This window comes from Alligator mississippiensis, chromosome 3 (assembly GCF_030867095.1).
Source record: "Alligator mississippiensis isolate rAllMis1 chromosome 3, rAllMis1, whole genome shotgun sequence".
Lineage (NCBI taxonomy): Eukaryota > Metazoa > Chordata > Crocodylia > Alligatoridae > Alligator > Alligator mississippiensis.
Window position 1 is genome coordinate 71,144,023 of NC_081826.1, and position 121,896 is coordinate 71,265,918.

General features: G+C 44.3%; 2 protein-coding genes and 1 pseudogene across 10 annotated transcripts; 1 reads left to right on the forward strand and 2 right to left on the reverse strand.

Annotated features, from left to right (window-relative positions):
* The window catches only part of LOC132249174 (epidermal retinol dehydrogenase 2-like), an 11,395-nt pseudogene extending 1,837 nt beyond the window's left edge, over window positions 1-9,558 (reverse strand).
* A 25,844-nt stretch (window positions 9,559-35,402) lies between these two features.
* CHCHD7 (coiled-coil-helix-coiled-coil-helix domain containing 7) lies at window positions 35,403-47,490 on the reverse strand. Of its 4 annotated transcripts, none has more exons than XM_059724084.1 (4): window positions 47,352-47,490; window positions 43,113-43,182; window positions 42,424-42,522; window positions 35,403-37,484 (listed from the first exon to the last, which is right to left on the reverse strand). In XM_059724084.1, the coding sequence occupies exons 2-4, from the start codon at window positions 43,164-43,166 to the stop codon at window positions 37,386-37,388; spliced, it is 252 nt and encodes an 83-aa protein (XP_059580067.1). In that variant the 5' UTR covers window positions 43,167-43,182; window positions 47,352-47,490; the 3' UTR covers window positions 35,403-37,385. The 4 variants fall into 4 exon arrangements, with proteins under 4 accessions (XP_059580067.1, XP_059580068.1, XP_059580065.1 ...); XM_059724085.1 differs by having other exon boundaries at window positions 35,403-37,487; window positions 42,424-42,554; window positions 47,352-47,488; XM_059724082.1 differs by having other exon boundaries at window positions 35,403-37,487; window positions 47,352-47,476.
* Window positions 47,491-47,691: 201 nt separating this feature from the next.
* Window positions 47,692-121,581, forward strand: PLAG1 (PLAG1 zinc finger). Of its 6 annotated transcripts, XM_059724078.1 has the most exons (6): window positions 47,692-47,867; window positions 75,584-75,699; window positions 99,308-99,381; window positions 111,414-111,551; window positions 114,397-114,755; window positions 115,322-121,581. In XM_059724078.1, exons 5-6 carry the CDS (start codon window positions 114,514-114,516, stop codon window positions 116,583-116,585), a joined length of 1,506 nt encoding a protein of 501 aa, XP_059580061.1. In that variant the 5' UTR covers window positions 47,692-47,867; window positions 75,584-75,699; window positions 99,308-99,381; window positions 111,414-111,551; window positions 114,397-114,513; the 3' UTR covers window positions 116,586-121,581. The 6 variants fall into 6 exon arrangements, with proteins under 6 accessions (XP_059580061.1, XP_059580059.1, XP_059580060.1 ...); XM_059724076.1 differs by lacking the exon at window positions 99,308-99,381; XM_059724077.1 differs by lacking the exon at window positions 99,308-99,381 and having other exon boundaries at window positions 111,414-111,513.
* Window positions 121,582-121,896: the final 315 nt, after the last annotated feature.

A 121,896-nucleotide genomic window follows, 5' to 3' on the forward strand; every position in this document is an offset into this window, starting at 1 on the left:
ATTAAGTCTGCTAGACTAGTTTGTAGCACAGGGTATGTTCACCAAGTCTAATTACCCTGGCTAAATTTCTGCAGGCAAATCTAGACTAGCCATCTGAACTTTCAGAATTAGAAGACTCTGCATTACAGTTATGTTCCCAAATCCTTCAGGCATCTACCATATTTACTCAAATCCATGATGAGGTGTGCCCCCCCCCGCGCCCCAAACACATACACATTCAACATGGGGGAAAAAGCCCTTCATCATCAATCACCCCCTTTTGACTAGCTTGTGACAGTCATGCATGCCAAAGTACACTGATTTGGCATTCTATTACCTACATCCACATGCACTAAGGGTGTTTAGGTGATAACATCCTATTTAGGTGCCTAACTTCCTGATTTTAATGGGAATGTATGTGTCTGAATAACTTTGGGACTCTAGCTTCCATTTCTGACCGTAGTTCTCTACATAATCAGGGCAGGTCCTGCTTCTCTCCTTGACAGCAGCCAGCAACACACAATGAAGCATCCAGGTTTTTTTTTCCTAGGTACAGAAACTCAATACCCACCCTCCCCTCAAAATCTGAAAAACAAAGCTGGTAAGAGTTGTTCCAAGAATGCTTCTGAATACAAAGAAACCTACTCTGGGGGATTGCATGTGCTCTTTAAGCAAGGCCGAGTTTCATGTACATGCTAAATGGTTCTTTCAATCTCTAAATACGTTGTTTTCCCATCCTCGTCCCCATCAGAGGTTCAAAAATATGCCACCAGCTTGAAAGCATGACCTCACAATTGCAGCCAATCATACACCTCCTAATTGAAAAAAAAAATGTTCCTGAGTCAACAAATAAAAAAGAATCCATTTCCCCTTCCAATCACCACATACACTAACACGGAAAGGAGCGCATAAGCTGATCCATAATAGAAAGAAAAATTACCCAGAAGTGTACCATAGTATTCACCTCCATGCTTTTCTCCACAAGGGACAGTTAAAGAAACTTCTTTCCAGTTACAATACCAGCATTATTGATTAGGATACTAACATCTCCAGCTTCTTTTTTCACCTGGAAGATGACAAAAAAGTCAAACTGCTGTGCTTTTATTCTTATGACTATTGCACATTTTGACAGTCTTCCTAGTTTTCAGTACCTAATTTTTTTCTGGGAAGCCCAGCTGGAGACTTACCACCAGTAGCAACTAGGCCACCGGCAGATATTTTGCTGCAATGCAGGACAACCTTTATAAAATAAACCAGCATGTGTTAGTCAATTGAAACCGCATTTTAGTGTCCTCAGGTTTAGGTGAAAAAAAACCCCAAAGATTGCATGCATATTTGCATTGACAGGATTATTTGCCTGCCCACCCCAACACCTTAGGACTGTGGCTTTCAACCTGTGTAGAGGCAAGGCACTACTCAGAAAACGCCAGTTCTTCATTTTTGTTTGTCTGACTACAGAAAAAAAGAAATTCTATTGCAAAACATTTAAAATTTTTCTGACCTGTTGTCTTTTTAACTCTATGGATTCCTACTTGAATTCTCTGGGTTTATCTTGTGAATCCCATTTGCACGCCAAACAATGCCAAGATTGTGTGACACTGCAGCACCCCTGAAAGGATCTCAAGGCATCCTGCTGGAGAACCACTGACCTAGGACTTCCAGCAACTTGCTCAAAAGGAGGACCCTGACACCTCCATTCTTTTGTTTTGAGTTACATGCTGGTTTCATAGTTGGTAGGATCAGAAGGGACCTGAGCAGATCATCAAGTCCGACCCCCTGCCATGGGCAGGAAAGAGTGCTGGGGTCAAACTACCCTGGCTAGGTGATTGTCTAGCCTCCTTTTGAAGACCCCCAGGGTAGGAGCGAGCACTACTTCCCTTGGAAGTTGGTTCCAGATAATAGCCGCCCTGACTGTGAAGTAGCACCTCCTGATGTCTAGCCTGAACCTACTCTCAGTCAACTTGAGGCCATTATTCTTCGTTACTCCCGGTAGTGCTCGGGGAAACAGGGACTCTCCCGTTCCCCACAGGTCCCCCCTGCTAAGTTTATAGACGGCCACCAGATCTCCTCTCCGCCTTCTCTTGTGGAGGCTGAACAGGTTTAGGTCCCGTAACCTCTCTTCATAGGGCCTGCCCCACTGCCCCTTGACCATGTGAGTGGCCTTCCTCTGGACCCTCTCGATGCTGTCCACATCCCTCCTGAAGTTCAGCGCTCAGAACTGGACTCAGTACTCCAACTGCAGCTGCTCTTGGCAGCACTTGTGTTCAGATAGTGCCTTTTTACAATAAAAAAGGAAGATCTGATGGAGGGTGAAAGTCTATGAAGTATACAGTAAAGCAAAGAACTTTTGTACTGGTCAAAGGCAAGAATGGTTTAAAAGGTCAGTGCTTCTCAGCTCGGCTTGCATTTTAGTGCATCAGTATAGCAATGTTACTTCTGCCAGGACTGCAGCTCAAGACGTTCCTGCCTTGCACCATACAGGCTTATCCCTTCACCTCTTCCACACAGGAAAAGCAGTGATCTCAGCTGGAGGTCATAGCCCCAGAAGCCATTACCAGACTAGATACACCTAGCTTGTGGAAGCAGCATTTCCCATTTTTGCTCCTGCTGTTGGCTTGACTTCTTTCTGTGCTGAGAGGAGACAAGAGAAGAGGATGCGTGGCGCAGAATAAGGAATACTGACAAGCCAATCCCCTCACTTAGGTCAGGAACTACCCCTTGCACAGACCTTATCTCTTAAGGATTTGGGATGTTTATAATCCCAACAGAAACAAGCCCACAAATGAAGTTTTTCTCTTCTTTTTGCGGACTAAGCTGAAACAAGCCCCAGGCCTTATGCCTCTTGCATGAAATCAGCTATTCCATTCCTAGCACTTACTTCTCAAGGACTTTAGTAAATCACCAAGAGCAGGTGGAAGGCTGGCCCTGGGTCATCTGGCCCATGAGGAGTCTCATGGTCTGTGGCCCTATGCGTTAGTGCAGGGCTTGATTCTGGCACACACGACCAAGCGGGATGGTGCAGGGCCCTAGAGCCCAATCCTGGCACCAGGGGGGAAAACATGGGGTCCAATCCCTGCACAGGCAAGCCAGCTGAAGCTGTCCAAGCCTAGGGACCAGCTCAGGCGCCAACCCCACACTATTCATGTGGCTCACCAGACCATAATGTTGAACACTACTGGCTTAGGTCAACTGAAGTTTACTAGGCCATATCCAGTAAAGACATTCCAGTGGCTGCAGTATCCTACAGTGCAAGGGAGGGGAAATAAGATGCTTGTTTAAAAATCTGGTGGAAACCCTTGGAATATGCTGGGAAAAACAACTTTCTCCTGCCTCCAAAATAGAAAATTTGGAAAATTACTTTGACAATTGAGTTTAAAATACAAGTTCCATGAGCTAACATTTAACATACTTGGAATCATTTTGAAATCTAAAAACAAATATGGGCAGAGGACAATAAGCCTCATGTTATGCAGGGTTCTGAGATAGGGGACTCTTTCAGCAGATGACATGGAAAGACATGGTGACTCTCCTCTGGGCAGGCTACAACAACTGGTTTAACTCTGACATTCCCTGCAATCTATTTCTAAAACTTGAATGCTTTTTTAACTGCAAAGAAGGCTGGGGATAAGTGACATATGTCCTGATGAAACCGAGATATGACTTCACTGCCTCCTAATATTTCCCAGAGTAGAGAGCTGATCATTTGTTTCAAAGCTCCCAGGGTTGAGGATGGGAGCTATTAATTTGTCTCGGGTACTGTAACAGGGTGGTCATGTCATCCCCTGGTGGCTGTGTGGCACCTGTCTGCCTACCCCATTCCCCTAATCTCTCTCCTCTCACAAGTCTGCCATGCCTTGATGTTATAGTACGCTGTTCAGGAAGCTGCCTCCAAGTGACCAGAGTCTAGCTGAAGGTGCCTTGCCTTTCCTCTTCCTTCCCTGACTACTGATCTGCCTGGGCAGTGAGAAGGTGCCCTACTCTCCCTTGTTTCAGTGGCAGATTAAGACTTACTGGGGCCCTTGGCAAACAAAAAATTGGAGGCACGTACTGCCTGCTCTGACTGCCTGCGGCCAGGATGCCTACCTAGGCTGTGCTGCCCCTGGCACCCCAGGGGGCCTCCAATTGGCATGGGCCCATGTGTTAATCCATCCCTGATTTGCTCCGTCTTTGACTACGGCTCCAAATCCATTAGGTTCCACCCCACCTAATTTCCATCAGGCCTTTGGCCCCTCTAGGGCTTCAAACTGCTCCTGGACCTCTGCCTGGTGGAGGCAGCACCTACATCCCTCTGAGACCACCACAAAATATTAGGAAAGGTTAACAACAATACAGGGGAAGGCTTGCAGGGTGCCAAGCACTTTGCTCTGTAGCCTCCATACCATTTCTCACAGCTGCCCTGGTCTACCCAGTGTTACTAACAAACAAGCATAAAAAACACAGAAAAGCAAACCATTAAGTCAACTTAAGCTGTCCTTAGTGTGCACCCACTCCCCTGAGCCCCTCCTGAGCCAACATAAACAGTCCCCAATTCTCTGGGTGCATTCACTCCCAAGGACTCCTCTTGGATTAGCATACAAAATCCTCAATGTTTCCCATATACACATGCATGGACACACTCCCTTTCCATCATCAAAGACTCCTCTGCCAAGGCTGTAATCCCTTTTGCTAGGCTTACCTTTATCCTCATCTCCCCAGTAAACTCCATACTTCCCTACCACAGAAACTAATCCTGCTGCTTCTGCCTTGAGGAAGGATTTATCTATCAGTTAACCCTCAGGCAGCTGACTGGCCCTCCTACCTACTTGGCCCAGGTGTTGCCAATCCTAACCTTCCCTTCCTACTGTTATTTCTGTAGCTAGCTAGCTACAAACTGGGCTTTGCAAAACAAAAATGGAGGTAGGGGGTTGAGCTCTGCTCCGAGCTCATCATGACTCTTGGAGGTGTTCCTGCTCTTACCTGTAGCTGGCAACTTGCCCCACCACCCCCACTTGAAGTTTTTTCTGGTCGCTGGTATCTTAGCTCCTCTGGCTAGGTTGTCATTGCTTTCCCCTCTGCAGGCAGCCAACCTTCTCCTTCCAGCTACAAAAGTTTTGGCCTTAAAGAGATCCTGCTGCTTTCCGTCACCTGGACCTCTCCTCTCCATAACAGAGCTAGGGTTTCCTGTTACAGGTACTTCCATGGCAACAGGATATTTTGTTAAGGGGAAAAAAAATCTAGCTTGTGACAGCCATAGTCTACACTTTGTGCTGGTGTTGCAAGAGAGGAAAGGGAACTGCACAGAGCTTTTTATATGTTAGTAACTAGTTTTTCCTGCTTCCCCAGGTGTGCTGGAAGGAGGTGGAGGAGGAGGAGGAGCCAATTTCTTCAGGAGTCTGCTTTAAGTGTTTTCAGTGCTTTCCTCATGCTGAAGAATCAAGTCAACTCAATTTGGGCAACATACCAACATCAGCAATGGTCATTACTTCCTGGTATATCTTGGAAAAAGTGTGAAAAGCAGAAACTGAAGCAATCTTCAAAGCACAGACAAGACTACAACTCTCCAAGTGTTAGTTGGGTAGTCGTCGGTATTTTTAGAGATATTTTTAAAAAAATAAATAGAAAGTTTTAATTTTGGATAAACTGATTGGGCTGGGTTGAGCAGACTTTGGAGAGAGAGAAAGAAGCTGTGCATGATTAGATAAAGTGCGGTTTGAAATTTTAGACCCAGCATCTGTTTCCTGAAGGCCAAATTCAGGTTTTATTAACTGAGGAACTGTTATACTCCAAGTGAGCAAGATTTTAGGATTCTACTAGCACTGGGTCTAAACAGACTCAATATACCCTGGTAAAAATATTAGTCACTAATCATAGCCAAATCATAGGAAGGAGGGGGAAAAACCTCAGTTGTCCTTCTTTATTCCAAGAAAGGCTGGTTCACCAGGTTGTGAAACAAGCCTACATTTAAGAACTCACCAATGAATACTAATCTCATAATAAAAAAGATTTTAAAGAAACAACTAAAATTCTCTCTTGTGGGGTCCAGTATTGTTCCACGCGATTAAGCAGGGGGAGTTAGGCATTTCCAATTGATGCAGAGGCATGGACACGCCATTAGCAAGAAACAAGTATGTTTTGCCTGTGGGCTTCACAGCAATTACTGACAGGCGAGCAGCAGAGTTTAGTTTAATGAGAGACCCTTGTCCTCAGTTTCCTTCAATACTTGCATCCCATACCTGCATAAACAAACCGTGTCTTCTCCCCTTTGTGCATGATCAAGTTAAGCTGTTGCCTTCTGTTCTTCCATGCTGCTGAAGTACTAGCAATAAGGTCACTAAGACCCCCAGAGAGTCTCCCTTTTTCAGTTTTGATACCTGGTGCTGCATTTATGTAAAATAGTTACAGGTGAACATCTAACCCAATCTGCACAAGTCTGTGTATAAACATAAAGAGCTGTTCCATGTTATAATGTCATCATGTAGGAGCTGTGAGGGGGGTGAAACATGAGAATCTGAGAATAATGCTCCCAGCTTTCCACAAGCCTTCACTGACCATGTGCAGACTTACTGCTTCTGGGGAGGCACGTGACATCAGGGTAAAATACTGCCAATATAGCAAGCATGGAAGTGCTATAGCTTCTTAACAAACCAGATATAATAATCTTTAACATAAGGGGGAAATGCATTGCTCTACCCAATGCTGTTTTCAAATACAGCTGTATCACTTAGCCTGCAGCACAGAATGAAAAAAAAATTTCTAGCCCAACAGTTAGATATCAGTGTTTTAAGCTACTAAAAACTAGTTGTTTGAATGTCCTTCTTTACTCAGCCTTAGCTAAAGGTATTATTATCACCTATGCCTAGAAATGACCCTCTGCTTCATTTGTAGATTTCTTTAAAAGGGAAAGGCTTGAATACTGCATCTCTGAGATGTATTTGTTAGTTTTTATCAAAGGTGTCTCCACAAGCTTTCAAATTTCATGAGAGATTCCAAATTAATGAAGCATAAGTGACAGCTACTTTTAACGCTCATTCTTGGTAGAAGGCTATCTTGGCTTAATGAATGTAGGACAGAATTCTACTTCCTTTTGGGCATCTAAGTGTCAGTTTTCCAGCCATATACTTAAGTGGTTTTGGCCCTGCCTTTTCTTCTGTGTGTGCACAGTAGCGCTACATTGACCAGGTATAAGTTCAGGAAAAAACGGAGAGTGGAAGAGAAGAAAGATCCTCCTATGTTTTAGATCCAATTGCTGAACAGTTAAGGTGTTTCCCAGGAAGCCTAAGACCCAGGATATAGGCCCCCTTTACTCAGAGTGGGTATCAAACTACAACTCCGACTTCCTAGCACTATGCTCTAGCCACATCATCACAGGTCAGGCATTATCCAGATCTTTCTCCAGGGCTCCTTTGGAAGCTGAATCACTACCCCTTGCATTTAATAGTCAATGGAAAAAAAGGATGAAGAACAATGGGAAACTTTCTGCCCCATTGGGAGCAAGGCTCCAGATTGATGTCCAAGATTGGCTCCTTTCTAAAACAGGAGGCATCTCACAGGGTTACATACTCTCTACGTTGTCCTCTTTCCCTTGTCCCCACACCTCTCAGTCTTCTTGGTTGCCCATCTTCTTTCACAGCCCTGCAGACTGTTTTTAACTCTAGCTAAAAACATTAACCCACGTGTAAATAACTTTCAGCGAAGAACTAGATACACTGTCAAGATGCTCAAAAGGGCTAGATCTTATTTTATGAATCTGAAAGAGATGTCCATTTAATTTTTAACAACTGCAGGACTAACAAAACAACCCCTTTTGATTATTTTGCCTAATTTGTTGTGTTTTTTTATGCATAACATATGAGACAGCAAATTAATGTACATTACAATATTTATATTTGGTTTTGCTCTGATCTTAAACTAAAGATCTTAAACTGAAAAAAGCCACTATCTTATTAGTAAAACTTCTGATTTCTTTTTCACTTCATAAAAATGTGTTGTGCTATATGCAAAGGGGCACCACATCATTTGCACTCCCTTTTTTTCAAAATCCTAGATCTACCCCTGTTTGGAAATGTCTGTTTATAGTCAGAAAGATGCAGTTTCTAACAACCTTCACATGAAAGGAAGCCGTTTATAGACATTACATTTTGTTAGATTTAAATTGGACTACAGCCATCACTATATACACATGAAAGTCTGTAGTCCAAATTAAAATTGGCTCCAGTCCGAATTAACTAATCCTCATTGAATGAGGATTAAAGTTAATGCAGACTAGGGCAGTCCAACTAGGCAATATAAACTGTATTAATTAATATGAACATACAGCAGGTATCTAGGGCTTGCTGTAGCTCATTCCCACCACCAGGTGTAGAAAGTGAGCACTGTTTTGTGGTCCTGAAGTACAGAAACGCACAAAAACCTCTCATATGATCCTATATTAACACCTCATTCTAACTGAAACTTGATTCAAACTGTGTGATGGGAATCAGCTAGAAACTGCCCTCATCAAGAAAAGGTGAATATGCTCCATGAACTCTGGCCTCATGCTCTTTGGAGACTTCAAGGAAAGAAGCATGCCATAAAATACCTCAAGTTATAAGGATGCAATATTTTACCTGATCTGCAACTCTGTGGATCTCCTGCCTTTTGCTACAGCCACAGATACAGGTGTGTATGCTCACTGCTCCAAATTCCTTGACTAGTCTACCAGTCTCCTTGTTACTTTCCTGATTAACATCCCAAAGAACAAGGACAGCTCCAAGACGGGCAAACTTTAAGGCCATCAGTCTTCCGATTCCACTTCCTGCTCCTGTGATCAACACTATTTCATCAGCAACATTTTTTTTTTGCATTGGAACAATGCACAAAACAAAAGACTCCACTGAGAACCCCAAGACCCTGAACATGTCTAGGCAATTCTCCATCTTCAAGAGGACTTTTCAACCAGCTGCTAATTAAGAGTATAAGTAAGGGGTAGAGCAATCCAAAAACATCAATAGTTTAGAACTGAAAACAAGTCAACTTCCAATAGACAAACAGTTAACACATTTTTAAATCTATATTAGTATTGTTAATTACTCCGCACCCCCATGGATATATAGGGCAGTATCAACTACCAAAAAGTAATATGAACAAACAAATCAGAATTAAGCAAACAGCTGCTTTGTTTGTTTAATTCTACAGACTTACTTTTGTATAGATAAGCACGCCATTTTGTTTACACAAGACATCTGAGTGGATATTTGTCTAGGCATTCTGTAGTTACACTTGTGCTAACATATGGGAAGTGGTGGAGTTTAAGGAGTTTTTTTCCCTTTCTTAAAGAAAGGAACAGAAGAAGAGGGACAGGCTACAACTAGATCTGGACAGGTTACAGGGGTGGGCGGATGAGAATAAGATGGGTTTCAATACAGACAAGTGCAAGGTATTGCACCTGGGGAGGAAGAACCAGCAGCATACCTACAGGCTGGGGAACTCCCTTCTTATCAGCAAAGAGGCAGAAAAGGAACTTGGAATCACTATTGATTCCAAGATGAACATGGGCCGCACAGTCAGAAAAGCTAACTGCACTTTGTCATGCATCCATAGATGCATCACAAGCAGGTCCAGGGAGGTGATCCTCCCCCTCTATGCGACATTGATCAGGCTGCAGTTAGAGTACTACATCCAGTTCTGGGTGCCACACTTCAGGAGGGATGTGGATAGCATCGAGAAGGTCCAGAGGAGGGCCACTCGCGTAATCAAGGGGCAGCAGGGTAGGCCCTATGAGGAGAGGCTATGGGATCTGAACCTGTTCAGCCTCCACTAAAGAAGGCTGAGAGGGGATCTGGTGGCTGCCTACAAACTTGCCAAGGGGGACCAGCAGGCAATGAGAGAGTCCCTGTTCCCCCAAGCACTACTGGGAGTAACAAGGAATAACGGTTATAAGTTGACTGAGAGTAGTTTCAGGCTAGCTATCAGGAGGCACTACTTCACTGTCAGGGTGGCTAGGAGCTGGAACCAACTTCCAAGGGAAGATTGCTCGCTCCTACCCTGGGGGTCTTCAAAAGGAGGCTAGACAATCACCTAGGCGGAGTCGTTTGACCCCAGCATTCTTTCCTGCCTATGGCAGGCGGTCGGACTTGATGATCTGCTCAGGTCCCTTCCAATCCTACCTACTATGAAACTGTGAAACTATGAAACAAACTAGCATTTCTGGGATTTAGAGCAATTCCAAAACTAAATTGGTAGGGAAATCATTCTGTGCCTTATATACCAGGATATTTCTCTTGTTCCACCCCCCAACCAAATTAAGTTGATACTAAACAGTTCTTTGAAGATGCAACATATACACTGAATAAGTTTCTCCTTTTTAAATCAAGAAACATATCCAGGTTAAAGTGTGAATTTCCTTGCTTTGAACACTGTTGTGAAGATACATCTGTTCTTATAAATTCAACACTTCAGATACGTTAAAATATCAATATCTCTTCACCTGCAAAAAACTAGCATGCTATGGTGAGAAGTATGTACCTTTACACTCTATCCCCAAACAAAATAGCCTTACAACAAAGTAGATCACTTTATTTGATTAACCATGCATACACTGTAGAATACTAGCTTCTGGCTTGGACTCCAGTTGTAGAGATTCAGCTCTGTGTTTAACTTCATATACAGTAGTTATTGAAGTGAGTATAAAGTGAAGCACATACTTAAGTCTCCTCAGGACTGCAATCTTATTTCTTTCTCAATGAATATTCAAGACCTGACTTTGCACAACTGAGGTTGAAACCTTCTCTAAAACTTAAGGTTTTAGAATCAATATTTTCTCCTCAGCTGAGGACCAGGGTGTTGGGGCTCAAAATTTCAACTTTTAGTTTGAGACCAAGTTTTTGACCTGAACACTTCCATGAGCAGATCCAGGATTTCCTAAAGAGAGTGCAGCATACCACCCCTCAGACCATGGAGGGGTGGGGTCTGGAAAAGGGGACAATATGTGACTAGAGCCCTCAGGTCTGCAGAAGACACTGGGGAGTTGAGCAAGGAGCATGTGCATGGCTGGGGAGAAGACACACCATCACCCACAGCAGCCACTATCTCTGGCTGACCCAAGCATGAGGGGAGCCCCAGTGCTGCTTCTGTTCTGTTTTTGATGGGGACTGTGGAGAGTAACTGCACAAGGAGCCAGGCTTGGCTCAGGACAGAGGCACCAGTCTGCAGGTTCCCCTTCTAGTTCCTGCCCCCTACCTACCTTCCACCCTAGGTGTTGTCCCCCTCCTGCCCCTCCAGGAACTGGAAGGAGGAACCTGTATGTTGCTGCTGTCCTGAACCAAGCCCAGTTCCCTGCACAGCCATTCCCTGCAGCCCATGTCTGGAATGGGGCAGGAACAGCTCTGAGACTTCTCCCTGTGACTGTGGTACCTGGGGACAGTAGCAAAAGGTTGATCAAGCAGCAGGGTGGGGGTTGAAGGAAAAGAAGTGTGCAAAAATAGCAGGGAGCAGGTCGAAGAGGAAGAAACCTGTCCGCTGCTGCCTGTGTCCCCTGCCGTACCTGACACCCTTTGCAGACACAGGCTGCAGCTAGTATGAAGCAGATGTATACATGGGGTATGGTAGAACTATTTGCATCTGTGGTACTCTGAACTAAAACATTCAATGAAAAAGAACATGCTAGTGCTCCCAGATTATGACTGGTGTCATGCTTAGGTTCAGGGAGAAGCAGTTACATTTCTGGGGAGGCAACTAGTAAATAAAAATTAAGTGATAATTTCAGAAAGCCTTGACAGACAGCCCAATGTTTTTCCTAACACTGTTCTGGAAAGCTGTAGAAAAATGTTTGACAAAGAGGATGTGGCAGAAATAACTAAGGGAACAAGCTTAAGCTTCTGAATCCCTATTATGGAATGAATAAAGACTTTTTTTCCGTAAGAAAGGACTAAATTATGCATAGGAGAATTATCGTACAATTTAAAATAAGTGCAGGAATACATTCTCTGATCATCCAAAAGGAAAAGGGGTCACTTACTAGCCTTCATTTACTTGTTCTTTTGCCATTTCACTAGGTCTTTAGATGGATCACAAACCAACTGTCCTAAATTTTCTGGGACAATCCCAGATTTCAGGACTGTTCCCTGAGGATTCCTTGAAATTGGGCTTTCATCCCACTATTGACAAGTCAGTCCCAGGTAAGCACCAGGCAGCCTTCCCATCAGGGGCCACATTCACAAACTGTGTCACTGCATAGGGCCCGAGCGGCTCAGCAGCGTTAGCAGACATGAAGTGAGCTACCTTCCATCAGTTTCAGGGATGCTGTTAGTATATTGTATTTATTCAAATCCAAGATGAATTTTTTCCCTGTTCAACATGTGGGGAGGGGAGGGGGTCGGACCCTCCTCCTGGATTTGAGCACAAGGTGGGGGGACGAGTGGGTAGGCAGCAGTTGGGTTCCAACTCCACCACCAAACTGGGCTCAGGGTCAGAGGAAGATAAGCCACTTGCCCCCATAACAGCCCCTGATGCCCAAACCTGCCCCACCCCCACCCAAATGCTTATCATGAGACATAGCTCCAGGCCTATTCTGGCCAGGGGCACAGAGTATAGGGCAGCCTAAAAAAATCCCCAAACAGAATAGGGGCAGTCTCATGTGCCCCTACTGGGCGCAGGAAGGAAAGGGAGCTGGGAAGCAGCCCCACAGAGGAGGTGGGTCTTTCCACACCCCACATACCCCATTACCAAATCCTGGATCCACCGTGGGCCCCCCAGCCTGGGAGAACTACCTAGTGGTCTGCAGCTGCTGGGGGCTTGACCTGGCAGCCCTAACCCAGCTAACTACTTCAGCTGGCCACTATCTGGGCCTCTCCACAGGCCGCCAGGTGACATCTGTGCCATTGTCAAAGCAGCAGGTGGCAGGAGGGGTGTGTGTGGTGCAGAACAGCAGGGGAAGGAAACAAGATACTTCACTAAGAGAGGAGGGGCCGGGGCTGCATTCTTCTTGTCTAGGAGAAGGCAGAAATGCACAGGGCTAGACTGGAATGAAGAACAACAGAGCCCTGCAGACTGGTTGGTCCTCATTCCAGTCCAGGAGCCCCATGAGCAGGGACAGGCAGCAGGCACTGACAGGTGAAGCAGCAAGCCAGTGAGGCAGAGGAGAGGGTGGGTAGGTGGCACTGGGGGAGGCAGAGCCGCACACGGGGTCAGGGAGATTGCAGTGGGCCACCAGCGAGGGCAAGGGGCTCCCTCCTGCAGCACTGCGGCTTTGGGCCATGGCTGCCCCCTCCCAGAGCTGCTTTCGGCTGCTGGGTGCAACAGGGTCCCCCCGGCACCCCTGCACCTGTCTCTGGTCGAGAGGAAATGTCCTGACTGCTCCTGGGCTTGTACTTGTCCTCCATGCCCTATGGCCCCAGTGCAGCTCCCCGCATTGCTCTGCACAGGGTTCCCTCCAGGGCCGGGCCCACTGTGCTTGGGCTCCATGGCTACTACTTTGATCCCTCCCCACTGGCGCAGCCCCCAAGTGGTGCCACCACTGCCCTGCAGATGAAGCCAGGGTGAAGCAAGGGGCAGTGTGAGTGCAGAGGGGCCTGGGCCACTTGCCTGGCTTCCGGGGCTGGAAAATGTTTCACACTGCCGTTGTTCAGTGTCATCGTCATCTCGTCAGGAGGAATGAATGGTTCAGGGCCGTGCTCTCAGAACCACAGGCAGGGGGCATGTTCCAAGGGGCAGCAGCTCTACAGCCTGTGACCAGCCCTCTCACCCTCTGCTCACCACTGACACCTTGAGACATTTACAGCCCACAACAGAGGGACATGGAATGAGGTCTGAAACCAGCAGCCCCTAAATGAAACCTTGCCCCTCCATTAGCCAGGCTCCCACCACTGGGAGGACCCAGCTCCCATCAGAGCTGTTCCTGGACACTGCATCATTGGGCCTGGACACCCCCTTCTGGGAACCCGTACCACAGGGCTGCTGTAGCTGGTGTCCCTCAGCCTGTCCCCCAGCCACATCCCCAGCCAACACAGCAGGTGCCAGGGTGCAGGGAGCCTGGAGACCCAGTAGATAAAACACTGTGACACTGTGTTCCGCCTTTCTCCTATGGTAGGCACAATATCCTCCCTTTCGCCCCCTTGTTGCCCAGAGTTATGGAAGAGTGCTCTCTGCCTCACTACCTCCGCCCTCACCACACCCCGCTTGTCAACATCCTGGCTTTGCCCATGATTGGTGATAAATATTCCTTGCTGGGCTTCTTGACAAATATATTTCATAGAAACCTCACTGAGATCCCAAGATTAAAGATGGTTGTTTTTCTTACAAGATGAATAAGCTCAGGTGGTGTGATTGGGTGCACCATATATATGACAAGGAAGTAACTTGTCCAAATTCATCACTAGGCTGGAATTCAGCTGAACCTCAGTGCTAATTTTGTACATGTATGCTCTTCTAATGGGTAAAATTTTGTGATAGGGATAGTTGCCATATTCATGTAATTGGTTTTCACTGTTACATAATGAAAAAATTGACTTAGGTGGTCAATTTTTGCCATGTCTTGGGTTCTTTCTATAATAACCAGGGATCCAGGCTTTCTGTTCACCACAGAAAAATGCAATAAAATCCAGAATTTTTCATTTTAAGGCGAAAAACCTGGATCTTCTCATTTTAAGGAGAAAAACCCACATTTTCTCCTTTAAAGGAAAAAAACATGGGAAATGATGGGTTTCCCCTTGCAGGCTGGCAGAGTTCCAGCCTGAAAGGGGCTGCGGGGAGCAGGAGAAGGATGATCAGCAGGGGATGCCATGTGCATGTGTGCATGTACATATGCTTATGGCCGCCAAGCAGCCTGAGGAACAGCTCCCCACAGGTAAGTATGGTGGGTAAAAAATTGAGGCCCCCATAGTGAGGGACGGATGAAGCTGGGCTGGGGCTGGGGTTGCTGCCCAGCCCAGGCAGTGTGCGCAGCTTGGGGCCCAGGGTCATGTGTGGCCACAGGGCTTGGGCAGGGAGTGGGACGGGGCAATGGGAAGCTTGGCTAGGGGGCAGGAGGGAGGAGCTTGTTCCCTATCACTGTGCACACTCCCAGTGGGGGCATGGTGGACACATGGCCACCAGATTTGTGCAAGGGGCGGGGGCAGATTTGTGCATGGGCTCCCCACCCTGCTGCCCTCTCCTGGGGGACTCTGTAGCCCAGCGGGCAGGACCTAGAGCAGCAGGGCAAAGAGAGGCAGGGAAGTACGGTGTCACCACTATGAGCCCCATGCTGCCATGACAAGGCACCTCCTACCCACCCAGCAGCAGAGGGGGTGATGGTATGGAGTTGTGCCCCTTGCAGCTGCCGGGTGGGCAAAGGGCACCTTACCATGGCAGCCTGGGGCCTGTGGTGGCAGCACAAAGCTTCCCCGCCCAGCTCTGATCTGTCCTGTTGTGCCAAGTCTTGCCTTCTGGGCTGCTGTGACCCCAGGGGGAGGGCAGCAGGGCAGGGAGCCCATAGCAGGTAAACCCCGTTCCCACATCCCCCCTCCCCCAGGGCTCCTCTCTGGCTGTGCTGTCCATGGGGGAGGGGGAGCTGGGCTCCTTGCTGCCACAGTAGCCACCACCTCCTGTGGGTGGCAGCTAGGGCTTAGGCACTGCCACAGGGAGCAGGGGGCTGCGGACCCAGGTTCCTGGCCCCATAGTCCTGACAGCTGGGGGCCCCTGGCAGGGCTGGATGTGTGGGGGCCTATGGGTGGGGAGTGAGGGGCACTGGCAGGGCCTAGAGGGCTGTGGGTGCGGAGTGAGGGGCACTAGTAGGGCTGGGGGGCTGGGGGTCAGGTGTGAGGGCCAATGGCATGTGCGGGGCACTGGCATATCAGGGCTGTTCAGTGCCACAAAGCAGTGAAAATGGTGCACTTTTGATTTCTTCAACCATCGCTCTCCCAACACATTTCAGCAATAATTCAGTGATTTTGCTCTGAATATGATGAGTTAAACACTGACTGGAATCTTTTCGCCTGTTAATTAGCTGTTTCAGCTCTGGGTTCTATTTCGCTAAGAGTTCAAAGATTAAGAGAAAATTTCTGTTGTTAACATTGCCTAAAACCTCCCTGTGCCCCCTGGCAGGGAGGCAACATATTGTCATACAAGAACACAGCCCCTACTCGCTCTCCAGACTAGCTCTGTGCAGTGCGGAGTTGGGAACTCCATCCCCCGCTCACTCTCCAGAGTTCCCAGCTTCATGTAGTGCAGAGCTTCCCTGGGGGGTGGGCAGGGGCTGGGAACCCAAGGAGGGCAGCTGCCAGTGAGCCCCGTGCCCCCCCCACCCCGGGAACTGACCCGGCAGCTGCCTCACACCCATGGGAACTCCTGGCGAACTCCTGCCAAGCAGGGAAGCCCTGCCTGGCAGCTGTGTGTCCTAATGTGCACCGGGCCAAGAGACCTCTGCTACCTGCAGCAGCTGTTTCCTGGCCCTGTGCACATCAAGTCCCATCCCAATGTGCATGGGGCAAGGAGATAGCTGCCACTGCAGCTGGCAGAGCTCTCCTGGCCCTGTGTGCATTGGGATTGGCCCCGGCTCTCCTGGGCTGCTGCAAGGGGGCAGAGCAGGGTGGGAGCAGCATGTAGATGTGCTCCCAGGGAAGGCTTACTGTGCAGTATTTTCCATTTTTCATTTTACAAAGTGCATTAATAGCACATGTAGACACGCCCACAATGTCACAGTGTTTCACCTGCTGGGTCCCCAGGCTCCCTGAACTCCAGCATTTGCCCACACTGGGAGGGGGGGGGGGGAAGGCTGGGGCACAACAGCTCCAGCAGCCTTGTGACAGGCTCCCCAGAGGAAGCCCAGCCCTAAGGACCTGGCATCTGGGAACAATCCTGTTGGGAACTGGGTCCTCCTCGCTGAGTGAGCCTGGCTAATGAAGGGGTGTGAGGATTGGGGATGAACTGACTATGTGCTACCCCTTATTGATTTGGGGCCAAGCTCCAAATTCTAGGTCGGGCTTCCCTGATCCTTGACTCCTGCCAGAGGTGTAGCCAGTTAGTTCTGTGCCCTGGGCATAAGGGTGAGGGTGGGGAGGGGGTTGTGCTAAGCCAAGGAGAACTAGGGTGAGGGGGTAGAAAGAATCTTCCCTGGGCCCTGGCAATGACTCATTTGAGGGCTGCTGGCTACCGTCCCGGTGATGGGAGGCAGGCTTGCTCTCCTCACTCCAGGTTCCCCTGCTGTACCGTCAACAGCTACTGCATTAACCTTCTCACCACCATTACCAGCCCATTTGCAGAATGGCTGTAAAAATAATTTGGCAACAACAGTAAGAGTGTTATAGGGTTTGTCATAGGCTATATTTTTGCTAAATTACATATGTATTATGGAGTAAAATATTCTGTATTCCTAAAAGGAGATTATGATGACACCGAACAAGGAATGCCAGAAGTGTTTCAAGCACTGGATGTGAGTGAAATTGAATATACAGTCACACTGGCTGCACTTATAATTGCTCTGCCCATGGTTTAATTTAATTTAATTTGAATTTATTTAATAAGCCACTTCAACTTGCTTGACTCGAATTTGTTGGATATATTTTAATTGTATAATGTGAACATACAGTACCGTAGCAAGGAAGTTTGGCGCCTGAGGCAAGCCCGCAGCATCAGCCCACCCTTGCCCTGCGCACAGATCCAGGGGGCATATGATCCCCTCTGCTTGCCCGGGAGTGCATATAGTAGTGGGAGCTGCCCCCTGCCAAATCCCTGCACCTCCGCTCAAATGAGCTGCTCGTGGCTCTGTCCCATGCCCTGTCCTGGCTGGGAAGTACCTGTTGGCGCCTCTTACTGCAGCGCCCCGGGTGGTTGCTCCGTTTGTCCCCACTTGCTGTGGCACTGTAAGCATACATTAGACCCTTTAACATTTTATTGGAGGACTCCTGAAAACCTGCTTTAGTAATGAACATTTTATCAAAAAATGATACAATTTTTCTAGTTAGGGAATGTGATTTATGCTTGTATGGAGTCTAGCACATTGAGCACTACTGCCATCAATAAACAATGATGAAATGCATGGAAGTCAAATAATTCAATACAAGTATCCAGCAAATCTCCACCTAGCAGAATTTGCAAGAAAAACATGATTTCTTTCAAATTAACAATCTCAGTCACTATTACTATCTACTTTGCAGATAGCCCTCCATTCCATTAAGTGATCACTTTAATTTACATGGAATTAAACACAAAACCTTTTGTGATATTGTTTTCTGTTTAGATTAGTCCAGGTCTGATTCTTTCCCAGACCTGAAGAAGGGTGCTTTGTGCTCAAGTTTTCCAAACTTCTCTCCCAACCATACAGGTGTTGTAATAAAAGATATCCTAGAAGAAAAGACCTTGCCTTTCATAGAATCATAGGAAACTAGGGTTGGAAGGGACCTCAGGAGGTCATCTAGTCCAAACCCCTTCTCAAGGCAGGGCCATCCCCAAGTAGATCATCCCAGCCGGGTCTTAAAAACCTCCAAGGATGGAGATTCCACAACCTCTCTGAGTAACCCATTCCAGTACTTTACCACCCTCCTCATGAGAAAGTTTTTCCTAGCATCTAATCTAAACTTCCCTTGCGGCAGCTTGAGACCATTGCTTCTTTCATACATTCTTCATACATTTCATACAGATCATCCCAGCTACAACAACGCTCCAATCTCATTATTTAAGAGGCCATTTTGCAGCAACAATAGCCTACTATACTTAAGGGTGATCACTCAAGTTTTGGTAGTACTGGACCAATACAATAAAAAGCAACTGAAGATTCGCCCAGTGCACAGAACACTTGGCCTGTGTAGAGATGGGAGCCAGCTTTATCCCAAATTCTCCATAAAGGGCATGTCTGGACCAGTTGGCAGTAACAGAAGAAAAAGTTTAACTTTTATGGTTTTTTTATTAAGAGGAACTAAGAGAACTTTACCTAGAATACCCTACAGGTTGATGGTTAGGATATTCCCCTTGGAGATATGGAATCAAATCTCCTTGGCTAGAAATCATCCTTGGTAGATGTTTTGACCTATGAAATAAAAGAGAGGGCAGCACTTTCTTCTCCCAAAATGTTTTCCATCGGATGACTTGCCCTCCTCAGATTTTTAAATCAGGGCTGCCCAACTTCTAAGCAGCTGAAGGCTGTATACCCAGCACCAGGCTGCACCAGCAAGGGCCACAAATTAACTGTGGGATCTGCATTAGAGGTGCCGCAGGCTCCCCAGGCTGCATTCCATGCACATGCATGGGCAGGTGCTCCCTGCCCCCCTCCACTGAGCCACGAGCAGGCAGGAGCTCCCATTCCCTGATGCATCACGTGGGTGATTTCTCCCCCAATCCACTACAACATATGAACACAGGTATGTCCCCCTTTCCCACCTCCTGCTACACCATGGGCAAACAGGTAGGCTCCCCTACCCTTCTACACTGCATGCATGGGCACCCCCACCTGTTGCCCCTGCTGCCTCCAGCAAGGGGCAGAGGTGGCTGGGTGGGAGTCCAGGGACCACATAGTAACCCCTCATGGGCCAAATACAACCCCCAGGGCACTAGTTGGGACACCTCTGTTTTAAATAAAGGCCTTATGTTGCTAACTCCAGGACAGCAGAGCTGTGACTCCCAAGTAGAGGAGATGCCTCAGGCTGTAAACAGCTGTCTCATTTGACATGAACCTGACTGTCCCAGAGTCTGAGGTGGATCAAAACAGGCACAGCACAGTTATTTACATATGTCGCGCTTCTAAGCTGCATTCCTGCTCCATTGCCAGAAACAAGCACACATGCTGGCTGGCTTGTCTGGGGAAAAAACACAATAACCTTATAGACACACAGCTGTGCCCTGGGAAAAAGCAGGAGTACATTTTATCCCACATGCTTCAAAAAGACTTGAAGTAGGACAGTGGACTTCTGTTTGTAGGATCCTGGAACTAAAGGCTTTCTCCCAGGATAAATGTGATGTCTATTTACAGCTTCAGAAACCCAGAGAGAGGCAGCTGAGGCCTGGTGAAAGACAGGATTGAAGATCACCTTCAAGAGTAAATTAGGGAATTCCCCATTCAAACTGCTGACTTTTCTAGGTCTCAGTTCCAACAACTGACTAACTCTTTCCATACATTGTACAGGGAACCTTGGTGCCCAACTGGAATACTGTGAGCTGTCCTAGACAGGTAGGCACCTCTGAAGATTAGAGAAGGCAGCACTCAATTTTGTAATGCCCACATCCTATTTTTAAACCTAGTCCATATCCCTTATTCCATTATAGTTTGGTCAAGTCGGTATGTACATTTACCTACTGCAAACAGTACTGTGTCCCACTGGTAAAAATACCACACATACAAAAGCAGTTTTCAAAAATAAATATCTGCCATTTCCATTGTATTTTAAATTACCCGGATTGATTATACTGAGAGCAGGAGTTTTGAGAATCTAAACTTTGGATTTAGCTGACATTTTACGTGCCTAAGGCCATTTGTGCATTTACCCCTTAACCTTTTAAAGTAAAAAAATTTTTTTCAAAAGAAACATTTTAGATACTTTAAGGCAACTGTGAGGGTCTAACTCAGGGGCTGTGTGTGAGGGCCATGTCCAGGTGTGCAGGGGTGTGTGCTTGCAATGGCACAATTTTGTGCTGCTACTTTGTGCCACAGCTCACACTCCTGCACATGCACTTCGGTGAGGGACAAATTGTTCTTCTTTGGGCAAACAGTCGTTTGGTTCCCTGCTTCTCCGAGCTCCAGGTGTGCTGGAGCATCAAGGGCACAAATAAAATAGTAGAGATGCTCTGGCCTGAAGCTATAGTAGCTTCCTGGAGGACTGAGCCTGTTTGTTCCGGCACACACTATTTTAATAAGAGCCACACCGTTTTTTATTCTTGGTGTTTTTGCCCGTGCACATGTTAAAAGTTGCAGCAGGGGCATGTTTTGACACTCCACGCATGCAGTTTGCGACCGCAAACAGCACATGCCTTCATGTCTGGATGCAGCCAGTGATTCTCGACCCTGGAGTGCCTTGCCATTCTTTCAAGGGTGATGCAGGATGCCATGCAATGTTAGCACTGTTGGGTGGACAAAAGTAATTTATCTTGCGTGTGTCCAGATGAGTGTGCATGTGTGTTTCCCCAGGGACAAATACAAGTGGCACATAGTCCCTGGGGAATATGCCCGCACATATGACAGATATGACAGATATTGCCCCAAGTGGCTTTAGGGAGGCTGGGTTCAGCACCTGGGCTGACCCCACCAGCCTTACCTGGTGTCCTGGGGGGCCTCCTGGGGCAGCAGTGGTGGCTATCTACACATGTGGAGCCTGGCTGGCAGCCGGAGTGTGGCTCTTACCAGCCAGGCTCCAGTTTCAGGCAGCACATGCTGCAGCCCCATGTGCTGCCCTGATTGTTTTTTCCATGGTTTTTTTTGAGATATTGGTATTTTTTTAGATACCTGGAGAACTGCTAGTCTAACTGAATTCCCTTGTGGATAAGAAATTTAGCCAGATTTATACCAATATGCAGCCTAGGTCAGAACCTGGTTGTTTATCCCTACTTTTTCCTATTATTATCCATGCAATGAAGCACACAGGGTATTTTAAGAATCTGTCAGTGAAGTGATTTTTGACACACATCCACAGATGCAATATACATAAAAAAACTTCTTAAGAAGTCTCTCTTTCTTTTTTTGAATCAGAATTCTACTTTGGCCCTTTAACTCTCAAATAGGACTTTGACAGCTTAGTTCTGTTATATTCTCAGAGATCCATATGCTTTGATGAATATAAAGCAAGATGATTCTCTACAGTAAATAGTAATAGTATATATAATAGTAAATTACTGTTATCATTCAAATATTCAGATACCAATTATTTACAATGATTGATAGATAGACCAATTTCAGTCCTTTGTCCTCAAAGGAAATACTTGTTTCTCTCATGCTTGCCACAATTTCCAGGCTCAAGATGACAGGGATCTCTTCTATTGGCATAATTTGGCTCTAGAGACATGATTTCTCATTCACCTTGTCCTCTTCTTGGGCAGAAAGAATACTAAATTATATGTTTGTCTTACCCAGTATTAAGAGAACCGTACACTTTTTATGTAGTATTTTGGTATATCAAATTGATGTCTAATGGTTTCATACAAAATTGTGTAGACCAGTGATTCTCAACCACAGTGCCTTGGGACCCCAAAATGCTGTGAGATCCTTTGAAGGGTGCAGCAGGGTGCCATGCAATATTGGCACTTTAATAGATGTATAAACACTTGGAGACAATTCGGAGGGTAAACTCAGAAATTTCAAACATGAATCCATAGTGTTAAAAACATTCTGACATGTTGTGGTTGCTGAGTTCATTGCAACAGAATTGCTTTATTATTTTTCCATTAAAAAAATCTAAGTGAAAGCAAAGAACTGACATTTTTGAGGGATGCCTTGAGTCTAACAAAGAGGCCACTGAATCCAACAAGGTTGAGGACCACCGCTCTAGACATAAATCAACTACTAATCAATGATCAGATCTAGATCTAGATTTGCATAAGGTCACTATAGTCACTTCCCCTCAGAAATGGACACAACAATAACTATTTTCCACTCATGCCAACAAGGAAGGGATAAGATTAAAAAATTGTGCAGTTCTATATTTTTTAATATAAAGTGTGAAGATGTAGCAGGATTTGAAAAAGCTGTGGCAGGAAACCAAAGTCAAATCTGTTTTTTGTAAGTGAGGGAAATTATTCTTATTTTATAGGGCAGTAAGTAGTACCAGTTTCTTGCTGACACAAAAGCTGGGTTTCATGCCAATAAACCATTTTTATGCCATTTAAAATGTTAAAAAAGGTAAAAACCACACCATTAAGGTGCTGAGGTTCTCCCCACTCTCCTTTATGCCTGCAAAACCTGGACCATCTACCAGCATCACGCCAAGAAATTAAACCACTTCCACTGTGCTGCCTGCTAAAAATACTAAAAATGAAGTGGCAGGACAAGATCCCAGACATTGAGGTGCTTGGAAGTTCAACTCTTCCCATTATTCATACTCTACTGAAACAGGCACAGCTGAGATGGGCTGGCCACCTTTCAAGAAAGCCTGACACTCACCTGTCAAAGAAAGTCTTCTATGGTGAACTGCCAAATGGAGTACACTTTCACTGTGCACAAAAGAAGCAGTACAAGGACATCCTAAAGGGGTCCCTAAAGAGTTTTGGCATTGACCTGGGGTCATGGGAGCAAATCGCTTGCGACCATCCATCCCAATCCAAACTGCAGCACTGACCTTTGAACAGCAATGCACGGCAGAAGCAATAAAGAAACGCGTGGCCAAGAAAACAAAAGCCTCTCATACCCAGTCCTCCTTGCTCTCCTGCCCCTGCTGCAGCAGATTGTTCAAGGCAAAGATCGGGCTTATAAGCCATCTACGTACCCATGCGACCTAGCCTCCAACCCCTCTTTTCTCTTTCTTTTCTCTTTTTGTTTCCTTTTTCTTTTCTCTCTCCTTTCTCTTTTCTCCCTCCCATTTTTCTTTTCCACTTCTTTTCTCTCTTCTTTCCCCCACTGCTGGATGCAGTTGTCTTCACCTGTGAAGGACAACAACACCAGGTTCTGAGGTACAGGAATTTAACAGGACTTTTAAAAAAGCATAAACTGAACTCAAAAACAACTGAGAGCAGAATATAAATTATACTAGAGAAAGTAGGAATTGGACTAACCAATTGCAGAGAAATAAACATGAAGAACACGTAGCCAAAGATACTTTGTTTATTTAGAAAAAAATCCTGAAAACTTTAGAAGAATAATTCTCATGTGACCTGTATGCCCTCTATTCACTATAAATGAATGAGTATTAAATGAGAATTAGAACAGAAGAGAACTCTATACTTTAGTAGGATTTACCATAAAGGGATTCTAGCAAAAAGGCATTTTTCATGTGAAATCCTAACATTCACAGAAATCTTGCATCGCATTAACAGAAAATCGAAATTGAGAAGCAATATAAAGTGCCAGATGTACTGAGATCTAAAAACATACGAAATAGCAAGAATATGCAAGATTTCCTTTAAAAAACTATTCCTGAAGTTTGGAAGATCCCTTCTTCTTAAAGAAAAACTACAGGGATCTTAAGAATTAGATTACAGATTGCCACCTCATTACAAACTGCATGTAATTAAGGATACAATGTTATAATACTTGGAGTATTCTATGACAATGACCAAAATGATTTCAGTAATGAAAAATTTGCCTGACCAAATTCTTAGACTTGGTGAAAAATAAATTAAAATAGGTAACCTTTACCAGCATAATATAACAATAGACTTTTAATGAGGAAGCATAAGGACAATGGCAGTTATGGATCAAAGTCCTGCCAAATTTGGTTTAGTATTTGTAGTGAACAACCATTTATCAGACTGGTCGAGAGGTAGCCTGGAAGCTAATAATGGGCTTAAAAAAATTCTAGTAATGATCTGAAAGGAAAGTGTGGTGACTAGATCAAATATGCTAACAATAAATGTTTGGGTTAGCACTAAATAAGGATTGTGGAGAAACTCTAGATGGATTTAAACAGATTAGGACTTGGGCACCAGACTCAACTTCAAATTTAACTTTGGCAGAAATACAGTACTCACAAAATTGATGAAACTCTTACTATGAATAATCCTTGGAATAAAAAATATGAGCTACTGTAAATCCCTAAATGAAGCCGTCTGCTCAGTAATAAGAAAGAAATATAAAGCTTGGATATCTAAAACACAGAAATTAATACAAAAATTATATTTATAACAAAGAAAAGAACTCTGTTGGTCGGTCTTCATCACAAGTGTGAGGTACTAATTTTATGAGCTGCAAGGATTTTGGGGATGATATCTTTTATTGGACAACCGCATGGCTGGAATAAAGTTAGACAAGTTTCTGAATGCAAGGCATTCTTCCTCAGGTCACATGTGCAAATTTTACCCATTCAAATTTCAGAGATAAAGTCAAGACTTAACTTCTATCTAGCTGTAGGACTGTTCATTCAGCTCTGATTTTTTTTTTAATTTGCTTAAAATAAAAGTGTTCCTTTGAAAAGTATGAGGGAGAGCACTTAATATGAAATATACACCTTTTTGTGTCTCCCGAGGAGATTCCCTGGAAAGAATCATTACCAAGCATGCAGCTCTCTGCAGTGTAATGTGTGACTGTCAGACACTGAAGTCTGTTCCAGTCTTTACTGTGCCAAACTATTAGTTTTACTTTTTCATCAGTGCCACAGCTGTATACGGCATTTTGCAGTCTAATAAGAAACGACAGGTTTCTGCTCAAGGAGCTGACAATCTAAATTAGACAAAATGCAGCAAAGTATGACAAATGAAGGTAGAAAGGTAGAAGGTAGAAAGTGTATAGGAAATAGAAAAGCTAGAAAAATAAAACATGAAACCTTTGTTACACATACAATTAGTACTTTCTGTATACACAAATGTTTTAAAGACAGTTCCTTTATATAACCTGTATGTTAACATACTAGCTAGAATAAGCAGAACTGTGCAGCTGTGCAGTACTAGAAGGCTAACTGAAAGAAACAAGGTTCATATGGATTTGGGGGAGAACATTTCATTTTTTCCACATGGATATTGTTAAAGGGCTATTCAGCCATACCTATTCCATGCTAACTCCCTTATGAATATTGGTCTTCCATACTAAGATTGCCTTTTGCAATTATTATGATTTTCTGGTAGACAAACAATTAGGTCATGCCTATGCAAACCTGCAAATGTTTAGATTTATATTCCTAGATGTTTGGGTTGGAAGGGACCTCAGTAGATCTATCAGTAAAGACCTGGGCAGAAAAGAGCATTGGGGTTAGATGACCCCAGCCAGGTACATGTCTAGCCACCTTTTAAAGACCCCCAGGGTAGGGGAGAGCACCACTTCCCTTGGAAACCCATTCCAGATTCTGGCAACCCTTACCGTAAAGAAGTTCTTCCTGATGTCTAACCTAAATCTGCTCTCCGTCAGTTTGTGGCTGTTGTTCCTAGTTACTCCAAGGGGTGCCCTGGTAAACAGAGCATCTCCTATTCCTTGCTGCCTCCCCTCCCCCTGATGAATTTGTAGGCAGCAACAAGATCACCTTTCAGCCTTCTCTTGCAGAGGCTGAAGACATCCAGGGCCCTCAATCTCTCCTCATAGGGCTTTGCCTGCAGGCCCCTAACCATATGAGTGGCCCTCCTCTGCACCCTCTTGAGGTTGTCCGCATCCCTCTCAAAGTATGGCACCCAAAACTGGACACAGTAGTCCAACTGTGGCCTGACCAGTGCTGCATAGAGGGGAAGTATCACCTCCCTGCACTTGTTTGTCATGCAGCTGCTAATCCATGATAAAGTGCAGTTAGCTTTACTGATCACTTAGTCACATTGATGACTCATGTTGCTCTTGGTGTCAGCAATCACTCAGAAATCCCTTTCCACTGTTGTGCTGCTGAGAAGGTCCTCCTCCAGCCTGTAAGTGTGTCGGTGATTCCTTCTCCCTAAGTGCAGCACTTTGCACTTGTCTTTGTTGAACAGCATCCTATTCTGTTCTGGTCACTTTTCCAACCTGTCCAGATCCCCCTGGATTTGTTTCCTACCCTCTAGTGTGTTAACTTTACCCCATAATTTGGTATCATCCCTAAATTTGGACAGAGTGCTCTCCATGCCCTCATCCAAGTCACTGATGAAGACATTGAACAGTATATTGAAGTATATTTTTCAGATACTTCAAAATAAATGTAGATCTCCGGCATTTTTTTCAGTGGCTAGATTCATCTAGACTTTCATTTTCATGACATGATCTTTGCAAATTTGGGAACTTGCACTAGAAGTCTAGAAAGCACATACAAGGGGTAATACTTACAAAAAAAGTGTGTTCTATTAGTAATGTAATTTTTGTTGTACAATAGCACCATCCAGCTGTCAAAAAAGTGAAACACCTTAAATGTAATAGCAATTTCTAGATCAGACCTCTATAGTTCTCTAAATCAAATGAGTCTAAAGTGAAAAATGACTTCAAGGCTGAAATCCTACTAATTCAAGAACTATTTTTATAACTTGTTGACTCCACTGAAAACAGGTTTGGGGGGGCACCCTTAATGATCTTGAACTTTGCTTACATAGAGGTCCTTGCACATTTCTCTGGTACTGTTAAGGGAAAAGGGGCTTTGGTGAAAATGAGAATCAGCCCTTTAGTTCTCTTTTAGATGGACACAATTTATAGCTTATGTCAATCTAAGTAAAATATGGAATGTAAGCTCTGGTATAACAAGGAAACAATCCTTTGTCTTTGGTCATGAGCTTAAACTTTCTCACACAACACAAATTAATGTAAAAAAGTCCAAATGCACACATAAGTTTCTATGATTCACTTTCATATGTCACCAGTCTTTAGCATTAAAGAGAACCAAAAAGTTTACTTGCAACAAGGAATGATCAACACCCTTTGGAAATAATTTAGGTGTCAGAATGAAAAAGGATGGGAAGAGTTGCATTTGAAATTAGATATATAAAGCAGCAGCATTTAATACTCCAAAGCTTCAAACATGACACAGGCAAGGAAAAGTGATGATGTGTTCTCATTTAAAGGGGATAAAATTGTTAAAAGGATCTTGTAGGATACACCTTATTGATTACTAAGTGACGGTAAGAGATAAAGATAACTTCAACAAGTCAGTCCCAAACTCAGGAAAATGCAAAAGGTGTAGTATAGTAGTTATTGAAGCCATAACATTCCCAAAGACACAGTAGAGATGACAAATAACACAAGCCTGACGGGGGCACTGTGGAAGACATTATCAACAATGAAACCTATCAAACAGAAGGTGGGTCAGAAGACTTCAGTGTCATAGCCAAGGCTTGCATCCATAGATGCTTCCCAGGATGTCATCCTCCCGCTGTACTCGGCCTTGGTGAGGCTGCAGCTGGAGTACTGCGTCCAATTCTGGGCTCCACAATTCAGGAAGGATGTGGAGAAGCTTGAGAGAGTCCAGTCCAGAGGAGAGCCATGTGCATGATCAGAGGGCAGGAGAATAGGCCTTATGAAGAGAGGTTGAGAGCTATGTGGCTTTTCAGACTGGAAAAGCACAGGGTCAGGGGAGACCTGGTGGCCACCTATAAGTACATCAGGGGTGTGCATCAGGATTTGGGGGAACATCTGTTCACCAGAGCGCCCCAAGGGATGACAAGGACCAATGATCACCACATCCTCCAAGACTGTTTTAGGCTGGACATAAGGGAAAACTTATTTGCTGTCTGAGCCCCCAAGGCCTGGAATAGGTTCCCTCCAGAGGTGGTGAAAGCATTTACTCTGGACTCCTTTAAGAAGCATTTGGATGCTTATCTTGCTGGAATCCTTTGACCCCAGCTGACTTCCTACCCTTGGAGCAGGGGGCTGGACTCGATGATCTCCCAAGGTCCTTTCCAGCCCTAATGTCTATGAAATCTATGAAAGAAGAGCAGTTAAATGTATATGAGAACAGCAGATGAAGGGAAAAATCTGCACTAACCAGATGCTTTTGGGTGGCCACAAGAGGTCACTTTTTGGACTGCAGTGCTGGTGATGATGAGGACAGAACCCTGTTTGTGGGGGGCAAAGAAGTCCACATGCGATATATGCAAGGACCAACAATTACCATTATGAAGAAGCCCTTCTGCCACCCTTAAAGAAAGTACATTCTTGTATTCTCTTTCCTTTAAGAGGCCAGGAGGAAAAAGAGGGAGGGGAGATGAGAGAAGGCAGGAAAACAAGAGAATAAAACAGTGATTCTCAGCCAGGAAGCTACAGAACCCTGGGGTGCTGAGATCTTTTCAAGGGTGCTGCAGGTTGTCATGCAAGATTAATGTTGTTAGGTGTGCAGACATGATTCACAAGACAAGCCCAGTTCTTTGCAACAGAAAAAAAATACTATTATTTTTCTGTAGCAAACAAACAAACAAAAACCCACCCTAAAAGATAGTATTTTTCAAGGAGTATATTGACTCTAAAAAGAATAGAAAGAAATAAGAGAGGGTTTTTTGGGAGTTGTGGGGGTGTAGTTTTTTAAAACTTTATTATAAAAACAAAAACAAAAGGTGAAAGTGAAAAGCTGTGTACCTCCTCATGGGCCAAGCATAGGGGTGCACCGATAAAGATCTTTTTGGCCAATACCGATGGCCAATTATTAACAAGCCATATCTGCCAATACTAATCTGATTGCCAATATGCAGCTCGGCAGCTTGGAGAGCAACATCCGGCCAGTAAGTCTGTGGGACAAAAGGGACGTGGTGGGGGCAGATCAAGGCCCCCACAGTGAGGGAGGAAATGAGGCTGCAGCAGGGGCTGGGGCAGAGGCAGGCATTGCCCAGCCAGGGCAGGGCGGATGCAGGACAGAGCCGCAGGAGGCTCATCCAGGGGGTGGGATGGGATGGTGGGTGATGTGTGCACCCCAGATTTGTGCATGGGGAGAGGGCGGGTTGCCTGCTATGGACTCAGAGCTGGGGGCTCTGCTGGCCTCTTTCCAGCAGGCCTGTGCTCAGGGTGAGTGGGGGCAGGGCTGGGGCAGCACTGGGAGCAGGGGCTGCAGTGAATTTTGGAGTAGCTGGTAGGATTGGAGTAACTTTTGGAGTGGCTGTTAGGGCTGTACCCAACCCCATAGTTCCCCCTCCCAGCACTGCCACTGCTTGCTCCACCAGTCTGCCCAAAGCACAGCCCCGGTCCAGCCCCACCCCACCAGGAATAAACCAGTGCAGCCCTGGCCCCAAGTCTGCAGCAGGCAGCCTGCCCTCACTGTGCGCACTAATCTGGGGGGCACATACCCCCATGCCTTCCCCACAGGCGTGTGCAGTGGCTGAAAGATTGCCTCCTTCCCACTCCCCATGTGCCCTCCAGATGAGTCACCTGCAGGTCTGTCCTGTGCCCCACCCCACCTGGACAGTGCCTTCCCCAGCCCCACTCATTCCCTCACTGTGGGAGCCTTGATCTGCCCCCCATCACACACCCCTTCTCTTCTCCCCCCCCCACACACTTACCTGCCAGATGCTGCTCTCCAAGCTGCCGGGCTGCATTCCTGGGCCATGTGCATGCGTGTGGCTGTGTGCATGCACGCAGCATTTATCGGTGACATTACTGGCTACACCAGCCAAAAAAAGCCAATTGCTGATGTCAATTTTCCTTTTATCAGTACCAATGTGATATGGACTGTTATATCCGTGCACCTCTAGCCAAGGATGAAACACCTGTTGGCAACAAACCATCTGTATCACCAGATATTGAAACCCACTCCCCACCAACACCCTTCATGCAGTTACACAGTGAGATCTAGCTATCCATATTCCACCTTGCAGAGTGCCCACTCAGTGGCCCAGTGTGAACTGGTCTTCATTGTTTTGCAAGGCAGTGTCCAAACCCAAATGTGACATGTGCCTGGAATAAGAAACAGAAGGATTGGAGGGATTCATGTGTGATGGTTTTTGCAGCTTTTCAAGGTTGCCATCTTGGCTTGGCCCAGCAGGATATTGGCTAAGTATATTGCACTCCCCTCAGATGCTCATATGGGATACAGAAGAGGTACACAGTCTTGGAGAGTCCAGGACAGGGAGAGGGCTAGCATAAATCTAATAAACAAAATAAAGAATGAAACTAGTTGGGAGGTAGCAGTGGGCAAGATAGGGGAAGAAAGTTTGATTTTTGTAAGGAACAGTGACACTATTACATGTTCTCAATAGCAAAAGTAGTCTTAGAATGAAGGTAGGGGAAAGAGTGGCAGAAATACTGTTTAGAAACAGGAAGAGAAAAAGAACAAAACATAAAACAAGCAAATCATAGTTGTACTTGAGGTAAGACTTCCATGAACTCTCAAGTGCTGTACAGCATAGGAACAGAGAAGAACCAACACTGAAGTTAATCGGTTGTCCTGGCAAACTGCAGCAGAACACACAGAATCACAGAAAATGAGGGCTGGATGGGATCTTAGGAAGTCAATTAGTTCAACTCCCTGCTGAAGGCAGGACCATCCCCAACCAGATCACTCCAGCCAGGGATTTGTCGATCCAGGCCTTAAAAACCTCCAAGGATGGAGATTCCTCCATCTCTCTGGATAACCCATTCCGGTGCTTCACCACTTCGGTATTCAGCTTACTGTCCACTATAATCCGCAGGTAGAGCTGCTGTAGAGCTGCTGCTTAGTCAGTCAGTCCCCAGCCTGTAGCAGTGCATGGCACCACTGTCCTAAGTGCATGACTGCACTTGTACCTTTTGAGCCTTTTGAGATTTCTTTTGATCCAGTCCTCCAATCTGTTGAGATCTCTGAATCCTAGCCCTTCCCTCCAATGTATCTACTACTCTCCCCAGCTTGGTGTCATCTGCAAATTTGCTGAGGGTGCACTCTACGCCATCTTCCAGGTCATTGATGAGGATATTGAACAAGATCAGTCCCAGGACAGATCCCTGGAGCACTCCCCTTGATACCGGCTGCCAACGAGACATCAAACCATTGATTACTACTCTTTGAGCTCAATAATCTATCCACCTTATTATCCACTCATCCAACCCATACTTCCTTAGCTTAGTTACATAGTAACCATTGCCTCAAATAACAAGCAGGGAGGTAAGGGGTTTTGGGGACATAAATAATATGGGCTTGATCCATTGGATAAATCTAATGGAAGAATAAATAGCATCTACAGGCATGAGGTGGTGGTGTGAGAAAAGGAATGCAGAGATTATGAGAGCAACATTCTAATATAATAAAAGCCTTGTCTGTATGTGTGTGTGTCTGTCTGTAATGTTCCAGGCCAAGTGTGCATGTGCCGCCGAAAGGGCAGGCGCAGATTAGCTGACCTGGGGGGTGCAAGCACAACTTTGCACCAGGGTTCAGGGGAACAGACAGATGTGGTCAGGGGCCAAGGAAGCCACTGTGCCACACCGTGCCATGCCTCCCCCAAACAACAGCTGGCTGGGAGGGGAACGGGGAGGGGGGGTTGCAACAGCCACCACCACCATTGCCGGAAGGGTTGGGGGGACTGGGGCTGCACCAGGTTGTTCCTGGTGGGGGTATGGGCTGCGCTGAGCCCAGGGCCAGGTTCTGGGGCCAAGGGAGCCCAGTGACTCCTCCAGGGCCATGGCTGGGCAGCTCCTGCCACTGCACACACCAGGGGAGGGGGGGCACATTCCCCCCCTGCCATGCTTCCTTGCACCGTGCCTCTGCAAAAGCCACCAGACTCCGATTGCCCCTGGCCTGGCCCGGCTGTGGCACCGTTCACAATGAATGGGGTCCTCGGCCGCGGGACACTCAGAGCCCAGCGGCTCCTGCAGAGGCAGCGCTGGGGAGCTAAGCAGGGGGCACATGGATCCTGGGCTGTGCATAGAGCAGACGCAGCTGCAGCTATGAGTCCCACCACTAAGCGGGCCAGGCAGCGAGGCACATGTGTGTGGCATGTGACTGGGTGGGTATGGCGTGTGTGTGTGGCTGGGTGTGTGGGTGCAGCATGTGGCTGCATGTGTGACTGCGTTAGTGTGTGGCTGGGTGGGGCAGCATGTGTGGGGCAGTACTATGTGTGGCGCTGCATGGGGATGGTGTGTGTGGAGCTGCATGTGGGGGTGCGGCTGGGTATGTGCAGCGTGCAGCTGGGTGTGTCCGTATGTGTGGGTTGTGGCTGGGTTTGTACAGCGTGTACCTGGATGTGTGCGTGTGGCGTGTGGTTGGGTACATGCGTGTGTACGGTGTGCAGCTGGATGTGTGCGTGGCAAGTGGCTGGGGGTTTGCGTGTGTGTGCAGCGTCTGGCTGCGTGTGTGCATTTGTGGCATGTGGTGTGTGGCTGGGTGTGTGTGGCATATGGCTGGGTGTGGCAGCTGTGGCATGTGGCTGGCTGGGTGTGTGTGGCATGTGGTTGGGTGGGTTTAGCATGTGGCTGAGTCTGTGGGTTGCTGTGTGGTGTCGCTGGGTGCGTGTCTGGGGGGGGGGGGGGCATATGGGGCTGGACACAGAGCGGGTGGGGGGGGTTGCACGTGGCTGGATGTGAAGCTGCAGCAGCACAGGGTAGTGGTGCTCGGTCTCCACCGCCCACCTGTCATTGTTGACGGGCATTTGGCTAGTGTAGATAAGAAGCAGGGCTCTTGGTTTTCCCTGATTTAAAAATAAAAAAAAAAAAAAATCACAAATTCTCCGATAAAAAAACCCAAATCTGTGATTAAAATAAAAGCCGCCCCCCCCCCCGCCCTGCCCCTCACTCCTTCCAAACCCCTCCAGCCCTGCTGGTGCCCCTTACCCCCCATCCACAGCACCTGCTCCCCCAGCCCTGCAAGAGGGGGCTCCTAGATGTCAGAGTTACACAGCCAGGGACCTGGGTCCACAGCCCCCTGCCTCTGGCAGGAAGCAGTAGCTGCTGCAGCAGAGCAGAGCAGAGCCTGCCCCCCTGCCTGTCCACTGCGGGGGGCTGCTCCCCACCACAGCATACACTCTCGCAGGGCTAGGGAACCTATGCTCCCCATATCTGTATGTAGGGCAGGAGCTGAGCACTGACCTCTATGGGCTACCACCCTGCTGCCCTCCCTCAGGTCTGCATCCCAGCATGTGCGACCTAACACTGCAAGGAACAGCGGAGCTTCACAGGAAGCTGCCTGCCATTGGGCTCCATGCTGATCTGGCCATATGTCCTGCCTACAAGGCTGCAGTAGAGGCAGCAGTGTGAGGTTGTGTGTGGGGGACACAGGCAGTACAGGGCTTGCAGCTGCCAGGAGCTTTCTGCAAGGCTGCACTGTTCCCCATAGCACCGGCTCACACGTTAGGCTGCGGAGGCTCTAGGGGAAGGCAGCAGAGTGGGAAGCACGAGTCTGAAGTAGGCAGCCTCTGCCACATGCACAGATCTAGGGGGCATGGGTCCCCTCTACCCCCAGGGAGTGTATGCAGCAGGGAGAGCCAGCCCTAGCCCAGACAAGCCACCCACAGCCCCATCCCGCTCCTTACAAGGGTCCTCAGTTGTGCTTTGCAGCCCCAGGCCACAAGCCCCAGCCCTGCTCATCTCCCTCCTTCCCAATGGGGCCCTCAATCCCCACACTTTACCTGGAAGAGCTGCTCTCCAGGCTACCTGGAGCTATGTGCCTATATATATATGTGCCTGCCTGACTGCCCTCCTCCTGTTTCCTCCCAGTCCCTTGCAGGATGGAACTGTATCATCCTGCAGAGGGCTTGTTGCAAAACTGTAAAATCCACAGGTTTCTCCAGTTGTGAGAAATTTGCATTTGCCTCCAGTGAAAGGTAAAATCCACGGTTTACCTCATTTTTCCATGGGAAAAAGAAAACCTAGATCCCTGGTAATAAGATCAAAAGGCAAAGTGAAAAAAGAAAATCTAGAAGTAGTTTTAAATGAACATAGGCAACAGGTACGGTACACACAGGTGCATGTGCACCTACTGAGAGTGGCAGTGCTCCCCCCTAAGCGAAGCACTGCGAGCAGCATCTGCAGTTGGTTACCACTTGCCAACCTCCCCCCCACTTGCTGCTGACACCATCAGTGGTACCTGTGGGTAGTCACTGATTGCCAACACTGCTGGTGGTATCTGAGGCAGCAGTCATAGATTGCCACCAATGACATCCGTGGGTGATAACCAACCACCAGTGAGTGCTCACTCCTCCCCCTGCGGCTGCTTGCAGCAGCTCCCCACTTGCCACTACCACCACCTGCAGGTGATCACCATGCCCCCCCAGCCTCTGGGGGCACACATCATTCATGCATGGATATATGAAAGCAATCAGAATAAGAAAGATTGATAAAGGGGCAGCAGCTCAGTTGGAGGGGAGAACCCCCTCCCCCAATGTTCTTAGAACATACCAGTCCCCTACATGAGAGACACTACACCTATGTCATCATGGCTGAAATCAGTCAGGCTGCTCCTGTTAAGTACATCACAACAAGAGTCATAATGACGTGTTTCTTACACAATCTGTTCCCTTGGGCTCAGCAGAAGAACAGGCTCAAGCTTTACAACTGAGGCCATAGAATACTCTTCATGTGGTAAACTGAGATGCTTGGGCAGGCAGCAAAATGACCAAGAGCCATTAATGCATTATGGCTCCTGCAAATCCCTCACTGCTACGTATACCATAACTGCTGAAATTGTGGCATTTCAAAATTTTATGGGTGTTCTTTTTCTGTTGCTGTGAGCGCTCCATGTACAGAAGAAAGAGGTTAAACATTTCAAATCAAGCTTTGTGTTGGAGGTATCTACCACTAAATGATTTGCTGTTAACAGTACGCAATGGTTACAGAATTTATGGAGGACAGGCGTTTATTGGACCAAAGGAAAAAAAAAAGCTCCAACTTCTTTGTGAAAGCAGACCGAGACTACACCAATATGTTAGGAATAATAAGCCACAGGTGTTTTTTAAATTGTAAGTTTCTAGTTAAGCTATCTGAGATAGAAACATGAGGAATAATATACCGCTACTTGAGCACTCATCTATATTTCTTCCCTGTCCCCCCCTGCCAGCTAAGACAGAAAAAAGAAAAAAAAAATCACAGCAATCCTTGCTTTGGTTTAACTCCATATTTGTACAGATATGATGGGATCTACAGTATTTTATTAGGAACATTGGATTTTAAACATTTCAAGAGCATGATAAATTACTTTGATACAGTCCTAGCTAAAATTCACTTAAAGTCATTTATATAGGCATGTTTTTAAATTGTAGGTAAAGAATAAAAACCTCATTGAGCACTTGCATATTCCATTTATGGTCAAGAACACTACAATAATCATGTTAAGTTACACTCAAACACTCTTATATCTGCTTTGTTTTCAGGTCTATGGACCGTTACTCTTGTAGGTGGGAAGATATATCTGATAAATCCTGGCACAGAAGTCAATATCTTGTTTAAAAAAAAAAAAAAAAATTCAGTACAGAAGTGAGAAATTGCTCTCAAGAGCAATAATACATCCTAATTTTTACATCTTAAATCCCTACATAAAAGGCAGGATCCCATTGTGGCAGAAAACATATATATAGGCCAGGGGCAGGCAATTATTTTGGGCGGAGGGCTGCTTACCCAGTTTTGGCAGGCTGCAGAGGGCCACATGGGTAGCCCTGCCCCTTGACAGGTGCCCCACCCCTTGGTCACCATCTTGGGCCCAATACCAGTGGGGCCCAGAGCGGGGTGCAGGCTGGCAGGGGTCTGTGGAGCTGGGTTGGGCTGCACCAGCGGGGGGGGGGGAGCTCCATAAAGCCCCTGCCAGCCAGGAACCCGCACTCCTGCCACTCTGCTTTGGGCCCCACCAGCACTGGGCCCAGGACACTGCCCCATGCTCCTGCTGGCTCCCCACCCACTCACACCCAGTGCCCCCCAGTCCCGTGGTACAGGCAGGGGGCAGTGCACAGCCCCGGCCCCCTGCTCACTGGCAGGGAAGAAGCTGGTGCTGAGCACGAGGAAAAGCAGCCCCCTGCCTGCCCCATGGCTAGCGCCCTGCGCTGCAGGCACTCGCAGCCCACGCAAAGCTGTCTGGAGCAGCCTGCATGGGGCTGCCCGTGCCTGAGAGCGACTGCAGCATGGGACGCTGGCCTTGGGGCAGGCAAGGGGCTGCTTTTCCCCTATGCTCAGCACCAGCTTATAACCCGCCTTACTGCAGCCTGGCAGTGGGGCCAGGTTACAAGGTAGTGCTGAGCGCAGTGGGCGGAGAAAGCAGTCCCTCACCTGCCCCATGCCTGGTGCCCCACGCTGCAGCAGCCCACAGCCTGCTTGGGGCTGCTTGTGCCTGCTCCAGACAGCCCCACATGGGCTGTGAGTGCCTGCAGCATGGGGCACTGGTCATGGGGTGGGCGAGAGGCCGCTTTTCTCTGTGCAGGAAAGGAGCCTGGGGAAAAGCTAAGCGCAGGGCGGGAGGTGGCCCCTCCCACACCCAGTGCCCCATGATGCAGGCACTTGCAGCCCGCATGGGGCTGTCTGGAGTGGGCACAGGCAGCCCCATGCAGGCTGCAAGCAGCTGCAGTGCAGGACACTGGGCATGGGGCAGGGAGAGTCCGCTTCCCCACCCCGTGTTCCTTCCCTGCCCAGGGTCCCCACCCCTCACTTACCTGAGCTTCCTGCACTGGAGCAGCCAACCCAGAAACCCCAGCTGGGGCTTACAGCTGGGGGGTGGGGCCAGGCAGGCCCTGCTGTTGTTGGAGCCCTCCCACTGGGCTTCCTCTGGGTCCTACTGCCCTTGGTTCCTATCATTTTTGACAGGAACCAAGGACAGAGAAATATTCATTGTCTACATTTTTTTAGGGGCCCCACAGGCTGGATATAATGGCCTTGCAGGCCATATCCAGCCTCAGGCCGTATTTTGCCCAGCCCTAATATAGATAAAGCAAAAACTAATCTTACCCCAGAGAGGTTAAACTAGTATTTTGGGTAAAGATATATTCAGAATTAAATTTTAAAAAATAAAATGCCTAGCTTATAAAAGTCTCCACATATACACAGTACAAGCACAACATTAAGATCAGCAAGTCAGTACAAAAACAGAGCAGGTACATAATCAGTATGGCATTTCTACCGACTTCAAGATCTTCTCTCTTTCTTCTGCAGTAGGCATATCTGGTTTCACACCATCTCTCCTCCTTTGCACCATAATGTTCTGCTGAAAATAGAAGAAAGAGTATGAGAACACACACAGTTTCTCAGAAGTCTGTCTCTGAAATCAGCTACTACTCTGAATGGACTTCTAAGAAGAAGCACTTTTTATATCAGAAGCCAGGTATGTAAATCTGATTAGCTGATAACAACTAAGTGAACTGGCATTTAAAAAAGTTAAGTAATGTCAGATAATCACCTTACTGTTTCAGTAGACATTGAAATTAAATACTGTTCACAAACTATAGAATTCCTTTGGCACAATGTCAGATTAATGCATAAGTTGTATGGTCCACAAGAAGTACTGACCAAGCATGATTTGAAAAAGCCTTTTGTTGATGCCTTTTCTCTTTTACTGATAGGGTAGAGGGGAAGATATTCTCATCTGCAGCTTGTCCAAATGTACAAGGTTTCCTGCAACATCTCCAACAAAAAAAAAAAAAAGGGGGGAGTTCAGAACAAGAGTTCACATTAGGACACTCCAGGAGGATTTAAAAAAAAAAAAAAGCGATTCTGTGTTTGTTTTGTTTTAATATCCATGTGAAATTTGTAAATCGGGGTATCCTGTTAGTAATAAGATATGGATAATACCAGAGAACTGGAGTATTTAAACACTGCAGCCACACAAGTGACCACGTCTGTTGCAGCATCTCAAAAAGCAGCTTGAGATGCTGCAGGAGGCACACAATGAACAAAAATGTTCCCCACACTGCAAATATGCAGCATGGACTTTAAGTTTGATATCAGGGAACTCCAGTATTGAGAAAAACATGCCAGGAAAAAAGAAAGCAGCATGGAGGCTGCCCCTCCCGAAGCAAGTGGAGGCTGGATCCTCCAAAGAGACATTCTAGCACCCAGCCAGAGCACTTCTGCCCGTCACATGACCCTACTGCTCAAGCATGCTGCCTCAGTGTGCAGGAGAAAATAGAAGCAGGGCAAGGCTGGCAGCAGTGACTCAGAGCTGGCTGTGACCCAGGCTTTGTCCCTGGTAAGAAGGCATGGGGGGGGGAAGAAGGGACTCTGTGGGAGGGGTGGGTCCCCTACCCACCACTGTGCACAGCCCCGACCGCTGGCAGCAGCGGGCCACCAGGGCACTCACAGCCAGCTGCAGGCAGAGCTCCCCTGGGGTTACATGTGGCATACCAAGCCAGCCTGGTCCACTGGCACATCTTCAGTCAGGACTGCGCTGGCTCCTGCTGCCACCCAGGGTTCCTGGAACTGCAGGCAGTCACATGCCATTGGGCCGGGCTGGCTCCTGCCTCCATGTGGAGCCAGCCCAGCCCAATGGCACATGGCTCCTCACTGCAGTGCAGGAGCCCCGGGTTGCGGCAGAAGCAAGTGTAGTCTTGTGCAAGACTTCGCCACCTGTCCACTGCAGTATCTAGGCTCCAGCAAACCAGGCTCGCTCTATGTGCCACGTGTAGTCTCCAGGTCCCGGGAAGCACCATGCCTACACTGGGCATGCTGCACAGTCCCCACCACCATTGACAGCATTTTGGGGGGGGGGGGGGGGCACAGAGAAGAGAGGAGGGAATGGAGCATGCATGTGGCATCCTGCTGCCACACAATCCACCCACAAGCCCCATATGCATCCTCCCACACCCTCCCCCCAACCTCCCAAATCTCACACCCTGCATGCCCAGCTGCTAGATGGGACAGGTCCTGCTGGCAAAAGCCATCACCATAAACCCGTAGGCAGCAGGAGAGATAGAGGGGGAGGGAGAGTTCTGGGTAGGAGAGGCTGCCTGAGGCAGGCTTGGCCCCACTAGCCTGGGGGGGGGGGGGGGGGGGGGGGGGGGGAAGAAGCCACGTGCTTGCCTGCTCCTCCTCCCTGCCCCTCCCAAACTCCCCACACTGCACAGTATTCAGAGACAGCAGCAGTAGCCCCCAGCGCTGGGCCCTCAGTACACTCAGTCTGCTGCAGGGAGAGCCTTGCAGCAGTGTCACCCGAGTCCCAGAGACTATGTGGCATACAGAACCAGCTTGGAAGGGAAGAGGCTTGCCCAGCTCAATCCCTGAACCCCAGTCAAGGGCTTCCCAGCAAGGGCACTGTAAGAGCAGAACAGTAAGGGACTGCGCTGCTCATAGCCACAAAGCAGCAGGTAGGACAGCTGCAGTTAGACCCATGTCCTGGTGCTGGAAAAGAGCTGCTGCCAGGAGGCAGTGAGTGGCAGGCAGGCAGGTGCTAGGCACCATCATATCAGTGCTGCTCAGCACCACAAAGCAGCTGTGGGTCCAGCTGCAGCTGTCCCTACATCCAGGTGAGCAAAGAGGCAACTTTGATTTTTCTATGATAAAAAAAAAACAAACAAACCAGGAGCAAATACCAGAGAGATATTTAGAATTTATTTTATGATGATGATAAAAAGGCACTGGTAGGCTTCCAAATTACTTTAAAATTTAAATACAATCAATAAAACATCAACAACATCTTAAGGGAAAGCCAGCACAGGTTTGTTGCAGGTAGGTCTTGCTTGACTAATCTCATTTCCTTCTATGACCAGGTGACCTATCACCTGGACAAGGGAGAAGAGATTGATGTCATATCTTGACTTCAAAAAAGCCTTCGATTTGGTTTCCCATGATCACCTCTTGGAGAAACTGGCCAATTGTTGCCTTGGGTCCTCCATGATCCACTGGCTGGAAAATTGGCTCTGTGGTCAGACCTAGAGGGTAGTAATTGATGGAAGTCACTCATCATGGTGTCCTGTGACTAGTGGGGTCCCCCAAGGCTCTGTCCTTGGACCCATACTGTTCAACATCTTCATTAATGATGTGGACACTGGAGTCAGAAGCGGACTGGCCAAGTTTGCCAATGACACCAAACTCTGGGGCAAAGCATCCACACTAGAAGACAGGCGGGTGATCCAGGCTGACCCGGACAGGCTCAGCAAGTGGGTGGACGAGAATCTGATGGTGTTCAACGCCGATAAATGCAAGCTTCTCCACCCCGGGAAGAAAAACCCGCAGCATCCTTATAGGCTTGGCAGTGCTATGTTGGCTAGCACTAAGGAAGAAAGAGACTTGGGGGTCATCATTGACCACAAGATGAACATGAGCCTGCAATGCAATGCTGCGGCTAGTAAAGCGACCAAAACGCTGGCTTGCATCCATAGATGCTTCTCAAGCAAATCCCGGGACGTCATTCTCCCCTTGTACTCGGCCTTAGTGAGGCCGCAGCTGGAGTACTGTGTCCAGTTTTGGGCTCCACAATTCAAACAGGATGTGGAGAAGCTTGAGAGAGTCCAGAGAAGAGCCACGCCCATGATCAGAGGTCAGGGAAGCAGACCCTACGATGACAGGCTGAGAGCCCTGGGGCTCTTTAGCCTGGAAAAGCACAGGCTCAGGGGTGATCTGATGGCCACCTATAAGTTTATCAGGGGTGACCAACAGTATCTGGGGGAACGTTTGTTCACCAGAGCGCCCCAAGGGATGACGACTAGGTCGAACGGTCATAAAACTACTACAAGACCATTTCAGGCTGGACAGAAGGAAGAATTTCTTTACTGTCCGAGCCCCCAAGGTCTGGAACAGCCTGCCACCGGAGTTGGTTCAAGCGCCTACATTGAACACCTTCAAAAGCAAACTGGATGCTTATCTTGCTGGGATCCTATGACCCCAGCTGACTTCCTGCCCTTTGGGCAGGGGGCTGGACTCCTATGATATTCCGAGGTCCCTTCCAGCCCTAATGTCTATGAAAAACATTGATCAATCAGTCTGTTTGGGCACTCTCTCTCATGGAGTTATTTTAAAATTGCAGAGGAATGAGGATTTTGCATGTTTTAAATAAGATAATTTGTTGGGGGGGGGGGGGGTTGTTTGTTTGTTTTAAACAAAACAATCAGTGAAGTTGCAATTTTTAAACAGAACACCAGGATCCCTGCTGGTGAGGCAAGTGGTGGGACCCAGGCAGCAGAGTCTATCCAGAGCCAACACCAGGGACCCAGATGGAGTGTAGATGAGGTGGTTGACCTCCAGGCCATTTGGGGCTAGAAGGACAAGCTTCAACAGTTCAAAGTGGGCCACCACAATGAGCACATCTTCTGGGCAACAGCTACCTAGAGGTCTTTTGGTGCCCCTGCTCTGCCAGGCCAGCAGTGCTGCATGAAAGCCAAGGCCCACTGGCAGCTGCCCCAGATGTGCAGGTAGCTCTGCTATAGTGCCTATACCATAGCCCAGGCAGTTGTGCAGTCCCCATACGAGTCCAGCAGTCATATAGCCATGAGACTGCAGGACAAGGGGGGGCAGATGCTGTTGCAGGTGGCAGCAGCCTCCACTGCCACAGTGTATAGAAGGTGCAAGGATCACTCGAAGTTAGGGCTGTTTCAGCAGTCCAGCTGGCACAAGGGGTTAGTGCCCCCAGATATCAACTGGCTAGGCCTCAGAAGCTCCTGAGGGCAAGTAACCCCGAGCTACTTGCAACAGCAGCTTTGTTTAGTGCTGGGGACAGCACAGATGCTAGCCCCATCTTTCAGCCAGGGGGAGCAAGGCTTCTGGGAGAAGCTTGGCAGGGTCTGTTTGCCTTAAGTGGCACAATTTGTCCCAAATCAAAGTGCATGTTCAGGCACGTGTACCGAGGCACAAAATTTGTGCCACTGCTCCAAGCACCTGTGCCTGCATGTGTGGATGTGACCTACAAGGGGTTTAAAAATTCTACCCACTTAAACATGCAGACATTTAAGTGAAGCAGTACAAGATTTATATATCTTATTACTTTACCACCTAAAAAAAGGTATGCTAATCATTTTTCATACTTACATTAATGCAGTTTTACTAAATACTTTACAGTTTTTCTTTAAGCATTTAGCACTTAAGTGAAAACACTAAAATGTCAATATATGTTAGTAAATAACTACTGGAATTGTATGTAGTTCAAGCAGGCTAAGTAAAAAAAAAAAAAATATATGCTTACAATGGAGTTGATTCTACTTGACACTACTTACCCAAAATCTTCTGCAGTTTCTGTATTTTATAAAGTAATTGGTACACATATCCTTTTTGTAGTTATTGTCATCCATGCATTTTCTAGAGGCATCTGTTTCCTTTAACATGGGAGACACGTCACACTTAAGAGCTGATGGAAAGAAATGTTTTATACTTTTTACTGTTTTCCCCCCCCTTTTAATTTAAGAGTCCCTAAATTACTTATAAGTACAAAATAAAGATAAGTAGCTAACTGAATGCTCTACTTAACAGTTTTTACAAAGTTTCCTTGCTCCAAGGATATTCAGGGTAAACCTCTGCTTTCCCAAGAAGAACAAAGTCCTAAGCCATGACTTCACCATGCAGACATGATTTTTTTTTTATTTGCAATTCTTTCTAAAGATGGACCCCATTTAAAAGCCTGTTTTAAGAGATACACGAATCCATCCTACTGAGATTCAACTCCCCCCCCCTGCAATTTTGACTACAACCATTTCAAAATAGACTACCACCATGTTACTTTCCCTTCCTGAATCGCAACTCGTTCCTGAATCTGCAGTTTTCAGAGTAACTTTCAACTATTTCTGATGCTTCTCCTAGAAGTGAGAAAATTGTAATACAAATTCTGCTCCCCAGATCAAATATTTGGGTAGCTTTCACATTTCTAAGTTATACATATCCAGACAGTACGGCAACTGAACCACCTTACCACTATACATGGATTTGTATCATGGTCTCTATATCGTTGTACATGTTTGGACATCCTAAATTTCTTCTTACTGCAAACAGAAGGAAGAAAAAAAAAAAAGAAGGAAGAAAAAAAAAAAAAGGAGACGTTTATTGCATCTGAGCCAGAAGTTCCCTTAGTGTTAAGACTCTCCAATTGCTTGCAATTCAATGTAAATGCAAACACTAAAAATAGCACAGAACTAGCAGATTTTAAACACTACTACTACTACTGCACATGATCTTAAATGACGGAACCAGGAGCACAAGATTGCTGGTCTGAGCAGAATAATGCTCTCCATGGGCAACATGCATTTCCCCAGAAGAACATTTCATATTCCTCCACTGGAATAGCATGGCTCCTATCCATTTTACACTTGACAGGATTCAATTTTTAAATCAATTTCACCTGACACTCAGACAGATGGAAAAGTGTTTCTGTCTGTAATCATCAAAATTTATGAAAACAACTTGAAATCTGGGACAGAGGTAGGGAAGTTCATGCAGAAGCTGGGGGCCATGCTGGTAAGGCTGTACTGGGAGAGTGGGGGGGAGGGAAGGTAGCAACAAGGAGTCCACTGGCATTGACCACTCATCCTATTCAGATCCCAGCCAGAGCAGGGGGCCAAACTCCCACAGAACCTAGCCCCTCCATGATTGGTGCAGGGGCTGGGCTCTGCATGACTTTGGCCCCCAACCCGATCACAGAGGGGTCAAACTCCTACACAGCCAGCCAGGCCCTCACATGTTTGGCCTCTGCTCTGATCTTCTGTGGAGCCTCATCCAGCCCCTTTATAATCAGGGCAGGAGCAAAAGTCCTGCAGAGGCTAGGCTCTGTGAGTGAGTGTTTGGCCCCTGTACCAGCTGGGACCTAGGCAGAGCAAGTGGCCAGCAGCACTGGGCTTCCTGCTGCTACCAGCTCTGCCCCTCCAACCTTCCCTCCCAGCACAGCCTTACCAGCATTGCCTCCAGCTCCTGCAGCAGCTGCTGTGTGCACACCAAACTCCTGCAGAGCTCTGTGGTTCTGAATTCCAGGAGATACAGCTTTGTTAATGAGGACTGCTACATAAAAGGGATGTTTTATTGATTTATGGACATTTAATTTTAATACTAAGCTATCTGCCCCCAACCCCTCTAGTTTTGCACAATCCTTAAAATTGATAAAAATAGAAATAAATGCTTAAAAATAAACACTGATATTAGTAGATATTACAATTTCTGCCAAATCTATCCGTATATTAGAACTCCCTTTTTACAACAAACAGCCCTATATAGTGTAGGGTGCCAAGCTACCTCCTAATTACCCAGACTGGTAAATAAGAAGGTATTCTTGCTGAGGAAGTGGACCTGGCCAGGATGTTTATACCATGACAATCCCTACCTGCTGTAATAGCCCGTAAGTACCATTCCCAGCAAATGTACTAGAGAAGTCTTCTAACTCTTCTCCTGCACATCACTGGTGAGCCTAGCATTTGCTTGACTCAGGATTTGGGAAAGCCACATGCATACACAAATTCCTCCCAACTTGTACTAACCCAATTCTTCTTTCCCAGAACCCAAGCTAAGCATCCATAAGATTGAACATTGTGTAAAGAATTGTATAGACTTGCTACTTGAAATGGCTTTCTCGCCAAATAGGAACAGGCTTAGCACCTCTAAAGTCTCCGTAATATCTAAAATATTGTTTAAAAAAAAAAGTGATGCTCTGCTTATTAAAACAAGCTACTGAAGTATTGTTCAAATGCTAGACCAGTGTAAAATAAAGCCAACTAGTTTAGTTTTGAGACAGAATTCCCCATTTGGTCTACAAATCCTAGATTTCCTGCAAGCTAAATTAGACTTAAAAATACATATTTTATTCAGCTCAATAGTAAAAAATAGTATTTATGCTCTTTGTAGTCATCTCTGCTTATATTAGTGAGATCCTTCTTACTGCTTTCATCACTGCAGAGTCAGTTCTGCTAGAGGAGACAGATGCTTATATTGCATGTTGCGTATTAGCTGTATTAATTTAACTGCTGGGTCAAATGCTGACACTAAGGGCAAAAATGGGCGTTCTTCAGCCTTCCCTACACCTCCCCTCCCAAGTTAACACAACACACAATTTTGCACAAGAGAGAAACAGCATCTTGCACTTGGTCATAAGACTGGAGAGCATCACAAATGGAACATTTTTTATGTAAGAGTTTGAAATAAACAAACTCAGAATGAACTCGTCAAAAAATAAAATAAAATAAAAAAGATAACCCCAACTCGTAATACTACCTCTCTCAAGCAATTTAAAAGCATCACGTTATACAGACATCTCAGCACTTAAAACACACTGGCAATTACGATCATAAGAAAGTAGAGATGGAAGAGACCTCACAAGGTCATCTAGGTTCAGCTTGCTGCTAAAGGCATGATTGTCTCCAAGTCATCCCAGCTAAGTTTTCACCTAACCTGCGCTAGAAAGTTTCTAGGAATGGAGATATGACAGCTTCTCTAGGTATCCTGATCCAGTCTTTGACCACCCTTATTCTTTTACTGAATTAAAAGAATTCATCTTTGTAGTGAGCTTGAATATGTACTCGCATTTTGTAAAGCTGAATATTCAGTTTCTCTGCCAGTGTTGGTGCCCACCCCCCCCAAAAATCAGGCTGATCCACAAAAACTGAAACATACACTAGTAAACCAACAATCAATAAAAGACCAAAGCTGTAGACATGAGATTTTGGAAGTTTGCCAAAACATTAGATGCAACTAAAAGCACTGCAATGATTTTAGAAGAAAATGCTCAAGTGCCTGGTGCAGATTAACTGCTATAGGGGATGGCTCCATGGTACAGTGGGGTTCTGTGCAAGAATACTCAAGCCCCAATGCCAGAAACTGGAAAGGTACAGTAGCACACTGATCTGGGCTAAACAGTTCAGCTTCTCAGCAGCAGCAGTGATTGCAGGACTTGGTTTTGCCGGAGCACACAGCAGAGCCAGAGATGGCCATGTTCTGCCTAGCTCCGAGTACATAGTGCCAGGTAGGTACATTGTATCAGGACTTTTCATGAAAAAAAAGTTACCTTTTGGTGGAAAAGTCTAATGTCCCAAGGGGCAGAGAGAAAACAGATTCTGCATGTGCTAGCATGAATGAATGCCTGGTTTACTTTTCATTCCATCCAGGAAGAGCACACACCAACTGCTGAAGCTTCCTTAGCCTGACAAAGGGTTTTTGAACCCGAAAGCTTGCTTAATAACTATTCTCCAACCATTTGGGTTGGTCTAATAAAAGATATCAAATTCACCCAAGGAACCTTGTCTGCCTGTCACCACACCATGGATTTCAGCTCTGAAACCAACACGAGTGTTATCCATCTAATTCAAGGAACAATACAAAGAACTCCAGAAAAGATTTACTACCAATCACAAACATTTAACAATCCATTTTTGTTTGGTTTTGTTCTTATAAAAGCTGTGGAGTGACTTGGTTTAGGATGGGCAGATACTGAAAGACACCAACCCACATAGAAAAGAGTCTAGCGGATGGCACTATGAGAAACCTCTGCTGCTAGAGAAAGATTCCTTCCTCCCACCCAAGTACTTGAAAACATCTCACAGGCTATGAAGGGCAGGCTGCTCATGGTCCCCTGCAACTCTTCACTTAACCCGCCAGTGGAAGGAGAAGCAATTTTCCCCAATGACACACAGACACACTTTGTGCTTTCAGGTACCAAGCTAAGGACTCATTCATCCTACAACAACATTTCTCAACCCACTGGTCGTGACCCCCGAAAGAGTAGGTTACCAGAACACATAAGAGGCTCGTGAATAAACCTGAAAAACGGATTCTCCTTTAGAGGAGAAAAAGGTGGGAAGCCGAGACTTTCCCCTTGGGGGCTGGCAGATCCAGCCTACGAGCGGCTGCACACACCGGGGCAGCCGGTGGGGACCAACCCCCGTGTTGACACGCAGGTTCCGGGACGAGGAGAGCGGGGAAGCGCCGGCCTAGAGCTGTTGGCCGCACGAGCCGCCGGCCAGGCGGAGCAGGCCCGCTGGCCGCTCTCCTGTGCCGGGACGGCCACCTGGCCCGGCCCGGCCCGGCCCGGCCCGGCCCGGCCCCCCCCCAGCCCAGGCTGCTCAGGGGACCCCAGAGGAAGGGGAAGGGGAAGGGGAAGGGGAGGGGAGGGGAGGGGAGGGGAGGGGAGGGGAGGGTGCCGGTGCCGGCGGCCGGGTCCGCGGCGCGCACTCACCTCGGGGCGGGGCGGGGCGCGAGCCGTCCGCAATTCGAAAGACGTCAGCGGCAGCGGGCAGCTCGCTTATGTACGGCGCAGCCTACCCCGCTCCCGGCCCCCGCGGCGCTGGCCCGCCCCGCCGAAGCCCCCGCCCGGCCCGCACTGAGTGGCAGGGCCGCGCCGGCCAATGCCTGCGCCGCCGCGCCCGCCCCAGGCCTGAGCGGCGGCGGAGGGCGCCAACGGGGCGGGTGGCGGGGGCGGCGGGAGGCGCGGGCGGGGCGCGGCCGCGGCGCTGAGTGACGGCGGGTGGCGGCCAACCGGCGGCGGGCGGCAGGCGGGGGTGGGCGCGGCGCGCGCCGCAGGCTGGGCTGCACCGCAGCGCATACACTACAATGGCTGCTGGCAGGACGGGAAAGCAAACAATTCGCAGGCCCGCCGCGTCCAGCCCGAGCGATGGGGGGGAGAGCGCAGGGGAGCCGCGCAGCGCCGTGAGGGGCGGCCGCGGGGCGCGGAGGGGATGCTGAGGCGCCCGCGGTGAGTCCCGCCGCGGCCGCGGGGGGAGGGGGCGCGCGGCGCCGGGCTGGGGCTGGGGCTGGAGCGGGAGACTCTCCGGGTGATTTAAATGGTGACGGGGGAGGCCCGGCCCGGCCCGGCTGCGAGTCCCCGCGCGCCTGCGGCTGGGGGGGTCCTCGCCGTGCAGGGCAGCAGCTGCCGCCCGCGATGCGCGGGTCGCGGTCGGGCGTGGGGGGGGTCGCTCTTGGGGAGGGCGGGCAGCGGGGTCCCCCCTTCCCCGCCCAGCCCCGCTCCGCTGAGGGGGGGAAAGTGCGAGCAAAAACTTTCCCCTTTCTTCTTCTTTCCACCTTCTCAGCCCCCCCTCCCCTCCCCTCCCCTCCCTGCAGCGCTGTGCTGTGAATACAGTGACAGCAGCGAGAGGCAGCGGAAGACATTAGAGCCCGCGGCTCCCAGCGCGCGCGCACACACACGCGCACACACACACACACACACACACACACACACACACACACACATACACGCACTCACAGAGGCAAAAAAAAAATTAGGGGAAAAAATTAATATAAATTCCCCCGCGCCTTGCAGGCGGCCCGATTTCGCCCAGAAATGTGCCCCGCCTCCCCCTCGGCCCGCAGGGCCGACCCCGAGCCCCCCGCTCCCGCTTGGGGGGGCAGGGGAGGCTTTTTTGGGGCGCTCCCCCCCCTCCGGCTCCCAGGACAAAAGTTTTTTGTTTTTTTTTTTCCCCTTGCTTTCCCCCTCGTCAGAAAGAAACGAATTCGCCTGCTCTGCTCCTGCCCGCGGCCCGGGCGCCTTTTCCTTTTCCCGGGCTGGGAGGAAAGTGTGAACTCGAGCGAGGGCTGAGATCTCGTTGCATTGGGGAGGGGGGTTTTGCTAACTGAAAGCAGGAGAGATCCGGAGAGAGAGAGAGCGAGCGAGCGAGCAGGGACAGCTTGTTGTCAGTATCATAAACAACCAAAATGGAGGGAGAACTGAGGCATATAACAAAATAAAAAGGAGAAAAAATTCCCAAAAAATCCCTAAAAATCGGGGCTGCTCCCCCTTTTCTCCCTGAAGGTAACAGGATGGAACCCGTCTCCTTGCACACCCGTTTGGAGGTTTCAGGGAGCAAGGAGTTAATCAATATTTTCTTTTCTTTTTTGGGGGGTGATTTTTTAATTTTTTTATTTTTTGGAAGGGCGAAAAAGCCTCTTCTCACTCACCACCGACAATGAGAAACCATGAAAATCTTTTTCAGGAGAGGGAGGTAGGGGGAGAGGGTAGTGCAGAACTTTGCACAACTTTGGGGTAATGTGGAGTGATCCTAGATAAGATAAATGTTGTATTTGCTACTTTACAACTTCCTTTTCAATGCTCTTGGTATGCCTGGGTTTTTAAATTTTCTTTCTCTCTCTCTCTCTCTCTTTTTTTTTTTTTTTGGCTGGAATGCAATACTTTTGTAGTGTCACTTTCCTGATCTAATTAGGATGTGTGAAGCACAGAGTAAACCTTTCTGGTTTATGATGCACATTTTCACTGCCTTTGATTTAAAGTTTTCCTGGTGGTTCCCACCTCTGTTGGATTCCTCAGAGTAGTGTGGGGTTGAGGTAATGCTCCATAGAGAGAGCCTTAGAGCAAGGGCACCTCTTCTGTGGATGGCTTGTGATTTCACTGGCATGCTTGGTTCACCTGCTTGGGTTCCCTGAAGAATGCAGTCTGCTGCCTTTGCGTTTTATTTATATAAAATAACTGATGCCTTGTCTTGCATCCCCTTGAAAGTAATGGGAAAGCACTGCTGATGTTAGCTCCACATGGGATCAGGGACATGCAGGGCATTTTACAGAGAGCTTCTCTTTTCTTTATGGGTATCATCACCTCTCCAGTACCTCTGTCGAAAGCAGAGGGGTGGTTCAGGCATTTTTTAATATGGAGACATGAAATCGACCTTTGTGCAATAAATTAATGTGTCCTAAGAGAGGGACAGATGAGCAAATGGGTTGGGATCAAGGCATTTCTTTTGTGCGTAGCAGATCTTCAGGGGAGTTTTCTAAGTGTGTTAATTAACATGCTCTTTTAGAGCTGAATTTGGAATGGATGTTGCAGAGATGAAACCATCGAACTGTTAATATTAAAGCATAGTGCTGGTCTGTTAGTTTTGATTTCTTTGAAAGGAGACCTATGTATACAACAAAATTTCACAGCCATTTTGTGAAGATTAAGTGCATCGTTTTCACATTGAGTGACTTCAGTTTCATTGGGGACGTGTAATTGGGTCTGTTGAATTGTATGTGCTTCTCTATTTAAAACTTGTTGACAGTTCAGAAAGGTTTCGAAAATAATTTTAATTGGCCCAGCTAGTGACATTTTACAAGTGTACATTAGCTCTGTGATTCTAGCTAGCATCCTTTGAAAAAAATGCCTAGGGTTTTGTTAGAAAGTTGTCATAACTACAGTCAAGCTTTGTGGGGTATACATGCATGTGTGTCTGTGTATAGGTTTGTACTTGAGGCTGGCATGTTGGTTGGTACAAGTTTTATGCAGTTTCCTCACCTTGTAAAAGTTTAATTATCATGATAATGATATCATCATGTGTTATCTCCTCTTAAGTATTTTAATTTTTAGTAAAATATCTAATTTTTTAGAAATACTTAGGACTGCTTCTTAATGGAGTAATTGGGTACCTTTATAGAGGCATTATCACATTTTTCTTGAAACAGTCTGATTGTGTGGACTTAATATTTAATTCAACATTAAAACTTAAATAACAGGTATGAGAGAGACATGAGAGAGAGATTCCCAGAAAGTTTGGTATTTCAGTGTGTGCATTCTTTTGACCTACAGATACTGTATGTGAATTATGATACTCCCCTCTGTTTAGTAGGCTGGGTTCACAAATGATCTGTACTTTCTCTATAAGTGTGACTATAGAAACTATTGGACAGCAGTTGTTAACTAGGATAGTCCTGTAGTAACAGAGTTTGGGAAAAATCATGATGTTTCTGATGAATCACAGTTTTAAAAATTAAATCACATCGAGTTATTCCTGTGGAGAAGAAAATTCATTAAGAAGGATTAATCACCTAGTATTAAGAAATGAAATTATACTTTTTTTTTTCTTTTTTTTTTTAACCAAAACTATCATTCCATGTCTTGGATCTTTCTAAAGTTAACAGAAGGATTCCAAGTTAGAAGCAAGTCTCCAAACATTTCTTGTAAAGAAAGTCAGTGTAACTTTTAATCAAAAAGAAAACATAATGAATTACTTGAAGCATGCTGTTTGTTTTAGAAAAAAATGCATGGCAAAAATAATAGTTACTTCCACAGAAGTAATTTTAATAAACTAATAATGCTATTGAAAATATTTTTAAACAATCTTCAACAAATACTGCATTTGGCAACTAGTAGGCGGTGTTCAGTGTACTACAACATTTTTACTTATTTTTGAAACTCGCATTGATTTCTTGTAATTCTGATTCTAGGCACAGGCATTGTTCAGAACATCACCTGTGGTGTAATAGGTACTGGGTATCTTTATTGACTCTCTTGCTTGTTACAAAGAAAATCCAGTATACCCACGTATGGTGCAAAATTCAGGAAACAGAGTAAAGAGGCTAGGCTAGTCTCTTAGAATTTAACACTCAACTGAATTTAATTTTCCCATATAAGTAATATTAGCAGAAAAGGGATCTGTTACTTTCTAGTATTCCTTTTAACCTAACCTAAATTGCTTTGTTTTTCTTGGGTTTTTTTTGTTAAGAAGGATACTAAATTCTCAGAGTGATAGGTTGTGTTTGTTAGAATTAATAGAGATTCTTAGGGGTAGTGAAGTTTTTCAGATTACATTTTTTCTAGTATAAATGACTTTGACATGTCATTTGCAAATCTAAAAAACAAAGTTTTAGGCACCTAAGGAAACAAATGTTTATAAACTATTATTGGTAAAGTTGTTCTACTTTTTATAAGTAACATCCTATGTAGAATTTTCTAATAGTATTATAAGTATTTTGTAGACATGTGTCAATGCTGTTGGATGAAGTTTGCAAATGTTCTAGTAATTGATTCGGAAGCAGTTCAATAAATGTCAGACTCCAAATGAATTTGCACACATTAAACTATCCTTGATTACTTTGTCTAAATATGCTTTTTGGTGAGAACTTTTATTTAGTAAATTAACCTGAAAAATGACTTTTCCTACACAGATTTTTGACAATGAAACTACATTTTTTTTAAGTTTTAACTTTATCTAATACAAAATGCAATCACTTTTAATGGTCATCTATCTCCTGAGCTAGTTAGTCAAAATGGTGCCCTTCAGTCTCCTCCTTTCAGTGTAATGCAAATCTTTTAAAATTAATGGGTAAAAGTGACTGCTCATGTTCTAAGTAAACCACTGTTATAGTTGCTTTAAATTATTTTACTAAAAGATCTGTTTTATTTTGTGATCTAAAACCTAGGCTTTTTATTTTGTACCTATGTTTCAGATATTTAAAACTAACTTTTGTGAGTAGAGGGGGACCTTTAGGAAGCAGTCCTGAACAGGTTAATATACCAACCAAAGCCTAATATTTTGCAAAGTGTAAAACATGTTAAAACACATTAAAATGTCCTCAAATGCATGGTAATGTTAAAAAGAACTAGCAGTCATCTTCACTGTAGTATTTTTTTAAAGTCATATTCACTTTTCATTTTCATTACTTTTGATAAAAATATGGTGTATCTGCTCAGTGAGCTGCTAACCATCTTTAATTAATTACCAGATGTTTAGCTAATCTTATCTATTTTTAAAATAATCCAAATAAGAGCAATATAACTATGTAATTTTTACATTGATTGGATGCAACATATGTTTGATACATGGCTGAAAACTTTTCATTTACCTGCACATTCTGATAATGAAGAATGTGTATTTTTCTTATTAATCAGAAAAAACCCCACATCTAGAACTTAAAATTGTATCTTGAGTTATAAGTTGTGCGTAGTTGTGACTGGAACTTTTAAATGCATGCTATCAGGCAGTTACCTATACTTCAAATTATTTTACTTAATTGGAGAAAAGATGTTTTTGTTGAATACATTTGTGGTTGCAATGCACTGAAGATGACTGGCCAACTCTCTACAGAACATCAACCATAACTACACCAAGAATGGAAAGTTCTAATTGTATACAATTGTGAAAACCAAATGTTGAGTAGAATAGATTATAATAATGCTTGTTAAGTTTTGCTTTTATGTTTGTTGGCCTGTTGCTCAGAATCTTTTTTTTCCCTTCAGCCTCAATGTACACCTGTTCCCATCTCATCTTCTTAGAGCATGTTAGCAGGAATTCCAAGTAAAATTTCACATATTTTAAAATACTTTGAGAAGGCATTATACTTTCAAACTATAGTGATGTGATACCACTTACAGATGGTGAGGCCCTCTCATTGAATATATTAAAACTGTTAATATTTAAATGGTCCCTGGATATCTTGTAAACAGTTACTACAGGATCCTCCTGTTAAAACTAACCACAGTGAGTAGTGGGAATTTGAGATGACTACATAAGAAGTATGTGTGCATTTTTGAATGCTGAAAAGTGAGAGAGCTCATGCAATTATACTTATGTTAAAATAGGATAAATTAATATGTTTTATAAGTTCTTCTAATAATTGTTATTGACTTAAAAAGGCATTATTTAGAGGCCAGATATTTGACAAAAATCTCATCAAGTGAAAAGTAAATGTATTCTGTGCTAAATTACACTTACCCAATCCTAATGGGTGCAGTGGAGTTACAAAAGCTTAAGGGAGGGTAAAGCATGATTTTCTTTTTTAAAGGAGTTTAAAAAGTTAAAGGAATAAAACACAAAAATCCATATTTAAATTAGATGAGGAAAGTAAATAGATGAGAGTATAGACGTTATGTACGCATTCTTATTTATCAGAATGTATGCAGAAAACACTAACTCAGAACTGCAAAGGGAAGTAACTTTATTGAATTGTAAGAAGTTTTCAACTTTGCCCTTCTGGTTCCTTTTAAAATGACCATGGAACAAAACTGAAGAAATACATATATAGAAAAGCTTAAAAGTATAAAAAGTGTCTGTTACAGCTAACTAAATTGTTATAATCTTCTTTTGCACTTAACATGCCAAGTGCCTTTCTCAGAGGAGAATATATCCCTAGAAATCAGATTAGAAAGTGTTTAATGGGAATTATTTGTCAAGTTGTTTTGGACAAGTTAGGGTAACTATAAATAGTTTTTTCATATGTTGCTTTAAAAGATAAATGTTTTCAATCATCTGGCTATGTAGTTTGCATGTAATTGTATCTTTGCCCTCATTATAGTATCTATACTAAAAACACCTTCTGCCTTAAATTTTTTTGACTATTTAAAGTTGAAATATTTCTCGTTAACTTATACAGAATCCTTCTTCTTTATGTTTAAGTATCCCACTGCCAGTTACTGAATTGTGCAAATTACCAAGTACACAACCAACAAACAAGGATAACGCATCAAATGGCTTACCTTTTTTGTCCATTGACAAATGTATTCTGTGGAATATCAAATTTACTAATAATTGCTCTGTAGCATTTTTTTGTGAAAAAATCGGATCTGTTTTAATGACTGAGACATCACTACTGTGTTGTGCTATTAAACTTAGAGAAGTGGAAAGACCACACTTATGCAAATTAGTGAGATTTTACTGAGCCTAAATGCTTGTAACTCGTACAAAACCAGTATTTATTGTGCTGTGTATATTCATTGTCAATATTGCTATCTTCTTAAAAATAAGACTTACGATTTGATAGAATACTTCTGTCTTTGAGTAATAAAGGAAATGTTTTCTTTTCAGACTACCAGAATAGACATTTTACAAAGAAATTAGATAGCTTTAAAACAAAAATTCTACTCCAGAAGAAAAGATTCTGTGAGGTTACTGTTAATTTCAATTGAGCCTATATACTTGGTAATAAAACAGTTCTGAATTTGTAACTATTATATTTCTTACAACTCTTAATGTCACTTTTGAAGTTTTTATTTATACTAGTTGGACCTTTAACATGATCACTTATTCTTCAGGCTTCAGAATTTTATAAGTAATCCTTTTTTGGTATAGATATTTTTATATTAGTATATCAAAGTGAAAAAAAATGCCTCTACCTTAGAGCTATTGCTGGATTTTCACTTCTGTTGCATGCTAGAAAGGTGTTTGCATATACTACTGTACTTAACTGAATATTACCAGTTCCTACTTCTCCTCCATTCAAAAATCTATTTTAAACAAAATGACTGTTGAACAGTCACAAAACAAATTTAAAAATCCTTTTGGGTTTCACTTTTCTGTCCCAGAGCTAGAAACCAGTGACTACTGAAACTGATTTTTTTTCCACTGGAAGATATTGTGGTATATGGGCATCTTAAATTATATCGTTCTGGGGATTTTCAGAAACTCTGAATCATGTAGTCTAAAGAACAGCTTTAACATAGCCAATCGCAATAGGTGCCAGTTTAATTTGAGTAAGGTGGATTTTCTCAGTGATTTGACTTAATTTTCTGTAATGTCTTAATACTGGGATTATGTATAAAGTAAGCCACTTCTAATTATATCTCAACACACATATAGCTAGTAGGATATATTAATCAGTTTCAGAAAAAGAAATATTGTGGTGTATGGAAGAAGGTGGTATTACCGCATATTATTTTTAAATCATGTTTGGTACAATTTCAAGTGTAACAATGTACGGAAAGCAAGGCAGTTCCTAAATAATAAATTACATGATTTATTATGTAAAATAATATTTCAGTTTTATATATGTAGAAATTGCTATAAAGAATGTACATATAATAAATATTTAGAGTTTAATTAGTGTTACTTTCTCAAAAGTAATTGTTCGTAATATGTTTTTTGAGAAACTGTTCTTGTCCTGAAATGTATTTTTCTCTGATTTTGTGAATAAGGGTTAGAAAGTTGCCTTGACCATTATTATATCAAGATAATGACAGCACTCCTGTACATGTCAAAGAAAATTGCATTGTCTTATGGAAAAAAGAAGTAAAGTTGTATTGTGTTGCTGGTGGTAAAAGTATAGAAATTGGATTGTAAAGTAAAATGAAAATTAAATTCCACAGTATGGTGAGAAGAGTCCCAAACTGGATGAATTTTTACTAGGTTTTTAGAAAGGGATGTAAAATGTTGCAGTGTTGCTGTGTTTCTTGCAATCAACATATTTCCCATAGGAAATACTTGAGCACACTCAGAGCCACTAACTGCAGTAGAAAGCAAACAGAAAAATAATGGCTTAAAAATGATTTTCTATTAAATCCATTTCTCTGGTAGTTATGACTTTTTCAGGGGGCTCTTTCCCTTTCCCTCCCCCAGAAATAAGTCTAAGTCCATCTTGAGTAATATGTTGACTTGTTTTGTACACATTTTATCTATCTGTTCATGTAAAGCAAACTCAATACTCTGTTATACACTAAATATTTGTGCTGAAAGGAAAGTAGATTTAAGTAATCTATAACTGCAGTGAACTGCTCCTAGTTCAGTTCATTGTGGAAGAAAATGTAAGGTTTTTTGTTTGGTATATATGTGATGCATCTTTTATTATTTTAAGATATTATCATGAAAATAGTTATCCTAAATATAAAAAGAGGTTGGAAGTTGCCCTGACAGTTGGGGAATTTGATGTGGAGAGGGAGCGGCTGTTACAATTTTTGTAGGTGACATGCGCACACGCTTCAAGAAACTAAGGCCCAGTGGCTAACTGCCTGTCAGTTGAGACTTCAATGGCTGTACCACAATATGTTCAGTTCCTATGGGTCAAAGTTCACAATCCCTGCTTTGGCAAGTACTTCATTAGCAGTTTTGCCCTAGCAAGGACATTGGGCTACTGCTCTGTTTCTCACAGTGTGGTCAGATACTTTTGGCTTGATCTAGGCTATGTACACTGCTTTGTACTTGAGCCTCCATGTACATGGCTGTGTATTCCCTCCAGTGGGTGTATGCGTACTCTTTAGAAATTAAGTCATTATGTGAGGCAATGTATCTTAAATATTTTGTTCTCTGAATTAACATACAGAGACTATATAACTATAAAATCGTCTTTTTATACTGAACTTTTCCTTTTTATTAAAAGGATGATAACTTCATGTGTAAGTTTTAATAAGGAAACAAAACAGCTATCTTGGTAGAAGCAGAATATTCTATCATTAGGCACTTCAGGCAATTGTTAAACATAATCAGCTCTCATTACAGAACTGAGATGTGGACTGGAGAAGGCAGGTTTTAGCTGATTTGTGAATACTTCACTCCTAACTTACGCTAAATAGTTTTTAACCTAGTTTCCTGGGAAAAAATGCTTTTAGGATAAGTTATTGCAGAAACTGTCCTCACTGCATGCATATCTATGCATATGTATTAGAAGTAAAGGACTTTGTAAGAACTTAAAGGAGCCAAGACTGGAGACCAGGAGGTATTTGCATCCTTCTTCAAAGTTTTACACGTCTTAATTATTTGCATATCCATGCTGTAACTTCAGAACATCCCAGGTGTGTTAGAGGAGAGATCAAGCAGTCAAAATGTACGCACAGCATTCTTTGTGCATGGCAATGTCTCACTCCTAGCAAAATGAGATGGCTGTCTAAACATACAACTTGATTTCATAGGTTTTTCCTTTTGTTTGTAGGTTTGTTAGCTATTTAAGCAGACTGTTTTTTCCTTGGGACTCTTTAGAGGTGCTTTTATAGTTAACAACAAACTTTATTATAAGGTTTGATCTATAGAATTTTTAAAAGAAAAAAGGTATTTTGACTCATGACTCTAAGCAAACTACTTGCATTATTCTTTGGCACTTCTGGAAGCACTTTGTTATATACCTAAAAAAAATTGAGTTTGACCTAAATATGCAGGAAAAGGGTGTATTTTGAGCATCGTTGCTAAAAATCTGTAATCACTTCAAAAATGGTCAGAGGGTTTCTCACTACAAGGCAAAATTACCCAGTCATTCAGTATTTTCCTCCTTCCAAACAGCCTTCATTTTTTTTTTTTTCCTGAAATTATAGAGAAATCTGTAGCCATTACTTTGTCTTGCAAATCAAGTATTTTGGTCGGTGTTTAATGAAGAGAGAACTAAACTTGGGAGCACCTTTCAGAAAACACTCGGGTATCTTCCCTTCTCTTTATTTAGGGCTAGGCATAGCTAAACAAGGCTGCTGGGTCCTGTGCTTCTGCTGTGTTTTCAAGATTAGTCAAAGTTTAGCATTTGGTGTCAAATATCAGAATTAAAAATAAAGAAGAATGTATTGTTTCAGTAAATTGATTACTTTACATCAAGTATGCGTAATGATTAACTCAGAAGAAATTATTTTTTAAAACTTGCATGTAAGTGGTGTGTATTTGTAAAAATTGACTGGACAAACAAATCATTGTTTGTCAAGTATACTATATTTCTATGGCTTATCTGCCTTTATTTGAATGTTCTGTAATTGCATCACTTTTAATTTGTACAGAATTGTTTTAGTACCGCATTTTCCCCAAATGAATGAAAATAAGTCTTCTCTGGATATTGTACGTAGCACAATAACTCAGCAGATCAAAAGTTATGTTTATTGGAAAAGGTTTAATATTTTATCCTGTTGCTTACACCACTTAAAATAGCTGCCTCAAAAGAAATTATGCTTTTAAAGGATTAATCCCTACATCAGTCTATGTGGAATATTTTATGTTAAGGCAACTGCCTCTTAAAAATAGTTCATTTGAGAAGTTTCAAGTTATAGCAGAAATGCACCTTTATCTTTTGAAGTGTTGGGGGAGAGGGAGATCTTTCATTAATACATTGCAGAAAGGGGGCAGTGCCAATTGAACATTATTACTTCCAAGAATGATAAAATATGTATACCTCCTAATTTGCCCTGTTCTGAGGCATTTTTGGATATGGTAAAAACAGTATCTTAAAAAAAAAAAAAAAAAAAAAAGCTCCCGGTAGGAGGACTCTCATATTCTGTTAGTTTCATTTTTCAGTTAAGTGGTGAAGTGTTCATTTACTTAAGATGTTCAGTTCGCTTAACGTAATAAATTCCTTCTAGAAATATTGAAGACTAAAATAATAGTTTCATTAACTAATTCTGTTCTTTATTCCTATTTTGTTTTGTGTATTTTCAGCTAAGTTTTCCTCTTTCCAACATTTAATATATTTATTTTGGCCCATGTGTTAAAAGATGCAAAGAAATCTCAGGGAAAACAATAAAACGTGCTGTGTATTTTGCAGTATTTTGTGTGTTGTGCATAACTGAAAGAAATATTATTGTTTATTTCAGCAATAATAAGTGGTGCTTGTAACAATAGTTAGATAAAAAGCTACTCGAGTCCTGAATTTTTAAAGTTGACTATCCCTTTTTATAGCAATGGGAGTGCCTACACATTCGTTAATGCGCAATAATTACTGGCAGACAAGATTCTTTGGGTGCATCTCATATCTTTTATTAGACCAACTTAAATAGTTGGAAAACAATTATTAAGCAAGCTTTCAGGTTCAAAAACCCTTTTTCAGGCTAAGGAAGTTTCATACTGTGTGCTTTTCCTGGATGGAATGAAAATTTAATTCCATCCATGAAGAGCATGCACCAACTCCTGAAACTCCCTTAGCCTGACGAAAGCTTTTTTAACCCTAAAGCTTGCTTAATAATTTTTTTCCAACTATTTAAGTTGGTCTAATAAAAGATATGAGATGCACCCAAAGAACCTTGTCTGTCCATGTCCTTAGACCAACATGGCTACAACCTACACCCCAGTAATTACTGTACATTTAGTTTAGTACTTAATGAAGTACTAAGTGTGCAGTAACTACAGTGTTTTTGTGACGCTTACTGTGCAGTAGCCTACTAACATTGTGCATTATAATATTAGTATGGTTTTTGACCAGCGCGCTACTATGCAGTGTTATTAGGCTATTGAGCAGTAAGCGTCTTGTGTAGACACGCCCAGTGACTAGAAACCTGTAAAACACTGGTGATCACTCCAAGGAAACTTGCTTTTACTTAATTTAAAGAGGAAAGTTAACTGAAAGAGCTTAACCACAATAGTTTTGACTCCAATTTAATATTTGTGTAAGCAAAAAAATAGAATGTATGGAAAATATTCAGTTAATGAAAATATGTTACAATCCGTTCAACTAGTTATAGAATTTATTAGTGCTAAACGATACGTTAAAGTACATGGAAATATTCCTGCTGTCTGATTGGTGAGCTGTGATATTATTCGCAATGATAGGCTACTGGCAGGAGGTCCGAGGGAAAATGTACTAGTCATACTCAGTCCTAGAATAACTTTACAGAAATCAGCAGACTTTGTTAAGGTTTAATTTGACATGTTGCTTAGTAGCATACTAAGTTACTCAAGAAAAGATGTTGCTCATATTTCAAATCAGAAGACAACAGTTTCAAATATAAAGCAAGGGAGCCTTACTGATTATTTTCTAAACCTCATCATCTGAGGTATGACAAGCTGCAGTAGAGCTCCTTGTTTTATTGTTGAGGTGGGCCGATAAACATATCCTTAGCATGACACTTTGCATTGCTGACCCCCTTCCATTGAACCAGTTAATCACTCAGTAAATTAAAGGGAGGGGAAATGTGGAAGAGGATGTAGTAGTATTGATCAGTAGTAAAACTTAAAACTGCAGTACCCACATCAAGTAAATGATGTTACCCTGAGCAGTGGGATTTTAAGAAGTCTTTTGTTAATGATGTATCTTGCTAGTATAATAAAATGTTTATTGATTTCTCTGTGCGTGGAGGATAGAGATAATTTTAATATCGGGTAGTTTTATAAACAGTAACATGAATTTCAGTGTGACAAACTAGGCTATTAAAAACAAAACCTCATTAATCTTTATGTAAATAAAATGTCTTTAAACAGACTTTAAACAGATTACTAGCACATTCTAAACAATCCCAAATTAAATTCCAGATAAGGAGGCAGTTGCATTAAGTAGTTTTTGGTCCCAAGCTGTACTACTAAGATTCTTTATAGCAGATAGAATATTTGGTTCTTTAAGATTTGTTTTCTCTCTGCAGAATTGGCTTCAGTTACATAGACTTAGCCTAACTTCAGAAATTAGCCCATCTTGATTTGAGGAGAGTTCTGCACTGTTCCAGTGTTGTTTTCTAATATGGGAGATTTGAATTACAAGTACAAAGTAGCTGTGTTGTCTCTGCATTACTGCCTGAACATCATCAGCACTACAGTTTCAGTCAATGTTCTTCAATAGTCTAGAAAGCTTGAGTTTTAAAAACAACACAAAAGAAGTATCTAATGCAAGTTAAGTGTATGGATAGGAGTCGGTTTGGGGCTATGTATCAATCTAGCGCTGCAATGAAAAAAGTGTTGAGTTCAGCAAGTGGTGTGCGTTAGCTCCAGAGGGAGCAGGTGACTCATGTGGCTATCTCAGCAGCTGGGCAGCAAGATTAGAAGTCTATCTGCCTGTTCCTACGAAGTCTAGGAAATTGCTAAATAGGAGCTATTTTCCCCCAAAATAATTCATCTGTATTTACCCAAAAAAATATCATTGGGTGATCTTGATGTGAAGTACGTGGTCATATACTTTTTTTTTTTAAGGCAGCCATAAGTAGCCTTTATTTCAATAGCATCTTAAGGATAATTGTACTTCAGACTCTCTCTGAAGTCTTGTTCTTTGCTTATTTTTAGATTGAATTCATACAAAAGGAAGTTTGTCTTCCATTTGGGGCATTATAAGAGCTTTTCACTTAATTTAATTTCTTATGATCAAGACTTGATTGGTTTGCAAAAATAGTTAATAGTATCTTGTATTGTAAAATATTAAATTTAAACAGTTCCTGAAATTAATTAACAAAGAATTATTACTTACTTGTTAATGAGCAGTGTGGTATTAATGGTGATTTTTTTTTTCCCAGTCACTATGTATTTATGAGGTTCTAATGCATCTTCATAGTTTTCTGATACATCAACATGGATTAGCATAATATGAAATACTTTTAGGGATTCCTCAAGTTTCCTTCACTTTAAAAAATTGAAAATAGTTTTTTTTTTTATTAAGAAACTCATTCCTTCCCTCCCTCTCCTCCCCCAATCCACTTAAGAAAAAGTGTTAAATTTCTTCAGATACCTTGTACTTGCAAATAATAGCTATATTAATTTTGCAACTAAGCATAGCTCTTCAAACTGGGCTGTAACTTTAGTTGCCATGCTATACATACCTGTATACAAATAATATGGCCCCTAACCCATTTTCTATAAAACTCACAATAATTCATTTCAGTCATGGGGACCAAAGGCTATAGTCTGATAGAGTCCAGTTAGAAAACAGTAAAATACCCTGAGAGTGGGTGTAGATAAATTTGGCACCAGAAAGAGGGATATATATATACGAAAGTATTCAGTATTATTTTTCAGCTCAATTTTCAGAGCTGTACTTAAAAATATACTTACCAAATATTTAAACAGGACAGTAAAACAATATAGGTAGTAAAATTGACTCTAAGTTCATTTCTGTAAGGAAATACTGGGGAGAATGTATTGCTTTTTTATTTTTTAAAAGGATTGACTGGTTTACTTTTCTTCCTGCCTGTCTGTCTTTAGTTCTTTGGGGTTTTTTTCCTCTCCTTTTATCTAAGAATCCCTGGTTTCTCTTGCATTATTGCTGCCTTTTATGTTTAATTCTTAAACTTCTTAACTTTTTTCCCCTCTGACACTAGTCTTCATGCCTTTAATGTGCTCAACAGGGAATATAATGTAGAATAAGTTTGTTCTAAAAATATTATGGCTTTATCAGTTTATCTCAAAACTGATCTTTCACAATCGGCCTCTGTTTTTAACATCTTTTTAAATAACATTTTTGAGCAGTCTTTCATACTTTTGTCAAAATACTTAGCAGATTTATTAATGACTGTTTCTCAGATCTTTGAAATCTTTGATCCAATGCACTTCCATTTATTCTGCAATTCATCTTCTGTCTTGTTTCTTTTCATATAACATTTCTTTCTTTCTTTCTTTCTCTCTCTCTCTGTCTCTCTCCCCTCCTCCTCCCCCCCCCCCCTTTTATTTTAAGGTTTATTTTTTCCTCTGTGAGATTTGCTGTATTGTAATTCTTGGTTTGCTGTGATGATTTTTCACGTGCTAACAAACACATTGAGCACTCCGTGTCTAAAAAAAAAAAAAAATAATGTTCTGCTATTCTGCTTAGCCCAATAGTAGTCTATCTGCCCAATATATTAAAACAATGCAAATAGATGGTGGCCAAGAGTGTACAAAGTTGCTATTTTTTTGCACAAGCAGTAAAACTATTGTGTGTTGCAGTGGGCTCACATGCAGTTCTTAACTTAACCTTTTACTAGCCATGAGTTTTTCCTGAGCTTCAAAAAGAGAGGAGAGAAGCTGAAACCACCAAAATATTCCTGTGTTAAAAAGAATTCCAGGGACCTGGGTTTTTATTTGTTAGTGAGCTGCATTACTGCTGTTTTCAGTGATTCTCTAGGATGGGCAAAGGAGCATCTGGACCAGGACATCTCTCCTTTGCTAAATACCCCCTGGTTCAGAGCACCTTGCTCTCACATAGGAGAATAAGAATGGAATCCCAGCCTCAGAAGTTGAATATCTGACTAAACTGAAACTTTTGGGAATTTCTCAGGATTCCCCACAAAACATTTAAATAATCTGTTAACATTTGGTACTACAAATATTACAGTGAACAGAATAGCAAACTACAGAGATGCATTTTTCTCTATCAGACTGAGGAAGAAAGTTCCTGAGCTATGTGGCTGCTACACATAGGCTAGAAATTGTTTTTTTTTTTCCCATTTTTTTTTTTTTTTTTAATGAATTTGATTTCCATTGACAAAAAGGAAAAGAATGGTAGCATCCAAGAAGACAACTGCATGCTTCTTTGCATTGTAGACAAACCTGTATTAGAAGGGTGGAAAGAGTAAATTTGCAAAGCTAGCAGTTGGTGACTTGATTGATTTCTTTCTCTCTTGGAGAGCAGAGGTATCTGCGTGGCATTTCCCATATGTGAAAACAAGGATCTTTTGGACAAATTACAGGGTAATTTTGGTGCCTTTGCTGTCCTTCTAAAGGGCCTTGTGCCTGTGTCACTCTTTCACACTTTTCCTCTTTTAGACAGATTTATATCTCAGTAACAACTGCCTAAAATGATGATGATGATGAAAAATATGATAGACTGAAGGATTTCTTAGAGTAGTATCTTTTTCTGGACCAATTAGGTAGCTTGGAATAAAACATTCCACTCCATTGACTGTAAAGGGACATCACCAAGAAGCTATGTAAACAACCAGATAAATAGCGTGTAGCATTCTTGTTGCAGTTTCATATGGAAATTCCCTCTAAAATTGAGGGGAGGGGGGAAACTTTCTTAACCCATAGTTTATTCTCAGATGATGAATTTAATTCCTCTTTCCAAACTTTCTTAATCAGATATGGGGATGTATCTGTTCAACTAAATAAATCATGGCCTTTGTTTTTCTTGAGTAATGTGGGACCTGAACATCATTTAGCAAATGCAGCATAAATACCTGAGTAGAATGGATCCATCTAATTTTTTGTGCGATGGGGCATTGAATCCTTCAATATTCTTTTGTAGTGGTTTCTACTTACACAATCAGGAATTGTTGTGCTAGCAGTTCAGCAAGAACAGACAACAATGGATGATGGTTGTTACCAGAGAAGCTTGTAATCTAACTTTGAATAAGGTGCAGCAAGAGAATTGAAGAAGCAGGGAAGAGGGGGGGGAGAAACTGATAAAGGAAAGTACATGTAATTACACATGTAGCGAAAAGCTGAAGCTACCAAATATTTGTTTAAACAAAGTCATCTATTTCTGAGTGTTGCACAGGCAGTCAGTCGTTCCTTCCAACTCTTGCAACCTGCCACTGTTGGCAGCCCTTGTTTTCAAACTCCAGGACACTTTGGGAGGAAGTACAGTGGAGTGTATCCTATTGATTCTCAGAGCAGCATGTTGCTGTCGGGAGCTTGTATGTTAACTGGCTGGTTGGAAAACTACCTGTGTCTATTAAGCAACAGAACTCATTTGCTTGGAGCTTTGGTGGTTGCCAGTCCCTCCCTCTCCTTCCTTTCTTCCCCCCTTTTTTTTGTTGTTGTTGCTTCTTAGGACTCCTGCTTTGTGGTTGTATTTTACTCCTTGGAAAACCCTTGTTCTGGTATGTTGTGCAGGACAAGATCTAGGGCAAAGGTCAAGTGAGTGGCACTATTTAAAAATCACATTTTTATTACCTTTTGAAGTGAAAGGCCCTTAATACAGTGATGTAACTAGGTCAGAATTGACATGGGCACCAGATTGATGCATGGACAGAGATACAAGTTCTAATGTTACTGTAAATAGTTTGTGCTTTGCATTATTTAAAACAGTTAAAACCTTGAATCCATTAAATATCATCCCTTTATATTTTGCCCTTAGGTTATATGGCTTTAAGTAATTGTTGGGTTTTTTTAACTTTGCATCCATAAATATTGAGATTTAGGTAGGCCTGGGTACCATTTGTGTGGATGGTAGTTGCACCCTCCCTGCTCATCCCTTCCCATTTTGCTTGCATGAATACTGATGAAATCAATTTACAGCAAGACTGGTCCATATAATTTCACACAAATAAAGAAATAATATGGGTAACAGGAGAGAAGAGTACTACTAGCTGGAATTTTTAAAAAAATGCACGTGCAGAAGGGCTGTGTTAGGACTCCAGTTGTGTGTCTGTCAGATTTGAAGAGCTGCCTCCCGAAATTCTTTCCATAACGACTTCTATATGTGGGGATGCTTAAGAAAGTTGAGGTGAATCAACAGCATTCAAAGACAATACAGCTAGTTTAATTTCTTTCTTTTGCTGTTGTCTGTCAGCTCAGAAGCCATGATGGGTCTGAATGGAGTCTTGCCACTTAGGGCCTTGACAGACATGGGGGTGGAAAAAAACCAGTGCTTTACTGGAAGAGGAATCACGTCAGTTTAACCTGGGTCACCTGGCATCTATGTTGCTTGCGCACTTCAGCAGGGCTTTTGGCACTTTTATCTAATAGCTGATTTTTTAGGTAAAAGCACCAAAAAGCCCTGCTGAAGTGCATGAGCGATACAGAAACAGGGGAGCTGTGTCAAACTGATGTGATACATTTATTGAGCATGTCCTGCACTTGATGCAGGGGCACACTGAGCTGAAAGTAAAGCACTGTTTTTTTTCAGGTTTTTTGTTCCCTTCCCAATAAACAGCCTTAGTTTCTAGTGGCTCTCCAAAGGATTTTGTTTGGACTGTGGTGGGTCCCTTGGCTCCTCCTGGTCCAGGCACCAGTAGCAGTCTGGGCCATGGTGCGCACGGTTGGTCCTGCTGCCCCTGGGCACTCAGTGGGTTTGGGCGGTGTGGTGGCTGGACTGGCTTGACAGGCCCCACAGCAGGGGCTTCTTTCAGTTGTCGCTGTCAGTGTCTGCCACCACTGTGAGTCTCTGCTGCTGCTGTTAAACCCAGCCTTGCTGCCCAGGCATTCCAGCTCATCTGCCCCACATCTGCTGCCAGGGGTATCAGATGAAGCAGGCAGATAGATGGAGTCTCTGTGGAGACTGGTCCAGGACCCACACAGATAAGGCACACACAGCTGGGTGCATGGGATGGGGGCGTGGGCAGGTTGGGAGCAGCGTCCAGAAGTGTGTCTGGCAGGCAGGGGCCAGGGTGGGGCTGGGATTGTAGGGTGATGACAGTGCGGGGCCAGGTGTGGAGCACAGCTGTGATCCACTCTCGGCATGTCCCTGTGATAGGTGCTGGTTCCAGTGGCAGGGGCGTGCAAGGAGTAGATCGTGGTTCTGCCCTGGACCCCAGTTCCACGATCCTGGCCCCACCTGCCTGTTTTGTTCCCAGACACTACTCCCCATCTGTCTAGGTTGGCCTTGTGCACTACCTGTGCAGGTCTCAGCCAATCTTCATGGAGACCCTGGGACCACTGGGCAGTTACAGTGCAGGGTCAGGGCCTGGGGCAGATATGCAATCTGTTCTCTGCATGCTTCTGCCCATAGACCCGGTGCCTGTTGCAGAGGAATAGGGGAGTGGATCGCAGCTATGCCCTGGGCCCTAGTGCTGCACTGTCACTGCCTAGCCATCTTGATCCCAGCCCAGGCCATGCCCACCCATCCTGCACTCAGATGCCTCTCCCTGTCTGCCTGTGGCCCCATCCTATCTGCTTAGCAGTTTTGGTGAGTTTTGATGAGCTGTTGCAGGCTGGGAGGGCAGGGGAAGGGGGTACTGACCCAGCCCACGACAGCTCACCGAACTTCCTAAGTGGCCCTCTGGCCCAAATAATTGCTCATCCCTGATCTCCAGCTAATAGGATTCCAAGTTGGTCTTATCCAACTGCATGCCAGGAGCCAAACTGCTTAGCTTTGAAGATCAGATGAGATCAAGTGCAGTCAGTTCAGCGTAGCTAGTGGTGTATTACAAATTAAAACATAAAAACCGTGAATTGGTGGAGGAGGCAGGGGTGGGGGCAAAAGGGTGGTTTATGTGTTTTTTTTGTGTTTTATTGGTTCAGGAACAAAGAGGCTGTAGTTATTTTGTTGTAGCTTAATCTTCCTCTGAGATCCAGATGTAACTTAGTCTTCTGTGTCTCCTCAAGGACTTTGAGGCCTTTAGGCAGGATTTAAAGCAGGTTCTTCCACATTGTGATTTGCGGTTACAGTCCATTTAAAGTTTGTTGTAACTGTCACACCAAGGTTCAATTCAGCACCTGTAGCTTCAGTTTCTCTCAGGGGCAATGGCTGCTGATCAACAGGGATCCTGGTTTTCTCTGATTTAAAAAAAAATCCCCAATTTTTGGTTTAAAAAAGGTAACCCCAAAGCTACATTTTTTCATGATTTAAATTAAACACCCCTAATAGACGGCTAGATAGTGATGTTTCATTTTAATCATGGAAAAATGTGGATTTGGGGTTACTTTTTTTAACCAAGAATTGGGGATTTTTTTAAAATTGGGAAAAAACAGGATCCTTGCTGATCAATCAGGTGTCACAAAGTAAAGTACTGTTGTTTTGAACAAAGGCAATACAGAGAAAACGTAAAATAATAAACAGTCTGCATTCATGCTAAGTTTACCAGGTATTGACCACTGTCCTCAGGAGGAATAAACTGCAACAAATCAAAGACAGTTTTCTCTGAGTGAGAGCATGCATGTGGGTTTAGTGTGCCTTAACTCGCACATTGACCTTTGAGTTAATTTGCCTTAACTTTGAAAATGTCTGTGGATAGACATGACTGAAGAAAGCAACTTAGACTGGTGTGAGGGAGAGTAGTAAGAAATACTAGGGGTGCACCGATAAAGATTTTTTTGACCGAAACCGATGACTGATTACTAACCAGCCATATCTGCTGATACTGATTTGACAGCTAACATGCAACCTAGCAACTTGGAGAGCAGCCTCTGGCCGGTAAGTCTGTGGGGGAGAAGGGGTGTGTGGTTGGGGGCAGATTGAGGCCACCACAGTGAGGAAGGGAGTGGGGCTGAGGCGGGGTGGGGTATGGGACAGCCAAGGGGAACTTAATTGTGGGGTGGGGGGACAGGAAGAGGGAGGTGGCTCCCTGCCACTGTGCACGCTCTCAGGGGAGGCATGGGGGGCATGTGACCCTTGGATTTGTGCATGGAGTGAGGGCAGGCTGCACCAGCCTCTTCCCACTTGGGGGCCAGGCTGGGGCAGTCAGAGGCAGGATGGGGGAGGTGGTAGCAGTGCTGGGAGGGGGGCTACAGGGAATTCTGGGCCCACCCTGTAGCCCCTTTCCCAGCACTGCTGCCACCTACCTTGTCTCCATCTGCTCTGAGCACAGCCTCGGCCCAGTCCCCCCTCTGGGAAGAGGCTAGTGCCGCCCCTGGCCCCGAGCCTGCAGCGAGCAGCCCACCCTCACCCTGCGCACAAATTGGGGGGGGGGCACATGCCCCCCCAAGCCCTGCCCCCTGGGTGCGTGCAATGGCAGGCAGCCATCATCATATCCCCCCCCCCCCCACACACCCCGTGGCCCTCACATGAGCCACCCACAGCTCTGTCCCATGCCATGCCTCAACCCAGCTGGGCAACACCTGCCCACGTTCCTGCTCCAGCCCCATACTGCTTCCCCTTCCCCCCACAACTTACTAGATGGTCTCCGAGCTGCCAGGCTGCATTCCTGGCTGCGTGCATGCTATGGCTGTGCATATACACGTTGAATTTATTGTTGACGTTATCAGCTACACCGGCCAAAAAAGCTGATAGCCAATTACGTCAATTTTCCTCTTATCAGTGCTGATCCGATATGGAGTGATATGTCAGTACACCTCTCAAAAATATCCAAAAATTTCTCATAAGGATAGGGCTGTTTGTGTTGCATACAACTGTGCTGCATTATGGCATTATCTTTGTACATGAAAATATTTTTTAAATATATTTTTCTAATTGCAACATGGAGAATATCAAAGATATAGTTAAACCGTTATCATTCATGTATATACCTGAAGTGCAGAGACCAGTTTCCAGTGTTCCAGGCAATTACATATCCTACAGCATATAGGTCAACACATTGTATAAGTCGACCATATATTTCTGTAAAAAAAAGTTAGGATTTTTGTATGTCTTTTGTATAAGTTGACCCCACCTCGGTGTGCGAGGCACTGGAAGCCCAGGCGGGCTTGTGGGAGAGGTGGCATACTGACAGGCTCCTGGGAAGTTAAATCAGGCCCCTGGCAGTTCAGGGAACACACAGCCCACTGGCAGCCCACCTGGCCAGCCCTGGACCAGGGTTCCCCACAGTTCAGGGACTGCTTGGCCCAGCGGCAGCTCACCCCACAGCTGTGGGACATGGGGAGAGTCTCTGCCGAAAGCAAAATTGGGCCCCTCATCACTTCTGTATTCAGCAGGTGCCTCTGGCTGGCAGAACGCCTGGCGCCGCCTGACAAGGGGCTGGTTTGCCCCAGGGGCAGTATGGGGTGTTGGGTAGGGGTGGTGGGGAGGCTAGGGGTGTTGAGCAGGGCTCCCCCACCTCTGGCCTACCTCTGCCCCTGCCTAACACCCTGTGCTGCCCCTGGGGCAAGCCAAGTCTGTCCCGGGCAGCCGTAGGTGCCTGCTGAAGGCAAAAGCAGCAAGGGGCCTGATCCTGCTTTCAGCAGAGCCTCCCCACCTGCCCTGCGGCCAGGGAGTGAGCTGCAGCCAGGGGGTAAGCTGCTGCCAGGCTGGGCATCCCCTGAGCTGCAGGGGGGCCTGGTCCTTCCCTCCACCGTGGCAGCAGCCCCCAGGGACAGCTGGGCAGGCTACCAGCGGGTCGTGTGCTGCCGGAAATCCCAGGTGGGGTCCAGGCAACACCGTTCACAGGGGATGGTGTATAAATTGAGGTTCAATTTTAAGAGATAAAAATAGGCTTCAAAACTTGACTTTTACACCATGATATACGATATGTGTTTTCCAGACTCTTCGTAAGTTGACACTTTCAGAAAAACAATCCAATCCCAATACACCTGCTTCTTTCCTCCAGTTCTACCAACATACTTATTAGCAATTGTCTTCCATGGTAGTCTTATTTGTACATCCAGAGAAGCCTGACGATGCCTATCCAGGATCGACAGACTCTTTTGCAGCTCAGGCACATGTTTCTGTGTAGGGTGGGTGGCTCTGGATTCTTGGTGTGGTCTGCAAGGTGCTGTTTCTGCTGCTCTGGTTCTGTCCCCTGTTGTCATAAGGTTTGAAAGTACTGAGATCTTTGCAGAAGACTCTTCCTCCCTGGGGTGGTCCTGAGTGATATTTCCTATGAGTTCATGTTGACTTTGCGCTGGTTTCAAGTTGGCCATCAGGACATCCTTGAAGCGTTTTCTCTACCCTCCCCTGGAGTGTACACCTTGACTGAATAAAACTTTCTTCAGGAGCCTGGAATTGTACATCCAGATGATGTGCTTGGCCCAGCAAAGTTCCAGTTTTACTACGTTGTTAATGTCCTTATTCATCTTTCAAACCCACACAGCTCTCTTTGTTTACTCCCTTGGACACATCCAGTTTTTTGTGACCTGTATAATCAATACTATCTTCCTTTTCTCTTTTTCCTGTCATCACCTGACTTCCTTTTCTTTTCCCAGCACAGAAAGAAGTAAAAAGTAAATACGGCCCTCAGCATGACCACAGGTCACTTTGTAGGACTTTCTACATGTAGGATAAGAACAGAGCATTTTATTTATTTATGTATTGCTACTAAATTCAAATGCATTCTGTTCATCTCTCATAGAAAATTTTCTGCGAGCAAATACAACTTTGAGAACTTTAATTTAATTTTTAAATGTGTATTATTTATATGCAAATTAGTTTAATCACTTGGGGTTAGATCCATAACAGGACTGAGACACCCAAAACAAATTAAAAAGGCTTTAGGGGTGCAGCTCCCCACAGTAACTGAGAATGCTTTGCAAGAAGCATTCTGAGTTGCAATGATTCCCTGGACCAAACAAGTTCACCATTGGTTCCAGGGAGGAGGGGAATCTAGCTGCTGACTGGGAGCCTGCAGCCAGTTTCCTCTAGCAACAGCCCCTTCTCTTTCCCAATCTATCCCTGTTTCAGAATGGGAGTGGGGGGAAGGCAGCAGAGGGAGCTTATTCTAGGGCTTCCCCAGCTGGTGCTGGATGGTGGGGTAGATGAATTGGAGTCCCCCTACCTCGGGGGAGCTCCAATACACCTGTCCCACCCTTCAGCTGGGGCTGAAAACCCCCCAGACCAAACTCCCCTCCCTGTCCCTCTTCCCATTCTGAAAACAGCTCAAGGCTGGGAGACAGTGCAGACAGAAGTTACAGAAGGCGCTCTGTTTTGGAGTGTCTTCATCTGACCCCATGCCATGAGAGTTCAGATTTTTCACCCGAGCGGCCCTGCTTTCAGTTATACTACTGGTTTAATGCTGTCTTGATCCTGAGGGGCTTCCAACACGCATCTCTTTCCTAGGACAACTAAGGCATTTTGGGGTGCCTTGAAGCCCTTTTAAAGAGGAGCACTGTTTGTTGTGCAAACACCTACACGTGATTCACAGGATAAACTTGGGGATTTCAAATAAGAATCCATATTAAGAAAAACAAGGAACACAGCAGGTCAGAATGTTTTTGACATTTTCCATAGCTGACAAACAAACAAGTGAAAGCTAAGAACTGGCATTTTCTGAGGGGTGCCCAATGTCTAAAAAGGTTTGGGAACTACTGTTCTAGGAGAATACCCAAACTGCCAACCTATTGCCTAGGCTGCCTGGGATTCCCCCCACCTATTGAAATTAGGCTAACTGTGAAGAAAGGAATGCTCATTGTATGGGGTTGGGGGGAAAATAAACAAGATTGAAGCCTAGTGGGTAGGGCATTCTGCTGCAGAGATTCTGTTTCCTGCTTCCAGGACATGTTTATGCACTTTACATTAAACAATCATTGGACAGGGGGAAAAAAAACAAACCTGAGACAGGATCCCAGGGTTTCCCCAGGTGTGCTCCAATTACAAGACTGCACAGTAATGCTCCTTTTGTGTTCTTTCTCTGTGATCCAGTGAATCTTGCATTTCTTTCTGCACAGTGGCTCAACTTCAAGGGGGGGGGGCGTGTTTCTACCAAGCAAAGTCTGTAGCTTTGGCAGGTAAAGTATCCTCCTGAAATAGGGGTTTGGATCTCTCGGTCTGATAAAAATTGATTCTGAATATCTCCCTTCCTAGGCAAGTGCTCTAGCCATCAGACAGCTATGTAACAGGTGCCTTCTCTCTGATCTGGGCTCTGGTTGCTCAATAGACTGATGTACTCCCCTGCAGACCTACTTTGTCATACAAGCTCTTGAGATGATATACCCCTGTACCTGGCATTTACAATTGATTAGCTCTAGGCAATTCCCTACTCAGTATGAGGAGTTTTTGGGTCATCTTTTTCAGGCATCTAACTCTCATTTTGCACTGTATAAGGAGCCTGTGTGGTAACTGAAGATTCTTCTCCAGGCCCAGGTCTCTTTAAAGTTATTCATTGTAGCACCTAACTTCTTTAGAGATACCTGTCTTTTATTGGATCTAATCTGTAAGCACTTCACAGATTTATTTGTGACCTCTTAATTTCTATATCTATAGCATCCCTTGCCTAGCATGTAGTCTTTAGGCCCGTAAGTTTTGGGTTTTACTTCCCCCCCCCCCCCCCACCTTTGGATTGTTTTTTAAATTACATTTGCGCTGGTGGAACTACACCATTGACTGCCAAAGTAAGCTGTTGATATAGGCTCAATGTTGCACTGGTACAATCTGTCTACAGTAGGAGTTTGTGAAACTAACTTGATTTAGCTACCCTGGTGCATATGTTCATAGATTCATAGATGTTAGGGTCGGAAGGGACCTCAATAGATCATCGAGTCCGACCCCCTGCATAGGCAGGAAAGAGTGCTGGGTCTAGATGACCCCAGCTAGATGGTTATCTAACCTCCTCTTGAAGACCCCCAGGGTAGGGGAGAGCACCACCTCCCTTGGGAGCCCGTTCCAGACCTTGGCCACTCGAACTGTGAAGAAGTTCCTCCTAATGTCCAATCTAAATCTGCTCCCTGCTAGCTTATGGCCATTATTTCTTGTAACCCCTGGGGGCGCCTTGGTGAATAAATACTCACCAATTCCCTTCTGTGCCCCCGCGATGAACTTATAGGCAGCCACAAGGTCGCCTCTCAACCTTCTCTTGAGGAGGCTGAAAAGATCCAGTTTCTCTAGTCTCTCCTCGTAGGGCTTGGTCTGCAGGCCCTTAACCATACGAGTGGCCCTTCTCTGGACCCTCTCCAGGTTATCCGCATCCCTCTTGAATTGTGGCGCCCAGAATTGCACGCAGTATTCCAACTGCGGTCTGACCAGCGCCCGATAGAGGGGAAGTATCACCTCCTTGGACCTATTCATCATGCATCTGCTGCTGCACGATAAAGTGCCATTGGCTTTTCTGATGGCTTCGTCACACTGCCGACTCATGTTCATCTTAGAATCCACTAGGACTCCAAGATCCCTTTCCACTTCCGTGCCACCCAGCAGGTCATTCCCTAGGCTGTAGGTGTGCTGGACATTTTTCCTCCCTAGGTGCAGCACTTTGCATTTCTCCTTGTTGAACTGCATTCTGTTGTTTTCTGCCCACTTGTCTAACCTGTCCAGGTCTGCTTGCAGCTGTTCCCTGCCCTCCGGCGTGTCCACTTCTCCCCATAGCTTTGTGTCATCTGCAAACTTGGACAGAGTACATTTCACTCCCTTGTCCAAGTCGCTGATGAAGACCCCGAAGAGTATCGGTCCAAGGACTGAGCCCTGCGGGACCCCACTGCCCACACCCTTCCAGGTCGAAGCCGACCCATCCACCATGACTCTCTGGGTGCGACCCTCCAGCCAATTCGCCACCCGCTGGACTGTGTAGTCATCCAAGTCACAGCCTTTTAACTTGTTCACCAGTATGGGGTGGGATACCATATCAAAGGCCTAAAGTCTAAGTATACGACATTTACCCCTCCTCCTGTGTCCAGGCATTTTGTAACCTGGTCATAAAAAGAGACTAGATTGGTCAGGCACGATCTGCCTGCCACGAACCTGTGCTGGTGTCCCCTCAGCATAATTTGTCCTGCCAGGCTCTCGCATATGTGAGCCTTGATAATTTTTTCAAAGACTTTGCCAAGGATGGAGGTGAGACTGACTGGCCTATAGTTGCTGGGGTCCTCCTTCCTCCCCTTCTTGAAAATAGGGACCACATTGGCCCTTTTCCAGTCCTCCGGGACTTGGCCCGTGCACCACAAGTGTTCAGATATTCCCACCAGTGGCTCTGCAATGATGTTGGCCAGTGCCTTCAGCACCCTCGGATGGAGCTCATCCGGGCCTGCCGACTTAAAGGCATTCAGTTCTTCCAAGTGACTCTGCACCATCTCAGGGTCTACGCATGGCAGTCTGGCACCCTGCTGCTGCCTCTACAATCCCAGTGAGAGACTTGTCCTGCCCCTCACTTAGGAACACTGAGGCAAAGAACTCGTTGAGGAGTTCAGCCTTGTCCCCCCTGTCCGTCACCAATTGTTTTTGCCCATTTAGCAGGGGTCCTATTCCTCCCTGGGCCTTCCTTTTACTCCCTATATATCTAAAAAACAATTTCTTGTTGTCCTTTACTTGGGATGCCATCCTCAGCTCCATGGTAGCTTTGGCCCGTCTAACTGCCTCCCTATAAGCATGAGCAGAGGAGGTATATTCGTCTTTGGTGATCTCTCCTTGTTTCCACTTTTTGTGTGCTCCCCTTTTGGCCCTTAGGCCACCCTGGATTTCTGCGGTCAGCCAGGGAAGCCTCCTGGCCCCTTTCCCTCTTTTACCCCGCACATTCTTAGTGTCTACTTTACAGGAATTTTAAATCAAACCAAGTCAGGCTTCTGGACTACCAGTTTGTTTATCTCAGATCATCCTTGCTATGCAATCGTTAACTTCCCATTAATAACCTGAAATTACTTGGGTATTGTAATATGTAACTTCCGGGATTAAAGTATTACAGCTATAGAACTAGTATTACATCTCTTGCCATCAGATTTTCACCTGTTGTGTGTTGAAAACATTTAACCTGTTGGTTTCATTTAGTTTTGATAAATTTAGTATTAACGGTAATCTAAAGAAAACAAGGAATCATAATTACCAGAACTATGGACTGAAAATCCTCGTTAACTGGGCTCAGAGAAGTACCTAATACACAGACAGCTGAAAATTAGCCTTTTTGTTTCTTTTCAGCTTCTCTCGAAGTTGCATTGGCTTTACTCTGTGACATCTCAGAATGCATCATTCTATGATTTCCCACCTACTAATGGAGCCCTACTGGAATGTGGAACAGGTCTTTAGGACTTCAGGTAAGTGGCTTTTTAATTATGTGGTGCATTTCTCAAAGTTGCATTATTTCATACCTCAGGGGATATAAAACTACATTTCTCTCTCCTTCTCCCTCCCTTCCTCTCGTTTCCTTTTGTTCTTTTTTTAAAAAAAGCTTTGAAAATTGTGCCGTATAATTGTTAAAAAGTCACTTGCATAGAGCATGGTGTGGTCAAGTTTTTCTTTGTACTGTAACATCACAGAATTAAGTCTTTGGGGGATGTCTCAATGAAGCAGAGCCAGTGCAATGTCAAGAAGAACCCAAAAGGGGAGAAAAAAAAATTATGCATTGAATGTTAATGAGGAGAATCGATACATTCTGAACAAGGCTTTTGACACCATCTCCTGTGATATTATTTGTCATTAATAAGCTAAGGAAAGATGGTCTAGATGAAAATACTATTAACAGTGAAAACATTGTGATTGGATGAATGTGTTCAAAGAATAGTCATTAATGGCTTGATGTGTAATTGGCAGAAGGTACTGAGTGCAGTTCTGTAACGAAGTGCTTGTCTCATGGGGGGCGTAGATTGTGACTGCAACAGGGTGGTTGCTCAGCCCTGGCCTGGTTAGTCCTGGCCTTCCTTAGGTCTTGCCCAGTTTCTGGGCTCCAGGCTCTCTGGCCTCCAAACACTGCCTGGCTGTGGGCATTCTGGCCCCAAATGCTGCCCTCCTCTGGGCTCAGCCTGCTCACTTTGTCTTAAGTCTGCCCCCAGCAGGGCTCAGTATTCATGTGCCTCTAGAGCACTAATGGGACCTCCAAATAAACCATTCCTCACAGTCCCCTCCACAACCACCAGTATTCTAATATAAAAGCCTTAGTCTGTCTGTCTGTCTGTCTGTCTGTCTGTCCATAACACTATTCACACTGTGGTTGTCTCAGCAGCCAATCAGAGTGCTCCAAGAGCGTTCCAGACAGGTGGCGGGGGCGAGGTCAGCACTGCTGGCCTCACCCCTCCGGCCCCGCAGTTCCCACTTATGGTGGCACCGTCCTACTCTGGGTACCAACATAACCCAGAACCCTGGGTTATATCCTTCTGTAGGCTCTCAGGGTTTTGCTGGTAGTTCCCAGGCAGCTCAGTGGTCAACCAGGCACTCCCTTGTGGCTTCTGTAGCCCAGAGCTCCTTCCTCTACAGCAGTGGTCTCCAGCCTGTTTAAGGTGAAGATCACTTTTTGAAGTAAAGGGCAACCCATGATCTACCACACCCCTCAACCCATGATCTACCACACCACTCCCCGCCCTCACCCTGCCATGCCCCCCTACCCAGCAGGTCAGTCTGGGTAGGGAGGGGGGCAGATCGAGTCCCCTGCAGTGATGGAGGGAGTGGGGCAGGCGCAGGGGTGAGGGGCCCTGGCTGGGCTGGGTCAGGTCAAGTCAAGCTGGGGGAGGATCGGAGCTTGGGCGGCTTGTCCAGGCACGTGGGGGTGCTCCTGCTGCTGTGCGCACCCTGGCAGAGGCCTGGGGGGCACAAACCTCCCCCCCCCAAATCTGAGCATGGGGTGAGGTGGCTGCTGCTGCGTGTTGGGCTTTGTGCCTGGATGAGCTGCCTGGGCTCCAACCCTCCCCTGGCCTGGCCTGGCCTGGCCTGGCCTGGCCTGGCCTGGCTGGGGTCCCACTCACCCAGTGGCAGGGGGCATGGAAGGGGATCATCTCACTCACCTGGCCAGGCCCTGGGGGCAGGTGGCACAGCTCAGCCTGACCACATGCATCCTGCTGCTCCTGTGTTCCACCTCGCCCAGACTGCGACCTGGCCACTCCCCGCATGCATCCTGCTGCTTCTGATTGTGGGACCAGTGACAATAGATCTCAGTCTGGGGGGGGCTAGCCCCCCCCAGACTGAGATCAACTGCCAGGGGCTCCCAGATCAACCAGTCAATCAGGATTGACCAGTTGGTGACCACTGCTGTACAGTTTGCAGGGCCAGACTGTCCTGTTCTGGCTCAGGGCCTGTACCTGAATGGCTCCCTAGCCCCACCTGCTGCTGGTCACCTTTTTCCCCCAGAGCTGCTGCAGGTGGTTTCTTATTTGGCTTGGTGATACAGCTTCAGGGAGGCCCCTTGCTGCTGGGACCTGCAGTGTTTCTATGCAGGTTTCCCAGATCCCTGATGTTGCTGTCACTGTTGGCTCGCTGTTAAGTGTTTTGCTCTTTTCACCCTTCAGTCTGCACTTGGGGCTTATCTGGACAGCAGACCCTGGAGTTTGACCCCTTCTCAGTAATGGGGTAGGGACCCCATTGTAGGTTCCCTAGAGGTTTGTCCTAGGTCTGGTACTGTTCAGTTTTTTCATTAAGTATTTGAAGGTTGAGACTGATTGATTGAACAATTAGGAAATTGGCAGAGGACATCAAATTGGGTGGAGCTCCAAACACTGTAGAGGGTAGGGCTAGGATCTAGAATGACCTTGATGAACTGGAAAAATGGTCCAAAATTAATCAAATGAAATTCAGTTAGGACAAGTGCAAAGTCCAGCACTTTGGATGGAACAATTACATGGACAAATACAGACTACAGAACAACTGACTAGGCTGCAGCGGTGCAGTAAAGAACCTGGGGTTATAATGAACCATAAGCTGAACACGAGTCAACAGTGTGCTCTTGTTGCAAAACAAGCCAAGAGCTGGGTTGCATTAACAGGACTGTCGCTTGGAAGTCAAGGGAAGTTATTCTTCCACTTTATTTGGCACTAGTGAGGCCTTACCTGGAGTACTGTGTCCAGTTTTGGTCCCTGCACTTCAAAGGAAGATGTGGACAAATTGGAAGGAGTCCAATGGAGACCCACAAAAGTGATGATAGGTCTAGGAAACCGGATTTACAAGGAAAGGATGGAAGAGCTGGGATTACTGAAGAAAAGAAGACTCTAGGGAGGGTCTGATAAATCTTAAAATACATAGAGGATGGCAAGGGTTTGGGTTGTAGCCATGTTGGTCTAAGGACATAGGCAGACAAGGTTCCTTGGGTGAATTTGATATCTTTTATTAGACCAATGGCAATATACTATTCTGTGAGGCTGCAGGAGACGAGACTAGAAGTAATGGTCATAAATTGCAAGGGAAATTTAGGTTGGATATCAAGAAGAACTGTTTCATGGTGAGAGGGGGTTAAACATTGGTACAGATTACCTAGAGGTTGTAAAATCTCTATCCTTGGAAGTTTTTAAGAGCTGATTAGACAAACACTTGTCTAGGATGGTTTAGTAAATGAGCATCCTGCCCTGAGCAGGGGCGTGGACTAAATGACCTCCTAGGGTTCCTTTGGATGCTATTTTTTTTATAATTCTATTGTTCTGTTTCTGCAGTTAGTAACACTTTTAACATTATACATTGAGGACCTTTTCAAAAGTCAACTTTTTGATAGAGTAATCTGAAATGATATAAGATGTGAATTTTTTACACATATAATGGACGTTTGGAATTGTATGGAACAATATTACACAAAAAACCCAATTTAAAAGAACATTATGAAGAGTGCAAATTCAGGCACTCAAAATATAAGATATGCCAGAAGTAAGGTTGCCTACCCCACCTTAGCGTGACCTCTTGGCTGCACATATTCCCTCCTGGGAGGGACATGGAGCACATGGAAGCTTTGGCCCCTGCCTGGCTATGGAGCAGCATCCCAGGGCTGGAGCTGCCTCTACCGCATGTCTGGGCAGGGGCAAAGCTTCCATGTACTTGGTGGTCTGGAGGGATGGAGTCAAGGCTGTGCCTGACAGCAAACAGCTGTGGGGGTGGAAGGCAGAGGCTGTGAGGAGCTGACAGGGGTGTAGAGGCTGTAGGAAGGAGCAGGGGTGCAGGCACTGAAGGAGGAACAAGGGGGCTGCCACATGCAGCTTTCCCTGCTGCAGCTGGGGGGGGAGGGGAGGGGAGGGGGTGGGAAGGGGAGGTGTTTTAAATGACCCTTCGAAACTTAGGTTCTATACATTCTGTACGTACGTACATTTTTCATATATAGAATCTGAGTATTTGGGAGTTGCGTTTAAATTTGAAGTAGTCTCGTATTTGGGTAAATATAGTATTAAAAGATCAACATTATTAGGCTGAGACTGATAGTATTTTCTTTGGGTTTATTGTTTTTATTTTCAGACACTTATTCTTGTCAGGTTTATTCTAATCAACAGCTAATGTGAAATTTAGTTTTTGTTAATGGCATAACTGTAAATAAGAGGAAAGAAAAATATTTTCCAGACTCTCACATGTGCGCAAGTTCTTGAATCTTGCTGCATTTAACATTCCAGAACCTCTTGTACCAAAGCTAGTAAGTCTCTCGTTCTTACAGTCTGTTACTAGAGAAGCTGAATAATACATTTCAATACTAAAAAAGAAAGACAATTCAATACTAATCCACATTTTTTTTAAATTAAAGTGGATAGGAAAGAAAGAGAAAAAGTTCCTAGGAGCAATAAGATTCAAGAACCATTATATTGGGAGCTTTGCCAAGACCTTTCTCTTCCATTTCACTTTTTTTAATCCAAAAGATACTGTTTTTGTTTAAACCAGTAAGCTATCTCTGGACTTGGTTTGTGGTTTTTGTCTCTTGGATCACTCTAACTACCAAGTATATAAAACCATCTGGAGGATTAACCAGTCTTACCTGGTGCTGGAAAGGACAAGGAGCTTTCTTTCTCCTGCCACTCTCCAGAGTAGCAAATGTGGAGATGCTGCTATGAACCTTGGAGTTTTTTGGGAGGTTTTCCTCTCTGTGTAACTCCTAGTACATCTGTTTAGGCGAGGGATGTCCAACCTTTTTGAATGTGGGGCCGGATCATGAACTTTTTATCACCCAGTGGGCTGGCGAGCCATATTCAAACACCCCCTGTCCTCAGAGAGACCCTGCCTGTGTAGCCCTACTGCACCTGCCTGTTACTGCAAGGCTCATGGTAGCTGCTGGTGGGCAGGGGCAAGAGGGACCCATTCTGCATCCAGCCAGCTACTGCCCCAGAGACTGAAGGGGAGAAATAAATAGCTCCACATCCCCATCCCCTGAGCTGCGCAGCCCCACGAGCTGGCGCTGCCTGAGGGGGGCTGGAGCGAGGCGGCTGTTGCACCGCAGCCCCTCACCTACCCACCCGCATGGCCTTGCTCACCGTGGTGCCCGGCCACCCGCGCGCGCAGACCCGGTGGCCTCAGTGCTGTGAGCCCGGAGCGCGGGGTCTGGTAGACACCACCTCCTGCCACCTTGTCCCGCAGAGGTCACACCAGGACCTTGCCTGCCGAGGCCGCCCCGTGCTGGCTTCCCATGTGCTGCTGGGGATGGGAGGAGGCCGGCCGGGTTGGCACCAGCCAGCAGAAGCGGCAGTGGAGCCATGTGCCGCTCGGGACTGACCGGTGCAGGCAGGGGGAAAATGCTTTTCTCCGGGGCATCATGCCTCCATGTTTCATTCCCCCCCGGTTCCCCCTGCCCAACATTGGTTCCAGGTCCTGGCCTGCTGCTCCCCTGCTTCTCCCTGGCCATCCTGGTACCTGGAGGGCCCTGCTCCCAGGGGAAGTGCCACTGGGCCTGAACCTGGCTGTGGGAGAGGCTCCATGCATCAGGCTTCTCAGGTGCCCAGGGGCTGTGCCACCCCCAGATGCCTTGGGGAGGCCTGTTGCAGGCTCCAGGGGGGAGCAGCAGGCCGGAGGCTTCTGGGTGGACTCGGAGGCGGCTCCGTTGACTCCACGTGCCATGCTGACACAGTTACCCCCGGAGCCCAGGGGCAGGCGCCTGCCAGGCCCTGCTGCCCCCAGGCGGCTCGGGCAGCCCCGCCAGGCTGGGCAGACCCCACCCGGAGGCTCCGGGGGGGAGCAGCAGCTGGCCAGATGCTTGCGGGTGGACTTGGACCTGGCTCCATTGACTGACTGGTGCAGGCAGGGGGCCGGTTTTCCTGTCTGGTGCTGACCCAGCTGGGTCCGTCCCATCTGGAGCAGCATGCGGCTGAAGCCGGCTTCCCACATGGTGCTGGGGATGGGAGGAGCCCAGCTGGGTCTGCATCGGCCAGCAGAAGCGGCGGCGGAGCCGTGTGCCGCTCGGGATGGGACGAGCCCGGCCGGAGCAGCAGGGGCTCAGGTGCATTTTCCCCCTGCCTGCACCAGTCAGTCCCGAGCGGCACACGGCTCCAACGCCACTTTTGCTGGCCGGTGCCAACCTGGCCGGGCTCCTCCAGTCCCCAGCAGCACGTGGGAATCTGGCTTCAGCTGCATGCTACTCCAGATGGGACAGACCCGCCCGGGTCGGCACCAGCCAGCAGAGGTGGCAGCGGAGCTGTGTGCCGTTCGGGACTGACCACCACAGGTAGGTGGAAAGTGCAGTTGAGCCCCCTGCTGCTCTGGCTGGGCTCATCCTGTCCCAAGCGGCACATGGCTACTTCTCTTCCCCCACATACCACGTCGGCAACATCAAGCTGACACAGTGCGTGTGAGAACCTTGTCCCTTCCCCAGCCCTTCAGCAGCCATTAGGAAGCTGCTGAGGGGCTGGGGGAGGGACAAGGGGCAGGAACAAAAGTAAACCTTGTTTACTCTCGTTTCCCATTGCAGCACCGCAGGCCACAGAAAATGCCTTGGCGGGCCACGTGGCAGCCCGCGGGCTGTATGTTGGACAAGCCTGGTTTAGGCTCTTTCCAAAAAAAAGCAACACAAAGTTGAAGTTACTGACTGTTCAGCCGCACTTAACTAGAAAACAGACCACACTCGTTGCTAACTTTTGACTCTGTTGCAGTAAGGCTGTGACCAGTTTGGTGGCTACATATCTTTGGTGTAGAAGCCTATAAGTTTCTGGTCCTTTGTCACTGCCATAGTTGCAACAACCAGGACCAACTGTCCAGTGCTTTCTTTTATTGATGTCCCTATTAGTGGATTGAAAGGCCTACTTTTAACCAAGTTTGGTTAATTGTTGTTTTTTTTCTTTTGCGCGTGCGCGTGTATGTACTATATATGCACAAAGCTAGCCAAACACAGGGCAGAGTAGAGGAGGGTTGCTACAGTAGCTAAGGTGCCCCAATGGTCATAGCAGCCTTGGGACTGACCTGATCTGACCTGACCTTGGATTCCGGTAAATGCACGTATGTACACATGCATGCATGTATATAGTATTTACCCGAATGCACATTCAGGTCAGTCCCAAGGCCACTAACCACTGGGGCACCTTAGATGCTGTAACAACCCTCCTCCATTCTGCCCTGTTTGGCTAGCTTTGTACACTGTCAGTTGAGGCCTGCCCAATCCTTAATATTAGTTCCCCAGCTCTTCTTTGGTCTACCTCTTTTTCTCTTTCCCTCCACTGTGTCCTGCATTATGGTATAGGCAGTCCTCGACTTAAGCATTTCGTGTTGTAACGTTTTGCCCTTACAGCATTTATAAATTGACACCCTGTTTCAACTTTCTGACATCAGTTTTGACTTTACAATGCTTGATCCAGTGCCACACCACGCTAGTGAAGAAGTTTGCTGAATCACCCATCTCCCTGGAGAGCATCTGTCCAATTTTCCTTGGACACTTTCTTTAAGAAAGCAGACAAGACTCCAGAAAAACCTGCAGACAAGACTCCTGAGAAGACTCTAGCCAAGAGCCCTTCAAAAAGTCCAGCAAAGTCACCTCGAAAGTCCTTCCAAATCTATTTGATTGCTATTTACAATATAAATACATTAATGTAGCTATATTACTCATCTATAATTGATTGAGTACAAAATTCTGGGTTATTTTTGGTGAAAATGGGGTATCAGACCTTTGGTTCAGGAACCAACCCCCCCCCCCCCGTTTGTAATATTGTTACTATGGGAAAATTGGTTCCGAGTTACAACATTTTGACTTAAGATGCAGTTTTCAGGAACCAATTCTGTTGTAAGTGCAACGACTGCCTGTATTGGCAAGGGTGTCCGGTCTTCCCGTGTTGTTTCCAAACTATTGCAGCTTCCTTCTTCACACAGCCTCCAACAACAGTTTGTAAGTTCCAGTTTCCTGACTGATTTGCTGCTTGACACTTACTGGTCTGGTGCTCAGTGTACGAGGCAGGCAACAATCTCCTAAAGCAGTGTATTTCAAATGCTTCAATTCTGTTTTCTAACTTCTTATTAAGCACCCATACCTCACAGCTATAAAACATTGTAGAGATGACCACAGCATGCAGCAGATGTAACTTTACCTTCTGTATAATATTGCTGCTTGTCCAGATTCTCTTTAGCTTTGTTAGTTGGCTGGTGGCAGCAGCTATTCTGGCCTTGACTTCCTTTTCAGATTTTAAGTCTTCTGTGATGGTGGCTCCCAGATACTTAAAACTTGTTGCTCTTTCTAGTTTTTCATTGCCGATCTTCACATCTACATTGCTGTTGGTGATCTCAGAGGTTGTTATTACTTTTCTTTTCTCAGTGCTTATCTCCATTCTGTAGCTCTTTGCAGTTTTGTCTAGCATTTCTATAAGTTTTTAGAATCGTAGAACCGGAAGGGACCTGTACGATCAAGTCTGGTCCTTTGCCATAGGCAAGAAGTATTGGGCGCAGATGAGCTCGGCAAGGTGCCTGTCCAGCCTCGTCTTGAACACCTCATCGTGAAGCTCTTCAGATGTCTGTGCTATCAGGTCGACGTCATCAGCTAAGTGCAGGTTATTGATCTTCTGTCCTCCAACTGATATAATTCCTGTGACATTCTCTAAGGCGTCTGACATGATTTGCTTGAGGAAGAAGTTGAAAAGGCATGGTGAGAGCAGGCAACCTTGGTGCACTCCTACTGAAATTGCAAGCCATTGAACGATGTTGTCAATCAGCACTTCACTACTTGCATTGCTGTAAAGTTCTTCTATTTGTGAGATCAGGAATCTGCCTTTTCACCATGAGCCAGAGTGCTTTGTGTCACACTACCAAAAGCTTTCTTGAAGTCTATGAATTTATGAAGTTCTTTTTGGTGATCACCAACGGAGCTTTTCACTCAGTACTTGGATGTTGAAAATTTGCTCCATGGTACGTCTCCCTGCTCTGAACCCAGCTTGCTCTTCTGCGAGCACAGTCTCTATTTGAGGGTCGAGTCTGTTTAGTATTATTTTTAGAAGTACTTTGCTTGGATGGCTGATAAAAATGATGGTGCGGTAGTTTGTGCGTTGGTGGAGATTTCCCTTTTATTAGGAAGGGGAATGACGACTGACTTCGTCCCTCCATATCATGTTGCAAATGTTGTGAACCGTGCTTGTTATGTTGTCACCTGTCTTCAGGATCCTTGAAGACAAGTGACAACTTCAGAACTCTTGAAGACAACTTCATATTTAAGATGACCTTCCCCCCCCCCCCATAACTGGATTCTATACATGGAAAATTATAAGTTTATTATAACTTTCCATGTATACAATCTAATTAGTGGAAAGTCTTTAAATTCGTTCCTGTCCCCCCACTGCTGTGGTAGGGAAATCACTGGTGGGGGCAAGAGGCCAGACCCCTGCCCCTGCTGCCTGCCTCCCACTCCCTGCTTATCCCTGCAGCTAGCCCTGCCCCCGCTTTACATCTCCTCACTTACCCTCTACGTCTCTGGGGCAGAGGGGTAGTCGGGGAGCAGCACAACCCAGTCCAGCCTGGCCCCTACCTCCCCCACCCTCTGTTCCCTCCTGCAGCCTGCCCCCTTTTACCTTCTGCTTCAGCTCTGCTCCCCTCTGGGGCACTTGGGGCTGGGCCAGGGGGAAGCAGCAGCAGCTCCTGGCCAGGCAGGGTGAGGGCTGGAGGGACTAGAGTGGGAGCAGAAAGTGCAGAAAGTGTGGGGAGGGGAGCAGCGGTTGTGGGGGGAATGGGGGGAAGCTGCAGGCTTCCCCCCTCCCCCTGCCAGTCACCCCTGCACTCCTTTCTCCCCCCCCACCCACCCCCACCCCCTAAAGAAGCTGGTCAGCCTGGGGCCAGATCTGGAACTGAGCTGCTGCTGCCTGCCCTGAATCCAAGATGAGGATTTTTTTTTCCTTATGTTGATGGGGGGGGGGGGGGGGAAGGGCTTGTCTTGGATTTGAGTAAATGTAGTACTTTGCTTGTGTCATTGTGGATTTAGTTAGATCCTGTTGGTTATTTCCAACAGCTGGGATGACCGCTGCTAAGATAAGGGTATTGCCTGATGCTGTAATACTGGTGGCACTGGTGCTGAATCTGTACTAAGAGATTTAATCTTGACAGGCTTCTAGTATATGAAGGCTCTAAAAACCTTTGGTTGTGGGAACATGAAGCTACCCTTGTCTGAAGCTATAACGCAGGGATGTTAAATTTACCTGGAGCCCTGAGCTGGATTATGCCCCAGTGTTCCTAATCTAGTACAGTATCAGTAATTTGACGTGATCAACCTGAAAAGACTCCATTGGACAGTTAGCACTACAGGTTGTCAGACAGAAGTTGATGCCAAGGGGCTTGCTGTCTAAGTGACACTCATTGAGAGAGAACAGTAAATGGTCATTGGAAGCTCCTTTGCTGCAAAGTTAGATCCTGATAACAAGAAGGACAGAAGTGAGGCTTTCTCAGTCCAGATTTTGGCAAAGATCTAATGAGAAATCAGCCTCTTCTGGTTCATTGTAATTCTCAGGATAGAGGATCCAACATATCTAGATCAGTGTTGGGTTGCCCCTCAATATTTAAAGAAATGTGGGAAGTATCAACATATTGGTCTCCTTGACTGCAAAAGGATATGAGCCCTCAGCCCTATAAATTAGTCTGCACACAGACTGTTACTTCTGATAGAAGCCCTAGATTTTTGATGACTTATGCCATAACTGAGACTGTCCTTGTGGTGGAAATGTTCTGGACTCCAAGATACAGGCTTCACTGAATGATCTCCCATTATTAAGGTTCTGTATGTGTTCAGGTAGAAAACCATTTCGGAAGGTGGCACAGACTTTTGTACCTTTTTCTGTATATGTCTATATGTATATGTAGATCCATTCCTTCCCATAAACCCAGCCTTTTGCACACAATCCTATATTGGATTATTTTCTCCCTAAGCTAGTAATTGCAAATGTTTGCTTTAATTGTGCTAGGATAGAATAATTTGGTGAATAATTATTATGCAGTAGGCCAAGGAAGATTGGCATATCTAGGGGACAGAATTAAGTTTGTAGTATATAGTCTGCAATGTGCCAGTACAGTGGTCAGAGTAATATTAAACTAACCTTATCCTTTACCCTTTTGCAAAAGGAACTACGTGAACCATCAGGTATAACTTTTTTTGCTTCCAAGTGTTTATCGTGTGTGGTATGTGTGGCAACCTTCATTGCTTATCCACAAAGATTTGTATATTCATTTCCTAGGTGTTTTTATGATAGATAGACCTGTGTGGTGTAGAAGTGCAGTGTTTATAGAGAATGTCCATTATCTACTGTGCATTCATTCTTCTATGTTGTGATATACTAGTTTGCAAGTGCATTCCTCCCAAGAAGATTTTTGTGGACTAACAATTATGAAACAGGCTTATATGTGTCCCCTTGCATCCTCTCTTCTACCCTTCTCCCTTCCTACCCAAAATATTTTCCAGTTGGTGTTCCCTATCCTCTGTCAGTTAAGTTCGTTTATGTAGCAGGTAAAATGTTAAAGTAACATATATGACTTTAAATCCAACATTTTCAAAATACTTAAAAACTTGCCTGTTGCACCAGATTTATTCAATATCATCTCTATACCCAGCTTCATCCAAATAGATGGAGCCCACAAAAATGCTGCCAATGTCAGATTTATTTTTTTTTTTTAAGGGATCAGTCAGTGGTGGAAGGAAAGTCTATCAATGGAAGATTTTTGTCTGGAGTCTCTCTAAATGTAAAAATGTCTTATTAATTTTTATTAAGAGAAGCTTAGCAAGTTGATAAAAAATATGTACCTCGTAATAGTTGGTGTGTGAAATTTTAAACCCACTGGTCACCTTCTTTTAAAGAAAAAGTAAGAATTTAGATTTCAACCCTAACTACATAGTTACTACCAGATGCTTGCCATAGCACCCTCTTATTCATCTCCTTTTTTCTTTTTTTAATAGTTCTCTTTTAATCCTCACCTCAACACTCTGAATCTTTAAAATTGCTATTATTGTGATTGATTGGTTTATTTTTGTCATTTTAAATGGTGTGACCATATAGAATATCGTATTTCAGGTAAGATGTGCTACAGATTTGTAATGTAGATATTACATTCATTTCCTTAATCTAACACTATTTGTTGATTAATTGCTTAAAATATCCACTCAATATCAAGTTGTCCACAGTGGCACTAAAGACTCCCCCTCCCACCCAAGTGGCTAAATATTAATCTAGAACCTAATGATGAGTATAAGCATAGCTTAGTTTTCTTTCAATGTATACTACTTTGAATTTTATCAATAGTGAATTTCAGCTGCCATGTTAAAATGTATTTAATTTTTATTAGGCCCCTCTGCATTTCTTCATGGTATTTTCTAAATTTCAACTAGTTGTGGCATCTGCCAAAGAAAAAAAAAAGTATCATTGTGTTATCCCATAATAGCTCACATCAAAGTTTCTTATGCCTTATGCTGATAACCTTTGGACAAGATATAGGTGGAGATGGGCAGTTGGTCTGCTTCAGTGAATTACTACCTATTCTTATTCATACCACATTACCTTAAAAAAAAAACCCCAAAAAAACAAAAACCATACAGACAAAAAAACTATCTGCTTGGTAGTTAAAACATCATCATTAAAAGACTGAGAGATTCACACTACAACAGTTTATTATCTGTGGATTATTTCTGAAAGAGATAAGTAATTATGTCCACCTAATTCAATCTTCTGTTATAATTTACCTGTATTTTTCCCATCTCTTCACTTGATTTTGGGAGAAGCCAAGTTGCACATTTTAGATGCAAAGATAGTTCTCTGTTATTACTTGGACAGGACTAAGATTCTCTGTAAAACACGTATGCTGTTTGTAGCCTAGAGCGATGCATCTAAAGGACATGGAGTTTCCACTCAGAGATTAAGTAGATTAGATTATGTATACGTATTTGTTGTGACCTGGCAGCTATCTCAATGCCTGAGGTCTAAAAACATACTCGACTATATCCAAGGCAGCTTCAATTGCATGTCTCAAGAGACACCCCAGGGAGATGCAAGGCAGCTACTTTAAAGTTTACATAAATTTATTCTGTGGATTTGGCTTGTAGACCTGATATTATTTAGGAATTCATACTACTGTTCTGTCTATTCCGGCACCCTATCTTAATGTGGTAGCCAGTATCAGATGCTTCAGAAAAAGGTGCAAGAAAACATACAGTAAAGAGTCCTGGGATAACCTGCCATGACAGGAAGCTGCCTTAACCTTGTTAGTTTTGGTTTATGCCCTGAAGCAGAAAAGTTCATATTCTTTCTAAAACTAATGTTTAAAAATAGAATTTGTATTATAATTTTGGGTAGCCTAATTATACATATAAATGTATAGGGTTTTTTTTTTTAATCTTGCTAAGTTTTGAACCTTAATAATACCTTTATAGCAATAACTCTTAGACTAATTTTGCATTGTTCAAAAAATCTCTTTTTTCTGTTTTAAACTTGTTGCCTATCAATTAAACGTCTCTTTGTTCTTGTTATCAGAACAGATCAAATTGAGTAACCAATTTGCCTTCTGTATACCATGAATTATTTTGTATGTTATTTTGTATGTCCTATGTAAAATAGTGCGGGGGTGGGGGATGACGACTCGGAAGTGCTCACAGAACCACAAATTTTAAACAGCTTTTTTATATGATACTAAACCTTGTATAACATGTATCATTACAAGGGCCTATGACCAATTGTTTTGACTACTTAGAAAAATTTAATTCACTCATTTGTCGCTTTCATGACACTGAAATTTTAGTTTTGTTTAGATAACGTAAGTGAACTTGACTATCCAGTTAGCCACTGAGCATTTAATCCCTTCAGTCATTTTGAACCTAACGTGAAAATGTTCAAGCCTTTGTAAATGCAGAACACATCATGTACCTGATAGAGTATGACCTTTCATAGTAAGCAGCATTCAACACCATGGGTCCACAATAACAGTTGTTCATTTGTCTCCTGTCTGTAGAATTGTAAACTGAAACAGGCAATGGATGTACAAGGGTATCTTGGAATCATAGTGGACTTTTGCTGTTTAGTATTGAGGAACATTGCTCTGACCCCTCAGTCACAGAACCTGGCTGGAACCTTTTAAAAAGGTTCTACTGTCGTAATTCCTGATGGACATAGAGATTCTGTAATAACTGAGTGCATAAAGAGGTAACATTAGATCATAATGGTTCTTAATTCAAGTTTCAGCAGGTATTGATCTTTAATAAGGATACAGGTATGTAGCCAAAGCTGTTGGGCATATCTATACAGAAAGGAAAAGAAATTTGAATGGGTTGTGTGACGTTCAGTGCAATAGCTCCCACTGAATCATAACGAGTGTTAAGAAATGGAGTGGGTCAGGAGGCAATGGATCCATGACTAGATTGGTCCACCAGTAAGCCCTTTCTCCAGATTAGTGGACAAGAAAAAGCAAACAAAGTAGTGATTGCTGTAGTTCTGAGGCTGCAAAAATCGATCAAGTGGCTTCCAAGCCCTGGTGGTGGGGAAAATTCTATTTACTTTAGCTCTTACCTGGCAAAATTCATTTATACAAGTTGCATGCTGAGATAAAGGTTTGTCTGAAGGGGAGAGATGCTACATAAAAAAGAACATTCCTTCACTTGTTTCACTCTCATTTCACTTCATTTCAAAGTAGAGAACCTTAGCTAAATGCACCTTGGTTTTACTAGAGTAATTTGTAGCTTCATTTTTCTTCAAAAACTTTGAAATGGTTGTATTTGGGAGCAAAGCTGTTTGTTAAAGAGTGGTGGTTGTTGGTAAACAGCAGTGAATGGAGCCCATGATGGACTTGTCTACATAGAGGCATTGCATCACATTCTGTGTCCACACAAAATCTGTTTCATGGTTTTTTATTTGGCGCCTTGGGTCACAATAAGTGATCCTCCTTGGTATAAAAGTAATCCGCCTTGCAACCAGTTAGTTTGCTCTGAGTTTCCTGTGGACTAACTCTTAACTACTGTGCTGCTGACTGTCCTACAGCTGGGAACCAAAATGGATTGCTTTGCATCTCATCAACCTGTCTGGGTCTCTGTATGCTTAGCATTTCTCTAGGACATGACTGGGAGGTGTTGTCTCTGTTTAAATGCTGGCAGGCAGGCATTAGGACATCTTTGCTGATATTGGTTAGAACTGACTTCATATAATCATTACAGTATCCATGCATCCCTTCAGATATTCTGGATTTATCTGCCCTCTTTGAATCACGCATGACCCATCCCAGCTTGATATGAATTGCCAAAGTATGAATAAGCACTGTCATATTAAATAAAGTTAAGATCTCATTGAGCTGGTCTCAGTGCCAAGTTAAAAGCAAAGGACTCTGGCAGATATACCTCAAGATAAGGGACAATCACAGGATCCAGTAGTAATTCTAGTCTCCCTCCATACTATGAGGAACTGGACTGCATTTTTGCAACAGAAATGGGCTCCAACAAAAATGGGCTCCCTAAAACCTCTAGAGAAGACTATCAGGACAGCTAAGAACTGTGACCTGAGAAGGTGGCCAGTCTCTAATGTGGATCCCTGTACTGAAGCCACTGTGGAGGAGAAATCAGCCAGATTCCTGCTTGAAATTGCTACAGGAAGCTGATCTAGTAAGTAATGTGTTGTAAAATGTAAAACTGCATAGGGGGATGAAACTACTTTTTTTTTCTGGGCATGGAAATTTTGGTGGCAAGGAGTCTGGCACTGTGTTGCATGGAGCTAGGAGCCTTTTTCTGCCTATTTGCCATTCAGTCCCATCCCTCTCAGTATGGTCTGTCAGAGGCTGGCAAAATATGGCCTGCAGGCCAGATCCCACCCACTAGACCATTCTATCTGGCCTGCGGGGCCCCTAAAAATTTTAGAAAATTGTTACCTGCCCGTGGCTGCCTGTCTAAAGTGCCAATGGCGGCAGGACCTAGGCATGGCAGAACCCAGCAGGAGCAGGAGCAGCAGCAAGGCCTGCCTGGCCCCGCCCTACTCCCAGTCCCCAACTGGAAGCTTCTGCCTAGAAGAGGCTTCTGGCCTGGCAACCTTGAGGCTGTTTCCCCGCTCTCCCTCCATTCAGGAGTGCCAGCTCAGCTAAAAACAGGGGGGAGGGGAGGACTGCTGGCAATCACCCCAGTCCTTGGGGCTGGGCTGGCTCCTGCTGCGTCCTGCGGTCCTGGCCATGCTACTGGGAATTGCATGGTGATGGAGCAGCAGGGGGGTGGGGAATTGTTGGTGGTGGCAATGGCAGCAGGTTGTGGGGGAAGTGACAGCGAGTGAGCGGGTGGGTGGGAGTGCGGGGCCCACACTGGTGCCCTGGGGTCCGGGCCAGCAGGGGCCCAGGGCGAGGCGGCAGGAGCGCGGAGCCCAAGCTGGAAGAGGCTCTATGGAGCCAGGCTGGGCTGCGTCAGTAGGGAGTGGGGGGAGTCGGCCTGGGGCGCTATCGCTGGGCTCCTACCTGCCTACTCGCTCACTGCCATTTCCCCCCACCTGCCGCTGCTGCCGCTGCCATTTCCCCATCCCCTCCACCTGTCCGCCTGCCACTCCAGCACCGTGCGGTTCCTAGCTGCATGGCCAGGACCTCAGGACACGACAGAAACCAGCCTGGCCTGGCCCGGCCCAGCCCCTACAATTCCCGGCGGGTTCCATACGGTGCTGGTCGGGCTGGCTGCTGCTGCATTCTGCAGTACCGGCCATGCAACCAGGAGCCAGAGCAGCAGGTGGAAAGGTAAGGAAGCGGCAGGAGAAGGGCAGCTGGGGGGGGGAGGGGAGTGAGTGAGTGAAGTGGCAGTGGGTGGGAGCGTGGGGCCTGCACTAGTGCCCTGGGGCCAGGGGCAGCAAGAGCATGGAGCCCAGGCTGGCAGTGGCTCTTCCTGCCTTGGGCCATAAGCGTCCCAGGGCCTCGCCGCCAGCTGCTGCGGCTGGTGGCAGGGACTGTGGGTAATGAGGGAGGGGGTGGGTGTGAGAGGGCATGTTAATAGTGGGGGAGCCACATGCACATCCTACCATACCATCAGCCTGACCTCCATCCCGGGAAGATCCTAGAAAAGATTATCAAAGAGGCCATTCTTAACAGACTGGCTGATGGCAACATTCTGAGGGATAGCCACCACAGGTTTGTTGCGGGTAGGTCTTGCTTGACCAATCTCATTTCCTTCTACGACCAGGTGACCCATCACCTGGACATGTGAGAAGAGATTGATGTCATACATCTTGACTTCAGGAAAGCCTTCCATCTGGTATCCCATGATCACCTCTTAGCAAAACTGGCTAACTGCGGCTTTGACCCCACCACGATCTGCTGGCTGGGGAATTGGCTCCGCAGTAGGACCCAGATGGTGGTGGTTGATGGAAGTCAATCGTTGTGGTGCCCTGTGACCAGTGGGGTCCCTCAAGGCTCTGTCCTAGGGCCTATACTACTTAACATTTTCATTAATGAAGTAGACACTGGTGTCAGAAGTGGACTGGCCAAGTTCGCCAAAAAACACCAAACTCTGGGGTAAAGCATCCACACCTGAGGACAGGAGGGTGATCCAGGCAGACCTTGACAGGCTCAGGAAACGGGCAGATGAGAACCTGATGGTGTTCAACACCGAAAAATGCAAGGTTCTCCACCTTGGGAGGAAAAACCTGCGGCATGCTTATAGGCTCGGCAGTGCTATACTGGCCAGCACTTCTGACGAAAGGGACTTGGGGGTCATGATTGACTACAAGATGAACATGAGCCTTCAATGTGATGCTGTGGCTAGTAAAGCGAGCAAAACGCTGGCTTGCATCCATAGATGCTTCTCAAGCAAATTCCAGGATGTCATTCTCCCATTGTACTCAGCGTTGGTGAGGCCGCAGCTGGAGTACTGCATCTAGTTTTGGGCTCTGCAATTCAAAAAGGATGTGGAGAAGCTTGAGAGGGTGCAGAGGAGAGCCACACACATGATCAGAGGTCAGTAAAACAGACCTAATGATGAGAGGCTGAGAGCCATGGGACTCTTCAACCTGGAAAAGCGCAGGCTCAGGGGGGGACCTGATGGCCGTCTATAAGTTTATCCTTAATGTCTATGAATCTGTGTACTTACATCCCCCCCCCCACTTCTCCCCACACACACACTGCCATGTACCCACAGCCCCTCACACACCCCAGCTGCCTTCCCCCTGCACACACACCACAACCCCCCCAGCGACCCTTCCCCCACACACATTGCTTCCTCCCACACACACCCCACATACACTTATACCCATTCACCTATAGCCCCAACAATCCTCTACACCCCCCCATGATATACAAGAGTAAGACTTCATTTTAACCTATTATACAATCACCTCTGCGTACACTATGCAAACGTGTGTAAATCAAGACAAAAATATTTTTTTAAATCAAATTAATGAATGTTGTATTAGGTGTTTTGATTTTTAGAATATAACTTGTTTTTTGTTCTGGTTCTGAGATGGCAGACCCCCTTACTGAAAGGAGTACTTCTGGGGGAAAGAGAGGAACTTTGGCAAAGGTCAGGGCTTAGGGAATGGGACTTCTGGTCCCAAGATGGTGACCAGGGGGCGGGGCACCTGTCTGGGGTTGGGCTACCCATGCAGCCCTCAACATCATGCCATAATGTATTAAGCAGTCCTCTAGCCGAAATAATTCCCCGCTCCAGTCTATCTGTAGGGCCTGATTTATATTGCGGGCCCAGCTCGCTAATATCCTGGCCTGACTGTGGCGGGGGCCATTATTTTTGTGCCCAAATCGTGGTGCTCCACCGCCACGCCCTCTGGTTTGGCTAAGGGAGCAGGTTTAGAGTCAAGTTTCATTGCGGCAGAAGAGGACTTGCTCCCAAGGCCTCTGATCACTGCTGAAAAGCCCACAGGGAAGGAGTTGCAAAAGACACAGGAAGGAGAGAGCTTGGGGATAGGTAAGGAAGGAGATGTTTGCTTCTCCAGGTGGATAAAGTGGATCATGGGAGATTGGGGCACTTGAGAACTACCTTGGCAGATTGCCCTGATGCCAGGAAGAGGAGGGGCTGTTTTCTCCTTCGGATGGGAAAACTGGGGCATGGAGGTGGGGGGTGCCTGGGGGCTGCCCTGGCAGACTGTCCTGGCACTGGGTGAGGGGTGCTGTTTGCTCCTCTGTGTGTGTTTTCTCTCCCTTTGCCCCCAACCTCTAGTGCCTCAGTTTTCCTGCCTAGAGGACCAAACAGCCTCTCCTTAGCCAGTGTCAGAGCAGTCTGCCAAGGCAACCCCCCAGGTTGCCCCAGTTTTCCTGCCCAGAGGAGCAAATAGCCCCTCCTCTATATATCCCTAGCTCTCTCTTCCCCTTGTCCCTTTTGTGACCGCTTCCCTGCCCTCCTGGGCTGCTCGGCTTTTGCTGCTGGCTGGGGAATGCTTTCCCCAGCCTGCAGCAGCCATCTTGTTATAACAAAATCCCATAATATGGCCACTTGCTGCAGAACTCCCCAGCAAGTGGCCATATTGTGGTATTTTGTGGCAAATTGCTTTTTTTTTTTTTTTTTAATCACATAATTTTGTGACTTTTTCACAAAAAATGCAAAATTGCAATTTAAATCAGGCCCCATCTATGTGACATCTGTGCTGGGGATAGATTACATTTATTAAGTTTTCTCTTTATTATGTAGTCCCACAAATACCACATACTCCACATTCATAGTCTTTCCTTACTGACTTCCTTTCTCTTCTCCCACTCCTCCCCCACTCCCCGCAGTTATCAAGCTTTGTACATCTGGTGTGGAGCATTCTGTTAAGTTTTATTTCTGGGTCAAGTCAGACTCCACAAATGTCACCCACACTTGCTGCCTCCTTTTCAAACTACTCGCCGATCGGTCTCCTTTTGATTCCCTCTACCTAATGTGGACCTCTCACCACTCTGGCTTTCCTACGCTCCTGTTGAAGATGTCAGTAGCAGAAATTAAAAAAAAAAATGAATTGCATGTGAATTCTCTTGATAGCTTTAAATGCAGGAAGAAAAAAAATGGATGCTCTCAACTTTTAACAGAGTTTAAATTTCATGAAGTAAATGCCACCAAATGCATGGCATTTCAAAATACATAGCTATTGAAAGGTATTGTAATGCCTTGAATTTAGAACATTTACTGCAGAGTTCTTTTAATTTGGCAGTGCAATTTATGCTGATCTGAAGGAATCAGAGAAGAGAACTTCAGCCAAGGAGAACGTTCCATTCTGGCACAAACATTGCAAGGCAAAGGAGCTCTAGTGGGTCTGTACATATAGCTAATGTTTTTCCTTCTAGTCTAGTCCAACTTGGGAGAAAACCTCATGGTAAACAGCAGCACACAGATCCTCCCAGTTTTCACATTAAATAGGATTCTTGTGACTCAGAGAAATGATAAGAGTCTTAAAATACATTTTAAAAAATTGCTGCAAAATGGAAGGTTGTAAGCTTTTTTCTGTGTCCATTAAGATTGGGACAAGAAGCAATGGGCTTGAACTACAATAAGGGAGACTTAGGTTAGACACTAGAAGTAACTTTCTAACTGTAAGGCTCCCTAAATACTGGATTAGTTTACCAAAGGATATGTTGGAAATCTAAAATCTCTTATCAGTGAAAGTTGTTAAGAGAAGTTTAGACAGATATTTGGCAAATATGGGTTTAAGTAAAGTTGATCCTTCCATGGAGCAAGGGGAGAGGGCTGATTAGCCACTCAAGATCACTTTCTTTACTGCTTTCTATGATTGTGACTCACCATGGGATGACATCCTCCAGCAAAAAATATATCTTGCAGAGGTGCACATGCAGTTACTAATATGGTTTGTATCCACCTCACAAAAGAAAATGGACACCAAACACTCAGCTGAGGGCCCACTGAAGTTTTAAAATATTGCAAGCATTCATACACCTGTCTTCCCTGTCTCATAAAAAGCCCTCAGGTGTTGTGAAGTACATTAGAAAATGTTCAGCCTTCTTGAAGGTAGGCGGAGAAGACTGGAATGGCATTCCAAAATCAAGGGAAAAGAAAGTAACATCTTTTTCTTGGGATGAGACCATGAGGAGTGGATCAATAGGTAATTGTTTTATTTGATTTCTCTTAGCACCTTGGAATACCACAAATCATGTGGTAAGGGAAGTTACCATGCACAAAGAAGTGATCAAAACTCAGAATTAAAACAAGATGCCAGAAAGGATATGTTTGGTAAAAGATTAGGTTCAAGTTAACTGAAAGTTATGAAAGCAGTGTGAAGTGAAGGAACATTTCCTGGAGCTTTCTCAAAAGTTTGAAATGAAACATAAACCCTCAAGATGGAGCACCTGGCCTTGGCAAAGGGTATGAGACAAAGGATGAAGAGGTAAACAGCTGTGGTAGAGCAACTTTTGTTACAAAGGTCAAACATTGCTCCTGATCGCATCACTGTCCTGTAAAATGCAGAGGATGTACTATATGATCAGTCTCTTTAGAAGTCCTTCCCATTGCTTTTAGTCCCCCAGGAGATGGAGAACACTTAAGAGCAAATTGCTCTACTGTAGTTTTTGAGTACTTATTAACAAGATCATGTGTAAAGACTGTTGTTCTTAAATTTGCACTACATTTTTAATTGTTTTAATTCGTAATGAATATGCATTGTTAGCTGTGGATTATTGTCAACTCAATAAATGCCTTTTAAAACAAATTGTCTGAAACAATTCATGTACAACTCGACCCACAAATGCCGTAACACCCACCCCTCTGTGTTGTTCATTTCTAGTTGAATCAAATTAAAGCTCTTCCTTAATTACAGAGCATGTTAGTTATAGCTATCCCATAGCTTTAAAACAGGAGCATACTGCATCCTTGACCTTGTCCTCTTGGTCACATGTAGTATTTTTTCCACTTCTGGCTACCCAAAATTGAGTGTCCACTACCTGCTCCATCTGTCAAGAATTTTTCCCTTGGTCGCTCAGATATTATGTGCACCAGAGTACATAATGATAAAAAACCCCAAACTTCCCGCCTTTTCATAATACACAACCTGTCTCCCCTTTATCCTTCCAGAAGCACACTCCACTGCTATTATGCAACTGTAGGTAAAGTTCAGCCACTCCTTTCTCACATCAAGTGTTGACTAAAAGGTTTTTTCTCCCCGAAAGAGAGGAGGCATCTAACTCCATATATTCTCTGGGTTCCGAGGAACAAATATTTCCTTTTTCATTCTACCAGAGAACCTAACTTCCTAAATATCCTTGCATCATGGACCTTGCCAAACCACCCCACATGAACAGTGATAACACTTCCACAGAACAAGGATACGTGAGAGCACCATAGTCCTTCCCAACCCTCACCCCCATGACTGATTGAAGTCAACAGTATGTCAATGTTACCGTAACAGTAACTCCAGTACAAATCGGGGACTCCATCCCTTCAGAGCCATCAGTGGTCTCCTAGCTAGCAGCCTTGATGGTTCTGCCAACAACAAGCAGAGTACCGGGTGGAAGCCAGTTGTTGGGAATGATGAACTTTGGATGGTGATGGCAACAAGTTGTTTCAGTTTGACAAGAATTCTAGGTTAGTCTTGCAGCTGTAGCTCCAGGGTATGCTCTGTACAGATTTGTAAGAAAGTTGTCTCTGTCTGCCTGCACTGCTAGTGAGTCCTGTCCCCCATTACTACCCTGTCTTACCAGTTGCTGCCAATTGCCTGAAACCAGATGGCTGGAGCCAGATGTGGTTCTCCACCATGTAAAGGTGCTTCAGGTAAATGCTTTCTGCGCAAGTAAATTTTCAATGTCATTCCCTTGCTCCTTGTCCATTAGTCATGTTGCCAAGACATCAGTGGCCCTGAGAAGCAGCAGGTCAGATCCATTTGCCCACATCCAAATGCACACACATTATCCTGTTCCTGTTAAGCACTGATTGCAGTGCTCAGTACTGAGCCCTTCATACTTCCTGAGACCAGTTCAGAAGTGGCACTGGCAAAATTAATGGATTCCAGAAAAATCATGGGAAGTTGTGAGTTTGACCTCCAGGTCCCAGGATTCTTAGAGCTCCATTGTGCATCCCAAAATGCACTGCATGAAAAATTAGAGCAGAGCTGTGGAACTGTGCACGAGGGAATATATGCCCAGAATGCTGAGTGATGAGTTTGAACTGATGCCGAAGTGGGTAAGCACAATAGTTAACGAGGAAATTACCATAACAAAGTGGTATGGACACACTTCAGTCTGCTACAGTTAATCTTATGCATCTAGAACAAACCAACAACTTCTGTGTAACATCACTATGTAGACGAGACTAATGTGTATGACTGAATTGAAACAAAAAGCACCCTAGCTTCTAAGATGTGAAAATTTACTCCCAACAGTTTTGTGGCTTGCTGGCCTGTTCAAAGGCAAATTCAGTATGCCATATAAACCTTCCCTTTACTGCCTTTTTCCCACTGTAACAAAATAATTTTAAGATCAGAAATATACTATTGACTAAATATTACTTGAAATTTAAAATGACAAAAGCCATTGTGGCTCTTTCAAAATATGTGGTTTTAGTTGGCGGGGAGTTTTTATTATGGGGTTTTTTGGGGGGGTTCTTGTTTTTTGTTTTGTCCTAAGTATTGGATGCATCTTTAGTTACCCTTTCCTAAGGCTTTTGTATTTTAGCTCATAGGGTCACTTGATACAATCATCCAACCTCAGAGCTGCAGCAGCAATAGCAATGGCCATCTTGAATAAATGTAAGTCAATAATTTTCTTTAATACTAACCATGATTTTCTATAAATGTTTGTTCTACCTGAAAAGAGGGGGGAGCTAGCAATTCCTCAAGAGTGGGGAATTCTAAAAAAATTGCTGCTGCTTAGCAATGGAGAATCCTTTTTTGAAAAATTTAAAAAGATGTTCTAATGGGGAAAGCTCTGATGATTAATCACATTAAAATACAGGAGTGTAAGAAGGCTGTTGGCCGAATTCCACCCCAGGCCATCTTGAAATAACTATCGGTGGGTTGTCGTGTAACTTAGGACAGAATTGGTCATCTGCCACCTTCTTCCTTCTGTTGTACCATATAAATTCAGTGTATATTGGTAGCTGTTTCCCTTCTGAGCTATACTTCTGTGTTTCCCTTCTGACAACTATACAGTTGTCCCAGTTGTCTGGGAATTTCCTATTACAATCGAGCTCTCCTATGAAGGGTACTGGCCTGTTAAAAATGACCCCTAGTTAGCATTTTGCATCTTCAAGACACTTTACACTCAGTAATCCTATTATTTGTGCAGCTGTTTGGGAGGTACACAAGTATTATCCCCACTCTGCAATTGGTAAAACAACCCGGCTGTTGTTGCACTCCACGTGCCCGCTCGCTGTCCCTTCCTCCCGCCTGCTGCAGCCATTTCCCCGCTTCTCCCCTGCCTGCCCACTGGCCCAGCTTCAGCGCCAGGGATGGCAGGAGCAGCTGGCGGCACCTGGGCTTGCAGGAGCACTGGCGGGGGCTCTGCGTGCTGGGGGGGGGGGGGGCAGGCTATGGGTAAACTCTCTGCCTCCACCCACGCCCACCTCCCCTACCTCCGTCCTGGTGCAGCGCAGCCCAGCTCCATAGATCCCTGGCAGCCTGGCCCTGCACTCCTGCCTGGCTGTTGCTGTGCTCCGTGTGTCCGCTCACTGCCATGGGCCCTGTGCTGGCTCTAGGAGTGTTTGGCTGTGATGCGGATCCTTCACTGCTGCTTGTGAGCTGCCCAGCGCAGCAGCAGTGGCTGTGTGGAGCTGCCATGCTGGGCTGCTCAAAAGCGGCAGTAAAGATCCACATTGCAGCCAAATGCTCCCGACTGCCACATCAAACACTGCCCAGTGGTAGTGAAGCGGGGGCCGCTGTCCTCTGCCTCAAGTAGCAGCTTGTGCTGCCACTGCTGTGAGCCTGGAGCCAGTGCAGGGCCCAGGCTGAGCAGCTATAGCATCAGACAAACCAGTGCTCAGTGCCAGAGAAAAGCGCCACCTCCCCCTCTCACCACTGCTGCTCCGTGGTGCAGCTGCTCACAGGCCACGCTGCCTGTGCCTGCTTTCTGCTGGCAGCAGTGACACAGTGGAGACACAGGACAGCCCTGGGTGGCTGCACCAGGAAGCACCGCTGAGAGGGAGGGGCTACTTTTTTTCCGCGCTGAGCACCAGTTTGTTCTGTGCCCCTGCTGCTCAGCCCAGATGGGCAGGCACGGGGTCCTGGCCAACAGGGGCTCTATGGACCTAGGCCAGCTCCCCTCTTTCCCTGCTGGCACAGCCTAGCCCGACTCCACAAGCCCCTGCCAGCCCACAATCCGGCCGCCCTGCTCTGGTGCTGACCCCAGAACACTGTGTAGGCCCAGTACATCCACTTGCTTCCACTCCCTCCCTGCCCCCACCATGGCTTTTCCCCATTTTTCTGCCTGCCCATCACTCCCGGCTGCATGACCAAACTGTGAGGCTCAGCAGGAGCTGAACTGGCCCAGCTCCAAGGACTGGGGCGATTCTTGTGGTCCTCTCCTGTCTCCTTAACCTGCTCTTACGTGAGTTTCCCACTCCTGCGCAGGCAGACCCGAACCGTCCCAGGCCAGATGCTTCTGCTAGGCAGGGGCTTCTGGCAGGGGGCAGGGCCAGGCAGGCCCTGCTTGTTGCAGGAGCCTGCCAGGGGTTCCCCTGGGTCCTGCTGCCCCTATCTCCTGTCATCTTTGATAGGAGCCAGGGGCAGATAAATATTTATTTTCTAAATTTTTTTTTTTAGGGGCCCTGCGGGCCAGATAGAATGGCCTGGTGGGCCGGAACTGAACTGTAGGCCGTATTTTGCCCACCCCTGCACTACGATGTACTCTGATGAACGCTTTTTGTGTATGTGCTTATGTTCACATGTATGCACACACACACATATATTTGTGTGTGTGGGTGTATATATATAGACATGCATATAGAGTGTGTGTGTGTGTGTGTGTGCAAACATGCATGCATGTGTATAGTGCATGTAGGCATACCTATATACGTGTGTGTGTGTGTATTTAATATAATGAGTGTATATGTATGTCTACACACAGTATATATGTATATGTGTATATATATGTTTGTTGTGTGTGTATGTGTATATATGTATATGTGTGTGTATATATATATATTCCTACTGAACAGTCCCCAGCTCCTGTAATCTGGATCCATGTTGAGATGCTGGAGAACACCGAGTATGCCCTGTACCTCAGCAGCCATCTCTTGTAGAACATAGATGTTGGATTTCTTCATCGCCTCAAATGCACAACTGCAGCCTTTGGATGCCTGAAGAAATGGATGTTCTAACACCATAACATCAGATCTGAAACCAAGCTTATCAGGCAGTTGTGATCTGTATTTTGCTGTATGGAGCTGAGAGATGAACGGTGTACTGGAGACATCTAAAGTTGTTGGAGAAGTACCATCAATGCTGCCTTCAGAAGATCCTCCAAATCTAGTGGGAAGATAGCTGCAACAATCTTGCCATCCTTTTGCAAGCAAACACTTACTTATGTCAACTTGTGGGAGACTATCACCTAGGACTGCCCCAGATGGAGGAAGAGTCTTCTGCAGGGATCTCAATACTTTGAAACCTCATAACAACACAGGGGATAGAAAAGCAGGAGTGGCAGTTTCTCTGTTTAAAAATCACAGATTCTCTGATTTAAAATATATATAATTTTACGAATTCTCCGATTTAAAACCCCAACATCTGCATTTTTCTGTGATTAAAATGAAATGCCACTATATATATAGATAACATATAGATATAGATATATATCAGTTGAACACAATATTTTATTGATATATTTACAATTTTAAAGGCATTTGGAAGCCTATCAGTGCCTCAAACACTAAAATAAAATAAATTCTAAATACCTATAAATTTTGGCATTTCATTTTGCGTTTTTTGTCATAGAAAATCACAGCTCAGTCTACCCCTTCACTTATCAAGAAACGAGTCCAGCTGTGGCTGCTCCCCCCCTCCCCTCACCTTGTGGTGCTGATTAGTCCTTATATGCAAGTGCCCTGCCCATGCCTTTGCCCCTCACTCCTGACCCACTCCCCCTGGGCCCTGGTAGGGTGTCTCACTCATCAGCCACATCCCCCCCCCCCCCCCCCAGCACCTGGACCTTGCCGATACCCGTCACTCCACCTGCACCCCCCTTCCCCCCACCTCCTCCAGCCCTGCCAGAGAGGAGCTGCCAGGGCTACGGGCCCATGGACCTGGGTCTGCAGTCCCCATGTTCCCTCCAGAAGCAGCTGAGCCCCAGCTGCTGCCCATGGGAAGCATCACCCATGGAGGCGGAGTGGAATGCAGAGGCCTGCTCCCCCTACCACATGGGCAGCATGGCTGAAGAGCACATGGGAGGGGGTGGTTCAGCTCGGGCTCCCCGCCTTGCTGTCCTCCCTCTGGGCCCTCCACAGCCCAGCAGGGACCCAGTGTGGCAGGGCAGAGGGGGTGGGGAGCTTGGTGCTACTCCTGGGATCTCCGTGCCTCCATAGCAAGGCACCCCCTGCCAACCAGGAGCAGAGAGACAACACTCCGTGCCACTACCCATGCTGGTGCCAGGCAGGCAGGTGGTGTGTGCAGCAGTGGGGAGCCAGCCCCGCCTCCCCCAGATGAGCCGCCCAGGGCCTTGTCCCATTCCAGGCCCTAAGCCCCACACCCTGCCCAGACTGGGCAGCAGGCCCAGCCCCAGTCTTCCCCAACTCCCTCCCTCATTACAGGGGGTCTCAATTCCACCCTCCTCGTTCCCGACACCAGATTTATTTGTGGGGAGCTGCTCTCCAGGCTGTCTGGCAGCCATGTGCATGGCGTCCCCTGCCTGATTGTCCTTCCCCAGCCCGTAGCAGCCTGCAAGGGGAAACCCACCATTTCCTGTGTTTTTTCTCCTTAAAATGAGAAAATTTGGATTTCACCTTGGCAAAACACGGTGAACAGAAAACCCAGATCCTTGCTCATCAGCCAACTTCAGACATACAGATAAGACAGTCATGGAAGACGATCATTCTCAGCTGCAAGGGATTGTTAAAGAAGATACTTATCGATCGATATAGAGAGATCTCCTCACTCTCACTCTCCTATAGTGTGTGTGTTTGTGCAGACATATATGCGTATGTATAGTGTTTGTAGACATACATACATGCTGTATGTGTGTAGACATACATGCATACATATATAGTGTGTGTTGCCATAATACATGCATGAATACATAGCGTGTGTGAAATACTAATAACAGAATGATACTAATGATAGTAATTGATACTAATAACAGAAGTGTGTGTGTGTGTAAACATAAGCACACATACACAAATACAAAAGTGTTTTATAGTAGTAAATCGCATAGTAGTAGTGTGTTACCTGAATCAAATTTGTTATTAATATCATTTTCTGTTATCTTACACAAAAGTAATGCAAGAACTCGTACATATAAAATTCACCATTGCCTGTGGGTTTGTTTTATGCGTCAACTCATGTTTTCATATGTGTAAATGGCATTTTTACTACTATAACTAAGATTTTGTTTGCCTTAAGCAGAAAATTAGAGTTCCTCCAACTCAAACATGAATTTGGGTAATTATTTGTATTTCTTTTAAATAGAAAAAAGCCTGTATGCCTTGACAGTAATTAAATTTACAAAATAATTAGCACCTTAGCCTCTACAGAGTTCTTCAGAAAGCAACTATGTAGTGACACAGACATTCTTAAAAACCCCATAAAACACAGTATAAGGATCAAAATGATTAACTCTAGCTAGCTCTTGCTTCCTTTCATTCATTATATAATCAGCAATCCTTTGGGATATCAGGTAACTCAAACCAAGCTCTGAAGATGTACCATAATACAGACCTACATAATTTAAAACATTGCAATCCCAATGAGAGATCTCAGTTATGTTTATGGATTTTTAAATAGTAAAACATTAGCTCATGATAAAAAAAATTTTGGTATATACATTTTCTTAAATTTCTCCAAACCCAAACTTCATAAGGAGAAAAAAAGGTACAAGCAGATTATTTCTGTTGTACATTTTCAGAAAAGATGATGTAATGGTCTTTGTTTCTTTGCTGTAACATACAGTAAAAAATTTTTTTTCTAATGTTTTTAAAAGCTGGTTGTATATAGTCCTACCAAACTGAGTGTATCTTTTTTTAAACTTGCAAATAATTTTGTGGGTAGGCTAGAAATCATAATGAGTTAGGGAGACATCCTCTCTTAGATGATTACTGTTGTACCAGAACATTATTGGGCTTCTATCTCATAAGTGATTGCTTGCTTTTTCTCCATCAAAAGCTTGAGAGAGTTAGGAAAAAAGATAAATATTACAACCCATTTGAATCCATCTATTCCCCTTGCTACTTGTTTGAAACATAGCTTGAAGGAGAAAAAGCATCTTTCTCTATGGTAGATCTGTTTTGCCAAAAAATAAAGATTTAATTTTTGTAACAGTCTTAGAGTAATGAATCTATGAAATTCTGGTATGCTTTCTCTCTCATTATATACTGTCCTTCTAACAGTACTATAGTTTTAATTCTGCACCATTTGCATAGTTGCTGATATGTTCTCACTATGTGCTGCCAACATGCTAGAATGGAATTCTTATGTTTCATTTTGAATACTTATATTTTTGCATTCTGAATGGGTGTTTTACCTTTTTAAGTAGTTTGCTTTAAGTTTGATCTATTACTGTCCGCAGGTAATTCTCTTATTTTTCTTATTATAGAATAAAACTTTTATTTTTTGCCCTAGTTTTGTATTTTCACTACACTGAATTTCCTAAGCTGCTGCATTCCACCCCCCCACATCAAACATACATATCCACTGCCATTTTACTATATACTGTCATCTGTGCCTCTTTGTTTAAACTAGAATTTAATCTATGAAAATTAGGTTTTTCTGAACTCTAATTTATCATTGTATCTAGAAAGCCTGAAGTTAAAGTTAAATGTATGCAAAACTTTCCAGGCATTACTATTTCAAATGATGGTTTTCACAGACTCTATTTGAGTGAGCGCACACGCCCTATACAAATGAGAGAGCAGCAGCAGTGGGCAACACCCACTATAGATGTAGCTGCATATTTGGCAGGGAGGACTCAAGCAATTTTCATTTCACTTTCTTTTCGCCACTTCTACCTTCATGATGGAACCCTGCAGTATCCCACCTCCCTGTGAACCTGGACAAGGACATCAACAGTTAGAGAAGAAGTTTGACTCACTAAATATGCTTAGTATACTCAGTTTAAAACAGCCATGCACAAGGGCACAAAGTTAGAGGTCTTCCTTGTAAAAACAGGGAAATCCCACCCCCTGTGCAAAGCTGACTCAGTTGTACAAGGAGTGAAGGCAAAGCTTCTGGATCTAAAATCTGTCTCCTGCCATTCAGCTGTGCCTATTAACACTTGTCAGGCCAGGTGCCTTTTTTTTTCTTTTTAACTTAGGCAGTAGTCACATACCTGCATGTACTTGTCTGAGATTTTTCTGAAGTTACGCGAAAGTGAAGAGAGGGCAAACTGCAATTACGCTGTATGGAGACTTCAGTGCTGAGAGACCACTTCTTCCTAGCCAGCTGTGCTCATCCGTTGTCCCTGTTCCAGGCACAAAGGGTGCATCTAAGCCTTGTTCCTCTGGATTTTTACATGCAGGATTGAAGTTGTAGAGAAATCTAGTATGCAAGGGAAGAAGTGGCTTGTCCTCCTCTACCTAGCAGAGATGCATGAAGAAGAGAGAACTGGGTCACTCAACAGTACTAATTAGCCCACCTGCTGCCCTGTGCAAATGCAGCTACTATGCTTCCAATTCATGGAGTAGCCTGTACAGAACCAGCATGGCATGCCTGAAGGTACCATGGCCTTGCACCACAATTTTTTGATGTTAGCCTGCCATGAGATGAGTCTTTATTCTTGAATGTAGATCAAATAAGCAGAAACTTCCACTTCCTCTGATGCATACAACAGGTAGCATGTTGCTTATCAAGCTTATGCTACCTGTGGTATGCATAAGAAGACCACAGTAAGACTGATACCCAGACAGCACTGATCAGCCAAACACCTTGGTCCCCACCATGCCCAGTTTTTCTTTATGTGCACCGATGCGTATGCGCACTGATGCGTGCAGTGGCATTGAACTACTTCTTTGTGCTTAGCAGACTTAGGGTTGGACCATTAGCAGAATTCACAGTTCTGAACAGCTCAGTGAGGTGATTGAAAGAACTGCCCTAACTTATCTTTCAGTATTGAAAACTTTGCCCACTCAGCTTACTGTGGAGTCCCTGAAAATGCTATCTTCTCCAGGTGTTAACTGGTCTGTCTGGGGAACACCACAACAGGATACCGAAAGTATTCTAGAGAAGATTCCCATAAGGTGCACCTACAATTCAGGGCTTTTACCTGGGAACTGCTTCACAGGTATCTGTCACAAGCCCATCCATGGGATATCTCCAGAGCCCCAAGTTGTTCCCTGATGCATGTCCCAGGGACTAGACCAAGGTTTGCTCTGTGGGGATAAGGAGTTATCCCAAGCTTCAGCTCTACTACCTCACACTGAACCTCACAGATGCAGCAAGGAAGTTGCTACCAGCCCTAAGTGGCCTCCCCTTTTGGTTGTGGAAGAAATTTTCGATCTCCTTTTCCATAGAACAGGCTAGCCTGGCATATCACTGTCCCAGAAACCACTCTTTGCCACAGATGGACAGTAAGGAGATAAACAACAAAAGATTTATTATATAGGAGAAAAGAATTACACACTTGTCTTTTTTTATCAGTTTTTCTTACAAGTTCTTGCCCTCTTCCCTGGTTACCATCTAGCCCTCTGCCAATATTTTTAATAACTCACCCTGCTGTATCTGCCAGCCCTGGCTGCTATGGCCTTGGACCCTTCTTTAGCCTAGGAAAAATCCACAAGACACTGGCCACCTTACAGACAGACTTTTTAATATCTCCAAGCCAGCAGTAGCACCAGCACCACCCCCCATCACCATTGTCCCAGTTCTTCATGAATCTGCAGAACTGGACATCTGACACTTCTCTGGCTGATAGGCCCATTTCTCTCAGACATCTTTGCTATTGTGCAGTTATTTTTCCCCATTACAAACAGATAATAACTTGAGTGTCCATCCCACCAGTGGCTTCTGGTATTGGGAGTGCTTTCCCTAGTTTCACAATAGGTATGTAGCAGTTATTCCTGCTCTCTTTCCTTAAGTATACACCCCTATGTTCCTCTGGCTATGCATCGTGTCCAAACTCATAATGGTATGTACAGACAGCATACCATAATCTGTACAGTGACAATAGTAACACAAATGGATGCAGCATAAAATAGGCTTTCCAACAGGACCACACACACCATGTCAGTGAAGTACACACAACAAAACATTCATGACACCCCAAAAATCCCCGGACTGTAGTGATTCATGGCAGTATCCATAAATATTCCCTATCTCTGCAGTTCTTCCCAGTTTTGGCTGTAGTAGGGTCCCTGAGGACTTGACTCCTTACCTTCAGAGCCATCCTCCCAGGCAGTTTCCAAGGCCCCAGCACTAGGTCTCCCTGGGTGCTTATACATGTACATTGAGGCTGTTCTGATGCTCTGTAAGGCTGAGACTTTTACCTCCACTGTATGCAGTCAGGTGGCGTTTATACACATGCTCCAGGAGACAGCAGGGGGGCGGGATTTGGGGGTGTGCTTTAATTAGAACAGCTTTGAGATCCACTCTAATTAAAGTGCCCGGAGCATCAGGTGCATCAGCATCCCTGCACTGAAAAATGGCAGTAGGGGCTCTTTAACTAAAGTTCATTAAACAAACGTTAGTTAAAGCGCCCCTGCCACCATTTTTTGGTGTGGGGACTCTGATATGTATAATGCTGGAGTCTGCTGGAGTGCAGGCATTACTATACTCCAGCAGATTCGCTTAATCTGCCCAGACATGCCTACACTCTTCAGCTGCCCAGGGCAGTTGATTCCAGGGCTTGGGGGCTCTAACCTGCACCCCTCAGGAATTCCAGCAAAGGATCAGGCTCTTCAAGCCCTAGGAGCACCTGCTTGGCTTTCCCCTCTTACAGACATGTCCCAGGGAATCTCTGGGGCATGTCTCTAAGTGGGGGGAAATGTTGCCTTTTGTCATGCGTGATCAACTGGCAGGACAACAAGCAATGTGCATTTCACCCAATGAAGCAGATTACTTGTGCCAGGACAGCTGATCTGCTTCTTCGGGTGGTGTCTGTTTTTACTTTCTGACAGTGCCCATTACCAGATGCTTTAGGGAAAGATTTTGAGAAGCCCGTACAGGTTTCCCTCGATTTATGCAGTACATGCATTCTGGGAGAATGGCGCATAAATTGAATTCACGTGAAGTGAACCCACTTTACAATATAACAAATAGGGATAGGTCTCCATGGCGGTGAGGGAGGGAGTGAGGCTGGGACTAGGGAAGGGGCAGGGGGACGGGTGCTGCTTTTGGGGCTGTACAAGGCAGCAAAGCAGAGGGAACAGAGCAGGACTCACCCCTGCTCCAGCTGCAGTGGCCCCAGGAGTGGCCGTCACCTGTGGCCACTGGACTGCACCGGGCTTCACCTGTCCCCTCGTGCCTGAGCTCCGCTTGTCCCCACTCACCTCTCCTGAGCTTCACCGTGCCCTGGTACAGGCAGCTGGTGTCGGCTGGGGTGGACAAGCAGAGCCCTGGGCAGTGTGGGGCATGGCATTCACCCCAGCCCATGCTAGAGCGGCCCTGGGAGCAATGAATACCAGCTGCCTGCACCAGGGCACAGTGCAGCCCAGGAGCAAAGGAGAGTGAGGCTAGGCGGAGCATGGAGCAGCCTAGTGGCTGCAGACAGTTGGCACCGGGCGCTCCCATGGCCACTGCAGCCAGGACTAGGGTGAGCGGGGCCACAGCCCTTTCCCCTCCTCCCACAGACTTACCTGTTTGGGCAGGGGGGTGTCTATGCTGATCGCATACGAGCAAATTTACCTTGCATATAACAAATTATGGGTCTAAATATGCTCATTGCATAAGAGCGAATTCACATATAAAGAACCCACATAAATTAAGGGAAATCTGTAAAATGGAGAATGGTTTGATACCTTGCAAATAGAGAAGTAGGATTCCTTAATGCCTGTCATTTAATGGCTTATTGCTCCAAACCATGGAAATTTATATTTTTCTGCTTGATTTTTTTTTTTAACCTATCAAACGTTTTTACTATTTTTATAAATATCTGATGTTTCTTATGAATCCTGCTTGGCCCTTGGACTTAGCTATATCTTCAAGAACTTTCTATCTCATGCTAATTCTGTTTAAAAGGTCCTTTTGTTGAGTTTTATTATATTGTCTTATTCTTATATTTATGAGACTGTAAATAGAAGTATGAGTTACCTTCTTTATGTAATTGATTATTTTAAATATCCTTAGCACATCCTCACTTAGATAAACTTAACCAGCCCTAGTCGTATCTTAATCTCTCTCCTGATATGTTGGTCTTTCAGTGCCTGTGATACTTTCCACCTTTGAATTTTTGCTAGGACTTTGTTAGGTGAATGATCAATATTGAACATGATATTTTAAGGTGAGAACATCAACAGTTGTTATAAGGACATTGTAATATTTTCAACATTATTGTCTGTAAGTCTGCTCTTATCTGCAAACAGCTTGGAAAAATTCCTCTAAAAGGGGCTTAGTTGGTATGAAGGATAGTTTAATTAATTAGTGGAATGTGGTTACCTTAATTATTGTCATTGTTAACTATTTCAGTGCCGATCATCTTAGAAACATCCAGAGTAGAATAGTAGGGTAGTAGCTGTAAATCGTTTCCTGGGATGGGGTATGAGGAATTAATCCTTGTTCCTCAAATTTAGTCACCAAAGCAGAGCTGTATCCCCTCCCCAATACCAAAAGTTTTTGACTGCTCCTTGGACTCCAGAACGGCTTCTACGACTGTCCAGGAGAAATTCTAAACTCTTGTTTCCAGGTATCAGAAATCTTCAGTCCCTTCCCCACAATTCCTGTCCCTCCTCGCTCTGTTTCTGAGATGCAGCTAGTCAATTTCCACATGCATGTCTGCAGCAAAGTGAAAACTCGGGTAGTGTGAAATTGTATTGGACACCAACATAAAAGTTACTTTTCTAGAGTGAGTGGGACTGGACAAAGGAAAGGGTTTGGTGAGGGAAGTGTTTCATAATTCTGGGGTCCCTTTCATGTAACTGACGTCTAATATACTATAAAAATATGGCTCTTTAAAACAGTTGGAAGGAATGAACCTCTCTCTTAGCATTAGAGGTTGAATATACTCTTAATACAACAAACTGTCTTGCAAGGAGCCCTTCAACAAGCAAAAGGAAAACCAACATATTTATAAAGGGGAGAAGATGTGTTTAATAAAGTGAACATTTCATGGGTTTCTTATATACATCACACAGAAGTTAAAAAGAGAGAGACTTATTTTCTCTTGTAGGTTGTGTTTTAAGAAATATTTCCTGTGTAATTAAGCAGAGTTAGATTGTAAAGTTTTAGACCCAATTCAAATAGATTGTGCTGTTTTACTTTTTAAAGAAATCCTTTGTTAATATTGAATTGAAATGATGTTAATATACTTAAATGTTAAGTGCCTAATCAATGTTTGTGTGAAAGTAATCCATCCATCCTGTTCTAATCAATATAATGACATATTCTACAAAAGAGCTATGTCTCGTTTCTTTAAATTTCCTTTCCTAATTTCCCTTTCTGAATAAACTGGTTTCTCTAGAGTCTAGTTCATTCTTCCTTTTGTTTTACAGACCAGTAAAAATGGGAAGTACTGGATTCTGGTTTCCTTCAAGAAGAGTCAGCGGAACTGGTTAAGACCAAAATCTGAGGACTTTAGTGGGCAACCATCAGGTGTGCATTGAAAAGAGGCTACCGTAACTCTATTTGAAGTATGCATTTCTTTAAAAGCAGTATAAAATGTATAAGGCTAATCTTTAATGCATTAGATTTTTTAATATTGTTTATCATGCTCATCCAACAGTTGTGAACGCACCAATTAGAATGAGGATTTTAAGTGATAATATGTTGAGTCACAAACAGGCGATCTTACTCATAAAATTCTTTCAGCTGGTCTTTGGAAAGTGTAATATTTGAGGATCAGTGTTTATGTTTTGTCTTCATTGCTCAGTCTATACATCCACAGGAGGGAGAGAGAGAGAACTTGATATACAGAGATGAGCTGAAGTCCTTCAGTATTTCATTATTTAAAAATTCTGTTGAAATAGTAATCCACTCTTTTGTAAATGAGCTACTCATCATAAGGAGTCAAATCCATACTTAATTTGTTTAAGTGATGCACATTTAGATATATTTTTCAGAACAGTTTATTCAAAATCATCATAACTCATTTTAGGTTATAGTGAAACTAGACAATATCTTCTTAGGATCTTTTTCTGTATACTTTAATTCTTTGATACAAAGATTAAAGAATTTATACTTTTGGGAGGGCAAAAACATATGTAACGTAGTGGACATGTGATTTCTCTTTGTTACCAAATTCTGATTAAAAGGGCCACGAAAATGCTTCAGTTTGAAAATATAACATAGATTTAAAGTTGATAGGGCAGATTATCCTCTTATATACACTGAAATAATTAAAATCAGCTTTAGTTTATCTTTGTTTTGGAAGTTGCTTCTAGTTCCTAAACGACTAACGAATTTGATCGCTTAAGGGAGAAGGGTTAAAATTGATCTGATTCTTTCAAGACCTATGCACATTCCCAGTTACTGAATGGTCCTGCTCCCATCCCACATATTGGAATGTATGGAGGCAGCTCTTGAAGAATCAGTTGTTAAACAAACATCGTTCCATTACTGAGAACTTAAAAAAAAAATCTGTAGTTTGCTGTTGATATAGCTGTACTTTAAATATTCAACCTGAAGCTTGATGTTGCAGTATTGTTAATTCTTTTGAGTTCAGAAATCATTACAGAGCAAAAAGACCATGCCATTCTAGAAGCACCTTAGTTCTTCTCTCTTCGACTGTCTATTGATTCTTTATTCTTTCAAGATAGGGGTGGCAGACACACAAACTGTATGTGCATTTTACATGGGGAAAAAAATCCAGTCTAACATGTTTGTAAAATTATAAACAGAAATATTAAGGAAGCAACTTTCTTTCCCCTTTTCCTCCTGACTAACAAGACAGGGAGACACTTTCCTGTCCTGCTGTCTCCAGTAGCATGCTCTGGATCTTACTGCAAGACCCCCTCCTTTTCCTCTCCAGCCTGTAACCCAGTCACCTGTGCATTGTTCTCAGCTCACATTGTCAAGCATTTTGTTACCTCAGTGCTTACTAAACCAAAGCCCAGCAGCAGGCAGAGGACAGCTGAATCAGGGGACATGATGCCTAGGAAGCTATCTATCTTCCCTTCACTGCCATCTGGGGATTATTTATTTTGTTCACTAGGGGAGGTGGCTTTAGGTTGAAGCAGCTGCTGCCTGTACTCTTTGCCCAACTCTGGACTGCTCTCCTCCACCTGTCCCAACAGCTGCTTCCTCTGCACTGCCAGCATGCAGAAGCGCACTCAGCAGGGGAGCTGAGACACTGAAGGAGGCAGCAAGCTTGGGAACAAGGCCTTTAGTTCCAACAGAGCTTCACTTTAAAGTCACAAGCTCAGCCTGCTGACATTGACCTCTGGTGTCTACAAACAGAACTGCACCGAAAACAGCTGCTCTGCCAGACTCCTGAACTGATGGCAGCTGGGTGGGAAATGTGGAAAAATTGAAAATTACTGTCTTCAAACCCTGCCTACCTCTTGTACTAAACTCTTGTCGTTCATTCTGCTTCTCACATACAGATTTGTACCCTGTTTCTGCAGGTCTATTTTGTGATTAGTTTTCTACTGGATTTAAAGTAGCAACTGAGTTTTGATGTTTAAAAAGGGACTGTACTACTTTTGTCCATAAAGGATTGTAAAGTACTAAGTAATCAGTAAAACTCAGTTGCTACTGTATAATGCCAGATTACGAATTTAAAGCTACTGTTGCCAACCAACAATTTCAGTGGCATTAGACCTCCTACAGGCAGTATGATCCTAAGAGGGTTTCTGGTATACTTCACAAATCTTGATGCTTCGAGCTAAACAGTGAGGTTTCCAAAATAAGTTATTAATTATCTCCATCTTCATCTAATCCATCTCTCAAAACTTTCTGTTTCAGAGGTAGGAATTGCTGTGGGGCAGGGTAGACAAAGAGCTTAATTCATTGAGAACTTCTTTCACATATCATTTTTTGTATTAGTATAATTTACAGTTACAAGAAAATTTCACTAGGCATTAAAAATGACTGCAAATGCATGTGTATGTATGTACATGTGTGTGTATAAATATACATGTATATGCACATGTGTGTGTATGTATGCAAACCCCACAAACTGCACTAAAAGTTTCAATCCCTTGTGAAATCTGAGGCTGTCAAAAGCCCATTTTATTTATATAGTTTTGAAATGAGTTATTTTTGATGCCTCCTGTAATCTGTTTGAAACATCACAGTTCTCTACCAGTGCCCTAAAGGAAGGTAGCTAGTAGTACTTCCAGAGCACATGTGGATTTCTTCATCCTGAGCAATGCATTTTAAGAGTTGCAGTAAATAGCGTAAAGAAGCCTACAGGTATTACATTAGACCAGCTGAATCTAATTTTATTTTAAGTTTTACTCAGAAGCATCACATAGCAAGTAAACTTCAAAATCGAGTTTAGTTACAAACTAGTTGTTTCTTATTTTTTTTTTCCAGTCCCCTTTTGCTTTCTTTTACGACCACATGAAACTTGAGAAGCCATCTAAAGCTAAATCATTTAGTGGAGTTGGGCAGTTCCCAAGTGTCCAACAAGAAGGCCTGGTTTAGGCTGCGATGGCCACTGTCATTCCTGGTGATTTGTCAGAAGTAAGAGATACCCAGAAAGTCCCTTCAGGGAGACGTAAGCGTGGTGAAACCAAACCAAGAAAAAACTTTCCTTGCCAACTGTGTGACAAGGCCTTTAACAGTGTTGAGAAATTAAAGGTTCACTCATACTCTCACACAGGAGAGAGGCCCTACAAGTGCACACAACAAGACTGCACCAAGGCCTTTGTTTCTAAGTACAAATTACTAAGGTATTAAACTCTATTTATCTTTCAGATTATATTATCTATTTTATGTTGGCCATTTTAAGCCTTGTAAAAGTATATGTTTGTGTACACATTCTTCAGCTGATTTGCAGAGAGGTTATGTTAATTAAATTAGAAATTGGATTGTTTCTAGAATTCTAAATTACAGTACATAAGTTTACCAGCTAATGTCTTTTGATTTGTTTTATTTTTTTGTTTTTTTTAATGAGAATAGAATTTTTGTTTGTATTAAGGAGTTGCCACAAGAAAAGTGTATGGACTTGAGAAATTTTTGGCTATGGACTTTCTCACAAGTACTTTCATGCTTGCTTTTATATCCCTGTTTCAGTAGTTATAAAGACTACCAAAAACTCAAGTGTCAATTTAAGTGAAATGACTCATGTTTTGCTATATTTAAATTTGTCAAACTATCTTTGTAGTGTCCTGCTGTCAGCTAAAGAGGGTCTGTTGTGAAGAAACTTTAGTGTAGAATTTAGCTGCCATTAAAAAAGAATGAACACATGTCCTATTTGATCAAAATAATTACTTACAGAATATATCTATGTTTAAAGGCATATGGCTACTCATTCTCCTGAGAAAACCCACAAGTGTAATTATTGTGAGAAAATGTTTCACCGAAAAGATCACCTAAAGAATCACCTACATACACACAATCCCAACAAAGAGGCCTTTAAGTGTGAAGAATGTGGAAAGAACTACAATACCAAGCTTGGATTTAAACGTCACCTGGCCTTGCATGCTGCAACAAGTGGTGACCTCACCTGTAAGGTATGCTTGCAGACTTTTGAAAGCACGGGAGTGCTGCTGGAGCACCTAAAAACTCATGCAGGCAAGTCATCGGGTGGCGTGAAGGAAAAAAAGCACCAGTGTGAACACTGTGATCGTCGGTTCTACACCCGAAAGGATGTCCGTAGACACATGGTAGTGCACACTGGAAGAAAGGACTTCCTCTGTCAGTATTGTGCACAGAGATTTGGGCGGAAGGATCATCTAACACGCCATATGAAGAAGAGTCACAACCAAGAGCTTTTGAAGGTCAAAACAGAGCCAATGGACCTTCTAGATCCCTTTACCTGCAATGTTTCTGTGCCTATAAAGGACGAGCTGCTTCCAGTGATGTCTTTACCTTCCAGTGACCTGACATCAAAGCCATTTACAAACACTTTGCAATTGAATCTCTACAACACTCAAATTCAGTCCATGCAGAGTTCTGCGTCTGCACACCAAATGGTTGCCACGTCGTTACCCTTGGGAATGCCTTGTCCAATAGATATGGAGTCTGTCCACTCTTCTCACCAGCTATCTTTGAAATACCCACTCAGTTCTACCTCATATGCAATTTCTATGCCAGAAAAAGAACAGCCATTGAAAGGAGAAATTGAAAGTTACTTAATGGAGTTGCAAAGTGGTATGCCTTCTTCATCCCAGGATTCTCAAGCCTCTTCATCTAAATTAGGGTTGGATCCTCAAGTAGGACCACTAGATGATGGATCTGGGGAGGTTTCCCTTTCCAAAAACTCTGTTTCTATTAGTGAACCTCTAAGCACCCCATCATTGGACTTTTCTCAGTTGTTCAACTTTGTACCAGTAAACGGCCCTCCCTATAACCCATCTGTTTCCGTGGGGAACCTTGGAATGAGCTATACACAGGAGGAGGCACATTCTTCTATGACTCAACTTCCACCACAAACACAGGATCCTCAGGATCCTAGCAATAGTATAGGTCTTGGATCTCTGCACTCATTGTCAGCAGCTTTCGCAAGCAGTTTAAGCACAACCACCACCCTACCACGTTTTCATCAAGCTTTCCAATAGGATGTACAAAGCTGGCTTATTTTACTGTCTATTTGTAGAAATGCCTTAGGTGACCATTTTTAACTTAGTGCCTACTATAAGATATTATAAATCTGCTTTTGTACAGTACCAATCTCATGAAGCCAGTAAGAAATTTAAATTAACTTTTAAAAAATATTTTGAAAGTGTTTATTCTCAACTGTGTTTACTTTGGTTTTTATAAAGTCTCAATGTATTGTTTTCATTTTCACTGCCAATTGACACACACTTTAAAAATCAGTAGAAAACCATCCCTACTAAGCTTTGACATGCATCCCTTGTTTAAAACTTTTCTCAGAGATATCAGTCATTACTTTTTCTCAATTAAATGGTAGGTCTACCATTTTATGTGTTGTGAATTTTAAAATTTGCAAAGAGTCTAGTTTTCGCATTTTATACAAATTCCTTAAAATCCTTTAAAAAAAATCCTAAATGGTGGGATCTGATCAAGTCCATAATCTGAAATCAGAAGTTTTAAATTATTTAAAATTCACATTGGACACATGTACATATTATTCACTTTTGTTTCACAGGTACAAAATTTTAAGAGCTCGGCATTTTCTGGCTTAAATTGTAGTGTGTACCAAAATTGGATAGGAAGAAATCTAGCTTAAATACTAAAATTATGATGCAACAGAATGAAAAAAATAAATTGCTTGCCTGATTGTCAGATATTTTAGGTCAAAATTGGAACTGTGGTGTGCTTTAATGACTCTAGTTGGATGGGAAGAGGCAAAAATAACAGCTGACCTTGAAATGCAAAAGGGTTCTAATTTAATCATGCAAAATATTTTGTCACCATTTTTTCTTTAATTTTTAACTTGCTGGGAGATTTTTTAGTACTATCGAAAGAGTACCACATAGAAATCTTTAGATTTTATATTCACTTCTGTATGCTTCAGTCTTTCCCAGCTGCCACAGCCAAAGGGTGGGTCAAGTCCAGCCAGATGTTTTATATTCATTGTCAGTTCAATGTTAGTCTGCAGTTAAGGAGTGAATATAAATTTGCAAATATCATTTTTTTTCCTTATAGCAGAGTGGATCTTTCCAGCTGTGTTCCATGGTGTCTTATGTCCTCCTAAGCAACATGTTAGATGTTAATCACACTTACTACACCTGAGTACTTGGTTAGGGATGTTTTGCCCATTGCCAAGGTTTAAAGACAGGACTCTTAGGAGTGAAGTAAAAGCATATTGCTTACACCACTTTTACCTAATACAATATACTTCCCCAACCCCTGATAACCAAAAGAGAAAAAAAAACTGTGATATGTTAAAGCAAGTTAGATTTGCTTTTAACTCAGTGCTAACGTTCTTTTTCCTTGTCATTTTTAGACAAGGAATTAAAAAATAAAAATGAAATACATTAGTATCCCTCTAACAATAGTGAGGATGTATACAAGGTTTTAAGTGGTTAAAATAGATATACTTCACAGAAACAAAAGTTGCTCCCATTTATGGAGCTTTTGCTCCCGATATTTTATCATTAGCTCCTACATTTTTTTTTATTCTAGGAGCAATATGCAGGTGTAGTTTTACTATTTTATACATATATGTATTTAAATTTTAATACTGAAAGATAATGTTTTTATAAAATGTTTGTGTTCCAAAGGCATTAAAATAAGGATGTATTAATAAGAAAAATACCTTTCCAAATTCTGCAAACTACTCCCAGATGTTGGGTTTAGGAGCATATTATCTTAAAGTGGACTTTTAGCTCTGCTTCATGACTGCTTCCTTTGGTTTCTATGAAACAGATTGCTTGCTTACATCTTTAGTTGAATGATTTGTTCAATATTGCTTTTTCCCCCCCACCATGTTAAAGAAAGGAAAACGTTGCAAATGAACAGAGCACAAAATAAACGAACAGAATGTAGTACTAGTTTAAATCAGCAACCATATGATAAAAAGCAAGTAGAAAGAAATCGCTCTATTGTAGATCTTGTTTAACGAGTCTGAGCTGAAGATAAATGGATTGTATTACTGTAACGGGCCATATCCTGAGAGGAACTCAAGCATCTTCCACTCCCATTAAAGTAAATGAAAGTTTGGCAACTCAACACCTCACAGAATCAACCCCTTCAGATACCACATTTATCAGTCAACAAAGGCAATTGCAGAACTAATGGATAATGTAATGTAGTTGTGTTTTGGCAGTATATGAAAAATTAGTATGTATAACTGTATTACTAAAATCCAAACCATAGTGAATTGCTAGGTTTGGTTGAGGGGGAAGTCACTTCTAAAATATTGCAAATTAGTTTGATCTTAACTGCCAGGTCAGAATACACTGACAGACTGTCACCACGTTGCTTAAGGTATTCACATGGTGTATCTAGCATGTAGGAAAAGACAGTGCCATCTGTTTATCAGTTTTAGTTGCTGATTAGACTTGATTAAAAAAAAATGTTGCCAACACCCATTTTCTTAGTACATAGTCAGAATCTTTACTACTTGAGGTAGTGCCTTAGCTTTGTAAAAAGGGATTGACATTTCACTTCAGAGTTAACATACATTGCTTAAGAAACAGGGACCTCAGACAAGATATTGAACCTCATTCAGTCAGGGTTTCGGTTGGTGGCTACATTATGTATGTTTTGCCACTGAACTAGGATATATGAATATTTGGAAGCAGGTTGACACTGTAAGCAACAGTAACACATTAGTGCTTTGGAATATTATCTAGGCAGAGTTATTGGCCACTATTAAAATGTCAGTTTTTAAAACCCTATTTTCTAGTTATTGAGTTGATGTTTTAGGGGTGTCCTGGCTGATCATGCACCACTCTTTGTGCAACTTTTAAACTTTTAGTAAGGTTCTTTTTAAAAAAAAAAAAATATATATATATATATATATATTTTTGTGTACTTGTTGCTTGTGCTTTATTTAGTAGTAAATTGTGGAATAGAGTGATTTATTGTTAATTGGCAGTAGCGGTTTTTAAAAACCATATACTGACTGAAACATGAGCCAGAGCTGATTGCTTTATTAAGCTAATAATGAATGTTAAGAGTACATATTTTCAGGATCATTTGCCTAATGAGCTATACATGTATTATAGGCCAATATTTTTAAAAATAAAGCTTGGTCAAACTCTATGTTACACATATTACAAGATATAGCACTTTCAAAAGGAAAACCTAAACCTTTTAAGAAAATTTCTTACAGGTTATGCTTTTTATTATAAAACCTTTTATTATAATTTGTTTCAAGTGCCATTAGATTACATATATGTAGGCCTTTGGTATAATGCTTTGTGTACAAAATGGTAGACGTAATTTTAAACAGGTACATTTTTACAGTGTTTTCTTATCAATTTGCTATATTGCACAGAACCAGCGTGTCTTTCTTAAGGGTTTTACAATGGTTTTTGGTTTTTTTAAACTAGGTTTACATGTTTCAAACTACACTGTCTTCTACTGCCATTTTGGATACCAGTCCAAAAATATTAGGAGTTTTTTCTCGCAAATAGTAAACTGTGTACTTTGGAGTTTTGGATGGTAAACTATTGCAAAAAAAATTTAACATGAAGTATTTGACACGCTTATAATACCCTATCATAGCTATGCTGCTGTCTGAAAATAACACAAGGCCTGATCTTGCACCCATTTGGGTCAAGGGGAGCAGGATGGCACCATTAGTTACGTCTGTCTCATACACTGGTTTAGCAGCTCATCCTGTATACTTCTCAGTCTATAAAAAGCCTATGACACGTACTGATCTGCTATAAAATGAACTGTATAGACCCAGCTGCCCATCCTGTATCTTCCTAGTGTACAGTTAAAATCACCATCTATTTAGCATTACAAGAAGAAGAATATAAAATAATACCAGAATAGTTCAAAAGTATGTTTGGAAATTGCTAAAGTCCTTATATAATAAAGGGTGTCTTATTTGTTGGAAGGCAGTGTCTTTTGATAACAGTTATCTAGCCCTGGAAGTGACACAGAACTATTGCTAATCATATGTAAACACTTTTTCAGTATAAGCTTCAGTGGTACAGTTGAACCAGAATGAATGTTTATCTTCTCAGAAACACTCCTGCAATATTGTTATATTGGATCATGCTGCTAATGTAACTTGGGATACAACTCCTCTCATGGTGCTACAAACCTCCCTGTCTCATTCAGATGTATTTTTACCCATAGAAAAAGGACTATATTAGACCTATAGGTGTATGATATATTTTTATACTGTGACTTAATTTGTCATTAATGAACTTTGTACAACACCACAATGTATTCATATGCACTTGCAAAAGTAAAATCTTGGACATGCAAATTTAAACACAAACAAGCCCGGCTTTTGTTCAAAAACTAGAACATGACTGTTAGTTAATGAAATGTGGGCTTTTTATATGGTGTGGAGTGAAGAACATACTATGTTACTAAAAGCCCTTTGTACTTAGACAAGAACTGGGAAAATATATTGGGGAATGGATGACACACTCATACCCAACTTGGATTGCTGAAATTATATTTTTAGCTAGTGAAAAAAATGTTTGGACTTGTATGCTAAAATGTTTTAATGATAAAAGATTTGAGTCAAAAATAGAAAGGAAAAAAAAAACTGCATTCCAGACAGAATTTGTATATGTTTCTTGCATTTAAAATTGCTATCCTGTGATATGGGAAATTGAGTTGCTTATCATGTATATGTACTTTAAAATGTATTCACAAACTACTGTTGTATTTGTATAAAATATAGACAAAAAGATTGCATATATATTTTTGTGTATAAGCTCTGTAAAATAGCAATCACATTATGAAGCTGCAGCAGAACTTCATTTTAAACATTCACATCCAAAGAAACAGACTATTTATTGTCCACATACCCTGACTATAAAATATACCTTGCTGCTATTAAACAATAGTGCTGCAGCTTCTCATGGCCTACAGTGTTATGTTTGCTGTACAAAAATATGTGAACTCCACAAAATATATCAATAAAATTACAGAATGGTTTTAGTTAAAGTATAACTTATGGCTGGAATTTTAATAGATAATCATGTTTGCATATTTGGGATTATAAAAGTGGTCATAACTTACACTGGATTTACTAATTTTTCAATCTGAAAGGATTTAACAGTTTTTATGATTTATAACTGGTAAGATGGCAGGTATTCAGAGAATCGTATTACAAAACATAGGCTGTAGTACATGATTTAACCAAAAGGCAAATTTAAAGATGCTGTTTTATCTACAAAGTAATAGTGGCAGACTTGTTTTGCAGGAAGTGTCCTTGCTGCCAAATCATACATTCATGTGTGCTGTGAGAAATTGGCCTGTGAATTT

Excerpts from the sequence above, each read along its gene's own strand:
- CHCHD7 (XM_059724082.1), bottom strand. The coding sequence starts at position 43,166 with ATGTCCAAACATGTACAACGATATAGAGACCATGATACAAATCCATGT. Across the intron at positions 42,523-43,112 it reads ATACAAATCCATGTATAGTG|GAAACAGATGCCTCTAGAAA; the intron begins GTAAGGTGGTTC and ends CCCATGTTAAAG. Across the intron at positions 37,488-42,423 it reads GAAACTGCAGAAGATTTTGG|CAGAACATTATGGTGCAAAG; the intron begins GTAAGTAGTGTC and ends TTCTATTTTCAG.
- PLAG1 (XM_059724078.1), top strand. The coding sequence starts at position 114,514 with ATGGCCACTGTCATTCCTGGTGATTTGTCAGAAGTAAGAGATACCCAG. Across the intron at positions 114,756-115,321 it reads TCTAAGTACAAATTACTAAG|GCATATGGCTACTCATTCTC; the intron begins GTATTAAACTCT and ends CTATGTTTAAAG.